Genomic DNA, 141,559 nt, shown 5'->3' on the forward strand with positions numbered 1-141,559 from the left:
CATTTCCTGTTCTGAGAGGCTGCTGGATATTTATGGAAGACTGGCTCAAGAGAATACTTTTATTTTCTTTGTGATACTCTGTTTCTGTAAATAGATACACTGAGGGGAAAAGCAGATGCTTCACCCGCAATGTGATCCAAGCATGGGTAATCCGTTTTGGTATGAGATCTTGCTTTTCTGCTGACTTCATACACAGGTGAGCTATCAACGCCAGTCAAACAGAAACACCACTGTTGATCGTCAGCACCATGCAAAATGAGAGATGGGATCAAGTGAAAATGTGAGGTTTACAGGGGGATAACAGTATATTGTGGGCTGATACAAAAATGTGAGTAATGGCTCCCAGTGGGTGCTGGGACCCTCTGAAGGGTCAATCTGAAGGATCATATTAACAGGAAAAGAAATAAGAGGAAAAAAGCATCAGCATGCTAACATGCTGATGCTAAACAGGTATAATGTTTGTTATAGTTTAGGTTAACATGCTAACATGCTAACATTTTCTAATTATCACAAAACTAATCAGTTGAGGCCGATGGGAATGTCATTCATTTGGCACATATTTAATTATCAAATGAATATTTACAAGGGTCAGTTCTGGAGATATGTCAGTTTGGATCAAAATGGTTGGTTGACTGACACACTAACTGACAGATGACACTTTAAAAAAAATCACACACAGACAGAAGAGTTTGATACAAAATGCGCATGTATTTTGTTTTTCTTCGATACATTTTGCAATGCATGCCATCATCAACATTTATTCATTTTAATATAACGTCCCCACGGACAAGTGCAAACCTGCCTGAAATTCATGAGCAGAAAACAACAGGAATAAGTAAAAGTTAATGTACAAAATAAGACGTGATATAATGATGTTAACATTCATACACTGGTAAAAAAAAAAAAAACAGAACAAAAAAAAACAAAAAAACAAACAACAATTATCCTTAGAGATTAATTTTAATACTAACTCACAATATACATTTCAGTACTTTTTTGAGAAATTCTTATTTCTCTGCTCCCGAGCATCTGAAGGCAAATATCATATATTTATACAACTCTGGGTTCTTCAGTTGACCATATCATTGTTCATCTACTACAACTCTAATAGCAAAACTGAGCTGTTGCTTTCAACCCCTGCCATTCCCTCTTTCCATGACTGATGTTTTCACAATATTCAAAGAGCATGAAATCTAGCGCAGTTAAGTACAAAAAAAATTGTGCAACTTGTGCAATAGCCAACAAAAAAAACGAACCAAGTAAAACTTTTAACTTTGATATTAACAGAGAAGTGAGGTTGAGAAAGTGGCACATTTGTGAAAAAAAGGTCATGTGACAATAACAGTGGATGGTGGAGAATATGGTTGTTAATATGTACAGTACATTGTGACAGCTGACTGTGCTCGATGAGCCTTTGGTTTCTTACTATTACACGGAAGTCCAAAAACAAAATAAAAAGTGCTCAAGATTGTCCTTAAAAAAATAAGAATGCTACCATTTTCATCTCAAAGTCAGGCATTGATGTGGCTTTGTATGTTTAAGGGGCTGAAGTGGTATACCAAACACATATAAATAAACGTATAAAACAGTGGGACAGTTAACGTCTGGATTCAGCGTAGGTGCTGTCCTTTAATTCCATTGTTAAATAGAACCATCTGTCAAAACCCTTTACTTCCTTCAAGAAAACTCATCACAGAAGGTATGTCTGGGTCAGCTGAAGCATAACTTGTTTTGATGAGAGCACACAGTGAGTGAAGTCATTTCCCAAGGAAGCAGGAGGCTGCCTTTCCTCCTTCAAAGGGCTAATTGGGTAAAATGAGGAACCAGTGTGCGTGCAGGGGTGAACTGACAACAGTATTATAAGCTGAGCCCAGTTCAGTTCTGTCACTTTTAAGGTAGCAGTGCAGTCCTGCGACACAATCCTTGTGTGTCTTCTCCCACTCTTTTCTCCTGCATCTTCATTCCTCTCACATTCCTGCCGTGCAATCATAAATCAGCACGGAGTAGCATGTATTATTCACACACATAAACACACACGCAGAGGTATCAAACTCCACACAGCCCAGCTCACAGACATCACAGCAGTAGAAGCAGCCAGCAGCAGGCATACAGCATCCATATAGCATGGCCTTGTGTCAGATCCAAACCAAGAAGCTGCAGGCTCACTGGCTTTCAGCGTCTGCCCCGTTGAGTTTGAATTCTTTCAGTCTCTCTCCACCTGTGAGGCATCATTCAGCAGATCAGCTCCTGCTGTATTTCAGGTCGTGTGGGGAAGGGGGACTCGCTGAAAGAGAAGGCGTCACGGCCCGTCTTCAGCCCACCCTGGCCTGAGCACGTAAGGTACGAGCCGAGCAAGTCCAGCTCAGGGGACGGAGCTGGGCTCTCGGGCTCCGACTCAGACTGACTCGTCTCCGGCTCGTCCAAAGAAGCAGCCGACCTGGTGTGGAGGTGCGGGTGGGAGTGGGGATGGGGGAGCGGGTTCAGCCAGGGGTGGTTGAGGCATTCTTCTGCTGTGGCTCTCTTCCTGCACACACAAACACAATAACACTGTGGATGAGTGGAAATTCCCAAAGAGTTTACATAACCGGTGGATTGCCTGGATCTTCCGATTCACTCAATCCATTCTTTCGCAGACGTCGGCCATATTCCTTTTCAACATTTGGTTTGGAAAAACCACAAAAAAAGCACTTTTTGCTCTCAAGACTTTTTCCCCCTCCATCCCTCACTGATTACTCAAACACTGAGGAATCTTCCACTTTTTCCAACGCCACCACTAATCTGCTGCAATTAAATGATACTGACTGGAGATTATGGCACTGGATGTGAGACAGAGGCTGCTGCTACTTTGTATCAAGAGATTGTGCTGATAAATTAAGGGCTCAGTGTTGGAGCACTCAGTCAGAATTAGGCTAAGTTAAGTTCATCAGAAATATGGTTATATAGCTTTCCTCGGAAATCACCTTAGTTTGACTACTCTTTTTTTTTTTTAACATGGTGACACTTAAAGTTGACGTGTCAAGTGTGAAATGTCAAAACAAAGATACGGGCATTTCTTTTTTTTGAATGAGGTGAGCTTACAATCACTGTTTGCTAAAAAAGGAAATGTTTTATCGTGTATGTGACGCAAATCTTGTTACCACACACACACACAGCCGGATGTACTTCCGTCCTGCAGTGAACCTGACTCACATCCTTGGTGTGTGAATCAGCTCAGATCGATGCTGATGGAAACTTTGCAGATTTATCCATAATAGACATTATCTTCATTATTACTGTAAGCAGCCTCACCTGGGGTTTTTAAGTAACAGGGACTTGATGAAGTCAATAGCCAGGGAGGAGATTCCTTCAAACGTGTCTTGAGAGTAGTCTACGTTGACTTGGGAGATATTGAGGAATGTTTGCTGCTTTTCGTCACCCAGGAAGGGAGACTCGCCTGTCAGCATGACGTAGATCAGGACCCCGATACTCCTGTCAGAGAGGGAGGAAGAAAGGGAAGGAGTTTATGAGGAAATTCGTCATCTTTGATGGTTACAGAATCTGTTTTGCGACACACTGTGGCACAATAGATCTGGCTGCCTTCCACTATGCTGTGGTTAGTCGAAAAGCATGAAGCAAAGACAATCTTATGGTCAAAGGTCTAGACATAAAACTTCAGTCTGCACGTTAGGGAGGTGATGTCACTGTCCTGAATATGTCTTTATTCCTAGACGTAAAGCAGGAACTAAATGAGTTCTGCACAGCATCCATTAAAAATGGGTGGAAATAGTCTCATTAACTACAGTAGCACACTTACCACATGTCTGTAGCAGTGCTAATGGGTTCATAGTTCAGGATCTCTGGTGCTGCAACAGAAACACATGGCCCCAATTAGTCATGATAAATGACACTCAGATTGAAAAGACACAGGTGATTCTGTGTATTGAAGGACTGAAAGCAGGACTCACCCACATACTCTGGGGTGCCCAGAATCTCTCTGACTTCTGTGATGTTGTCCATGCGCCTGGACAAGCCAAAGTCCACAATACGAATGTCCCCAAGAGGTCTGGCACTGGTCAGCAAGATGTTCTGGGGCTGGAGAGGACGGACACACAGATTAGACAGAGGTATGTTACATAAGGGCTAATGATTATTCAAGAAGCCTGAGGTCTGACATCTGAGGTCATTAATTATATGTCAGTGTGAATGAGTCAAAGCATTTGAGGTAACTGATCCCAAGAGGATCTGGGGTCTAGTTTGTCATTCAGTATACTAGTTGCTCCTCTTAGCTAAGATCATCCACTAAGCTTATCAGATGAGACTGAAAGCAGGTAGGATATTCCTGTGAACCACTTGAATGGTTTGTGTGTGCAAATACTGTAGTGTGCGTACAACTGTGCTTAATTCTGGGTCAAACTGGCTTATTGCCAGAGCTGGTTGGAACACTTGAGATAAACACAAGAGGAGAGGACAGGCCAACTATCAGGCTCAGGCCACTAAAGTCTATGGGACCACAAGAGCAACTGAAGAGACATGAGATTCACCTCTTGAAAATACTTAGCCTTACACTATGTTATCATACACCACAATGTTTTAAAGCATGAGTCCTGATAAACTATGGATTTGGTATATTTCATCTGATAATTTAATCTAGAACAAATGCAGGGTTTTGTTTTTTTTACTTTTAGAGAAATTGTGTAACCTGTACTGAGAAACCAGACGCTTGGTAATTTTTTCAAGACCCTTAGGGAAAAGGAAAACCTCAATGATGACTACCTAGTTACCTTGTGGCCCATTAAAGAAAACACAATTGTTCAGTGAGGTTCCTTTACAGACAGATTCTTCTTGGGAATAGGGTTGTTACACACTGAATGAGCTGCGCTTGCATAACAGTAATCATATCTTACTCAGTCTGGCCCTCAAGGGAATACACTGTCCTATATTGTCATATAATGTTTCAGTGTGCTTACTTTCAGATCCAGATGCACAACATTGTTTCGATGAAGGAAAGCCACCCCAGTCAGGATCTGCTTGGCCAGCCGGATCACATCTTTCTCTGTGAAAGCCTCGTCATTATCAGCAACACATTGGTTGAAGATTTCGCCACCAGCGGCACTGGAAGGAAAGAAAGGAAGGAAAACTGAGAAAACAAAACAAGGATAAGATGTGAAGAAAAGAACTGTACATGGATAGCCACCCAGTGGAGTTTAGCTTGGCTTACTTTCATATTTGATTATTCATTTTAACTTGTCATAATAAATTGCGCCTTAAACTGAACAAATACGCCCTTCCTCTCAGTTTGAAATGTGACAATGGCAAATTCCAACACATCCCATTAGTGCAATTTTAGTGAACAAACCCAAAATCATTTCCACTCTTTTTTTTTTAAAATTGCATAACAGCCAGTCTCCTCATTAGTGTACTTTGGCTTGGAAGAACAAAGTTCATCCACATCTACACACTGTTTGCATGTGAGTCCAACATGAATTTAAGGTCCCACGCCTCTGCATGTACTTTCCCTTTCTCAGGAATATTACTGGAGATAAGACTAGTCATATCAGCTTATAGCAGGTTGAGATAAGGACTTATATAGCCTGATATATTGCAAGTTAACTTACTAAATCAAAACAGGGGAAAGAGCAACTAAGAAGAGCCTTAAAAAGAACAGATCTTGAAGTATAAAGATACCAGAGAAGGTGCATAAAGCGTGGCAGGAAATCAGTGTCAGGTTGGTAACTAGATACTGTGTATGAGCCCCAGCCTGCATAATTTTCTCCTTGTTTGCTCAGAACAACTTAGGTATATGGGATTATCCTTTTTTGGAATTTAGTAATTAGACAACTCAATGGTGACTTCTCACATTTTTTGTCAGATTCTTGCCTGGTCTTGCTGCGCTTGTGTAACAACAGTAGGTCAAGTGGAGACATGGTGGATTTACATTGGATGCTACATCAGTCAGATCAATGCTTGAAGTTGACAGTTCTCCCCAAAAAACTAGAACCATGTGTGGGGGATTTAGATGGCACACATGCTTTTTATCTTCAGAGGGAAAACTTTGTGACCAGGCCCTGGGCATATCTGTTACATAACCAATCACCACGCAATCCCCTGTTAGCCTCCTAACCCTGCGCTCCTTACTATCCTCAGCTGTGAAAATAGCACTCATGTTTTGTTGGATTTTGAGGATATCCGTCATTGGTCCTTATAATCTTTTCTTTTTCTCCCAGAACCAAATACTTGACCTGCCACCTACCCAGCTTGTTGCAAACATGCTCAATCCCACCTAACAACCCCCAGAGAGTTTAAAGAGCAGTGGATGGAACTCTGCGCTCAATCTGTTTACATTGATCTGCCCATCTATACCAAATGTAAACAAGCCTGGTGTTAGTGTTTTCATTTGGGAGAGGAAATGAAAGACATGAGTGTGGTTTGATAGACGCTTTTGATTCTATTGCTGAAAATCCTCATGCCTTACTGAGTCAGTGTTATATCGAGAATGAACTTGAATCTGTCAACTTAACACAGACTTGACCTTTAAGCATTTACCGTACCTGTCTGAACAATTAAAGACTTGACGTGACAAAGTGTTTCAATAGTCATTAAGCTGTCAGCGGAGTGCCTGAAAGGATTTAAAATCTTGATAAAGACCATCTTGTTTAAATGAACAGACTGCACACATTCTGGCCTAGCACTTAAGAATGATCTGATACTTTCCTGAGCTCTAAATATTGTCACTGCACTCTCCCTCCCTCCTAGAGAGTTAATGTACTCGCTACTTCAGTGTAGGCTGACATCCTCCCCTGCACCAACCCGCAAGAATAAACCCACTGTAACCAACATGAGTGAGGGCATAAAGAAGCTTAACCATTTGAAGACAAGAGCCAAGAACAGATGAGCCTCAATCTCTAAATAAAAGGATATTATGCAGGAAAAAGCTGAAATATTTCTCTATCTTAAACCAAGTCAAACTACTTTTAATTGTTTTACTTGGTCAAAGCCATTCTTGGCTGACTACCAAGCAGGGTGTTTATTGACGTCATCTTAACAGCACTCTGTACACCAACTTCCCCAAGCCTAACCTGTCGGATAAATTTTCTGGACGGCACTTGTGCTCCATTATAGTCCAATTATAGCCCAGTGAGGACATTAGTGCTCTGAGTTACATTATTGAAATAAAAATTGACATGAAACAAGGAGGAAATTGAAAAATTAAATGAAATTCAAGTCATGCCATCTTAAGGAGAATCATGCAGCTTAACGGATACCCTGCAAGGAGACATAATGAAAACTGACACAGATTTTAAATCAATTATGATACACTCTCATGAATGTGAAAACCTTCAGCTTTTTACAGAGGTCACTGACATTCAAAGGGCTGAAAATGCACTGTAGATTCTGGAGTTTGTGATTTTGAGTTAGGGTTTAGATTCCTTTATCTACACAAGAGACTTCATATTCAACCTTTTAGGCATCTAAAATAGGTTCAACACTTCCCTACAGTGCACTCTAGTATAGCTAAAAAAAATATGAGGGACTGTGCCTGGTGGTGAATTCATCACTGTGATCATTTTTAGCAATTGTGCACAATAAAAGTTTCAGAGCTCAGAGGTGATGTGCTTTCATTTTTCATCAAAGTGGCCATTTCTCGAACCAGTCATTATGCTGGGGTTTTCTGTGGCACTGACGCATGCTGGAGCTACACTGAAAAGATGATTAGAATTCAACTTCTCGCTTCCATTTCTCTGACATTACCAAGGATGTGGTTGTGGCTGCTAGAAGTGTATATCTGTGTGTGTCTGTATGTGTGCGCGCAACACTTTATACCAGCGTGGTGGTGTGCTACTTTTGGGAGCTTTGCTTGCTGCTTACATTTAAAGCCACAGGAAATGGAAAATGGTTTGCAATTCTTGAAACTCATGCTGAGGTCAGACAGTTTTCTGAGATGCAGTCTTTCAGTGGCCAAGGGTCTTACTCTGAGTGCTACTGTAGCTTTTAAGGGCAAGCAATGTACAGTACAATAGATGATAATAATAATAATAATAATAGATAATAATATTTAAAAACTGAGCTCACTAAAATATTGTGTATGTGCAGGGCTGCTTGATTAGATGCTCAAAGACTGCAGCTCTATTTGGCAGCTGGAGAGGAACTGTGGACCGGTGCTGACTGACCTCCTGCTATGTTTTCTCTGCAGGCATGCAGGGGTGAACTGTGGTGCTACTTCCCCTTTCACACTTCAGTCAGAGGTCAAACATGGCCCCACAGAAAAGGCTTTTGTTCTGCAGAGGCATTCCTTGTCTGGGATGAGGACGACTAGCAAGAACTGGGCAGCAGCAGGCTTCCTGCCTGAGTAGCAGGCAGTTCAGAAACAGGGTCAGGGTAATGTGGTTCAAGTGTAATTGCCTAGTGTTATTTTGCTGTAATGAGACAAGTGAGGTAATTAGGATGCTAAGAGTCCTTTCCACATTCTAATTAAAGGCTGTCAGTAGAGCAGTCAGAGGACACCTGCTAGATACATCATGTCATTTAACACATAACCACAACAGATCAGGGCCAGACAGCCAGGATGACCTTGCCAGGTCACTGAACGAGCAGCTCATCTCGGCCGGTTCACCTGCACGCTGACAGGCAACAAACCATCTAGAGCAGTGAGCAATAAGTTCTCACAGTAGGGTTTAGCTGACTCTACTCTCTATATTGTCATTTTCACACAGTGAGAGCGGTGCAGTTATGCCACATTGGTATTTAAAACGACAGTTCCTGACAGCATTTAGCGTAAGAGGAGACTGAGGTGTCGCGGCTATGCTGAGAAGAGAAATGAACCACAAAGAGCGTCAATTTCCATTTAAGGCAGAGTTTATGTTGCAACAGTGCAAGGCTGTGCATTTCACACATGTATGTTTTTTTGTTTTTTTTGAGGTGAGAAAGGTGTGAGCACATGCATGTATTCTCAATAACCAGCACATATGTCAACCAGGAAGGAAATTATTTTTGTTCTCAGATCAGATAAAAGCTGGCAATTCACATGAAAACACGTAAGCAGTGACATTCTCATCAGGTTAGATACAGGATGTTGCATGATGTGATTTGGCTGTGAGGTTTCGCCCCCCCATTGAAGATTTCTCAAAAAAAAGAAACTTTGCTTATCAAGTTGCTTATTGAGTAGAAATGAATGAATATGTATGAAAGCTCTCTAGAAGCCAGTTTAGTGTCTACAGAACCCTAAAACATTCTACATGAGAAAAACTCCACTGAAGGAAAGTTTATAGTGAGTGATTAAAGGATTTTCATCTCCCTACTGACTGAGAACCTAAGCATTTTATCCAAGTTTTCCTGGCATGTGAGGAAAGTTTTAAAGGCCATTAAATTACCACCATCATTTTCTTCTCATATCAGTGGCAGTGCAAGCCAGGGCTGTTTGTGTGCATGAGGGTCTGAACACAAACAAGCTTTGGAGTGACAGACAAGGCTGTTTCTGTAAACCTTTAAAGACCTTCAGGTTTGTTTTGTTTTTTTTTTACTGTAATGCCCACTGTCTTACCACTCAAGAACGAGGATGATTTCAGTGTGGGTTTCGTAGACCTCATGCAGTGCCACCACATAGGGGTTTGCCTTGGCCGCCTCCAGCACAGCAATCTCGTTCAAGATGTCCATGCGGCAGTCCGCGCCCTTCCGTCGCTTTCGCAGGAACTTGGCAGCGTACTGCTTCCCTGTTGCCTTCTCAATGCACTTCTTCACCACCGCAAACTTTCCCCTGGGAAACAAAGAGGGGGAGAGAGCGAGAGAGTGATTAGTGAGGAGACAGAATAATCACAACCACATTACTGGCTTTTCAAATAGATTTGGTCAGAGATGGTTCTATTCTGTATCCAAACGGGCCAAACGGGACCACTGGATCGTATTTAGGTCATTTAAAACTGGAGCAAATGAAAGGCTAAAATTACTGGACATACTCGTCACAGTTCAACTGCTATGGAGGTGAAACCTAGATTACAGTGTAAGACATTTGGGAAAACCCGCCAACAAGCCACGAGTGCAACACTGTAGGCGAGGTTAAAGAACAGTTCAGAGATAAGAAGGTGAAGTGGCATCATTTGAAAAATGTTGATATGCTCAACTGAGGAGGCGTCAGTAGACATTCGGTTAGGATTTACCCCTTTCTCCTCCTTTTCCTTTAGCCTTCAGGAGGGTCTGACAGGAGGCAGATAAGGCTGACAGTTTTGGCAAGAGCTGCTGAACAGTGGGCAGGGACCTGATAAGGCTAATGCCACTTCACAGGTCAAGCAAAAACAAAGCGATGCAGCAGCTTGATTGCTGGTATGTCGTGAGCAAAACATGAGATGAAAAATAAGAACATCCACCTTTACAACCTCATCGCTACCATTCATTTTTCTGCAGATACACTGATGGATTCATTGGATGTGTTAAGGGGCAGCCGTGGGTGTGGGCAGGATGTCCGATGTGTGCAGAATTGCCTCTCTGTGTCAAGTCAACCACAATCACCAGCCATCCCCTCCCAGGCTGATAATGAGGCCTTGTCCATTTCCCTTTCTTCACAGCTGACAGCAGCACGGACAAATGGAATTGTGTTGACGCCTCCGCCCAGACCCTTGGCCAGCGCCTGCTTCTCCTTTGACAGTCGTACAAAAGCTGACCAGTCGGTTAACACAGCAGCCCCAAGACTGGGACCACCCACCTGACCGCGGCTGGGCAGGCCAGGCAGGGGGTCACTGCTGTTACAGTCAGGTTGGAGCCTAAGCAGCATGCCAGAATGGATACTGCAACCTCAACTTCTATATCCAACTAACATCTCAATGTTTAATGAGCTACTCATTGCAGACACACTCCAAAAGTCTTAGGAAAACCGAACACAGGATGTGAAAGGATGACTGTGAAATGGGCAGAATCTAAATGAAGTGGCCAAGTCAGAAAGGTCCAGTCAGCATGGTGCCAGTCATTTTCCCACACAGTGTTACTCCAAGCCCACTGTACTGCAGACCAAAAACAGCAACTGTTCTGGCCGGAGCCTGGTTTTGGCTACCACCCCGGCTGCTGTGGGGCCTGTTCCGTCTCTTTTGCGTTTTCCCAGTCTTGCAGAATGGTGACGATTCATTGTTCAGAATGAAAAGGCAAAACCCGTCAGAGCCTTTTTAGCCTTAATTAGCCAAGTTCAGAGCAGCTCACTGTGGGCTGGGAACTACGTATGGAGTGAAAAGGAATGACCGCTGGTCATGGAAAGGAGCAACAGGAGGCCTTTCAAAGGCTGACAACAGGTCAGAGGTTACTAAACATGGCCATCTTCCAGCCGGCTGTGCCAGCTCTGCCATGTTACTAGGCAGATGGACAAAACCTACTGGTTATACAAAACATGACAATGCTTTAATATAATATCTTATAGATTATGTTTGTTTCCTTTTTTGCATTAAATCAGTTACCTCTATTACAGCAGAAAAGCTCTCAACTGAACTCTGGTCAACACTAATGAATGCTTACACAAACATCCTGCCTAGATTCACAAATGCAGTTATGCAGATCAAACAGCTCATGCAGGTTTATCCTGAGTAAAATCATTCTGAAACTAGTGTGTCATCAATCATCAACTTTACTGTGGCACACAAAACTAATTTCCCTCCAGCTCTGGAGATAGTGATAATTTGATAAAGCAACTGCTTTCCTGTGGTGTCTGCATTTTTTCTCTCTCAGTCAGTGGGGCACTGACTCATGTCTGAAGAGCAGTGAGAAATGACAGCTCTCATTTGCCTGTTTCACAGACAGACTGACACACAACATGAGTTCCTCTTCCTGCTTTCAAGTTGACCACAACATTTTATTGTGCACTTCTGCAGGGGACCAAAGCACATAATGCAAAGTCTGACGATGGGATGGTTTTGAAAATAAAACCAATGAGCCTTGTTGTTTCTTTGAACTTCAAGAGAGTTGACAGAGGCAGCTGGAGGAAGAATTCAACTCAGGCAACTCGTCGGTTCTAATATGATCAACATCTCTCCTAATGTACACGCTATATAGCTGATCTCCTGGCATGCAGCACTATGTACATTCCTCCCCTTAATGCGATTATGAGGCCTGATCTCAGGATGTTGTTGGGGTTGGAGTCATGAGAAGAGGAGGGAAGAAGGATGAACAGTTAAGGTATTGAGGGTGGGGGGGTGTTTAGGTAGCCCCCCCTCATGGGTCCCAGGATGTCCTAGTGTGCCTGACAAGGAAAACTGACTGCTCCCAATGGACTCTTTATTTAGTTTGCCCCACCACACTAAGCATAGCAGCATACTTAGAGTGAAAAGTGTTAGAGTTGTAGAGACAGATGCAGAATTGGCCCAAGTGGTAATCAAACAGCTGCTGCATTAAGTGGAAACCAAGACGTCCACTGTGGTTTCTCGTCTCAATTCAAAATGCTTTCTGAAGAAAGTCATTATTGTCTGGTATACTGGGGCATCCCAGCTCAAATGGCACTGGAATGTGCACTTCAGTGTCCACCGGATCCACACATCAATCAGTGTGACAGCCAAAAAGCATTTGGGAGAAGAGAGAAAGAAAAGTAGCTGATGGTAGTTGGCATATTTCATGCTACAGCTCCTGGGCAAACAGGTATGGCACAGAAAACTGTCAAGAAAGCAAAGCCTATGAGTTTATACACTTCCATATGCTGCCATACACTGAAGCGGAGCTAATGGCATCTAAGGATGTTTACATTTTCACCACTACATGTGCTGGGATCTACTACACCACAGTAGCGAGCATCAACAGAAACAGTAACACAGGTTGTGAAGTTTCGGAGGGCAATATGATGCTTTCATTCTTTCTTGGATGGCGGTGTGGGGACAGGGCAACTTAGGTTCTCACTTTACAAAACTTTCCCTGTCCCAGCATCATTTTCACATAAACTCATTACAGTCCACATCATTCTATAAATTACAAGACCAGAAAGTCCCAATACTTTCCAGCCCCTTTCAGCCAAGACGCTACGAGAGCGTATTACCACTGCGCATTCCCGGTGCCAAAGCGCGTTTCCATCAGCGCCTTACCCCGGGATGGAATGTGAGACTGGAAATGTTTAATTTACACGTTTCCCATTAACACGTGCAGAGAACAAATCTAACATGATTACCGGATTTGCATAAGCCTGTCAAGATATTGTGGTAAAACCTAGCCAGGCAGCACAGGAACAAACTCACAGCACACAGATTATTCTTTTCATCAATGAATGCTTGAAACCACTCACGCGACAAACAAACTCACCTGCCCAGTTCTTTGCCGACCAGGTCATAATTGGCTGTGAACGGGTCAGTTCTTATCCTCGTGTGGATTTTTGTCACCATTCCGTTTTTGCTCATCGTTGCTGAATCTGGCATTGAAGTCTCGTCTCTTGAAGTAAAACTATCTTCCTCCACCAAAACAAAATACAACAATGACGACTTTCTGATCCGGTCAAGTAAAAACTCGCATGATACAATAATCTATTAGAGCCAAGAGCAGCTGTGTCAAACCACCGAGAGATAATCCAGGTTAAGCGCGTCCCAAACGAGAGGATGATGCCCTGCAGGAGTGTAGCACAGTCGGTGCGGTAAATTAGTTTGAGTGCTACTACACATTCCTGACAATAAACTCCTCGTCGGGCCCGCCCCCCCTGTGCTGATGCTCAGCTGGGGAAGCCAATGAACTCGCTAAAGAGGACGGACTCAAAAGGTGCAAGCCAGTTGGCCAGTGGTGTGTTCAAGTGACAGGGGCTTTGTGCAGGTACACAAACATAAACAAACACCTTAGATTTAGACTTAGACTAGACTTTATTGATCCCTTGGGATGACTCCCTCAGGGAAATTAAGTACCTCTGTCATTAGTTTCAGTTTGGTAGTTATTGGGATATCTTATAATATTAAAATTGTGATAATTATTAGCCATGAATTTCCCTCTTACACATAACAATATCAGAGCATAGGTGGTCAAACTACTGTGCACATTATCTCCCTATAATTTGCAACATTCTATTAGGGTGTAAACTATCAGTTTAGATTTGTTCAACTCTAGCTAAATAAGGAAGGCAAAGAGTTCAAATGTGTTTGCTGGGACTAATTAATAAGCCACTTATGGTAACTGTGAATAAAAGTCCAACAAAACATATTTGCATACAGAGGCAAACATTTTAGGCATGTCTGACATGATTGTTGTTATGTTAGCTCCTGCTCCTTTTAATGGGCTTGGCTGTGCTACAGGTGAGACTTTTTTTCCCACACCACACTAAGTCATGAATGTGACGCTGCCCTCAGGGCATGAGAGCTCTCTGCAGACGTTTTAATCTGTGGGAGAGGTGTTTGTCAACCCACTGAACCTGAATGGCATAAAAAAAAGAATTCAAAGCATCCCATTATACAACTCATTACTTGGAAAGTCCAGTGATGTTGATGTGCAGGTGCTTCAGTTTCTTCTCTGTTTCTGTTTTTCTTGCATGCAATATTTACTGTAAACCAGACATAGAAAAAACAGTATCACAGATCCTTACTACAGGCTAGCAAGGATAGTGAATATACAGACAAGGCAATGAGGAAATGTCAGTATTGGTATTTATGGCTTGCAGAGGGGACCAGTGTGATGATGACCTGTACTCCATGGGAAATGTGTCACCTAAGCTCCAGGGGCTTGCTGAAACTAAAACTGTGAAGCTGTTAGAAAGACCAAGGCCTGGGCTGACCCCAAGCAAACAGAGAAGCACCTCTTCCACACACATACACACACAAATACAGCAAATCGTCCCCAGCTGAGAGTCAATCCCAGACAGTAAAGGAACTGGTGGTGGAGGCTGTGGTTTTGGCCTCGATTTACACCTCGCATTGAGAGACAATGTGAGACTTTTGCCCTTCTCAAAACTTTTGTTGTACCTCATAGCAATTGGCAAAAAAAAAAAAAAAAATCCAGACTCATGCAGGATATAGCTAACAATTGTCTTGATTATTAAACAGAGGAGAGCAGTTGTAGTTGTAAAAAAATTATTTAAAATGCCTATTGATCAACTCATTGGTTAACCAGCACTCTAGCCAACATAATAGCAGGCAGATACCATACCAGGCCGTATTCTTCATGCTGCTAAATGAGGAGATGAGGAGATTTGTGCCGACTTGAGAGAAGGGAAGGGAAGAAGTGAAGAAAGAGAAGGGATGACCGAATGACATGTTCCTCTGTACTGGTTTCATGTCCCATGGCTGAGCACATTGCTAGTGATTGGTCACATGCCCTACATAGCTGTTATCTATCACACAGAGGAGGATTTGTCCAATCTTACCATGCCAAAGCTAATTTTGTTGCCACAAACAGCAACTGATGTAAAAGAGACCTATTGAGAGTGAACATTCCTCAGGCCCTACTGAGTCATTAGTGTCCAGCGACAAGGTTACATAACCTGTTACGCCTCCTCAAATTGTTACCTTAAGTCCAAAGTGAGCCCACTATGAAGCCTTGACCTTCTTTCTCCGCCAGCCTTCCCATTAAAGCCAGGGTCAGAGTTCAGGGGAGCCACGTTAGTGAGGGAGTGCTACCTGGCCCCCAGAGACTTAATGAAAACACATACCAGTGAATTAGCCTGCCAGCCTACAGTTTAGCTAACATAAATATGAGAAGTTCAGCCGTGACCCGGGGAACGCGAACATTTTCTGAGCTACTTGAACAAATAGGCACAGTCATGACTGGGTCAGAAAACATAGCTCTCAGACCTCAGCTACAAAGTAACGTGAGGGTGTGTTCCAAAAACGTGTTCAAAATATGGATCTGATTGATATAAAAGGGGGATTTTGATGGTTTTTAATAGAGTAAATGGGTATGTGATAATGTTTGAACTTTTGCCTGATATTGTATTTATGATATGCTATAATATTATAGCTATAATTTCGAATAGAATATAGCCAGTAAGTGTGTCTCTCCCTCTGTGCTAGCAGGCATCTCATCCTCACATAGCTGGATAGTCAGAGTTGCCATTCTCACAAAGACATGTTGAAGAGCCAGCGAAGGTAAAAGGTTTGTTAAGGATGTTAAAAAAAGTGACCATTGCAGGATCAAGGTAAAAGTACACTATTAAGCTCTCTTATGACTCCCTTAATGCATTAGAGAGACAGATAGTCTCTTGTCCACAGTTTCAAAGAAGTCCCGTTTATGTCACCCATGGGAGCGTAAAAAAGGGTTTCTCATTATATAAGTGCTTCTCTCCTTTGACTATGTGACACTGTGCTGTTAAATGTTTGCTGCTGTCCATTTATGAGGCTGCTTGGCCTGAGGAGTTATGTTAAGATCTCAGACTCTGATAACATCCCAGACTTTTCCTTTCTGTTTGAATGACCACAATGACCTGTTTCCACCCTTTGCATGGATGAGGTATGGATGAGGAAGTGTGCCATCATTCAGCACCAGCAAATGTTTGACTGATGAGGTATTCCTCTTAGACATGGCTTTTGTAGATGAAAGTCAAACATCTCTCACTGATAAAATGTTATTGAGTATCTTTCATTGCTTCTTCTCCCTTGTTTCCCTTGTACTGCTCCATTCCTGAGTGAGAACTACTACTGATACTTACATTCATACAAGCTACATTTCGTGAGAATGAAAAAGTCATCAACCTCTCTTAGGAAATTTGCTTTGTTAACAAGGCCTAAAAGACTACATCTGCAAAATTGCAAAATGCTGAAGAGCATGATTGCTAGATGTCTAAATTCTCTGTTTATGGTTCTTAGTTATAAACCATTGTTTACGCAGAAAGAGGATTCTGTGTAATGAATGGTTTCAGACTCAGGAGGGGTACTTGGTAATCTCACCTCAGTCTATAAGTGTTCCTTGTCCTGTTTGGTTGCTTATACATGGCTTCAGTGCGTATCTTATCTGTCAAATGTTGTGCAATTTGTAATTAACAAGCAACTGATGTACTGGCAAAAAAGCTCTGTCTCTCTGCAACATTGGCAAATGCTAATTTCCCTGGGTAGATAGCGTGTATGCTAACACTTACAGGGTTAGAGAAGGCTAACAGCAGGCCAATTTAATACATGATGTCATGCTTTCATTACCTCTGTAAATCATTCCTGCAGTGGCGTAATGGTGGTGAGCCTAGGTTACACACTGGTGTGATCTCTAATCCGTTTGTGGTGACCTCAGTGTAAAGCAGTCTGAATGGAGTGGCAAAGGTCTCACACCTCATAAAACTAAACAGCCCAATACTTCTGGTTGATTTAGATGCTTAACACACCACCCACGTCTTAAACCCCCTTCTTTCCCCCTCTACTACTGCTGGTATTCCTGCCACATCAACTACTGTGGTTAACAAAAAGGACAAACATCTCCTCTGTGGCCTGACAGGGGAGGATCAGTGGGTTCCCAAACACTGGTGCTGGAAGTCATTCACCTCAAGACAGGATGACGTGCAGAGCTGACGCTCGAGTGGTATTAAAAGATAAGTTCCTAATCCTTTTGGCAACAGAGAAAAACACTACAGGAGGGGTAAAAATAAGACATCAGAATAGGTTTGAGATCTCATTGCCTTGTTTGTAATCTAAAGGCAACACATGGCAAACAGGCCGGGAGGGGAAGCAGTGTGTGGCCTTACTGGATTATACTTAGTTATCAGTTAGCTTTAGAGTTGGACACTCTAAAAGAACAGTTCTCAATGATGTGAAGTGAATGGTTGTTTATAATGTTTTCAATTTTCTGCATAGAGTTAGCATATTTTATTTAGGACACGTGCAATTTCAGCTTAATTAGCTTAAATGTTGGTAACATGATGGACAGTATATTATTATTTCCTTTTTTGTGTTTTTGTTTAAAGAATGTAAAATGTATTCATTTACAAAATAATACTAACCCCTAACAATGGATGGACTGTCTAGAGCAGACATCTTATAGTATGACTTTCTCTTGACCTCTGCAGCCAAGTAGGACTTTTGCAGAACATACATACAATATATGGCTTTAGTGAATTATAGTGTGTCTCAGAATTGACATATTTACTAGCAGCTGTTAAATTGTTAATATTTCTTTACCTAATCATCTCCCTTCAGGCTTCTCAGTACTAACAAGGCACTGCCTCTGCTTTGAGCTAATGCTCCAGGAGTAACCCTGCACTCTAATGTCTCTCGTGAGCAAGTGAACATGTTTTTCAACTCCTCTCAATCCCAGTGGAGCTTCATTTGTCAAATGCCTCCCACCAGGCTCACATACATGTATGATGTACACCTCTGATTGCATCTCTGTTACAAATCAGCCAAAAACAACAACTCTATTTGACAGCCTCAGTGCTACAATTAGCAACAGGAGTGAAGTCAATCCCCTCTTCTGTGTACTAATATTTTCAAAGGGGCGACACTTATAGATGTTAATCACATTTGAGCAGCTGGTTTTGGTTCATCTCTCCTGACCAGAAAACCAATGGGGAAAAATTGACATGATGTTCAGGATAAATGCAACAGATGGGAAACACTGAGGAAAGACAGAGTAGGGCACTGGGAATGCTTCTGTTTAAATTGCAGACCCACTGATTGCAGTGGAAAGCTTGAGTGTGAACTACACATCTTTTTTTGCCCACAAATATGAAATTGGCCTTTTACAGACTTTTTTCCCCTCAGTTGCAGCAACTGATTTGTTTTCTTTCAGCACACACTGTGTGGGTTGGTGCAAAACAGCAGCACAGGAAGAGAGGGATGAGACAGAGACAGAGAGAGAGAGAGAGATGAAAGCTGTACTCAGGTAAAGGCAGCAGATGAGACGTTTTGCCACATCCTGCCTCACTCTCTGGCAATGTGACCTCGCAGACTGAATTCATAACTACAGCTGTGCACACGTCTGCTAGACACTGTTTGCACATAAAGGCAGTGATTGTGGTGAAGTACTTATTTCCTTCAAGCAAAAGAAACAAAAACATGTACAACAGAGGCAGATGGATTAGTAAGACTTGTATAACTGATAGTGTGACAAAAGCAAAATACTGCACTGCATTCACATAGGATAAAAGATATTAGAGAATCTTTTCATCTTCATCAACAAAAAATAGAATAGAAGCAGCATGTTGTTGAGCTCTGTCTAGCTGACTCCACGTGCAAGAACTCCACAAATAGCTTAACAAAGGTTGTCTAGATTGGCCAAAATAGCTACATGCATATTTAGATATTACACCACCCTTAAGACCGTTGGGGTGTTGGCATTAACAGATGCAGCCAAGCTTAACCATGGACAGGCATGCAGCACAGACAGACCAACTTAGAAACTGAAAGGGCTTTCTCAGCTGTTGCCTCTGTCTCCGGTCTCCATCCCCCCTCACAGCCACATCATTGTCTTATTAATCCAACAACAGGCACATAAAGCCTTTCACAGCTCAATTCACTGTACATGCTTTATGCCAAACAACACTTGCATTATTCAGATTATATCAAAAAGGGATCAAACACAACTTTGGGAACTCAACAACAGACATCTTCTCGGCACAGATTAAAAATACTGGCTAACATGCTCCTGCACCCGTCGCCATCCATCAAGAGCTTATCTGTGTGGGTTGGCTGCCAAAACAAATTACTGTTGTCTCAGTTGGGGCTTGATGACATGGAAAAATAAAGTTGTAAAAAAAATAGCAATTGCAGTCCGACTGTAATGAACATAATTTCCCAGCAACGCGAGATAAAAATTGGTGGAGGGAATTTTGGCCTTTCACTCCTTTCTGAGATGGTCAGATAAACCTAAAATTAGCTTTTGGAATAATAATAAGTGGCTCAAATGTGAAGGAGAGTGACAGAAGAAGACATGCCAGCGGGTAGACGAAGGACGACAGAAGAAAACAGAGGAAATGGGGAGGCAGAGAAATCCTTTTGGAATGTCTGACTCAGGAGAGAAATGGAAAAAATGTATTTTAATTGGCAAGTGGACATGGGAAGTTGGGAAAGGTGGGGTACTAAGTACTACAAAATGGGGTAGTGTTAATCTAATGGATGGATGCACCAGCGAGAAAAAAAGCATGTCAAGAAACAAAGACAAATTGAAAGGGGGAATGAAGACAAGGGAAAACTTGTGATGCTTTGCAGAAAATCCTTCTGTAAAGCTAAACACTCATAAATTAAGATTTGTAAACAAGTGTTTGAACAAAGACACACAAGATGAATGTCTGCTAGAAAATCAGCAACAGTCATTTGTTAACATTTCTGTTCTATTTGTTGTGGCAGAGTCTTGCCAAGGGAATTTCCTGATTATTTTTTAAAAGTGGGTTTGTTTAAAAGGAAATATTCCCCCCACACAGTTCTTAGACATGACAGATAGACACATGATACCTCTGGGAGAAAATGTCGATGAATTAAAAGTACAACATGCGCTCCTTCTACTTGAAAATCATGTTTTGCTCTTAAACCTGCACCCTCTGCCAGTGAGCCTCCAGTCTAAGTAAAACACATCTAACTTGCTGCTACAAGTCACTGCATTTACACCACACTGGGCACCACAGCCCAGTGACTCCAACAGCAAGTAGACGCAGCCATATGTCATCTGAAGCATGGCAGGGGTCAAATGTCAGCTTGCTACTAATGATTACCTGCTGAACCGTGCTGCTTTGGTTATCTTTGTTTGTTTGCGTAACCGTGGTGACAAGCTGCTGCACTGAAATACACATGAGCACACACACTTCCCATCAACACCATGCCAGCTTTTATCGTGACCTCAGAAATATAACAAACATATTCAGTGTGAGGCAATATAAAGTCTTACAAAAACTATTATCAAATAAAGCACATAGCTGTCTGAAGATTTTCCTGACTTCAAAATCTAAAGAGGAAGAGGCTGGATTTTTTCCTCCTCAGAGTTATTCTCTGTGTGTGGGAGGAGAAGGTTGCTTTAAACTAGGCCAAGAAGATTTTTAAAGAGGTTAGTCTCATCCTTATATCCATCCCACCACAAGGCCATCGGGGAGAGCTTTGTGGTTTTGGTTTATGGGAAGGTCTCAACTTCAAATGAGGTGAGAGACAGGCGAAAATCATAACTGACCTCATAAAATATGCCACGGTAACCATTTTGTGAGGTGAAAACCACACTTGGGATATCTCATCAGTTAAAAGGTCACAGCATTCCGTGAGATGTCCCAACACTCAATTGTGTATTATTGTATATTAATGTGTATTCTACCACTTTACACTGCAAATGAAGCCAGAGTTTTGTGTGTGAGTGTCTGTTTGCTCATGCATATGTGTGATTTGTGTTTGTCTGTTCCTGTTCCTGTTTCTATTCCTGTGTGTGTTTGTGTTTGTCCACATGTAATCAGCTGGCAGCTTGCTCTGTCACTGTGTGGCCTTTTGTGACATGCATGAGGAAGGAGGTAAGGGGAGGTTTGGGTCAAAGGTCAACCAAAATGGATAATCTTCTTTGCTGCAAATGTCACACTTCATGGCTTCTCTTTCATTCATATTGTGAACAGGTGCACTGTGTAATGCAAGAAACAGTATCTTTTGTTATGTGATTAAAAGAAATGTAGCCAGTTAGCTTAGCTTAGCACAAAAACAGCTAGCTGGATCTGTCTAAAGGTATTGTAGCCTTATATTTAATGGGCAGACATAATGAGTGGTATTAAACTTGCCATTTACTTCCTTACCAAAAAGCAAATAAGTGCAAGATGCTTGTTGGTGGGTGGTTGACATTTGCATTTTATATTATTATTATTATGTGTTCAATATTGTCATTATTCAGCCTTGACTTGGACTAAAGATGTTGGTCAGAGCCAAACTGTGTCTAGTAATGGTGAACGTTAGGGGGTCAGCAGAATATAGGAATCATCCCCCGGGGACTGTGACCAGCCAAACCAAATTTCACAGCAATCTGGCTTGAAATATGTGGACAAAGGAGTTGGACAGAGAAACAATGATGAGGAGGCTTTGGCCCTCCAAATGATTAATTCTATTTTGTTGTACTGGCTGTGGTCCGGTCGCCTGCTACTGTTTTCCTGTGTTTTGTTCTAATTCACACAAGCAAATTCTTCTTCAGCCTCCCTAAATCTAGAGGGCAACTTGAATCCTCTGGCGGATCATTTGCTCCCATAATTTTGTATTCTGTTCCCACTTTCTTTAGTTCTTTACCCCTACAAGACCTCCCAGAGAGACACCTAAACTAAAGCATGTTTACCCGCATGTGTGTTTCCACCAGCTTAGCACTCATAGCTATGACTTACAGCTCACGTCGACAGCCAGTTATTCATGCGTCCCTCTAGGCCTCTGTGTTAAAACTGCTCTCTTTATTACCCCCCTCAGTTTTTCAGCTGATCACATCACAAATCAGTGACCCAAAGCCACCAATGAACCAAACATTTCTAAACATGCTTTTCTCCTGCAGTCTAATTTTCCCCATGAAGGAATTTGTTTTGGCTGCCTTTTAACAGAGGTGAACTTCTGTTTTACAATCCTGTGAGGGAGTTTAAGTGTACATGTATAACTCACAACAGAAAATGTAAGTGTAAAATAAATTGCCCTTTAAATAATATGTAAAGCGTTGGTGAGTGTCCAGCTTTCAGTGGTCTGCAGCTCCTTCCTCACACTGAATGGGGACATAAAACACTCTGGCAGGGATTCAGATTCAGAGTTAGCTGCCCTTCAGTCCGATGTCTGTGGCCACACTGAGGGCGTGTCCCCACTTTGATGGGACACCCACCCCTGACAGGCCTTCCTCTAATTCCAAACCCTGAAACCCCACAAATAAAGGCAAGGGTTAGCGCCATCTGTTAGGTTTTAACATAATCTTCCTAATCAATTCCAGTAATTTGTCTGGGATTCTGAACATGGTATACGTGTTGGGTTTATGATCTTTCCACATGTTTTGTCTGCTGAAGTTGAAACTGGAGTTAGATTTTCATGTTTGATCACAAATCTTACACATCTTTATCTTCATTCATAGCCTAGTATTTATTATAGACAGGGCCCCTTGTGTTCACAGACACTGAATTGCTCCTTTGTTTCTCTTCCTCGTCTTTTGAGTGAAGTGTCTGCTGGAGAGGGGACCATCATCGCTGTGGGATGGGGTTATTTGCTTCTGTGCTACCATTCGCCTCTCTGGCCATAACTCTGAACTCAATGAACATGTTTCTCACACCCCTGCACTGCAGCTGGGGGACAGGAAGTGACTCTGTCTGCAACTGTGGCTGTCGAGCTGTTGTGTCTCGTGAGCGTTGCGATGGCAATGTGTAGGGTCGGCAAGAATGCAGCACCCAGATGCTGGATCTCGAGGAATCCCCCTGCTGACGCAAGGCCAGGCCAGAGGAATCTGCTGCCACAACCCTGTTAAACCAGAGGCAAGACTCAGACTCCAGCATTGAAGACAGATGAATTATTTGGAAACTGTAGACCCCATTATTGGTTTACTGAAAAACAACTTCAGGACCTCATCTGCTTTTTTTTTTAACATGAACAATATTGAGTGTGAGCAGAAATCTTAGAGGAATATCACATGTTATCATTATAAAAATAGCTGTCTAAATAAAGAAGACAGTTGTTCAAAGATTTTCAATATTATTATTTGACTAAATTATTTGATAAGATGTACATTTTTGTAGCAATCACACACAGGAAACAAACAAACAAACAAACAAAAAATCCTATACAAATGAGAGTACAAATCTTCAATATCCTTCCCTAAATCTAGTCAGACTTTTCTCTCATTTAAGAGTTTTCCAGCACCTTTGATGTCACTTCATCTTTTTCTGGAGTGTAACGTTAATGAGGAGAACAGCATATGTCCACTGCAGTATGTGATCCAAGCCACTGATCAAAGACCCAAGAGACAGATAAGTCATGTGAGCTGGCCAAGTTTACTGTGAGACTCAGTCATGAATTAAACAAATTCAAAGCTCACACTGATTAAGCTGTTATGTCATTGCTTTCATGCACTTAAAACAAAAAAAAAATAAACATGCACAAGTATTCAAAACTAAGTTTATCTTGTGTCATCTTTGAATGATTTTCTTGTCTTCGTCACACATTTGTGACTGCAGTCTTGAAACTTAATTCTAACAACCTCTTCAACCTCTATATTGTCAGCCTTTAGAGGGGGCTACTGCAGAAATTTGAATTTATATACTTTACATTTAGCTCATACTACTTTGGTACCTTTACATAAGTAAGTAAGTAAGGTTTGAATGCAGGACTTGAAAGGGAATATTTCTATTCTGCTATATTGGCACTTTTCCTCAGTAAAGGATCTGAATATGCCTTCCATGACTGGAATGGTCAAAAAGTCAAATAGAGGAACATTCGTGATGAAGTTAACAGCAAGTTAAAAGGCAAAGCAAAATGCTTGAATGATTTTTCACAACCTGGCAACACCCAAATTCCTATATAAATAGCTAATTACCACTCTGTGAGCCATTAAAATGATTTGCAAACACTGATAATGCCATTAGTTCCGCTAGGCCAGTAGTTAGTAAACCTTGCAAATTATATCCTATTGGAAAACTGATACCTGCTCTTTATACATTAGGCTGCTTCATAAGTCACAATGAAACAACAGCATTAATTGGCAAAACTGTTTCCATTTACCGTAAGCTTAAGGGCATGAAGGGTGTGAGCACCACCCATACTTTCAGTCATACTAATCCAGTCACCATCCATGTGAGCCGTAAACAAGCAAGGAATGTGAAGGTGAGTTCATAACAGCTTGATGAACAGAAACTAAGAGAAGGTGGAATATTACTAAGAGTCAAACTGGCCCATCAGCTTAGTTTAAAGCCCATATTAGGCTGTAATGCCATGGCATTCCTGACATGCACGCCATGAAGATTGCCATGCCTGTCACTCCCAGAACTGAACTTGATTTCTTGGGCCAGCGAAGTCACGGAAAAACCATCTTATATAACCAGCAGCTAATAATCATGTGTTTGGGGCTTCTCTCCTCCTCCTTTCTACGCTATCTGCTGCCTCTACAGAAGTCAGCTTTCTAAACCCAAATTATAGCCCAACAAATACTTATGTAATAATCACTAAGTATGATTAAGTGTTTGTCCCAGATACAGCTGAGTGATCGGCTCATGTTGGAGGACCTCTACAGTTCCCGGAAGATCATGCAGCACAGCACGTTTCCCAATGCTTTCTTTTGACCTTTGCTCCATCATCATCATTGCATCATAATCACAAGACAGATTCAAATGCTGTCTACTAGAGGATTGTCTGAAAAATTCACCAGCATGTCACAGTGACCGCTTCCATCTTAGTCAAAATGTACCTTAGCCTTTAACTCGCTCTCTAATTACTTTAAAAGACAGCAGCATTAGAGCGTGGGTGGACTATTAACACAAGAAAAGGGAGAAAGGAGAAAATCTCAACCACATTCAGCAATAAACTGAGAGGCCAGTCAGATGACAAAATATGGAGAGATGTGTGATAAGCACGTAGCACCATTTACAGTAAGCACTAACACACTTAAGGGACTTGGCTCCTGATCTTAGTCATTTTATGTGAAGGAAATGATGTTGAGACGTGATAAGACCCAGATGGTCCTTGGGAATGTTTTGTATATGCATCCTTAACACACACTCAGAGGCTGTGTGGAAAAAGTCAATTTACATAATCCACTGTTTATTTAGGATAATAAATGTGCTAATAAATAACCCTCCCTGGGCCAAATGCAGCCAAACGTGTTTTTAGATTTTAAGAGGTGAATTATTCTTCTTTAATTTGCTGTTTTTATAAGCAATTGTGCTATTTGACTTATTCTCTTATTAGAGTATAAGTCCTTCATGTAACAAGACATTACAGCCTCATATTTTACACAGCAGGGTGATATAATGTGTATTCTGTAACCAGAAGGTGCCTTCAAAGTCCCAAGTTAAAGTCAAACTGACACTAAGCATCCACATTTCTGTGGTGTCTTTTAGCAAGATACTGAATCCCCTCCAGCTCCTGTAAGTTTAGAAGGGAAGAGAGAAAAGACGAGATCTCCTTAAGGAAAAAAAAAGCATATTTTTTATAAATTAAAATTAAAGTGATGCTTTTTCTGTTTAGAAAGAAAGACTTACTGTTGTTTTTAATGAACTGACAGATATCTGAACATTTTAATAATCTCAAATGTGACTTCTCAGTTTAAACCTTTTAAAAATGTGCCTTAGCCCTGGAAATGAGTTTACTTTCACCACCTGTTGTAAATTAAAATTGACAGGAAACACAGCAGGAAGTGAAACGGAAAAACAAACAACACACACATCGCACTCAATGTGATACAAGGTGGAGTTTTTTGCCTTAGTTTTTATAGCAGGGCAAGGCTATCTTTGTTTCACTGCAGTTTTCCCCAAATACAGCATGAACAAAACTGTTGAGGAGTCAACCAATGAGAATGCCACAGTGTCAGAAAAAACAATGACAAACCAGAACAGGTATGTTAGAAATGAAGACTGACAACAATTCTTTCTTTTCAATGGTGTGAGAGAGGTATTTGTTGAAGTAATAGCAACGATTAACTCTCTACTGTGGGAGTGTGGGACATACTGGGCCTGTGCCGAGAGCAAATGACAAAGGGTGCTGAGGAAATATGATCCTCCAAAAAAGTGATAATTAGAGAACGGGGAAGAAAAAGTGCTCATGGTGATAGGCATTTAGCAGGTTTGCCTGCTGCAGGTGTAAAACTCTGTGTCGCTGTGTTCTTGGCTCCTGAGAACTGCAAGTCTAGGCAGTGATTATGCAACTGTGGTATGGGCTGGCAATCTAGGGTGCGTTCTCATAATTTTCTAAGGCAACAGTCATTGACAGACTGTCTGCCAAGTTTTCACACCAATTTCCCTTTAACAGCAGGCTTATGCAAGCTAGCACAATAGGTGGGGTATCCTTGACCAGCAGAAAACAAAAGAAACCAGCAACAATGCGTCTCTAAGACAAACATCAGGACAAGATGCCATTATACAGGTCCAAGGAGCGAATATTTCAACTGTAGAGCAAGCTAATCTCCTTTTAGGTGAATAGAGAATCAGGGGAAGTGGGTTTGGTAAGCATCTGCACATGAGAACAGATGAAAGGGCTTTGGAAAAAGAGAGGCAAGGACACGCATGAGTGCAGAATGCAAATGAAAATGCTGCAGTATTTTTTTAAAGGCATGTAAAGTGTGGTGTTTGTTTATGTCTGTTGGGAGATCTGTGAAGGAAGTTTTACCACTTACTGTGTTTCATGCTAAGACAGTCCATCATGTTATGACTAAACATTTAGTTACAATGTGTCAAGACCCAGGTGTGAACATTAGAGGGTATCCAGGTAACAGGGTGGTGGGTGGAGTGTGCCACTGATTACACCAGTGTCTAAGGGAAGGCAAGAATGTACATGGAGAAACATTATTAAGATATGATTCAGATAAAAAGAGAGACATGGACATTTTGGGAAACTAACAGAAAGAAGAGGAAAGAGGCAAGTGGAAACTGAGGGCAAAAAGAAGCCATTTGTCATCAGAACTGTGTCGAGGGAGAGTGGTAGTGTTAAAGCATGCCTGCATTTGCTGCCGAGAAGTCTTTTTACATGTTATTGGGTACATACCAGCATGGCTGAGTCACTTGCTGTGCCCCAGCACACCACCCATCACTTGATTTCACCACATCACAGGTGAGGTAGTGATGCATGGAGTGCCTGGCATTCCCCGCCTGCTGCACCTGGTGCTAAGAGACAGGGAGCAACACAGAAAAGATAAAGCACTGGAGTGTGTGCTACTGGAGTCTCAATATATCCACCCAGTATTTAAGGAATATTCTGTGTATGTCTTTATTCCAGAGTCCTTTTTGCTTCACATTCAACCACTTACCTTTGGAAGCTGCCCTCAGACATTCTGCTGTCTGTAACTGTATTTTCCCAGCCAGACCAGATATCTGACCCAGCAAACCTCTACTGATGAGATCTGCCTTTAGACTGTCAAGATTTTCTTGTGTATGTTATCTAATGAGCAAGATCTTGCAACAGAACAAGCCTCTGATACAAAGTTCAGATACGTTTGTGCCTGTCAAACGAACAAAAGTCCCCATGATGGTGCAGCTGCAGGAGATATGCATAGACTTTGACAGTGTTCTGCTTTGACCTCCAGCTTAAGTTATGACTAAGATATCAGTGCTCTGAGCTAAATACAGGTCAGGTCTAGTCCTGGGACAGACTTGAGGGCCTGAAGGCCCAGAAAGGATCAGGAACAGGATGTCCCCAATTTAAAAGCAAGAAAGAATGCCTTGGGCAGTCGATTCAAGACAGTGGGGACGTTTCCCATGACGCAACCCCTGCCATTTCCTGGAGCTCTGAGGTTTTGTATATAAACGAGTCCTGTGGAATGCCAAACCGGCAGGTCAGGCTGTGACCCTGAGGGTTACAGCTGACGTAAAGCCTCATGTCCAGCAGAGCGTTAGAAACCCTGCACAACCTCATAAAAACTCTGGAAAAATATACACGTATAAAAATATGATGCCCTGATCCCTTCCCATGACTAGACCTGAGTGACCTTTGACTTTGCTCTGCAATGGCAGTTTGGCCAGACCCTCCCCTTGTGTCCACAGCACTTGAAATATTGAAGACTACATTTCTCTCTGTCTTGGCTTTTGTACAGAGCACAATGAATTAAAGACTTGCAACTTTGTCATTACTAATGCTTTCAGATAGATAGATAAGAATAAAACTTGCATGTAAGGACAATTCTTAGGCAGGGATAAATCTGTGAGGTATAATACTATAATGGTTTCAGGGAATTTTACTTTGTAGATCAGAAATTGAAAATGTGCTGATTCTGCCTTTGTATACTGTATGGGTGTTCGGAGCCAGTCATACTTTCCACACATCTTCTCCTGTTTCCGCCATGATGATTTTACCAGAGAGGAGCAAGTCCTTCTCCCTCTACATTACCTTGTGAAAAATACTCTGTGCATTTCTCAGGCGCTCTCTTTACCCTTTATTGAAGTAAACCTGCCACATGCAATCAATGGTTGTCACAACAGAGCGATTTGTCGGAGCCACATCTCTCATTGGTCGGTGGTTTATAACCGAGCATATAGTATAGTTATAGCTCGTTGGTTTGGGTTTTTATCATCCTGGATTACATTCTTGGAGGAGGGAATTCTTTCAATCTCTCACTCCAGTCCCAGTTGTCCTGTATGCTGGATGGGTTTCACAGAACAGAGGATACTTTCTATTTAGCACTTATCCTTACAACATTTAATATAAAAGTGCTGTGTAAAACTGCAACACACACCAGCACAAAATCTCTCTCAAACGCTGACAGCTGACTTTTGGAAATTGACACAGCACTGATCTACATACATATGCATACAAATTATAGTGAAATAGAAGAAACTCTGGGTAGAAACCAGAAATAACATGTCTCCAGGCAAAACATTTTGAAGTAAAAGAGTTGAGAAACTGCAGACTGAATGAAATGAATTATGAAATGAATTAGAGTCATAGCTGAAGAAATGGATATGGATTAAATGTATCAACTGTGTGTTGAGAGGAGAGGCAGGAAAAGGTCACAGACAGTAACTCTACCTCATCAGATGGAGAAGCATAGTTATAATCACAAAATCCATCAAGTCTAGACCAGAGTAGTCAAATGGTGGTTTTGCAAAGTGAAACAAAACCTCTCAGACAGGTAGAGGGGAATTAATTTGATATCAGATGGCAATTCTGCAGTAACATGAGCCTACTGGCATGGTGTCAACAACAGAAAAAAACAACAGGCAAAATCTTTTGTATTTTCTTTTTCTGTCAAATTTCTCTCTTCTAAGGGACACTGGGCCTTATTGTTATCATAGCATTTGTTAGCATTTCTTCACTGAGTTCAGAAATGTGTCAACTATTTATCCTTTACATTTGAGTTAATTATTCCAACCATTTATTTTTTGCTAACTTTCTCAGCTAATTTATCCATTAGTCTACTTTAAGGTAACTGTTTATTCATTACTTTAGCTCACTTGCTGACTATTTTTCTTGCATTCATCATTTCTCATCCATTTCATCGTTTTTTAAATCAAAACAATCAGTCATGTGGAGTATTTTGGTGATTGTGTATCATACTCTCAATTTTGTTCAAAAGACCATTAAACCAGTTTATGAAACATTTCTGAGAATTGTAAGATCTAGCTCAATTCAGCTGAAATGTTTCCAAAAAAATTTGCCTCATTTAACCTTGTTGCCAGGTATAGCGTGACATTTCAGCATCACCACATCCACCACAGCATGTCTTCAGCTGTTTCACTTCTGCTCATCGGTCTCACATGGGACATCCTGTTGAGTACATCTGCTTCTGCAGCCACTCAGTGATATTACAAACCTTGTATTGTGTGTACACCATGCACTTATTACATGTGATCTGTCCTGGAATAGCACAGCACAATGTGACTCACTTAGCCTGGTCCTCCACAGGGTGAGCACTTGAATGGACTCACAGCCAGGGAGCTGTTTTCTTCCTGAAGCAGTAGCAAAGACCACTTTCACTGTTTGCACTGCAGTCACAGTGTAGAATCCATGACTACTCCATCTCATGCATTTCCCCTTTGAGCACGTGGCCGGCCTGCTGCCTCCACCAGTTCCAACAAACACTTAACATTTTTCCCCAGAAAAAATGCCACAAACACACACGGCTGTGCATGTGGGAAGTCCTTGCTCTGTAAGGTCTTCAGAAATCTGTTTACTCTCAGTGTTGTGGGCCAAACTTGTCCAGGAGGTGTTTTAAAGGCTTTTCCAGACCGCTGTGCACCTCCCCTCGACCCTCTCTTGGTAATTACTGGGCAACAGGGAGACTGAAGGCCACGTGCAGCAGGAAGCAGCCCAAGTACATTAGACCATGGACCACTGACTATACCATGCTGCCAGGACAGACTCAGAGAAAAAAATAGATGAAGTGCAGCCAATACTTCTGAGTGATGCTTGACTGTGCACAGGTGAAAGAGAGGAAAGGAGACCGTTAAAGCAATTTAGACGCAGCAGCCACAGAAACTTGCATGTGCTTCACCTCTTTCACAAGAATAGTAGCAATGCAACATTCAAGTATGTGGACAAGACATTGTACCATACACAGTGCAACACATAAACCCACATAGTCACATCTGAGGTCAAGCAGTTCAAGATCTTTAACAATGCTTGGGAGTTGTAGATAACTGAAAGAGGTTCAAGGTCTGCTGTTATCTGTCCCACAGATTCTGGGACAGCAGCCAAGCTGATGCCATCTCTGGGGGAGGAATGCAACAAAATGGCAGGAAATTCCTACTTGGTTTGCTCCCATCTGCAGAAGAAATTCTTTCAAATGAGATTGCTGAAATGTTGCATAAAGATGCAAGGTTTTTTGTTTTTGACTGACCAGAAGCTCAGCTGTGGTGCACATGGGATGGTAACCAGTTAAATGCAGAAACAACAAGACAGCAGGAGAGGACAAAAGAATGTATATGAGGCTTATTCACAACATCAACATTAACACTGACTCAGACTCAAAGCTGCAACTTTCATGCAAGAAGTCACTTAACAGAAAAAGGTCAAATTTCATATTGCTAATTATACAATCAGTGTAACATTTCCTGTGGATGATGAACATTTCTTTCATACAATTTTTATCCAAACCCAGCACCTCATCAAGTGTTTCTTGATCACTTATAATAGGAAGGTGTTCAAGATTACTTTACACATTTACACAAAGGAGAGATCTATGGGCAAAAGAAAAGTCTTTGAGGTTTTGTCGCCACCTAGTGAAATCTCACTCCTATGCACATGATGGTGTCCTGTAATCGCATCACATATTTTCCAGTCGCTGCTAAGAACTTGTATGATGGATTACTTGAACTGAATAATAGACACTTCTGGACCTGAGCTCTGGTTGGAATTTCTTTAAAATGGGCCAAGTTTCCTCTTAGTTCCCATTCAGCGCAACTGCATTTGATTTGCAGATTTGCAATGCCTTTGTTTCAAATGTCTAAATCCCAAAACCCTGTGATCACAAATGACATGACTTATTAAGATTAATTTAGATACTGAAACATATCTTAGTTTAGCCCTAGAGTCTCCTGATCTTGAAACCACTAACTTGCAAGACCAGCCTCTCCTGTCTCAACAGCTATTTTTAACACAGTTTGAACATGGACATTCATTCTCAATCTCAGGAAAAAAATCAGGGGAAAACCTTCTCAACTCCTAGGCCCCCTCACTAGCTTTTCCAGAGCTTTCATCAGCCAATAAAGACTTTGACATACTGACATACAGTTGAAAACTCAGAGAAAGCTACTAAATAGATTTTTAAATTTAGATTATTTTGTCACACATTCAAAGAACTGTTTAAGGCACTGCTGGATGACCAGTCAGCTGTTCTGTATGAGCTTAAGTTAACATTACCAGAGCTGAATGGCATCAGTGAGCCTTGGATAGATTTGCCTGAAATAATTTCCCACAACACAAGCCTGGGAAAGGGGTGCAAGGTGTCCAAATCAGAAAACTTGTGTGAGCAACACAGTAATTTCCCTCCCTGATCCCTTAAACTCAAAACCATTGTTCTCTTTGCTGGCTATTCTCAGCCTCATTGTCCTGATGTGATCCATGAAGCACTCAGAGGTCAGTATGACTTTATTTATGATGTAGTACAGAACCGATCTTTTGATGTTTTGCTGCCACCTGGTGCTCATGTCGGTGGAGCAATTGAAAGGATAAACAGGTAGGATGTGTTGTTTGCCAGGCATTTCTGAGTATTGTTATCATTCTCAGAAGCTGTATTTAACTGAAATAAATAAGGGCATGCTATCTCAGAGAAGTCACAGCAAGTCTAGTACATACACCTCCAACAATACATTTAATTTTCAATGTCAAGTACAAACAAGACCCCAGACAAAGAGGGGATTGTTTCCCACATCTCAGCAGAAACAAAAACCCAAATAAACTAACAAGGACATGAGAAAAAATGGGAGGATTTCAGGTGGTTGATAACACACAGATGTTTAGAAATTACTGGCCTTGTGAAAGCAAAATACACAAAAACACTTTTTCACATGCCTCTGTCCTATTGTCAGAGTCATTTCAAGAGTGTCTTCCTCACTTTGCTCCAGCTGCTCTCTACTGAAGCAGAACGCCAGTGAGCCAGACTCCATGGACAAGAAGGTGGTGCTGATCACAGGCTGCTCCTCAGGGATCGGTCTCAGCCTGGCTGTCCGGCTAGCCTCTAACCCTGACAAAACATTCAAAGGTAACAACAGTGGACATCTACCCACCATGGTCTTTTATTGTATTTTGCATCGAGCTTGTGCTGGGTCAGGGACTGTTAACATTAAGGACTTTTAAACCCCACTGAAAACCTGTGTGGTAGGTTATGTTGTTCTATACACTTGCTGACCATGTTATTAGGAACACTGTACTTATTTCTATTCTTGGCTGAAAGGAGTGGACCCAACATGTTTTTTTCCCCTCATTTTGATGTCTGAACTGCTGTCTTAACTGAAGTGTCTGTCCTGTATCTGCATCATTTTACACATTGCCCTGTTGCCACATGATTGCCTGATTAGATAATTAGTCATCAGATGTACAGGTGTTCCTAATAAAATGCTTGGTGAGTGTATGTGATACTAGACTAAGCAAATGTCTTCGCACAGCAACCCATTAGACTTCCACACACTTTATCCAACAGATGAGTTGGTTGATGATACATGTTGTATTTTTTGATGTTTGACAAAACACTTGACAGCAAGCGTGAGTGAAAAACATTCATAATTCCTTATGTGCTCCAGTCTGATGTCTGTATTTCTTTTCACATTAAAACATGTCACCTACGTACTGCTTTCTGTTTAGTCTATGCCACAATGAGGAACCTGGCGAAGAAGGAGCGTCTTTTAGAGTGTGTGAAAGGCCTGCACAAGGGCACCTTGGACATTCTCCAAATGGACGTCACAGACCGGCAGTCCATTCTGGATGCAAGAGACAGGGTTGTGGAGAAACGAGTGGACATTCTGGGTATGCCCTTGTGTCAGTGTACTGTGATTAGGATTGCAATTTGTGTGTGTTAATGAGCTTATCCTCACTGCTTACAGTGTGTAATGCTGGTGTGGGTTTGATGGGGCCACTGGAGCTGCAATCCTTGGACTCAATGAGGCAGATTCTGGAGGTCAACCTCTTAGGTACCATCCAGACCATCCAGGCTTTCCTACCGGGGATGAAGGCTCAGGGCCATGGCCGCATTCTGGTCACCGGCAGTACAGGAGGGCTTCATGGTGAGACAAGCAAATGGATAAGGAGACACTGAATGTCAACAGTGTTCCACATGTACAGTTTCTGTAATGACTGGATAGAAATCTTGTAAGCAAATCATGTTACGGTTTGCTGCCATGCATGAAATTGTCAAAATAACCCATCTTGGTACTTAATGCTCTCTCACAGGTCTCCCTTTTAATGAGGTGTACTGTGCCAGTAAATTTGCAATAGAGGGAGCATGTGAGAGTTTGGCTGTCCTCCTACTACACTTCAATATCCAGTGAGTCTTAGATTTTGCTGGACTGTCGGATGTATTACATTTATTTACAGTAATTATTGTTGATTAGTAGAAACTATTGACTCAATGTTTCATCCTACAGTGTGAGTCTCATTGAGTGTGGTCCAGTCAACACTGACTTCCTGGTCAACCTGCAGAAGGCAGACCTTGGGGATACAACTCTCCAACAGGTCGATACCCACACACTCGGCCTCTATGAAAAATACCTGCAACACTGTGACTCTGTTTTCCAAAACGCAGCACAGGACACTGAGGATATTGTAAAGGTACGTTGTACATACTGTATGTTATAGCAATTCAGGATATTCTCTTAAATTAATTGATGTTGGTATGGAAGAGAAAAGGAAATTTTCCCATGAGACACATGAAACAATTCTGGATGTGTGAGGGATGGATGTTTAAGAGATGGTGTACAAGCTATTTAGTCCTTTCACACAAAATCAATTTCTCTGGCCTGCTATCTAAAATAACCCTGCTGCCTCTATCATAAAGTAGATGGCACTGGCTGTGGTAGAATTCATTATACTTCATTTTATGCTACTTTATACTTGTACTCCACTACATTTCAGAGACTCTACTGGATATATTTACATTTCAAGATTGCATTGTTAATAACATCAGTGCATGAATAATTATAATAATCATCCATTAATATAAAAATATCATATCAACAGGAGTCATTCTGTTAACTGAGTACTTTTACTTTTTGGTTCTGAAAATAATTACATACTTTGTGTGTATTTAATTTTTACCTGAATCACATTTTTGAATAATTGAGTTTTGTTATTTTGCATATTAGTAAATCAGTGGAAGATAAGAGTTTTAACATACACAAGACAAGTTTATCACAAATTTAAAATTCAGCATATCAGTATAAGAGCAGCTCTACATCTAACTTCTGTGGTGTGTTTGGTTTTGTCTCCAAGGTGTTTCTAGATGCCATCCAGTCACCCAGCCCTGCATTCAGATACTTCACCAGCGGTGTCGTTCCACCTCTTACCCAGCTGAAGATCACAGAGCCAGATGGCTCACTGTGCATCCATGCTATGAGCAAAATAATTTTCTCAGCTGAGGAAAAATAATTTCCTCTCTTGCACATGCACGCTTCTACTTCATGTGCAGACTTGGACCTCCTTAATTTTATGTACAGAAGTTAATATTTTGCTGTTTTCATTTGGTTTCCTGGAATAAAGTTGATGATCTATGACTGACTGTTGTTGCTCAACTGGAAAGGGAGTGAGTTCGGAGTTTTGTGGCTACAGTTCACACAAGGGAGTGACCCTATGTTTCTATTTTTGAATGTCACTTGTAAAATGTTACAACCCTGATCACAAAAATATGAAAATACCCCACGTTCTGGTTGGTGGAGAAATATTTGACAATATTTGTTTTAAGTGATACAAAAGCTTTTGCATTCCAGATATTTGATGTAGCTCCCAGGAGTTTCTCCACAGGCAGTGAAAGCAAAGTGCATAATTTGAATGAACGCAACTGAATATTGTCTTTTCTGTTGTTGACTTTACTGCTTGCCTTAAATTGCTTGATTAGTTATAAATGAATAAAGAATTTAAAATGAACCGAATTCCTTGCAGATTGTACTGTACAGGTGTTCATGTTGTTGTGACCCCTGTGACCCCTCTACCAATGGGAAGCAGCAGTGAATATTAAACTGCAGGGGTAAAGTCATGAGGCAAGTATTTATGTTAAAGTAGAGGTGAGATTACATAATGCTCCTTGAAGTCTGTCAGGAATCCTTATGGGTCTGTATCAAACAGGCTTGCTTTAGAAAAGTGATCATCATTATTTTTTACACTAGGGGACGTATTTTAAATCTGGACAGTTATGTTCATTGACCGAATGAAGACCTGTCAATGATTGACATGATGATACATCTATTACAAAGCAAGTGAGCTGAAAAACTGTTGTAAGTTGTGGGAGGACATTCGCTGGCCTCAGTTGGGCTTTTGAATCACTGAACCGTATAAAGTTTGGGGATCAAACACTGAAAGAGCACCAGCTGGAACACAATCCATTCCCTGTGTAACTTTTGGCTCAGCCTGGGGGCTGTTAAGCCCTTGAGCATGTTCTTTTATAACCTGAGAGAGGTTATCTTGTCTGTACATCGCCGATTTACGTTTCCGGCCTATCTTTGATAGGATTAACTGAAGTTCTTAAATCCCTCCCTGATCAAGTGCCCTAATTCCAGTCTGAGGATCCTGAAGTGGATCCTGTGCTACCAGCTCTGGCTGCGTTACCACATAGCCACTTAATACAGCAGCATTTAGAGGCGTTAGCTCTTAGAGCCTCTAGTATTATGTAGATCAGTATAATGAGAGTTAGATAAGGCTGTTGTAAAATGTATTAATCTTAAACTTTTATGTTTTCCTACTGTCATAATTACATTTTAACTTAGTTTATGTATCAGAAAGCTGCTGTTTGATAGTTTTATTACTGCTCTACACTAAACATTACTACAGTTGAGTGTAGATGATGACCTTTATTCCAGTGGAGCACCAAAGTCCAGTTTCATCATGCGCAAGGCGGGTTCCTGCTCACCAACACAACCACACAAATATCATTTAGACTTTGGCTTGTTTAAAGAAACTTCTTAAAACACCGTGAACTCAACTGTCAGACATTTTAATTGTTAACAGGTTCCCGACAAATCTGTACGGCTGATTCCTTTTTCAAGTCACTGCACGAATCATATAAATTTGTCGAATTTATTACCTGCCTTGCGACTTTCGGGAATCACCTGATTTACGAATCACGCATAACTGATCAATCTCAATTTTGATTGGCCAGAGCCAATGGCGCCTCCCGGTGGTACGTCATTACTGTCCTCACTACTGAAGTGAAGTAACCACTTCACTTGGAACAAAGCCGGGTTGTAGTTGCGGCTGAACTGGTGAAAATTCCGTCGTCTCTCCGAAGTATTTTAGCATAAACCTCACAATGACCAACAAAACGACACCTCTCCTCTTCAAGGCGCTGGTGGAAATGTCTGAAGCCCACTCTTCAAAGGCTCTGCGAGGAAACGCTACAAGAGCAAATTTCAGGTGAGTTACACTTAATGGGACACAGAAATGGCAGGTAGGCAGAATAAAAGTTCAAGTGCACTGCAGGTTTAGGTAAAATTAGTCACACGGTTAGCAAAATGCAGCTGTTATAATTTGGCTCTTTAATTTGATTTAATTTGGGATTTAAAATATTTTATCATTCGGAATGATGGACTGTGTTTGAGAAAGGTGTGTGAAAGCAGCACTTGGCAGACAGGCTCAACAGTCACGGGACTTGCCTCCCTTTTGTATCTTGCATAAGTGATGGTCATAAATTCAAATAGTGTGAACTGACAACAAAGTGTGGGTAAAATCCCAGACTAAATGTACAGGAAATTGTAAATAGATCAGTCAGATGGCACAGGCCCTCTTAGTAAACCAAGGCTCAGCTCATTAATGTGTTCCCATATTAATTCCTTCCCTAAGACATTTGGGCTCCTGTGGGGCCCTGGCAGTGAGGAGGACCAGCCTGCCCATCTGCCCCACCACCTCCATCAGCATACCCAGCCGCAGCTTCATCAACCTAGCCGTTCCTATCAGCACCCGCAGGATGGAGTACACCGAGTGCCGGACATTAGGGTGAGTGCCTTGATATAATATGTTAAAGACAACTGAAATGAGAAGACAGTAATATTCACAGAAACATTCAAAATTTGACTCTTTGGGTTTTAGATTGTTAGTTGGACAGTTTTAATGAAAGTAATTGTTAGTTGCAACCAAAGTTGAGAGCACTATATATTAATTTCACAAAAAAAGGCACTGAAAATTGAGCTGTAATAAATATCAATCTAAAAAAAACATATAAAGGTACCAGAATGCACAAAGGTCAACATTAAATAGAAAATGAGAACAACGTCTCTTTGTTCTCATGTCACTGTTTGCTCAGGTATACTCCAGAACAGATGTATAATGTGGTGGCCAATGTGGACCAGTACCAGCACTTTGTTCCCTGGTGTAAGAAGTCTCGGGTCATGAAGGGACGAAACAGTGACATCCGAGCAGAGCTCGAAATAGGTTTTCCCCCCATCACGGAGCGCTACACCTCAGAGGTCACAGTCATCCCAAACCACCAAGTCAGGGTAAGTCCTTGTCTTGCCAGATCCAGAAAACAACCATTACAAATGGCATCTTATTTTCTCAAAAGCTGTACTTTTTTTAAACAAAGCCCATTTAGTTAAATTGCTGGAAAATCTACATGTAAGGCTTTTAGTTTTCAAATATTTGAACAGTGAGCATCCCCTTGTGCTACAAAGTCCCTTCAAATACAAACAGTATGTCCAGTGTTTGTGCCACTTTGGCATTTATGTTGACACTTCCTGCAATCCTGAAAATTGCCACAGCTTGGAATTTTTAGCAAGTGGATGAGCCCTAGGATCACCACCTAAACACATATTAGAGGGGAAATTTGTGACAATAGGCAGAATTTGTGTTGAATAGAGACGTTAAAGCATTTACTCAATAACATCAGTACAGTGGAAGTTTTCTTACAATCAGCACGAGCAATTATTAGAGGAATATGTCAGCTGGAGTGGCTTCCTCATGGTCTAATAGCAGCATACCATTTCAAGCTAAAAATACTGTATGCTGTATTGTTTACTTGTATTATTATTTTTGCATGATACTCAGTGTTGTAGACAGACTAGTCAGTTTTCATCAGCAGATGACTTGATACTTGACTCTGGGCTCCTCCAGAGAGCAAAGATGACAACTACCTTGTCTGGGCTTGGAGCCAGGGTATGCTCACTGCCTTTCAGCAATCAATGATAAATAAAGGGTAATCTGTTTTGAAACAGGCTGTGTGTACTGATGGATCCCTCTTCAGCCACCTTGAAACAGTATGGAGGTTTGCCCCTGGAGCCAAAGACCTACCAGACTCCTGCAAAGTAGATTTCTATGTAAGTGCATAAGATAAAATGAAAGTTTGCAATGAAATGGAATAATGTAAACGTGTAAATGACACAAATAAAATGGCAGTAACTGCAAAGCCATGAAATTAACAAACTTACTGATCAAAAAGAGCAACTTTCCCATGGGACCTGAGAGATCAGATCGCATGTGTAAGGAGGGACAAATTTCAAGTCCTCATTTCTCTATCATTGTGAGTGGATTACCAACTGAAAGGAAGTGTTGAGTAAAATCTCATTATGCTCTAAATTTAGCCTTGAGTAGCATGCTGGTGTCCCTGGAGGCCTGAAATAGATGTCAGGGCAGGGAACAGTGTTAAAGACCTGCTGACAGGAGTTTAACCTTAATGTTGCCTCACATTACCTCAGGGTCAGCCAGGAAGTGGTTACATATCAGTAGGACATGTTAAATAAGGGCTGCGGGAGAACTCATTATCAGGGAACATTCACAAAAATGACTTTTAACTCAAAGATGTCTTGGGTTTGATTTCTGGCAATCTGCAATTTTTGTCCTTAGAACAATGTTTGTTGTTTAAAGAAAACAACCACAGAACTGACAGAGATGGGTCTATATTCAGATGCTTGCAACAAATCAGTTAAACTCACAAGTGAACATAGAGTCTCGCAAACACTTGGCTAACATATTTGTCCCCCTCCTGTGTCCTCTACAGGTGTCATTTGAGTTCAAGTCTCTTCTGCACTCTCAGCTGGCCAGTGTGTTCTTTGATGAAGTGGTTAAGCAGATGGTCAGTGCATTTGAGTTACGGGCGGCAGCACTTTACAGGAACCAGCAGGAGGTGCCATTGAGGAGGTGGTCGACATGAGCCCCCACCACCACACACACACACACACACACACACACACACACACACACACACACACACACACACACACACACACACACTTGGACCTTTAACTAAACCCTACCAGCCTGCTGCTCTTAACACTTGTCTCAACACTTGTCTTACACAGGAGACTGGTTCTTCTTTTTGCACTCACATGTATCTTATTCTTGAGTTGTCATGCACAGGAAATATACTTAAAACTATTTATTTATAAGCCATAATCTAATTTATTTACTTTCTTGTACATATATATTTATTTTATGGATAGGAATAAATATATTGTTTCAAATTATCATTTTGAACACAAATGTTTTCTTTGTAAAATTGTGGGATTATGTACAAGTGACTCCTGCTCAGTGCTGAAACATCTGAAAGGGTTAAGAGCTTTTTCTTGTCCAGGATTTTTTTCTGTCAGTGGAATTAAAAAGCTTTTGTATTTTGGAAAACCTATATCCAAGCATCCTTTACTGCATTTTTCCTTATGTAGTGTTATGTTTGCTTTTTTGAGAATTTTGCAATGGACCACAACAACTGGGTAAGGCAAGATGCAAGAGAGTATTTCTAGTGTAGTGTATTTGATCTGAGACTGCTTACTCATTGTTGTGTTGTGTTTGGCAAGAGTGGGTGGAAAAAAAAAAAGGCATGTACCTCCAGGAACAGTTGTGTAACCACTGCACCAATGACCTACAGTCAGTACTTCCCCTCCAGCCATTCCCCTGTTCCAGGAAGTAGTTCTGACAAATTCTGAATCTGTCCCTTAATTTTGAGTTGATTTAACCTGTAATGAGAAACTCAGAGTTTTTGCTTCCAGGGCAGCTGATCACAGTTACTTCAGTCAACTCTTAGTATGTTCACTCTGAGTTAAGTCCTGGTGGTGTTGGTGCAGAGACATATAGACAAGGTTATGTCAGTGCATGAGAAATGATGCATACACAGACAGGAGGAGCTAATGCAGTTCACAGATATGGTATGTGGCATACTAAAAATGGTGACTTCAATCTTAATCACTTACTACATTAATAAGTAAGTGTGCTTTAACAAAACACAAAATTTATTATGGAACACAATTAAACCATTGAACACTAAAGTAAAACTATGTTCAATGTGACCACTTAAACTGGCTGAGCATGCTTGTCCTAAACACATTTTAATGTTGTGTTATTTCTGCTCGGTGAAGGACTTTGTAGGCTTTCTAATACTTGTTATGCCATAATCCTGACCCATAACTCTTATCAACAAAATGTAGGATTATCATTAATCAGTAGTTGGACATTTATTTACCCAGCTTCTTCAAATAAAGATTGCAGGCTGTGGGTTTTCCTGAAACTGGCATTTCTGGTTTTGCACGTTGTCATTGATATGTACAAAAAGGGAGAGGCAACAGAGAAAGACTGCATATGGGTCTGAGATTCAAATCCACAAGGATGAAGAAGATTGCTGTTCTAATTCTTGCATTCAGCTGCTGTCTGTGTGAAGTGCAAGTTAATGAAAACGATGACAAAGTCCATCAGTGTGGAGGATCAGCCAGTTGCTGTGAAATCTACTCCCTCACTTCCATAAGCAAAAACTTGGGAGCAGTGGAGGAGAAAATCACAAACATGGCAGAGAAAATAACACTCCTGGAGACCAAGTTGCAAACCACTGAAAAAGAAGTCCTGGATCTGCGGAGCCTTATTGGAGGTAACATAGAGCAAATGTTTTTATGAGATATTATAATGGTGTATAATTCCTCTGTGTCTAAATTCTTATCTCTCATGTTTGTGGTGTCTGGCTGTTTTCAGGCAAGCCTCAGGTGGCCTTTTCTGCTGCTCTCAGGGATTCTGGCAGTGGAAACATTGGACCTTTCACCACTGCTACTGCACTGCAATACAAGAAGGTCTTCTCAAACACTGGCAATAGCTACAACCCTTCAACAGGTAATGTATGCCAGAGAGAGAAAAAGGTAGAGAGAGAGAGTAAGAGAAAATCAATTAAGAGAAGAACTCATGAAATTTACATTTTTTTCTTATTTTGGCAGGCATTTTCACGGCATTGGTTAAAGGAATGTACTTCTTTCGATTCACAATGTTCACCAACTTCAGTCCTCCCCCCAACTCTGTCGTGAGCCTCATGAAGAACGGTCAGCAGCTGGTATCTGTCTGGGACGTCGCAACGTCTGACACCAACGACACAGGCAGCAATGCTGTGGTCATCCCCCTTGAGGTGGGAGACAATGTGTATGTCAAGCTCCATGAAAACAGGATTGTCTATGATGATGGGGCGAACTACAACACCTTCAGTGGTTTTCTACTCTTCACCATGTAATTTAGACAACATAATTTCAGGTCTGCATAGCTCTCCATGCTTTCATAGTACAGAAATATCTCACTTGATTCATTCTGCTATCTGGTAGCTTGGAAAGTGGAATTTGTGACACTATCTGCTGTGTATTTAGCTGAACAAACAGCAAACTGGGAGATGTGCATTTTATGAGACACTGTATTAATCACATCTGGGTATCAAAATAAATATCAAATTTAAAAGTGCAATGTCTGTATCTCTATTTCCATTTCATCATATTTGGATTTCATGAAGAAAATTTTAATGTATTATAATACAAGTGTGCTAACAGTTATTTGTCTAAAATGCACACAAGAACACTATAATTACATAGATCAAATAAAATCACCAAACTCTGGTGCCTGTGAGTTTTTGTATTTATGCATAATTCTTTTGCATGTGTACACAAATATAATGAATCTACCCTTGAACATTTTTTTTTAAATCAAGAAAGGAATATTTCACTGCTTTTTTCCACATCCAGATCACTTTGGACCAGGTCTAAATCAAAAACAGTTAAGACTTCGTAAATCTGAACTGGACTACCCCAAATAAACCAGACTCTGTAAAACACATTTTAAGATTTGTAAAACCTTTATTCTATTTCGTGCAAATGGAAATAGCTTCTTTTACAGCATTTCTCATATCTCCACAACATCAGACCAGTCCAGATCAGAAACCACGGTACTTAGAGTTGTCAAATCTGAACTAGATTATCCCAGAGAAGTTTCAGATTAGTGAAACCCATTCTCTAAAAAAGGGAGGTTCAAACTTCAGACAAGGTTATGTCAGTGCATACTGAGAATGATGCATACACACACAATAAGAGCTAATGCAATTAACAGATATAGTACTATGAACAGTAATGATCAAGATAGCTTTAAGTAATGGAACATTTATGGAAGACATTTAAACCATTGAACACTAAAAGCATACACTATTCAAAAGTAAAACTATGTTCAGTGTGACAGAGATACCACTTAAGCTGGCTGAGAGATATAGCATGCTTGTCCTAAATACATTTTAATGGTGTGTTATTTCTGCTTGGTGAAGGACTTTGTAGACTTTCTCTTGTTACACCATAACCCTGACCCATAACTCTTATCAACAAAATGTTGGATTATCATTAATCAGTAGTTGGACATTTGATTTCCCAGCTTCTTCAAATAAAGATTGCAGGCTGTGCGTTTTTCCCAAAACTGGCATTTCTGGTCTTGCACAATGTCAGATATGTATAAAAAGGGAGAGGCAACAGAGAAAGACTGCATATGGGTCTGAGATTCAAATCCACAAGGATGAAGAAGATTGCTGTTCTAATTCTTGCATTCAGCTGCTGTCTGTGTGAAGTGCAAGTTAATGAAAACGATGACAAAGTCCATCAGTGTGGAGGATCAGCCAGTTGCAGTGAAATCTCCTCCCTCACTTCCATAAGCAAAAACTTGGGAGCAGTGGAGGAGAAAATCACAAACATGGCAGAGAAAATAACACTCCTGGAGACCAAGTTGCAAACCACTGAAAAAGAAGTCCTAGGATCGGCAGAGCCTTATTGGAGGTAACATAGAGCAAATGTTTTTATGAGATATTATAATGGTGTATAATTCCTCTGTGTCTAAATTCTTATCTCTCATGTTTGTGGTATCTGGCTGTTTTCAGGCAAGCCTCAGGTGGCCTTTTCTGCGGCTCTCAGGGATTCTGGCAGTGGAAACATTGGACCTTTCACCACTGCTACTGCACTGCAATACAAGAAGGTCTTCTCAAACACTGGCAATAGCTACAACCCTTCAACAGGTAATGTATGCCAGAGAGAGAAGGAGGTAGAGAGAGAGAGAGTAAGAGAAAATCAATTAAGAGAAGAACTCATGAAATTTACATTTTTTTCTTATTTTGGCAGGCATTTTCACGGCATTGGTTAAAGGAATGTACTTCTTTCGATTCACAATGTACGCCACCTACAGTCCTCCCCCCAACGCTGTCGTGAGCCTCATGAAGAACGGTCAGCAGCTGGTATCTGTCTGGGACGTCGCAACGTCTGACACCAACGACACAGGCAGCAATGCTGTGGTCATCCCCCTTGAGGTGGGAGACAATGTGTATGTCAAGCTCCATGAAAACAGGCTTGTCTATGATGATGGGGCGAACTACAACACCTTCAGTGGTTTTCTACTCTTCACCATGTAATTTAGACAACATAATTTCAGGTCTGCATAGCTCTCCATGCTTTCATAGTACAGAAATATCTCACTTGATTCATTCTGCTATCTGGTAGCTTGGAAAGTGGAATCTGTGACACTATCTGCTGTGTATTTAGCTGAACAAACAGCAAACTGGGAGATGTGCATTTTATGAGGCACTGTATTAATCACTTCTGGGTATCAAAATAAATATCAGTCTTAAAAGTGCAATGTCTGTATCTCTATTTCCATTTCTGTATGAATTTGATTTCATGAAGACATTTTTAATATGCAACTACAAGTGTGCTAACATTGAGGTTAGGTAACACTGGTGCCTGTGAGTTTTTGTATATATTTATGCATAATTCTTTCGCATGGTTCACAGATATAATGAATCTACCCTTAACCATTTTTTATGAAAGCAAGAACGGAATATTTCACTGCCTTTTTTCCACATCTGGACCACATTGGACCAGGTCTAGATCAAAAACAATTACACTTAAATCTGAACTTGTTAAATCTGAACTAGAGTATCCCACGCAAGCCAGCCTCTGTAAAACACAGTTTCAGATTTGTGAAACATTTATTCTATTTGTGTAAGTAGAAATAGCTTTTTACTGCATTTTTTTTAAATATCTACACAACATCCAGTCCTGTCCACAATATTAAAACATGGCAAATCTGAGCTGGATTATCCCAGACAAGTTTGTGATTTGTGAAGCCTAAACACTAAAAAGGGGAGGGACAAACTTGACACAAGACCAGTCACTGCAAAGAGGAGCACTTTTAGTTATTCAACTGGCCCTGTAACTTGTTGACTGATTTTAAATGAAAATTATCTACAGATTTGAATGTATGGAGTTTCGTCATTTTGTCTGCAGCTAGGTGCACTTTTAGACACAGCAACTTTTAAAACTAATTTTTAATGGAGAAAGCGAGTGAACGCTTGAAAACACCACGGTCAAAGTGAGTGTGAGTGTACACTCATCACCGTCTTATTAGAACTGGAGTTGTCAGTGTCAAGCCCGTCATTTCAGAGCACTTTAAGGCTTTGATTAAGTTAGCTATTGACATGTGAAATTGTTACGCAAGCTACAGTATAGCTGTAAGCAGTAAGCTGGGGGCCGGTTCGACATACATTGTTTCACGGCTTTCTATGTCCCTAACTAACAACAACTACTCAACAAATCCAATTTTTGGTTCTATCTTATGAACACTGGGCTCCATGGATTGAGAAGGAAACCCACAAGTCTGACCATGTCCTCAACACTGAATTCGAAAATACACCAACATCCGAAACTGAGGGAGAACTTGTATGCTCTTTATTTAATCAGGCATAATTTATTGGGCCTGGCATTCTCATTTTATGAAGTCAGAAAAACTACAAAAAAACCCCTCTCAAAATGAGTTAGAATTGGGTTTTGCATAAAGAGCTAAATTATTGGCATCATGAAATACCTGTCCTCACACTCATAGGAAACATAAAACTTTGTGCACAAGTCCTTTTGTATAATCAGGGAAGGGTTGATCTGTACCAACAGTTAGAGCATGAACACGCCTTCTTATGCATGCCTCTGGTTCTTCTAAGAGATGTGTCTCAGAATAGCAATTTATTCTTGGACTTTTGCTTAACACTGTGTGTTTGATTTATTCGAGGAAGCAACACTTCAAAGTCTCTGCAAAATTTGTGCTGTTGAAACCAATGGATCTCGTATGGATCTAATCATGCAACTGAGGGAGAAACTGAAGAATCAACAGACCTACGTCAATGTGTATCAGTCTATTTAGGGTCCCCCTGGTAAGTGTTAATTACATATGACTCTTAAAATCCTGAGCAAAGGCAAAAAATTTACAAGATTTCCTTTCTTTCCCTCTCTACAGGTGGATGGTCTGTGGTTGCATGCCTCCATGGCATCGTTTACAGTCTGAAATTCAGCCTCGTCATGGAAACATTCCCCAAATGTCTGTTTGTATGACTCTGCACATGGTTTTGCAACACACGCAGTTTGCTGAAAACTGTAGGTGCCCCTGCAGTGGCCAGAGAAAAATGTGAGCACCCAGAAGAAAATGGACATCTGACACCTTGATCAAACCACCATTTTGCTCTTCATAACAAACTCCATAAGAGCAACACAAAAGACCCACATGATGTGTTGCGAAGGGCTGATCTAGTACCTGAACTCCAGGACTGTGTAAAAAGTAAGGAAGTAAAACACCTGTTTGCTGGCATGAGGAAAAACAATTATTTTCTCAGCAGTATGGCACCTTCCACACATTTGTTCCTGATGAGAAACCTGATCGAGCACAGGAACAAACAACAGCTTCAGGAAGTTTGTTTTTGACACAGTATTTTCACAAAACATCATACCATGAAGCCTCTGATGGTATACATATGATGGTTTGAGTGTATCCTTTCATATCTTTAAAAGATAACACAGTCCTAAGTTAACAGTTTGTTGTTTTTTTGTTGTGTAACAAAATTTGTACAAAATCATTTACTTTTTGTGAGGTCTGTACACTGTTCCCTGCTTCACAAAAAGCCTAGTGAGAAGTGTTTTTACTGTTATTAAATGCTGTTCACATCTTTTTCAGGCACAATTTTTCTTTCTTTTATCAGACAGAAACTTTAAGTGTATCAGAAATTACAAGTCAGATCTTCACACTATGACTCAAACAGCATAATTTCAGGTTTGTTTACTTTTCAAAAAGGATACCTCAATTTATTCACATTGAATAAATGATATTTTTGAAGGGGAATCTTAAAATTATTCACCCGAAATAGACAAACAGATTCATGAACATATTGTTTTAAAACATTGTATAACTGCACCCTTGTCCCATGAGGAACTAATCTTTATATATGCTTGTAGCTCTGTAACAATAGTCATCTGTTCATACATTTTGTACAGTAATCCATGTATTACATATCTCTAGCCACAGTACAGCTTGGAAACAGTTTGGTCCCCATTTGTATTAAAGCAAGAATATACAAAAGAACATATATAATATATTTATATCTCTGTCATGAATAGTATGCCTACATAGAGAAGATGAATCTACTCTTGAACAGTAAGGTTGGCTGAGCAGAATGTCTCCCCGTGGTCATTGGTGGCTCTACAGGTGTAAACGTTTGTGTCCTCTGTGCTAACTTTGGGGAGGACCAGGGTACAGAAGCCGTCTTCCTCATACTCTATCTGCACTGTGGATGACTCCACTACAGGCTCCTCCCCACACAGCCACACCACCTCTGGGTCAGGGTATCCTGCCGAGATAGAAGGGAGGGATGACGACAGGGGCAAGAGGTAGAAGTTCAAGTTGAGTCGAAAGTCTGTGTAAACACAGGGTACAGTTGAAGCTGTTGAATGACCGCCTCAGGATAGGAAGTTGGTGTGTACCTGTGACGTGACATGAGAGACGGGCACTGGATCCCTTAGCTACCGTCTGGTCCTCCAGGGTCTGGGTGAACTGGGGTGGCCCCTGCATCTTACGCTCCAGAGATTGCAGGGCATGCTCTGCTTCTGGGCTCAAGGATGAGTCTGGGACAGGGGAGGGGTTGATGAAAGAGGGGGGAAACCCCAGGATTGTTTACAGTCAACCAAAATAGCTCCGGTAAGAGGAAGATAATAAAATAATGACTATCTTACCTCCTCCAGGGCTGGTAGGAGATGTAGAGCTTTCACCTCTGGAAAGTAAAGCCATTCTATTCAAGGCAAGCATCGCCTTACCTGCTTTCTATGAGACAAATGTTCAAAAGGTTTGTAGCAGAAAGTAAAATCAACATCTCAAGCACAAATAAATCCCTAAATGTTAAGTGGTGAGATGTGTTACCTTCCACTTTTGCCTGGCTAGAAACCTTTTCATCTTCTCCTTGGACAGACACTTGGTGGTGGCAAGATCTTCAGAGTCAAATGCTGCCATCCAGGGGTGGGCAAGGGCCTCTTCACAGGACATCCTCCGCCTGAGAGCCACATAGAGGGTTATTGGTGGGTAAGTGAAGATGATATCTGGTTGCTGTGCATTAGCTGTATGCTTATACATTCACCTAGTGTCCTTGTTGAGCAGGGAGCTGATGAAATTTTTGGCTTCATCTGTTATCTCATCAAAGCTCTCCTCATCAAATTCCCACTGGGCAGCTGTGACCAAGGCCAGGGTCTCTGTATCACTGTTTCCCTGGAAAGGAGACTCACCACTCAGCCTGAAAGCCAAAGACATACAGAGGCAGCAGTGTCATTATATTGACTATTGCAGCTTACATCCACTAGGTGGCATTAAAAGTCTAAATTTAAAGATGTTTTAGCCATCATGGCTATTAACCAGCACAGTCCTATCACTCTAGTACATTTCTAAAAGTCTTTTTCTGGAGTTGCAATTGACAAGGGGCGTGTGATAAATTTCTCAGAATCAGAAGTTCTGCTCTCAGTTATGGGAGTGCAGGATGTGCATGTCACAGAAATGGTTAAAGAAAGCATAACATTTTGGAAAACATGCTCACTTGATTTTTTGTTATATGAGAACATTCAAAACAACCCTCATGTCTGTTTGAATATGAAGCAACCACTAGTGACAAAGACAAGGACAAACAGCTGGTTTGGCTCAGCTGCAAAAATTACCTGCCAGCACCTGCTCATTACTTCATTAACTATGAGACAAAGTGTAATGTTAAACCTGAATCTTTTGAGTTGATGTGGCAAACTTGTTTTGTTTATGTACAAAACAAACAGTTACAGAGCAACATTAGCATTCATTTGGAGTTGTGTTATAGCTAGTTGATGAGTGTAAGTCCAATATGCACTCAATTTGAGTTCTGTTCTTGGTCTCTACCAACTCCAGAGGGAAATATCTGGCTCTTAGCTCCTACATGCTCCATTTTCTCCACCAGCTACTCACTAACTTTGACTGTCTGCTGTTTTAGAGCAAGTAAAGAGTAAGTAAGAGTAATTTTCAAAATGTCAAACTATTTGTATGTATAGAGGGTTCTTGGAGTGACGGTGTGACTCACAATATGTAGCAGATGACCCCAATGCTCCACATGTCAGTGGCCAAACACACAGGCTCGTAGTTGATCACCTCAGGTGCCACAAACTCTGGAGTCCCATGCATCACCTTCAGAGGCGTGTTGCCATCTGTTAAACATAAGTCATATAACTTGATATTGAAACATAACATTACATTCACACATTAAGAGAGTTTAATGTCACATACCTAGTCTGCCGGCTAATCCAAAGTCGATGATCTTTATGGAAGTGCCAGTTGTGTCAACACACACAATGTTTTCAGGTTTGAGGTCCAGATGGATAATGTTTTGCTTATGCATGAAGGCGATACCCGCCAGGATCTGCTGCATGTAGCGCACACTGGCAGGCTCTGTGTGCTCAAAGTTGTCATCCACTATACGTTCAAACAGTTCCCCACCTGCGATACTGCAGACAGACAAACCACAGTGACAACAAACCATTGTTATATTTCTTTGTATACACCCAGAGCTTGCAGTCACCATAGGAAATCAACTACTTCAGGATTTCATCATAATACTCACAATTCCATGACCATGACCATCTCAGGCTTGTGATCATAGGCAGCCAGACACTGAACCAGCTTTGGGTGATGGAGATAGTTCATCAACTCAATCTCTTTACGAGCAGCCTCCCTCTCCTTGGTACGTCGGCCTTTGTAGAACTTCCCAGCACACACGCGCCCTGTCTCTTTATGGGTTAGCTTGAACACCAGGCCGAACTTTCCCCTGATAAGGAGACGGGTTTAGTCATTTTTATCTCTGAACCTTGAGAAAGAAATGCAAATGTTGTGCCATTACAGATTTTGAAGAATGTGGTTATCAAGCGGTCAGTGTGGAAAACAACATTTCATCTGAGATCTGACTCAACCACTAGTGATCTCAAACCTACATTTGGGCATACTAGTGTACAACTGTGTCACTACATATGTGTGTGTTAATCCTCCTTCTGCCTCACTTGGCAGGACATACCCTCTTTCAGAGAACACATTATCAAAAGGAGGATTTATCTTTGAAATGTCAAGCTTTCTTGTTCATTCCAAATTGTGAGGAAAGAGCCCATTAGTGCATCAAAAACTTGCTTGTGGTTTGACCTGACACATACTCACATTCCCAGTTTCTCCAGCAAATTGTAGTGATCTGTGACTTTGTGGGAAGAGTCAATAGTGACACAGGTATAGGCTTGAGGGGCCTCCTCCTCATCTCGCAGTTTGTCTGAATTTATGCATACAGACACAACAGTGTGATACAAGCCTCATTATATTTGCCTGTAGTTTCAAATGTGGTATCAATAATCCATACCACCTCACCTTTCTGCTCCATCCTAACCACTGGTGACACTGGACCTGGCTCGCTTGTTCCCGCTGCGTTGTAGGCCCTCACTCTGAAACAGTACTCCTCTTGAGGTTGCAGCCCAGAGCACACCCTGTATGAAGTACTCTTACACTGGGCAGTGAGTTCACTCCAATCCCCGGGCTCAGCACGTCCTTGTGTCTTCACCTCAACCACATAACCCAGGACAGCACTGCCACCGTCGTAACAAGGGCCCGACCAGGACAACACAAGGCTGGAGCCAGAGACACGAGAGATCACAGGAGAAGAGGCGGGAGGCTGTGGCCTCTCTGGTGGGAAGGGTGATGAATAAAGTGCTCAAGTAACTGTTTCACATGGTCCTGAAACTGCAGAGAGTGCATTGTCTTACCTATTACAGAAAGGGTAAGTGTATGTTGTGCTGAGCTCTTGCGGTCCTTCACCACAACAGTGTAGCGACCAGTGTGCTGTGGTTTAGCCTCTGCTATAACCAGCGTACTGCTCCGATCAGTATTTTCTGTCCACAGCTCTGGACCATCCACTATCTGCAGATATAAAATGTGTGAAGAAAAGAGTGAGAAACAGCAGAAACAAATACATTTGGCATGGCAGAGTGTGAATATTTGTGTACCCTTTAAATTACAACACCTGGTCTTTGTCTCTGATCCAACAGGACACTACAGGAGGGCTGCTGGTGAAAAAACACGAAAGACGAGCAGCCTGTCCCACCTTCACCTCAAGGTGCTGTGGAGGGTTTTCAAAATGTAATGCTGGACCTCCAAAGACAAAACATATGGTGAGTGTTTTGACTCAGAGTTTGCCAGTTCATTTGTAGTGTCTGGTTGAGTTCATCAACTAAATTCCTAAAACATGACGCTGGAAGGAAACTATCCAGTGTGGTGTGGGAGTGTAAGATAAAGACTGAGAGACAGAGAAAATGTATGGTAGTGAGATCTGTGGTTTGTACTGTTATGTAAAACTGGCAGTGCATCACTTCCCCTGAGACCCTTATTATTGCAGCAGAAGTGTCTCAAGTGGAAACAAAATGACACACAAGTACAACCAGTCCTTGTGTAATCAAATGTGTTTAACAATGCTAAACTAGATCAGCTGTTCTTTGAAGACACCTATGCATTCCGGTTCTATAATATGCTTCACACACTATGAACTATTTACCTAGACAAATGTCCTTAAATTAAGCAAACAGAATACACATTTGAAGTCATTCATCATAGTGTATCATATAGTTACAGATGGTTAACATGTTTTTGCATTAGACTACAGAATTCCATATATGAGCTGAAGTTAATATTATCTCTGACACTGTCAGTATTCAAATGTTATGGCATCAGGATGATGAATTTGACTGGACAATCTGATACAATTTTGCTGCTGAGATGGCTTTAATGTCTACAGTCTACATTCTTTACACAGCCAATTATTGCATCTCCCTGTTTAGCCATAAGTTTTATTTAATTGAAACAATAAAAATTCTCTTTGCTATATAAGTATGACACATCCTGTACTATAACAGACATTCAGAGCTTATTATGTGAGCTTTTCATACTTTTATTGTAGCCTCACCCTAAGGTAAAGTTTCTCAGTTTATGGGAGCATAATAGCTTAGAGGCTGACAACATTCAAGCAACAACAAAGGCTAAAAAGGGCATAGCTTCAGGACAAACCACAGCAGCACACACACAAAAAACAGACTCTAATGGAGAAGTTACATTAACATCAGCAAGCCAAATCAGAGAGCGAACAGTGAGGAAAAGACAGGTGAGTGGCCGTTGAAGGAACATCCAGAGACAGCAAATGAGGAGGAAAAAAAAGGGATGAGTGTATATATGTTTCTCACCTTTCCCTGAGTTGGCTCTCTTCTTTGGGATGACTTCTGCAGAGACAGATGAAGTGCAGGTAGGTTTAAGCATGGGACTTTAGAGGTGTGGCTCTGTTCTGTGTATGGCTATCAGTTTACAGACTCAGCAAGTTTTACTGTACTGTGCACTGTCCACTTCCCTACATGGTGCTCACTTTGGACTGACAACTCTCAGAGGGCGTATCAAAACCTACATTGTTGTGGAAATCCTGCATAATTCTTAATGCATGTTGCGTGACAGCCAATCACACAAAGGCTGGAAATGATGTGTTTCCTTATATAACATGGATATCCAGAAGATGTTAAAACAATGGTAAAGAGACCCAGACATTTTCCTGATGCATCAAAACGTGCACTTAAGTAAGGAAGGAAGCTGCAACATATGTGTTGTTATGAGCTAAACTTGACCTCTAAAACTGATAAACCCCTTTATGCCTATATGTGGAATTAGTCATCATTTAATTACCTCTTGGAGATGAGACTGGGTTCTGCTTATCAGACCCTGTAGGGGAGGTACAAATAGATCCTCTGAATTCCTGTAGCTCATCTTTGGGAGACTGTGGTGACCTTCCATTTTCCATAACACTCGTAGATGCAGAAGTGGGACATGACTTTGAGACACGACTGTGCACACCACAGATAGTTTCAAAGTCTGGATTGGTTGTGAGTGAGAGGAAAAGGAGAGGAGGTTGCATCAGAAATGAAACTCTGGCTTTTTGTGCTTTTGTGTGTCTCCCTGAATGAGGAACCCTAGATTACAACTTGCAAGAGGCAATGTGCTGCAATTAGCATTATGAATTAGCATATAATAGACATTCAGACCTTATTATGTGAGCTAATTTTGCTGCTAATTATAAATCTTGCTGCTAATGATAAATTAGCAGCAAAAGAAATTAAGAAATTAAAAGAACATGTCTCCATGAATTACCTCTAATGTCCATTACGGAGCAGTCCCCAGCTTCTCCCTTACCTCTGACAAACACAGCAGCGCAGCAGGATGTCTTCCCTGCACTGTTTTCTGCCAAACAGGTGTAGGCACCGGCGTCTTCTGGAAGACACTCCCTCACCTCAAAGCTCACCTCCCTGCCGTTGAAGGAACGTTTGCCAAATCGGGCCACTTCACCTGCCCATAGTAGCAATCAAACAAACTAGCAACACTTTCCTCCAATGGTGTAATGCACAATGAAACAATGAAGAGAGGGAACGGATACAGGAGAAAACGTGCTGTTAACCTCTTGAACCCTCACGTGCAACCTATAAATACTGTCTTAAAACAAGCAAAATAAACAGGAATTCATGATCTCAGAGCCGTGTTTACTTTCAGTTACTGTATCTGAGCCTTCGAGTGCTTTGGGTCAACCTCAAGCAAACACTGAGATGTAACAGTGTACTGTATAGTGTCTCTGCTCACCATTGTGCAACCATGACACTTTGATTGGCTGACTTCCTGTGAGAGCCCCACGTAGTGTGATGTCACTTCCTTCGTCCACGCTGCAGTCTTCCAGGGGATCTATGAAGACGGGTGGATCCAAATGTTTACAAGGGGAGAAGCTGAGCGACCCTGGATATGGAGAAGAGGGGTAGAAGGAGGTGATGACTCGGCCACATAAAGAAAGAGCAACACGAGCTGAAAGGGTTTATAGAGAAAGTGTCGTCAGTGACCTTTCCCTGGTTTTATAGAGGAGCAAACACAAAACCTGGTGGTTAAACCCTATTTTTACTCATTTAAGACTTTAAAATGTTCCCATTTACTTCAATCTGGTTTGTAATCTTGGATAAAAATGTTGTCACTGAGCTACTTGTCATACTGACTCTGTGTGGCCTTGTCTTAGTGTGTGAAGTTATGTGAAGTGATAGCTGCTAAAAGTGCAACAGATATGAAATGCTTTGTAGGTGTGATGTTTCATTCTCTCATCTAAAGTAACACTTCATACCACTTCATCTCTTCTTTTAGTCTTCCTTTTCTCTCTTGTAACAACTGCCAGGAAATCCACAGCACTGGCATCAGTCTCATACCTTATTATAACATACATGTACAATCATGTTGAGTGGATTGTGCTTTTACTTGGATATTAGCCAGATGTAGGTGAGTATTCCCAGGTACTGCACACTCTCTGATTCAGTAAAGTTTCGTTAATAAGAAGCACTTTGTCAGAATGACAAGTTGTGAAAGAGGCGTATCAGGTGTAGTGCAGTAACTAAAATCTGACTGTGTGTTGTAATATTAAGTTATGTACACTATACTAGTTATCATTTCACAAAGCAGGCAATTTAACTGTCAACCTTTAGCCAGTGTTTACAATACTGAATTATTCATCTTACAGCCTGGTGTTTGAGGACAGGCACTGAATGCTGTTCAGTCAAGCCAAATACAAGCTGCTCACAGACACACTGAGAGGTGGATTTTCACACCTCTTTCACATCATGACCCTCTGACCTTTTTTTTTGGTTACCTACAAAGCACTCAAAGCTTTTGTTAGCAGGTCACTAATGTCTGTAACACGTTGCTCTAAAAATCCTCCACTGCTTTTGAAAATGAAACTTTCAAAACACTGGCGTACTTCAAATATACACTGTGGCCACACTGACATTAAGTCCAATTTTGAAAGTTCCTGAAATCTTGACTCGTAAGAAATGTTGTATAAGGTTGTTATCTAACAACACATGTTTGTGGGATGAGTTCCAGATAACAGTTTACACTGACTTAATTTAAATAAGAAGATATGCTTGACATTTTATTAAGTTGCCCCAAACATCTGACAAAACTGCTTTATGTTATCACAATTTCACAGCAAAAGTCAGACTTACTATGAACCATCACCATGTTTAGACTTGTCTATCCAGGCTATTATATTAATAACAAGGTAAATGTCAGAGTTGAGCTCTGTCAAACCTCAAACACACAACTTTAAATAATCAATCTCCTCTCCTCTCTCTCTCTCATGCAGTCCTTACCTGTACCAGTTCGTTTGTCTGAGGCCCTGCTGTCAGTAATTCCTGGTCCATTCCCTGGTGCAGATGCACGTGGTGGCTTGATCTGCATCCTGAAGGTTGACACATATCGCTGTTTGCTATCACCATTCATGTCTGTTTAATAACACCCCCAGTCTCTGAACAGAACAACTACATTTACAAAGTCATTTCCCAAGCTGATTATCACACTTCCTTTCTCTGTCACTGCTGTGCTCACTGCAACTTGCTCTGTGCCTCTCTCTTCTGTAAAACCAACCAGCCTCTGTTTCTCAGTCACAGTGAGTGCTGCTCTGCCCTCACTCCTCACACCTCTCTGCATATGTTCGAGCTGTCTTTTCTCACCCTCCCCTGATCTACACTAACTCCACCTACATCAGAAATACTTCTGTTTCGCTTTGGCCATTTCAGGCTGAGCAGGAATCACCTTATCTCTCAAAAGTCACTCTAATCCTAGATCCCCCACCTACTACTCAAACCTCTTAAACCCTCTTTATTACTATGTCTAACAGACACACTAGACATAAATGAGGATGAACAGAAAGCAGGAGAGTGGGAGGAAAGATGGGGGTGGGGTGGGGAGACTTATCTACCCACCCAGCCAAAGGTTGAATTGTGTGCTGTTTGTTGAATGCGCTGCCGTTTATCGATTTCCCTGTTTGCCTTCTCACTTATCAATGCTGCAACTGAACTTTGTGATGCCAGTGACGCCGACCAATGCAAAGGTTCATTTCACGCCTGTGAACTGTAAAGCTGTGATTGTGAACAACAGGCTCATAAATTCTGTGTGACTTTGAGTGTGAGTGCCTGCCCTGGTACAGTATATCCCAGCACACACAGGGAGGCTGTTTCCAGGGTAATAGCGTCACTTCAACAGATCCACCACCTGCTGCTGTGGTAACACAGAGGTGTCTCAAGAGGGGCCTGCTCTTGTTCTCATGACTAACATATGTTACTGAGACTATCAACCCAACAGAGCAGCATTGTGAAATCTCACAGTCTGCATTACGGGATGCAATCATGGGAGAGCAAATTAGTAACAATTGTCGACCTGACTGTACTTAACATGTCTGAATCTGTACCAAGATTAGCATTAATGAGGCGAGTAAACTGCATTAAAAGTGCTGAATGTCAGTGAACACATCAGAAGCCCACTGAGGTGATTATAACATCGCTTTCCACCCTGCTCCCATCCCAGTTTCCCAAATTCCACATCAGTGATCACACAGAATAGCACTGTGAGGGGCTTGTTTTAGTTTCTGTGAGGGAAGAATTCCCAAATCAAACATTTACTAAAAGGCTGCACACAGAGAAACACTATTGTAAGGCCTTTTTCATATTGTAGATACACTTGCATACAGTATGGGCCAACTTTGTGAAATTTATCAGAGCTCTGAAATAGCAGAAGTTATAAAGCATATTAGTAAGTGCTACTGTGAAAGTAGCTCAGCCCCTTCTCTGCTAAATACCTCATTCCCCCCCCCATGTCATTATTCTGATAAAAAAAATAAACCCAGAGATGAGGTTAAACCACTGGAGCTGAGCTAAATTCACTAGAACCTATTAAAGTGGAAAATCATCATATGTATTATTCAGAATGTTCCCAAACTCATGAACAGCTGCAGATGACCCATACCCTTATTCTCTCTCAAGTTTCTCCTCCATGTATTGTTTGGGTTTATGACATAGCCACAGGCTTCAACTTGCAGAGGCAATGAATTACAAGATAATCTGTCGAAAAAAATGATACAGTACATTGCGTCTGCTCTGGAAACTGCTACAGCACATACTGGATGACACTGTGTAAGTGATTAAATTAAGGGCTCCTCTCTAATTAAATTGGTGGTAATGGGCCTTTAGGCATAATAATTGGTGTTATGCTAAATGGCAGTTTCACAGTACAAAAACAAGTCACCCCTTTATATTTGTTGCATATTATGATAGACACTTTATCTGATAAGGTGTGACTCAAAGGGTTTAAATAAGATGTGACAGTCTCCTGGGGAAAAAGAAAACACACGCAAAGAAAGTTGGCAGAAACTCTGAAGCTGCAGAACTGCTCATTAGGAGGAAGCAAAGTGATAAAGCTGCATTTCTCCCACAGAGCCTTGGCCTGCAGGAGCATAATTAATGTAATTTAGGCACGGGGCCACTCACTGCACACAAAGGAGTCTAGAGCAGAAGGGAGACATGCTGACTGACCCATTACTTTACCCCTCCCCCACCCTACACCCACCCCGACATGCTGCCGCTTTTACCATCTGATGGCATGCATGCAGGTAGTAAAACAAAAAAATTCCCTGACTTTCCAGAACTAGCGACCATGACACCCACATCTGAGCATGAAGAAAAGGATGTAGACTGAAGATAGTCACAGTAGAGTGAAGAAAAGATTCGCTTTGTTAAAAGGAATCTTTATAGTGGAACTGATGCAGCATTAGTGAACATGAAACCTAGAAATAGTGGGTAATACTCAAAGATTAAAGATAAAAAAAAAACTATGATAAGAAGTTGTAGTATGTAACACGTCATTTTTTGTGTACATCAATAAATTAATGCCACAAATGTAATAGCCTGTGCTGTAAACACAATTTAGGAAGCAACATATAATAGTGAGACCTGACTATTAGTTTTGATTGGTGGAAAACTTGTCAGCATGTTTTGTGGCATCTGTTTGAGGAAGTTACTGCAGATACAAAACTGCATTAAAATTGTGGACATTTTTCATGTGTGAAAGGTGTTGAACAATTAAGAAATTATGAATCAAATTATAGGTAGGTCATAAGTCATAGTTTTACAGTATGTGAAGTATATAAATGTGCTTATATATAACATAATTTATCATTCTTCAATACCCACAGTGACCAAAAGAAGCACAGAAATGAAGAGTAGACAGTATGTCTCTGTCACGAATCAAACAAGTATTACATGACCAGGCTTGCTCAACTGAACTGCAGTGCCCTCTGGTGTCACATTTTTTGTCTGCTGTTTGCAAAACCTACTACCACAAGTGGGGGTAACAGGTTGAGTCAAGTTGGGAGATGCAGGGGGTAAAAATTAGGTCAACCATTTAATTGAAGCAGAAGTCAAAGGGTTAAACAAAGAATCCTGATGTCCACTTGCCAATAATGATCTAAACCTGTATGTTTGACTAATTACCTCTCCACTGTAGCTGTTGGCAGAACTCAGTCCCTTACACATTCACCAAGAGGAGACTGGCACCATCTAGAGGCCAACATGCTACAAGATACTGTGTGTAATACTGTGTTAAATCATCTCACTACTCCAGTCTGGTAATGCAGTAATGTTCTTGTGATTCTTACATTCTGCATTGCAAGAGTAGTATGAAGCATCTAAATTCATTATTGATTTCTTGCATTTGTTTCCCTTACCTGCAGCAATAAATATATAGTGGTACCTCATTACAGATTCAAATGTCTGCAGTAAAAATGGATGTTCTGCCTCAAATCAGCTTTCTAAGTGTATGATGATTACATTTGCTCCATCCCATAAATCAGTAAGGTCTAAAGATGGAGATGGGCTTTCTTTTTTAAAATCTTGTATACCTCAGGTGACTGTATGGAATTTTATTCTCTAGCATAAAAAAGAGAAACACTGCATGCTGCATTACATGCTGGACCTCACATTGCCAACACAATTGGCAAAGCATGTCATATGTTAGTGTTTGAACTGCATCTAAGTTTTCTACTCACCACTTTCACAGCAAGCAAAGTTGTGGCTTGAGGAACCTACTGGCATTTCCGTCTTTGTGCTCCCTTCATAAGGCAGCAAACAAAAGATCTACAACTTTTCAGCATGAGTATTATGAAGCTTCCAAGACGCCATGAAAAATGTAACACTTGAGTTGGCCAGAGACCCCCTGACTTCTCCCTCAGCAGCTCTCATGACTGACGGTCATACATTGCCTCTGGCTGTAGTAGGCTACAAGCTGCAGTGTGGTTGTGCTGGCTGTATCACCACTCACTATTTTCACAACAAAACTGTATGTGTTTCTGCAAAGGGTCTTCTTTTGGGAAATAATTGACTGTCAAACTACAGCTAATCCAGCATGAAAGCACAGATTTATGCATGCCCACAACATTGCATTAAATAACTTCTTATTTTATTATGGAGTGATCATTTCAGAATGTTTTATCTCTTTGTTTCATTTGTGTTTATAAGTGTGTGTGTGTGTGTGTGTGTGTGTGTGTGTGTGTGTGTGTGTGTGTGTATTGTAGCAGTATATGCGCCACAACAGCAGGGGGTGGTGTTCACTTTAACAATATTAATATTAACCATTACTGTAGTCTGATCTTTGAAACACAGAATGGACCACTAAATCCAGAACTACACAAATGTTCACTTTTAAATTTAGTGTCAGTTCAGATCATGCACAGCCCACATCTCTACAATTTCTCACTCATACTTATTTTCTAAAATACCGTCTTTCTTTCTTTCTTGTGCCTTATCATTTCTCTTCCCTGCAGCTGAACCAAACAAGCTCTGTTAGAGGTGTCTTTAAATGCTGACCCTGCTGTGCAAAAGGTCCTGTTGTTTTTCGCTCTGTCGGTTTCACACATTGACCGTGACTGTCTGGCCCCGCAGTCCTTGGGGCATTCCAGCCAACAGCTCAACATGTGCAGTGGGAGCTACCACAAAAAGCACACTGGATGCAAAGGAAAACCACAAAAGTTCTGAATATTTCTGGAGGAAATTACTAATGAGGATAAATTAGGCATACTAGACTTCCTGCTATTTCACAAATTGAGAGATTGTGATAATAAGATTTTATCTGAGTTGCACACAAGTCTGAGACATTACACATTAAATGTGTTAAGTCTTAAAATTCTTTTAAATCACATAGGCTCAAAGTATCTCTCAGAGGGATAACTTTTTAAATAACTTCACTAAATGTAAAATATCTTCTTGCGGTCTAGTAGTCTAGTGAAAAGGCTTGGCGATCCTTTTCCACGAGAGAGAGTATTTGTGAGCCTGTACGTGTCTATGTGTTCAACTCCCACCTTTGCAATGAGGCCCCTCCACCACTCTGTTGTTGGTGAGGGCCCACATGGAAGCGATTATGCTGTGCAGAGAGTGAAATTACAGAGAGAACCTACAGAGCTGGAGCCCTCCTATTTCCACTCACTCATTCACTTAGATTTACTCACATGAGCACAAGCTCAGAAGCACATACAGCTGAGTGAACGCACGCATGCACAGATAGAGAAAGACAGATGGGCACACACATACACACACACACACTCAAACAGGAGCTCTGCTGCCACCTTGCCTGAAGCTGTACATTTCCACTGCTGGCTCTGTTGGGACAAGGCTGCAGTGTGCTTCCCTCTCTGCCTTTCCCTCTCCTGGGCTAGAGTGGGAAGGGGCTGGGGCTGTAAATTCCTCAAAAAGAGCTGCTAAGAGGGCCTCCATTAAAACAGGGGGGGTCGGTGCTTGCCAGAGAGGAGCCCACTCAATAAGTCATCATCGAAGCCTGAGGCCTTACTGGGGCCCACAGGAGAGTAACAGACTGGATTAGAGCAGTACTACCTCATTCAGTTTAATACATCTACTTTACCTGGAGATCCAGGTGTTCAGAGCACTGCAATGTTGCCTTAATGGGCCACTAAGAATGATTTTACTGCATTGTAATGTATCTGCAGGGGGCTGATTGACTTATCAATTAAAAGCTCGGTGATTACTTCCACAGCTGCTGAGCTGTTGTGTGACCTTCTAGGCTCACTTTTTTGCCCCTGCTGCACTGGGACAAAAGTCACTTTGGGCCCATTGTTATGTCATAGCAATATAATTTCTGACTTCCACCTACAGACTGTTTGGATCAGAAAAGGCTTTCCTCAAAGAGCATCTAACAACTCAGAATTACTTCTGGCAGGATGCAGATCCATTGGTCTCAAAATAAAGGTCATAAAATTGCCATTATCTCTACTGAGCAACATATTCCAGATTCATTACAAGACATAAGGACATGATGAAACATGACACATTAAACTGAGCGCTTAAGGCTGTTAGTGTATTTGAAGGTAATCCATCATTGTTCATGTCTCAAATTCTTAAGCAGGAAGTTTGAATAATATTACTCTGATAATAATATTTTAACAAACAAACGTTCTGTGTCAAGTTTCCATGGCTGCTCAGCTCAAAATTTGCAACTTAATAAACCACAACTGCATCACATTTCAGCAGCTGAACAAAGACATGGCTCAACCACACAACACAGTAGCTCAAAACACCAGACACTTCGTCCTTCCTTGTGTTATCATTTGCTACTTGCACCATCACCCTGAAGGTTTACGAGAGTGGCATGGTTGTGTATACACTGTGGTGTCTGGATGCACATTAACCATTCCCTCCCCTCCACACACACTCCTCCCAGGCAAGCCCATTATTATCCCAGGCGTGCTGCAGGCTCCCAAAATATCTGTCACGCAGCTGTCGGCACCTCTCTGCTCAGCAGCTGGAGAGGCTCTGAGGCGCTCCCTCACTTTCTACCCTGATACCATATACACGCTTGCCCTGAAGGACAAGGGAGGGCCAAAAAAAAAAAAAAACTCCCTTAACATCACAGGGTCAGTCTCTTCCAGTTTGTTGTGTTTGTTTACTTGTCAAAGCCACCCCTGAGTGGTCTATGCACTTATGACCAATAAAATGCCAGACAAATGGTGCATGAGGCATGAAAATGAGCCATGTTAGAAAGCTTGGTGGGCTGAACCCCCTACACATTTTCTGCTATATTTGTGCACGAAAACCAACCAGTCCACCTTAAAAAGGAGTGCTTAGTAAGTATTGTATAACAGATTCATGTTAATCAAGGCCATTTACCTTCTCATGTTTATTTCAGACCACACACATACATCCCTGCACTACATAAATGTTCTGTTTAGTTTACAAACAAGAAAGGATCTTCATAGTGTAGTGTAGTGTAGTGTCAACCCATACCAGTTTATCAAAGTTACACTTCCTCACAATTTGCCACTGACTATTTAAGCAATGTAATATATAAGAGTTTGTGGTTTAGTGATAGTCTTCTAAGGCATACTGCCAGTCTAAAACAGACCAGGAGGGCAAATCACCATAGTAATTTTAAAACTAATAAAACCCTTGCAGTCTCTTTTTGTTTACCACCAGTAATGTTAGTTTTTGTCTGGTAATGTAGCTCTTGAATAGCAAAAAAACAACTATGGTCTCTGTCTGTGTATATGATGTTCATATTAACTGGCCTGCAAGACATTTATCATATATTTCTGAGTGAAAAGTATGGCTCTGAATTTAACAAGAGTGAAGCAGACGTCAGGTCAAAAAATAATTTTAGTGGACACAAGATAAATGGAGAAAAGCAGGACACCTCCTGATGGCGACTGTCAGGCCCAGTATTTATGGCTGGAGGCCCTGAATCAAAGTCAGAAACTGAAATGCACATTTAAACCCTCAGTCTCCTGCCAACTTGTTATGCTCCATCCCACTCACAGTGGCCACCTCTGAAAGCAATGATAGGAGGAGAAAGAACATATTGCACTTCCTGTTGAGTTTTCAAGGGAGAGCAAGACAGATTGATGTAGTGTGCTCTCTGGAAAATCTCAGCTGCTCTCCTATGGTTAGGATAATGTATGACTGCAACTAATCCAGTGTTAGCCTTCAGAGCATGAGTTCTTCTTGAGTTTGTGCCAAGATTTGATTAGAAACAGGCTTGCTACATGTCTGGGTAGTTTCTTTTCTTTTCTTTTCTTTTCTTTCTCCCATTTTTCTCTTTTCCACAAGCCTTTGTCCATTTTTAAGCCCCTTCACGGGCCTGATACAGTAAAATTTGTATACAGTCAAAAAAAAGAAAAAAGTTCATGGTAGATTGGCACAAACTTGAACAATGGCTCCACAGTAACAGTGAGAACACTGGTGCTTCTGACTAACAACATGATCCTTTTCTGACATGCCACAGCCTTCTTCCAATAAGAGCGACATCATAATGTTAACTCAAAAAGCATTCTTCCTGTCCTACCCCCGATCCCTGGCTTGTCCCTTCTTGCCCTCAAGCGAGCAGGAAACGGCTGCATGCAAGATTTAAGATCTGAGATCAACAACATGGGAGATGGCTGCCACTGAAAACCTGAGCACCAAGATTAAAGAGAAAAGAATCTATCCTTGATGGCTACCACCAAATCTAGTGCAGTGAACATGAACAGTCCTATACAGCAGGTTTTTGTAATTATAAACCTGAATGTCTTACATTTCCAAACAGCTCTCTGCATGGCAGGTAAGTCTGTGTAAAACTTCCCCAGATGGGTCATGCAATATACACATCAAGATTTACTGAGAGAAAATGACTTTGTGAAAGGCTTTTTTTTCCTGGCATAAGTTAAATGCAGAGCATCTGATTCCATTTAGTTCTGACGATTTGAGATCCAAAGTTTTAGCTGAAATATTCACAAAATCACAGTCACGTCTCTCCTCATTTGGATTCCCCTTTTCTTCCTTTCTTTGTTGTTTTCCCTTGGAGAAAGACAAAAGCAACCAAATAATACCGAATTTTCCATCATGCTCTCCAAACCTCCCCACCCCTAAACCCTAAAACAATCTCACTCTCTTTACCACCAGCACCCCACCCACATGCCGCTTCTCTTCATTCTCTCACTCTTCATTCGTTTCTCTGCTTCAGTGCAAAGCCAAACAAGCCAGCCATTAAGTTGAGTTAAGCGCAGGAAGTGGGCCTTCGGGCCAGACGGCACTGTTTACAAGGAGCTAGTCAGGTTTCAGCGGCGCTTTGAAGTGAGCAGCACACAGGAGACTGTCTGTCACTAGGCAAAGGCCCAGCACCGCTCCACTGACTCACTCACATTCCCCCCATTCATCTGAGCACAGAGAAGGAGGGAGGGTAAAGGCAGAGGGGGTGTAAGATGGCAGAACAGAAGAGGCACAGGTAGATTTATGGTTTTTCCCCCCTCAGAGTATCTGCTCTTACCTTTAATCAGTCTCACTTGTCTGTTATTACAAGCCATCTTTATTTAACCTCAGATAAGGATACAAGAAAGACAAATATCAACTTGTCCAACAGGTCATGACATTTACAAGAGGTGCATAGGCTATAGGCTCTGTTTTATACTATAGTCTGATACAGAGATTATGTGCAGCAATTGTGTGCACCTATAAACCTTCACAGTAACAATATGAATACACACAGTGCTGTATGTGCGTGCAATTCTCAAACGCCAAGAGCCTCTGCTCTGAGGCAAGAGGATCAACTTTCTCCAACACACCCATCTACTTCATGACATCACCACAGACAAGGTTCGGTTTCAGCCATGCATGGCTTGGGGGATTCCAACTTGGCACAGAGCAGAGTGGCTCCAGAGAAGTAACACTACAGCAAACCTGAACACCCTTGTTTTCTCTTCACCAAACAGGCAGGCAGGAATAATTTCACACCTATGCAACAGCACAGACTTCTCTTGCCAGATGATTCCTGTTGATTTAACCAAGCTCCTCTCGAACAACAGGCTAAAAAAGGGTCTCTTGTTTTGTTTAGCACTTGAAGGCGATGTTAGTGTGCATGTGTGAGGAAGTCCTCCACCACATTCTTACAGGTTGGCACCTGTTTCTCAGACACAAAACATGTAGATGTGAAATATTTCAGAATATACTGTCAGAGTGGGTGATAAGTTTTTAACAAGAGAGGTGTGTTCTCAGTATAAACTCATTCCCTGTATTTCCCAGAGGGCTGCGGTCTTGTGTAAGAACCTAATTTCCATTAAGAATTCCAATAATCTCTTTTACTGTTGCCTGCCAGTCTGAGGCAACAGATGTTCAGGTGTGACACAACCCTCACCCCCCTTGAGAAAACAACATGGCCATCCTTTTATCAAAGAAAATAACTTGTTATCAAGACAGTATTTAATCATTAAAGAATACTGAACATATGGAAGGGCAATGAATTAAAGAAAAACATTAAATACTGCTTTTTCCTTTTACCTAGGAATTCAAAATCAGGCATTTGATATAGTTATTTGATGATATCTGAGACGCAGCAGATGTTTTTGGTTAAAGAGGAGTGAAAATACAGTGGGCTGAACTGAAAAGCTTCTTGGATATCATCCAACAGGCTGAAATATAGACATTCTTTTAATCAGTAATTAATAAAAAAGGAGTATGTCTAGATCTATTGGCATTTTTACAGTGCAAAAGTAAAGCAGGTACACTGGCAGATAATGAAAAGTATTTACTTTCTTTAAATACAAATATATAATTTGATGTTTTTACAAATACTATTTACAGTTTCATTTAATTACATGTGAAATGTTTATGGACAGAATTAACAGTTATTCCTCCACAGCTCTTTCTTTCTCCCCGCTCTCTGTGTTCTTGACTGGTGGATCATCACTCCTCTTGAGTTTATGGTGGCTTTAAGAAAAGGGCCAGAGAGGGGGAGGTGAGCATTTCAGCACATGGCATCCATAGCCATGCTTGTTATTTGTTCAGACAGTTAGGTTCGGTCCTTGTTTATCCAGCTTGTCCTTTTGTCAAACCTTAACCCTCAGTTTGGCATGCATGTGTGGCTATAAAGCTGATGCGAATACAAATGTTGTAAGAATTCACGGCCACTCAGTGTGCTACTTACCTATCTCGTGAGAAACAGGTAATAATACACAAATTAGTCCCACCAACATATTGATGTCCCTTTATTCTACACAGTGGTCTCCCCTTGTTTGCCATTTGTCAGCCTTGTGTAGAACTTGTGCCAGGAGTGCAGAGTCTTTCCAGACCAGATCCAGAAACCAGAGGTGATCCCCACTATCAGTGTCATCAGGTATTTGATCATGTAGACAGTGAAGTCTGGGGTCATGCGGGGCCCGGTCTGCATAGGACAGGGGATTGCCAGGCTCCTGCAGTTATGGCTGACCCAGCTGCGCTCCCAGTGGGGTCGGAAGGCCTGCTCATAGAAGAAGCAGGCGATAACAATGGTGGCAGGGACGGTGTAGAGCACGCTGAACACCCCGATCCGCACCATCAGTCGCTCCAGCTTTTCTGTCTTGGTGCCATCATGTTTCATGATGGTGCGGATTCTGAACAGTGACACGAAACCGGCCAGCAAGAAAGAGGTCCCGATGAAGAGGTAAATGAAAAGAGGGGCCAACACAAAGCCCCGCAGAGGGTCCAGGTTGCTGAGACTGACGAAGCAGACGCCGCTGAGCATGTCACCTTCAATCTGCCCAATGGCCAGGATGCTGATGGTCTTGATGGCCGGCACTGCCCAGGCTGCCAGGTGAAAATACTGAGAGTTGGCCTCAATAGCCTCGTGGCCCCACTTCATACCTGCTGCCAGGAACCAGGTGAGGGACAGGATGACCCACCAGATGGAACTGGCCATGCTGAAGAAATAGAGCATCATGAAGAGGATGGTGCAGCCTTCCTTTTTTGTACCTTGGACAATGGTCTTGTAGCCGTCAGGGCTGAAGCTGTCATTGCACACTACCCTGTCCCCCAGGAAGTAGCCAGCTATGTAGGCTATGGAAACCATAGTGTAGCAGCCAGACAGGAAGATGATAGGTCTCTCAGGGTATCTGAAGCGCTGCATATCAACTAAATAGGTGGTTACTGTGAATAAGGTGGATGCACAACAAAGCACAGACCAGACCAGAATCCATAAGCGGGAGAAATGAATCTCTTTGTCAGTGAAAAACATGTAACCACCGCTCCTTGCAGGCTCACAGGGAGCAGCACAATCCACCTCCTCTAAAAATTTATAATTCAAATAAGGGGGCACTTTGAGAACAGATGGGCATCGGAAAGGCCTCTCATGTGTGGAAACCACTGAGATGTCCTTGGTCCCCGGGACAGGCGTGATGGGTGGGTTGGTGGGGGAGGAATCATTTTGTCCCACACAGATCTGTCCGTCTCCCAGCACAGGGAAATTCTCACAGCGTAGCCGGTCCGGCCACTGAAACCCAAATTTGTTCATGAGAGCCTCGCAGCCCTGCTTGGCTCTCTCGCAGATTGATCTACAGGGAGGAATGGCCTTCTCCAAAACTGTGCATACAGGCGCATACATGGAACACAGGAAGAATTTCAACTCCGGCGAGCACTGTACCTTTACAAGGGGGTAAAATTGGTGCACCTCGAGCCCTGCGTCCTCCTGGTTGTAATGGCCCACTAAGTTAGGCATGATGGTTTGGTTATAGGCTATGTCAGTGCACAGAGGTATTGTAATCGGCTGACAAAATCCATGCTCTGGGACGACTATTCCGTTGTCCCCTTGATACTGGGCTGATATAAGCAAAGGCAGAAGGAGTGCAACACACAAGGTCTTGCAAAAAGTCATCTTCCAAAGTTTAAGACAAGAACTTTATCCCGATCAACTTGCTGTAAATTTGTTTAGTATATATCATCAGCTCTGCGAGTCGTTCTTCAGCGAGAATAACTTTTTAAAGTGAAAAAAATCTGATGGTGAAGACCTGAACGCTGCCTTCTTTGTGCCTGGTCTCTGCTTTGAACGCTGCTGGCTGACTTTTTTCTTTTCGTCAACTTCGATTCTCCCACTATGGTCAGGTCAGTCATAGTAAAGGATATAACCTCCGGTAAAAACTTTCAAAATAAAAGTACTAATAGCCGAACATGAGTTACTTGTTGAATGTTATCAGCATAGCACTTAATATCTACAATTACTTCAAATTAGTGTTCACTAATAATAATAATAATAATTTGTATTATATCAATTGCATTCATTCATCCATATTGTCTTAATTGTCTTAATATGTTATTAATAATGATACATTACAGGTAAAATTAAACACAGCAAACCACAATAATATTAATTAGAAGTGGACGGCGTTGACATGATCCCAATTTAATAACAGGCTTACAAAGTTTTGTATACGGCAACACTTTGGCACAATTTATGCTTTTATTTTGAAGGAAACGTTGCTCGTTAACTGGTAGCATTTTGCTAATACTGTCAAGTTTGACTCCACAGCTGGATTGCGTGGCCAACCGGACTTTCAAGTTCTCCTTTGAACTAATATTTTCATGGAAGGAGGTAGACCTCTCCACCTAATGTACTTTGTCCATGTCATGTTCAAGTCCACTTTAAATGCTTACTATCAGTCAATCAGTCTCTATGGATGCAGTTTGGTACTAGATGCTAAATAATTCCGTAAAATGTACTGTTGGATAAATAACTCTGGATTAACTAGGTTAAACTGAATTTACATTACCTTGGTTTGAATTTAATCTCCTTCACTTAAACTGAACTAAATAAGTACACAGACTTTAATTTGAATATAAATACAGAAAATACTTCAAATAATACAGTGGTGAATAAAGATGGAATTATGTGCGCAGTCGAAAATAAGCTCTTTAGGTGAATGAAAAAGTTGTTAATAATAATAATAATAATAATAATAATAATAATAATAATAATAATAAAGGAATACGTTTCTGTCATCTATGCTAAAATATATGAACTGCGGTAGGACACATACAGAACCTGTACATAATGCTGCTACAGCATGATTGTGACACCAGCCGTTGCTATGCGATCGATTCTTCTGCTTGACGTTAATTGGACCAAAAATCATAATCCCCAGGCTCAGCCAATGTGGGCTCAGGTCGCGAGGGGTGTTTCGAAACTTTTGTGGGGGTGGGGGGCACGAGAGCATTTGAGGATAACGTACTGACAGAGAAGACGACTGTCTAACTCCAACAGTTCCCGTTACTTTGCTTGACGCGGGTAGGTAAGTGTTGAGTATGACGGGTAAATTTTATTCAGATAACTTGGTTTGTTTAGGCGAAGTTAGCCAAACTTGACCGAAGCGGAGGAGTTTTAACTTGAGCGAAAGTTTAGCCGAAATTAGCCAAGTAGTATCGACAACTTGCTAGCTTAAACCACTAACGGCTAAATTGGCGAGCTAGTTCATCTGTGTTCACGGACATAAGCAGTTCGCTAATAACTCCTACGCGATCCCATACCTCTATCATATATCAAAGTTTTAGAAAACCCTTTTTTCCATGATTCCTTAAAAACAACAACAACACACTCTCAGTTGTTTATTTGTTCTATGCTTTGATTCAGAGTACGCTGAGACATTACACTGTAAATTTCAGTAACAACTGGAAAAATTGAAGCGTTCTACAACTCGTGACTGGTAGTGTTATATGATATATGGTTACATCAACTATTAACAGTGACTCCCTTGTTTTTGCCAGGGCAGTAATGGAGTAAAGAAACTCTTCAAGTTCAAGGGAGCTCAGAATGGCATTTGACGGGCATCAGAGCACATTTGCAAATTCACTCTTTCCCACTTACCAGCGTCAGGTAAAACATAATTTTTGGGTAATAGCTATGATATTTTCATTACATACATACACACACACACACACACACATGTGTGTGTGTGTGTGTGTGTGTGTGTGTGTGTGTGTATATGTAGATCTTAAAGTGTCTGAATTGTCTGAATTCAGTCCCCTTATAAAAGGATTTTTTAATGTACACATTGTGTGAAGCTGGAGGAAACGATTCATTATCAGCTGCTCTTTAGATTATGTTGTTGATTCATCATATAGTATGTGAAATGCCAGAAAACAAAATTACATTTTAGCAACTCTCAAGGTGATATCTTAAAAAGTTGTTGTTTTACAAAGTAAATCCCTATAATTGAATTGATTGTTTCATTATCAAAATAGCTGCTGATTCATTATCTACCAACTGACTGATTAAAGAACTGATCATTTAAGCTTTAATTGTCTAATTTGTCTTTTTACATTCTGTCTCAGCAGTATTCTTAAATAGTTTGAAGCTTCTGTGGCACCTACAACAATTGTTTCAATAAGTCTGTGTAATTTGCATTGACCTGCCTTGTGTATACGGAAGAGAAAGACAATAGTAAATTTTTTTCAGGTGAGCTTCAGTTTGATTGACTTTTGATTCTCTCTCTTTCAGGCCAGTGTAAATGTGGGTGGTGGAAGCAACAGAAAGGCGACACTGCCCTTCATTTCTGTCCCCAGTGTCTCACTGCAGGAACAGGACACAGCATCCTATGTGCCCTGGTCTCACAATGCTCACGATGATCCCTGTGAACTTATCAATTGTTCCCAGAACAACATTAAAAGCAGGTATTCAGTTTTAACTATGTTCAGGATAAGTGTGTGATATTCACTTGTGCAGTATAAGAAATGTAGATCAGTCTTGTTGGGCAATCACACTGCTGTCTGTTCTGGATTTTATTCTGTTATTCAGAGGTAGTTTAATATACTGGGTGTAAGACTTATTTTGTAGTTGTCAGCCACTTTGTTAAATTGATGTTTTCAAAGAAAAAAGGAAAGTCAGAGTGCAGTTCTCATGATGTGTTTTCTTTTCTTTTAAGGAAACCCACTGATAACATTGATTGTGACGGGGAGACTGATCTGCAGGGTCTAGTGTCAAATATTTTGGATGAAGCAGATTCACAGGACAGCTACTACAGTGAGGGGTATGTCAAAGTTTAAGGTTTTCACCTGGTAGGGTTCGGTATATAATTTACAATATGCATTAAATGATTTATGGCTTTTATACACTATAATTAAATAACCAAGAATATATCATATAAAATACATATTTATAGATTTTATGTTTGGTTAAAAATATTTTATACATGTTGTATTAGTTTTATGAACACAAACATTAAAGGAAATCCTCAATTCCTCTTTTAGGAGCCTACCTACATGTAATCCTGTCTGGTCTCCAAAGACATTGAGAGAGGAACTGCTACAGTATTTTCACTTAGAGGGAAAAATGCAACATAACCCGACCTTTCCTCCAAACTATGTATCCCGTGAGGCTTTCAGCAAAGCACAGGCACAGTCAATGGACAAAGATGTTGAAGAGATTGTTCAGCAGTCCAATGGTCTTGCTACCAATCAGCAATGGCTTTTTAATTTGCCTAATGGAGACAGGGACAACTACACCCTGCGTCCTCAAAAACTGCCACCTGGTCTACCAGTGCCCAACACAGGAAACATGCACCTGTCACAGATGCAACAAAGCAAATATGACAACATGTCAGCTGATAAAGACAGAGGAAATAGTCAGCCTGTGAATAATTTCCCTGACTTCAATGATGTCTTTAGACCTCAAAGCGAAATGAACAGCCCCTGCTTTGATCCTTACTATGAAGATCACCATGTCCAGAGCAGTGCCAAGCCCATTAATACTGACCAGTATGTGCCACAAGACATTAATCAACTGGTCAGCAGTTTTCAGTCATTCATGGCTGGTGAGCATGATAGCTTTTGTCATAGAGACTTTCAAGACATGCACAAGCAGTCATTTGGCATGCTCCATGAAGACAGCATGGTTGAACAATGGAAAATCACCAGTCCTGCAGTGTCAACACAAAGTGCTCCTGCAATGCAGACCCCAAAACAGCTGGGGGGAGAATTCGGGATGGTGCAGAGGGAAATAAATGGAGGAGTGAGAAAACAAATATTTAAACATGATGCCTTTCAAGATCTACCTGGTTTCAGCTCACAAAACACAGAGTACTTCCAGCAATCAGAACCATTCACTGCATCTGTAAACCAATACCAAAACAAGATGACCATGCACAGAGAGAACTTTTATGTGAACATGAATCAGTATTCAAAGCATCACATCCAGCAGGGCCAGATACAGAGCAAGATCAAGCCACAGATGCAGAAAGAAAAGAAGATGGGGCATATGTCTGGCTTTCTGGGAGAAGGCTTTTCCACAAGATCTCTAACCAACACTCACATGAGAGCAGGGGATAAAAAACAGGTTTTCTCGCAAAACCCATACTTTGACTTTCAGGGAGGAATGCAGTCTCAGAGATTTGATGGAGAAAACAGCATGGTCAGTGCAGGGAATACACAGCAGTGCATGCCTCTCATGTATCCTGTAAGTGACCTCAGAGGGAACTCCAGCTTTCCAATCAACTCTAACTTCAGCTCCAGATCCACACTGCCTTATGGAAGTGGTGTCCCTGGTATGGATGTGTGTGATATGTCAGCCAGTGAGTCTGCAGCTTTCAACTCCTATGTCAGTGACATGATGACCCGCAGAGGAGAGAGCTCTCATCATGGCATGGCTTCTGCCATGACTGCTTCACTGGTGATGAATCAAGGAGGATCTGTGATTCAGCTTTACTTCTACCTGGATGAGTGTTATGAGCAGTGGAGGTGTTTGGAGAGGGAGAGAAAGAGGGTATGCTTTCCAAATCTGGTGTTGTATCTACTTAGAGAATGTCCAGGGGTGATTTTCAACCAATATCACAACCAGTGACATTTTAATTTAACAGTAGTTTGTTATCAAAAACATCACATTCTTAATATGGGGCAATTTTGCTGTCAAATACTGGATCAGCTCTAGGTCTTTTACTTTAAAGTGTATGTTTGTATGCACTGGACAGTTTCATGAAAAATAATTAACATAATTAATGGCAAAAACTCAGTATAAGCTTGGGATACAAGAAAATGCATTGCATTTTCAGATTCTCATGCACCTTTTTGTATCATCTTTTTCACACATACATACATTGAAGAAAAATGACACTGATATCATTACTGTTACTGTCTTTATTGTCTCTACCAGTCAGTAAATGTGAAAACAGTCTTATCAAACATGTTTAGCACTGCTAAATATATGTATATTTCAGTTTTAATTTACTATGGGGTTGTCTCTTAGCCTGAAAGAAGAAAAATAGCAGATTTTATTGTGCAAGTGTTAGGTTGTCATGTTTTCAATTGTTTTCCATTTTAGACAGAGGTCATCCTTACCAAGACATTCCTTGGGAAGCGAACTACAGCGGTGACCAACACTACCCTTCCCAAAACTCCACCAAACCCCACGAGAGTCGACCACCTTATTGTTAAACAGATCAGAGAGCAAGCAAAGGTGAGAGCCCTGATTAAATTGCTTCCATACTGACATCTACAGGTGAGTTTTGTCACAGCAGCCGTCTTATGTTCTGAAGGTGTGCAGCTTTATTTTGCATGTTTGAATTCAGTAATTCCTTTCACAGTAGAGGCCTCTGGAACTTGCTTTAGTTTTCCTTAATTTGGATCTTGTTTAAAAACCATACAAGATTTTACATTATTTTAAATGTGCGAATATACCATGATTTCTGAATGAGTGAATGTTCTATTAATATAATATTATATATATATATATATATATATATATATTATATATATATATATATATATATATATGTGTGTGTGTGTGTGTGTGTGTGTGTGTGTGTGTGTATATATATATACATATATATATACACACACACACACACACACACATTATTTTTGTGTGCTGCAGGTGGCAAGTCTTCTGGATAGGATGGAGTGTTTGCGTAACGTTCCCCTCCATATCAACATCCACACAGCACTGAACAAGCATCATATGGCTATTTGCATCACCCAGGCAAGACGCAAGGAAGAGATTGGCAACATATCCAAACACCAGCGGCAAAGAGCTCATTTCACAGAGGACAGAGGTAACTCATATACTGCTATGATCAACATGCATTCCTTGTGCTGATATGCTGCCAGTCCTAATTTGCCTCGGTTTCATAGACATCCTGTTGTTGGTCATCGCACTGAAGGACCTAGCTGCTACCACAAGGAAGCTCCGCACAGCCCTGTGGTGTGCTCTCCAGGTGACACTGCCGAAACCTGTCAAAAGGCAGGACCACCATGTTAACAAGGAGGCCACAAGTGGAGAGGGGTGCTCCTCTCCATTTGAGGGATACACTTTTAAGTTGTGATTTAGCAGGCAACAAGCATGAGTTAAGGACCATAATGAAATTAAAATCAAACCAGAAGTCCCCATTTATAAAATTCCCACAGGCAACAGGGTGATGTAAAAACAGTTGTTTTTATAGTCTATGGTGACATTTTACCTGCAACACAGTGATCACTGCAGAATATGAGATGAATGAGATTTGAAGTTTGATGATGGCTGCATTTTTTGGCACCAGGGAGCTTCAGGTGGCTAACTTTGGTTGTGTAGGAATTGCATGAAATGTAATTTATCCTGGTGCATCTTAACTTCAATTCATTTAATTAGTGTCAGTTCCAAATTAACGTGAATCTTGCTCCATCACCGTTGTATTTAAAGGCACTATTTATGTGGAAGATTTCAGTGAATTCTTCATTGTTTTACTTATTTATTGGAATGTAATGGGACCTCAGTTCTGGGTATTCCCAAGCAATAATTGAATCATAAGGGCAGTAGTTTATAGTGAACATGCTAAATCTTAAAATGTTTTCTGAAATGTTAAGGTTGAAATTAATTTCTGCAGCTTCAGTTTTTGTTATGTAACCTTAACATGCTTTAATCAGAAAATAAGTTCTATTTATCTGCAATTTGGTGAAGTTTGAACTGTCAAACTTTTGAAAAAAAAAAAAAAAAAGGTTCAACGTCTTAAATATAAATGTATTAATCACATTCTCCAAATACACATACAGTATGAAAAATATCATTCCTATCAGCGATATGTAACTAATAGCTAAGTTAAAAAAATATTCTCTGGGTGCAGTTTAGTCTTGCTTTAGGTCAGTAGTTTAAAATGCTCATGCTAAATTATACTGTGTTTTGTGAAACATCGCCGTTGGTTCCTGAATTTATGACTGTAATCAGAAAACTCTTTTATTTATTTGCTACTTAGTCAAAAGTTTGAACTGTAACATAAGAAAAAATGTAATTGTTGTGTTTTAACTTAAAACGTATCACACTTTCCATTAGATTTTCAGATCGTATTACCAAATATCCTTATCAGTGAAATGTGTCTGTTTGTCAGTGAGGGACCAAAGTAACAGGCATTAGTCTTAAAACTTATTCTGTATCAGTACTTCTCTGACTATGCTTAGTGAATGACCAGGGTTGTTCCATTCCCTGTAATTTTAATGTTCATGTTTTGTTTTCTTTTGCCTTGTTTGTTGTTCTGTAAACTGAAAAATAAAGATTTCAAATTTGCTCAAAATGTTTTTTTTAATTACTTTAAAAAGATGATGAACCTCATTATAAACATTCAAATCATGGTACATGTCATGATACTTGAGGTATAATTTAACAACCAGTCCTTTGTTCTTATTGTCAGACAAAATGCATAGTCAGTAAAACTAAAACCTAAAGCACTGAAATGAAAGCGAGAATGTTTGACATGAGGACTTGCCTTTACTTAGAGGTTGTGCAGAAATGAAAGTCATTTGGAAGATATTGGCACAGAGGAAAATTCCTAAAAACTCTGTGTATTTGCTTTGATTTGACTGATTTTTATCACAGTCAATCCAATTTATGCTTTAGATGAATACTTTGATTATCTCAGGGGTAACTGTCAAAGCTTAGCTGAAGAATGTTTTACACTTGCTAGAATATTGGCAGACTTAAATAGGCAACTATTTTTTTAAATCATCATCATAGAAAGATTTGCTGCTTTATTCCTAGACCATGTCCTTCTGTGTCTGCCCATATCAGCATCCAAGAAAAAAAGGCCAGAATCTTGGACCTGCACAACATCCAGTACATTGTTTACACAGCATGAGTTGCAGAGAGTGATTAACAAGGAGGGTCTGATGAAGTCATGTTCACATACTGACGGTGCCAATGAGATTTAGCTAAAAAGAGGCAATGACTGTTGTAACAAAACCTTTTCACATACAAAGTGTCCTTTCTCTTGGTTTTATCTTTTGCGTTCGCCTTTCTGTGTACGCTTCTTCTCCTTCTCTTTTCTGTCTTGTTTGGCTAGTTTATCCTTCTCCCGCTGCATCTTGTCCATTTCCTTCTTCTTCTGAGCATCTTCGCGAGCCTGTTCCCGCTTTTGCTTTTGTCTGTTTAGCACCTCTTCCACGTTGGTGTTCTTGAACAGAGCTGACACTTTGAGTAAAGGACAGCTGGATGACAGCAAAAGTATTCTGCCAATGTATTATTACTACATATTACTACCATGGAGGTGTAAATGATTGGATGATGATGATGATGTTGCGTATTTAGGATTCTGCAACTATTCCACATGATTTTATATAGCCTCTGATCATACACAGCTTCAGAAAGGATACACTTCTCATTTCCTGCAATGTGATTTCCACTTGGCGCCTCCTCGTCTTCAGCTTCAGTGTGTTTGTCAAGGAAACAACTGAATATTTCTGGAGGAAAGATTCACTGGATGAGAAACATGAACAAATACTGTATCTTTTTAATATGGTCATGAACATTCTTCCTGCACAGTCAAAGAAACATTGGTAACTGAAGTGAAAAATGATGGATCATTCTAGCAAGTGTGACTGTGGCCTTTCTGCCATTACAATTTGCAAAATCAAGGATATTCCTCTTCATCTGTTACGTTAGCGTATTGAGCAAGGAGGGCTTCTTTCCTTTTCTTCGTCTCCTCGGACACCTCTTTCTGTTTCACCACAATCTGAGCTTGCTTTTCTATCATGCTGGCGATGGCTTGGACCTCAGCTACAGAAAAGGAATGACCGAAAACAAAAACTGTAAACAAGCCACAATAACATTTTGTACTCTGTCTCACAATAAAAGTACCTGCTTTTTTGGCATCAACACGAAGGTACATTAACAAGAAGTAGTCACATGGGCATCCATCTAAACTTGAGGCTCCAGACAGCATACACACTGTTATGGGTATGCAGACAGTAAACAGTCTCTTTCCAGTAATAACACAAAACAAACTTGGTGGAAATTACTTTTTAGCATAAACACTTCCTGAGACCACAAAAAAAAAACTTTCTGCAGTCTCAGGAATTGTTTTTGCTTATTTTTTTTCTGGAAATGTTAATCTCTCTGCGGGACAAAGTGTCTTCGCGCAGTCTCCTCCAAACTCAAAGCAAACAATTTAAAACTCAAAGAGCTAATCCCTCTGTATGTTTAACTGGTATTGAAAACAGACTCAGTAGCAAGCTGTCTTTGCTCTGTTTAGTCTGGATTTAAATGAGTTTGTGAGCCTGCTGGCTTGATTATGGACTGCTCCCTTTTGAAATGATTATTATAAATGCTTATATAACTGTATAGCTTTGACTATATTGTTGCAAATTTGTAATGCTATTATTTTAGTTGATTTATGGTTGCATTATACCTGTAAGGTACTGTATGTCGATGTTCTGCAAGATTCCCAAGATGCTGCCAGCCTTGTTAACTTGCTGAATTTTTATTGTGACTGACAAGGTCTCTTGCAGAAAAAACACCTTACATTTCAATGAGTGTGGGAATACGGTTGAATCAAAGTTACGTAAATACCATCATCAGCACTTCTTTTGGCCGACGATCGGTTGCAACACTCCGTCCACTGCTTGATGATCTGTTTGCAGACATCTTCCACGGTGTCCTCATCCTGCACACAGGACAAGTAACAGTTATGTTGCTTAGTAACAGCTCAACCATTTTACATACTCAATACACGACGTATTCAGTGGCACTGTGACTCCAACTCGGGCTTGTCTGATATAGCAGCACTTTTTCAGTTTATCCTAAATGAACACAAGGTTAAATACACAGTATATTAGCACATAATAGTCCATTAAGCAAAATTAAACACAGATATGCCAACGTGTCACTTTAATACGTGCCACCACGGATTCTGGAGTATTACTTCTGAGCCGAAAAATGTCAAACCACCTTTATGAACTGTACTGAGCCATACTTTGCTTAGTGTGTATCGGTGCTGCTCAAGACCACGATTACGTAAAATCTGCAGATTGTTGAATGGGGTTTGGCGTGGCAGGAGCGTTTTCTCGCATTGCTAGCTGTGGTGCGTGGACGTAAGCTGAAGATACACTGCCGTGTCTAACGTGGACATCTTGCTCCATAAATGACAGCTGATATCAGCGCTGTCATACCACCCGGTATACAAGACATGACAGACAGCAACAAATGAGCAAACAGCCTCGGCTGAGTGGGGCACGCCGCTTCGGATATTCACCAAAAATGCTGATAAAATCCCTTGAAGCGCATCCTCTTTCTCCTCGTCACTCTCCTCCTCTTGCAGGACCCCTAAAATGTACGCCCCGTATACCTCACGGTCCACTTCTAGCGAGTCTAGCCGATCATTTAGCCAGCGTTCAAACTCCCCGGTGTCTGTCTCGGGCGCAGCCATCTTGGTCCTTTGGGGTCTTTCGATGGCGAACGGCTGTCCTTTGTGACTGCCTGTGAAAAAAGGTTTAAAAAAAACGAGCATTCTTGAAATTTCAACTTTATTTGTACTAATGACCAGGTAACCGTCGAAGTCCAGGTAACTGAATCACGTTGGCAGTCGTTTGGTAATAAACTAATGTACAAATTTAACAGCAGGTGGACAGACCCAAAGTTAGCAAAGAATTTGTAATGTCAATTGCCAACACAAAACAACTCGAGGAGGCGTTTTAAAGTACTCATACACGTTCTGTAAGTCATGTTTTGTGGCATGTTCATGTTACCTGTGCATTTACAGCTTTTCTTAATTGTTAGCATCTCGGTTAATGGTAATTTCTACAATCATTACATCGGTCTATGCATTTAACACACAATTTTTCTTGTAAAATGGTCGTAACATACTTAAAAAAATGGGGGCACGATTATAATTTGTATTTCTGTGTCAGTTCTCAGTATGAGTAAAATTTCCTGTGTAATTTTCACTATTTTCAACCTAACGTATGTAGTTTATTCTCACAGTCAAACAGCGACAGCTGTTGCGTTGCACTAATTGCACTAATTGATGTTAAACAGTAAATGCTCCAGTCTCTTCTGCCGCAACATCTAATCAACCTCACAGCTAAATTAAAATACTTTATCCATTTCCAATATCTCAGACTGCATGTATATATTTTTTCCTCCTCTGTCTCGCCCTCTCTGATATCTACCTGTTCCACATTGTTCCAATTGTTGAACCTATTTTATTGCCTGTGGAGTAAATCTGAGAACTGAAGTTCATGAGTACCACTTATAAGCTAAATTACAGCTTGTAGTCTATGAGCACACGTCCTGTCAACTACTGTCTGTTTGAATGAAAATGTCTGTGATAACTTTGTCATACTGCTAGCCATGCTTGTTAAATTAATTTCAGCAGCCAAAATTTCAATCAGCGCTAAATGCCCAGTGTTGGCAGGCACGTAAGTACCCTGGGACATTGCCATGAATCTCAAAGTTCTTGATTGAAAATTAATGTTCGATTGTCCCACAGTTTACAGAAGTACTTGCGCACTCACTCGTAGGCTTCGAGCACCAGGCATGCCAGTACTGGTCTAATTGAAATGCTGATTTCAAAATAATCAGCTATTCTTTTGTAATTCAGTGGGCTGCTGGCAGTCAAACAGCCCTTGGCAGAACATAATCATTATCACAACATACCCAAATACTGAACAGTTTGTTTCCACTAAGTAAGAGGAAGACTTCTTTGATGACTAACTTGTATGATTGCAAACCTTTGAGAAGGTCCTTGTAGTGCCACATTGGTTCTGAGGTTGAGTGTAAGGAATTGCTGATACATGAGAATGATAAGTCACTTCAGGTTACATTTATTTTAAGGTTTCACCACTAACCTTTGCATTACCTGGGTCGCTGTCTGTGCAATGAAATACACATAGATGTGTTAATGTCAAGTGTAGCGTAAAGAGGCATGACATTCTGCTTTTAGCCACTGGGTGGAAGTAGAGGACACAGATTTGTTTTCTCCTCTGTTATGACAAAGACAGAGGGTATAGCTGAGGCTTAGATTTAGTTGCATGACAGTAGTTTGGGGCTTATTTAGTGTGCGATTCATCGCAAATTGCTCCATGCATGTGCATCAGACTCACTTTGGTTAAAGTGTAGTTGTAAGCAGAGCTTTGGAGCAAGAAAATAAATGCCCTGCCAGCTGTTTGTTCGTCCTCTTTCATTTGACACTGGGACAACAGACAACACCTCCCAGCTGTTTGAATATATTAAACAATGTTTCCATGTGAATAGCTTGATCCTGCTTTGAGAAAGCACTTAGTGCAAGGGGGGTTATTAGTTACCCCCCCGCACCCCTTAGTTGTACCCCCAACACACACACGCACGCACCCCTTCCTACTGCTCCTACATAATGGCTTCACACGTCACTGGCCTTGCAGTAATGAAGTGTGAAGCTTCTGTGACGCCACAGGGAAGCTACAGTGTGGAACTGTACTCTCTATTTTAGTGCACCACCTTCAATTCCTTACAGCCCAGATACATTTGCTCAAATATTTTGCTCTTTCTGTACTTTCTACTGGCAAAATTCAAACTAACTTTCATCAAACATCCTTAAACAGTTGTGAAACCAGACTGAAGTTGGTGCATCATGCTCAGTACTTACTTTAGTGCTTTTTTGCTAATGGTGTTTGGCTGATGTTTTAAGTTTGACTGCAACAGACAGAATGTGTGTTTCAGCTGCATATTTTGTATTAATTTTAACCACAATTTGAGTACCATAATGAAAAAATATTAATAGGTAAAAGAAAAAACACTGATTTTCAAGTTTAAAATAGGAATTTGGTTTCCAAAGCTGCAGCTTTATTAATGTCTGTTGGTGCTCAATTGTCTTGTACCATTGTAGCTAGTGCAAAATGGCACATTAATTGTATGTGTACTAGCTGCCAAAATACTGTAGTGCCCTGTTAACAAAGTGGTGTGCAAGTGAAAAGGAAACTGCCATTACAACAGGCTGGCGTATTCATATCTCAGGCTAAGGGGCCCAGGGTTGATGCGTAATGCCAGTGCCTCTCTTAGTATTGCGTAGCTTTAGGACGCCTGTCCTATTTATATTGAGGGACTGTGGATTGATGCGAAATGACGAGGGCCGCGAGGCGGCTGAGTGGGTGGGCATCCACATGCTCCGCTCCACAGGCAACCCTCTACTTCTATATACACACACACAGATACACACTTGTCTTCATGTCCCAATGCCACCAGCCTTAGAAAAGCCCTACAGTCTCAATATGCAGTGTCCTCTCTCTGTCAACATATCCTCTATCCCAACGTTAATGTGACAGAATATAACCAGAGCTCAGAACAACCAGGCAGTGCAAAGCAATGAAAAACAGCATGTGTAACAGACTTGTTTTTTCATCTTCTCTAGCATCAGATGGTAACTTGACTTGTGGCGAAGCTTAAAGTTTAAAATGTAGCTAATTCTGGTGAATAAAGCTGTTAAATCAGCTGATTTCTTTGATATGTGCTATTGCAGAGATCTGGATTCACACTAACAACATCTCAGCTAACTTGCATTGGAGATGACTGAGTGACATCAAATTAATGACAGCAATGTAATATTTCATTTAATAGGACTGGTAGTGCTATTAAATCTCTGATCAATTTTTATAATTTCAGAACACACAGTAGATGACATCAGTGATCTAACCTATGAGACATGATGGGTGGATGGACACCAAATGAGGGACAAGTCACTGGTGCTGAGTTTATCAACAGTAAGTACAACCACACAACATAATAATTCTAATGATTTTAATGTGTTACTTTGCATTTATTGTTAATTGTTAAGGCATAGTAATTCTGTTCTTCCGTTTTTATTCCCTTCCCCTTTTCATAACAGACATACACACAAACTCTTGCTCTTGCTCACTCTTCTTTTTCAGTTTCTAAGACAGTTTCTATATTAACTGTTAGAGTAGTCAGTAACGTCAGACGTCTTAAGCACAAAAGTAACATTGAGCTACTGCATCGTACATCTATCAATGTCATGTTGCTGTTATTACATAATGTTGGTTGCTTAGTGATTCTGCAAGACAACATTAAAGCTTATCAAATAGTGGTTACCAAGAATGCATCACTGCATTTATTGTGTTAAGGGTTTTAGTTAGTTCATGTTAGAAAAGTTACTTAGCAGTTTTAACAAATTATAAATCATTTGTTTAAAGTCAAAGTATAAAATTGCATTTTCACAGGGGCTTATGTCCTGAAATATTTCTTTCTTGGCTGGGGGCAGTTGCTAGGCAACCAGTAGATACTCCTCAAAGTTACTGTTCCTCACCAAAAAAATAGTCTGACACATAAAAAAAAAAAAACAAACAAACAAAAAAATGTCATGTTTACACTCAAGGCTAGCTATTTTGCCTGTTTCCCAGTTTTTGTGCTAATCTTAAGCCAACCAGCTGCTGGCTATAGTTTCATATTTACCGGACAGACAAAAGATTGGAGTCAGTCTTATGAAACTCTCTACCAGCAAGTCAATATGCATCTTTCACAAACTGTGGAACAATTCCTTTAAAAGGTGAAATTGAAAAGTTCTTAGTGTCCTCCTTCACAGAGCAGCAGCTGTGGTCACCTTGAATTCATGACATTTACAGTGTGCACTGTGAGAAGTTAGATTTTCTCAGAGTGTTGTATCCAGTGATACTACTAACAGAACTTCTGTTTTCAAACAGTACAAACGTAGTGTCATTAAATACACAGCTTCTATTTGTTGCTCACTCAGCAGAAACAAATGGAAGCATCATTGTTAATAGCTGTTTTTTTCTATGAATCTTTTGGTTCAGGGATGGTGTCAAGGCACTTCTGTTAAAAAGTCTGAGTAAAGATATGAGTGGTGTTGATGTCAAAGCCAAATTGTAGGCCCTTGTTGATTTGTCTAGTGCAGTCTAAAGTTGTCAGATGAGTGACTCAAGCCTGACCTGAGTTCATACCTCTGATGGATAAAAAGGAGCCCAGTCATTAAATGAAAGATGGTTTGTTTGACTTGTTTAATGATCTGTACAGTGCCTGGATTTCAACTTCAGTGGCTACACAGTGGAGATCTGCAGTGGAAAGCCAGTTTGTTAGGGCCCAGCGAAGCCAAGTCTCTTTGGAGGGGAAAAATTAACTTGAGCTAATAGCCAAGGGAATTATCTGGTTATGTGTAATGAGGGCTCTTATTAGTAGTTATGCGTCTATCAGGTTGAGTGTGCTGGTGGTGGACTTCCCACATCTCCCTCTCAGGAGGCATGACGCTTTCTCTCTGCTCCTCTAGCTTTTCAGCCTGAATTGTAGGCAATTAAAACCCTGCCATGTGAGCGTGGAAAAAAGGTAATGAATATGGAACACTAACTCAGAGAAGTCCGGAGAGACTGCTCGTCGAGTTCTGAGGGTTCCTTTCTCCAAATCATTGAAAAGCACAAAGACCATTTGACAGAGTTTTTTTTTTTTTCTCCCGTCCCTCACTTGGTGTGCGTGTGACTCCCCAAATGGCGGCCCATAGGTTTTAAAAATGCGAAGCCCATTCTTTCCAGGTTGGTGAACTTCTGTGACCTCTGGCAGTGAGGAGAAACTTTTTGTCGTGGGTTTGGCGCCCTGCCTGGATGACTGTGCCAGCTCTTGCCGCTTCTGAGCAGAACAGAGGAGTGATGGGAAGGGGGGGCTGAGTGGATGCGTCTAGACAGCCAAGTGGAGGAGGGCAAATATTTAGCCATGCCACTTGGGGAGGGGATCCAGGCCTCCTCCCCCACTAAGGCCATGCCTCTTAGCCACAGAATCAGGCCATGTCTCTATCCTGCTCCCAGGGCTGCTTCACACTCTGTATTCAGGGTCACGGATCTCATTTCTTGGATAATATTTCAAGCTGGCCACAGATGGGGAATTAAATTGAAGACCCGGCTTGGTATGGGGCATAAAGGATAGGTTTTGGGGGCTTCTCAGAGAGATGATATGAAAAAGGAAATGGATACTGTAGATTTAGCTGCTACTTCTACATCTCTGTAAATGAATGCATGAAACGCTGACTGAGTTGTGTGCTCACTAAAAGCGGAACAACCCCCACAGTCATCACTTATTATCCATTGTGACACATGCGTCACCTCATTTTAAAATGAATTGTTGTTTTGCTGTTGATAGCTGAGTGCAATTTTTCCCCTTTCCCCTTACAAAACAGTGTCAGGGCGACATTTGACGGTACTATAGGTGTTTACATGCAAGCTCCAATATTCCCCCTAAAATGGACTGCCAATCCAAGTAAATTCCCATGGATTTCCTCCCCGTCTATGCTACATTTGAATAAGTCCGCTAATCAGATGAATTGCTGTCAGATGACTGCCTAACAAGGCCACTCAAATCAGGGTAAATATTGACTCAAGCGAATCAGCACATGACAGTTTATGGTGACACCACGTTACCACACTGACAACAATACACATCCGTCTGTTCTGGCAGGAGGGTGACACAGAGGGGAAAGTAGAAAGTTGGGGAGAGAGTGAGAGGGAGAGCGGTCCGACGAGGCTTACACTCAATGGTTCACGCTGAATGTTGGTTGGTGCTGCAGACTGGCGCTGGTGTCGCATCTGCTGATGGGCTGAGTCAACCCCACTCTACTGGTAGCCGTCACTCACCCACACATCAGACAGCGCGCTCCAGTCTCACACCACCTGTGTTCTCACAGTGTCTTTATGATGATCTGTCTCTATGGCCTCTTACTCCTCATCTGGCCCCTCAGCTGTTTTATGTTTTGTTCTGATGGGACAAGGCTTAACACACATGCATGTTAAAGAGGAAATCTATCAAAAGATTTTTCCTCTAATCATCGGTAGCCATCAAGCAGTCCTGAAATAATTGTTTGATTAATCAATAATGTGATCGTCAGAAAAATGTACCTGTGACAGTTTTGATGGTAGAATAATTATTTAAGTCTTTTATCAAGTGAAAGTGCCCATACATGGACAGGTTAGAGCTTTGCTTGGACTTTCACTTTCATGTCATTGTAAATTGAATGTCTCTATGGTTTTTGGACCATTGTCAGTGTTGATAATGTTTGTCGTTAACTCTGCAATAATTTGAAGTCTTGTGTTTACAAGTATTAACACAAATTCAAACATTTCAGCATTATTTGTCAGTTTCTTCTGACAGTTGTGTAAATTATAGGTCAAATCAGAACAAAGCTTGCAAATATTTCCACTCACTGCCCTTTGCCATGTAAGATAATTGAGTTCCAAACCACTGTTACAGCCTGAGGTCAAAGAAAATTAACTCCCAGCCACAATATAGTTAGAGTCACAATAAAACTCCTGATGGAACAGGATAGTGAAATTTGTCTTTCTCTCTTCTAAAGCACACCACTGCATATTTGGTGAATTTTCAGCATGTCACACAGGCCTAATCTCATCAACGCTGGATACATATTTGTAGATCCCACCCTTCTGAGTTAATAAAAGCATTTGTGTCACTTTAATGTAAAGCCTTGCAGGGCTCACCCATCTGTCTACAATTGTGCTGTTACAGTGTGTGTCATCAGAGTCTACAACAGCAAATTACAGCTTATTAGTACCAATACCAGCAGTGACAACATTTATCAAGGAAAACATCTCCTGCTCTCCCTAATTGTCCCCCTCAGGGCCCACTGTTATGTGGACCGGTATCGACGGCCAAGCAGTCATTAGAACATCACACTTGAGCTGACGAGCAGAGAATTCAGGGGACATGTCCACCCTGATTGGTTAATTTGATGTGAGTAGAATGACACTGCGTCTGGAGCCGATGAGGTATTTATAGTCTGGGCGAGGATATCCAGACACCCACCGTTGGTTTGTGTGCTTCTATTTTGTGAACTCCAGATAGAGTGTGGCCCACGGGGGTTGGCAGTGCAGGCGAGGCGGGCCAGGATATGAATAGCTGGCAGTGAACAGGGTGCCGGAGGTGGAAAGGGCAACAAAGTTTATGTGTCAAAGAACAAGAGCGAGTAGCTGATATTCAAGTATATCTGTCAGTCTTTCCTGGCCTGTGAGAGTGAGTGACAAAGGGCGCAGGTCTGTCTGGCCTGTCTGAGCTGTTTTGTCTCTCCTCAACAATGGGATCTTGTCTGATACAGATACGGCCTGTCTGTCACTTTTACTTACTGATATTTTGTCACTTTTTGTCTGTGTGGCCAGTTCCTGGCTCATGCACCCTCACATGATTGTGTGTGTGTGTGTGTGTGTGTGTGTGTCTGTCATCAGATTGTGATCTCCAGTCAGGTAGAATTGTCCCTGCTGCTGCCCTTTGTTCATAGTGATACCTCCCTCCTGCCACCTTCCACTTCACACCACTAACATCCTCAGGGAGTGACAGATAGAAATCAGAGTCTAAGCCGGGCTCTCAGTAGCTCAGCACCCGCTCAATGTCTGCTCCCAAATGCTGCGATCTTTTAAAAAGACTTTACCTGTATACTCCGAGACACCTCCCAGCCCACATCTCCTGTTGTCAGGTTCCCACTACTATCTGCTACTGTAGAATTGCACACTAAAGCAATTTGCCTCAAGTGTCCACAGTCTTGTCTCTTTCACCCTCACACCAGGAGCTTACATCCCATCATTTTCCACACTGAGGACCATGCATGTAAATCATTCTATTTTCCCATTTGTTCCAGTGATCAAGCCAAACTTTCCGTTCCTGCCAATTAAAAGGCTTTGATGTCTATCTGTGGAATGGGTGAGGCTAGAGAAGCATCTCTCTTCTGCTGCCTCTTGGCTACCAAAGGCCAGACTTGTGCTGGCAGACGATAATCAGCAGTTCTCACACAAACAAGATAAAAAAAAAGTGAGAGAAGGATTTACTCCCATCCTGCCTGTCAGGCAACCCACTGAACAGACAGGGGAATTATTTTGGCAGCAACACTAATGTGGTGATGGTTGTTGTTTCCTAAACTGATTTCCTTAATCCTCCACTTGTTCCACGCTTTGTAAACATGGGGGCTTGATTTTGTAATCTGGGAGGTCCCATTGATGCACAGACACACGTATACACACACATGCACACACACATGCACACACACCCCAACAACTTGTCCCTCTAACCCCCTCCTCGTCAGCCACTGCCCTAATTAGTCAGAATTAAGACGAATGCCTGGGCCTCCCACGATCAATTGGTATTGAGCGGACCTTCGCTCGCCCCTGCCTGGGGGCCTCGCTTGGCCGGCAGATCATTTATATCAATCGGTTTTGTTTTTCTTTCCTTCCCCTTTCCCATTCTTCCGTCCACCAAGTGCAAGGTTCGGTCTATTGGTTAGCGTGCAGAATTAGACAGCAGGCAAAATGGCAAAGTCTGCCGCGTTAACCGCTACAGTTGTATTGATGTCATAAGGACACGGTCTTAAAAAATACTCAGGGACACATTTGCCTGTCACATGAATATCGGTATGTGTTATCATATCCATATGTGGGTGAGTTTTTGAGCTTGTGTTCATGCTGTCTTCTTTTACTAACAAGTTCACCCTTTAGAAGTAGCAGTCCCTCTTCTCTGCCCTTTGCTCTTCTTGATGCCCTTCACTCAAATAACTCTCTCTTCTCTCTCTCTCTTACTACTTGTTATGCTGGTTTAGGAGAGGCTTTCATTGTTACAATCCAAATTAATCTTTGCAAAGGGATGTTCTGTATATCAGTTTGTCTCCTACTGTATGTATCTTGGCTCCTTTTCTTTTACACCCATTCTGTCATTGCTCTTGTGCCTTCTTGATTCCCAGCCCCTGTGTGTGGATAGAAGCAAGAACAATGGGCAGGACAGTAGATGTTTTGCCTTGCATGCACACAAAGGCACTGTAAAATGCTGTAAATTTCTCTTTTAAAATAAAAAGAAAGAGTAAAGACAAACATGCTTGACATGTAGCTTTTTCTTGCAAAGATCAGCTGCTTCATGTCCTATTTTTTTTCTTTTGTGTTGTGCTGCAGATGTGGCTGATGCCCCCACACACCAAAAAATGTGTTTTTCTAAACTACTTGAAATTCAGTGAGTTAAACACTTAAAGTTGTAGTACATTGCAGGTGCAAAAGTCTGCACATGGGGTCAGGACGATGCAGATACAGCCTTTCTCCACTGTTCTCCATGAAACCACTTCTCCATGAAAGTTTTGTTTTATGTGTTTCCAAACCATTGTTTACTGGCAGATTTTTTTTTTGTTTCTGCTGTAACCTGCTTCTTCTTGTTTTTCCACTCAGTCCTAGAATCTACTCCTGCAAATGTTACACACAATACCAGTGAAATTCTTGTGTTATTCCTGTGTTATTCTTAGGTCTACTCAGACAGTAGCACCTTAGGGAAATTCATTTATAGGACAAATTAAATAGAGAAAAGGAAAGGGTACAAAAGCACACTTTTATTAGTTCCTTTCTCCAAGGTTAATGGTACAGTAGTGAACTGCCACTTACAACAGACATAGATCCAGTTTGTCCTCTGTGTGCGTCTCTATGGGTCACTGAGTGTGTACTTTGGTGTTCTTTATGCCAGTGTTACATGAGAGTGTTAGATACTGACTGCTTTTACCCTGGAGGCGAGCTCAGACCTCTCAGGTCGGCTGCCCCTTCATGTTGCATGCTTTGTGTGCATGCCTGGTGCATTTGTGATGTTGCAGAGACAAGCAATGGCAGTCCTGCATGTATATGGTGCCAAGCTTGGATGGTACACCACAGCACTTTAGCTGTCCATGAGTTGGCAGCTGGCTCCTTGGTTAGTGGCCTCCATTCTGCACACCAGAGTGTGGCGGTATGCCTTTGGTGCCATCCACTTGGAGCTCAGTCCGGAGGAAGTAAACCTTGGCTAACTGACTTAAGCTATGTAGCTAAGCTAAGATGAACCTCAGGCTGCAGTTAAAGCTTTTGTGCACCAAGTGTGGCAGTGCCAGATGAGCTCTCTATATCTGCTTGAGTGTCCATTTGTTGTGTGTGTTTTGTGTGTACATGTATATGGCCTTTGAAGGGGCTGAGTGGATGTTTTTATTTGGACGCTCTGAGTCCCCATCTCCCTGACTCATCCCCGAGGCCCTGGTTGTCCTGGCATAACCACCCTCTGTCTCTTTCCCACATACTCTGTTGTTCTGTCTGTTTCTTTGCCACCTGCTATTGAGAGACAAGGACCAACAGACTTCAACTGTGCCGTCTCATTTTCTTCAGATACTGCTGGAGAGAGCCCTCATCTGTACAAACACAAACCCTGCTCTGTATTTCTGCTTTGAACTCGAGGTCATAGGGGATATAAAAGAGAGAAAGAAAAACACAGGGAGGGAGGGGGAGAGTTGCTCTATTGCCGTCTTTATGGATTAATGGGAGGAAAAGTGGGACTATTAATCCTCCTCTCTCCCTCTGCACGGTGGAGTATAGAATATGATGGAGACAAAGTGCCAGGTAAATATTAACCAGTGTATCCTTTTACAATTTTGCCCATTCATCTACATTTTCTGCTTATTATCAGGTCTATAATGAGTCACAGAGGAAAAACACACTCTCCTGCTCTCCCCGTGTGTGTGTACATATGCTTGATTGGGTGGGATGGTTGGCAACCCCTTCTGTATTTCTGCCTAATTTGCCATTGTGAATACGATTGAGTTAAGTGGCCTAAGTTTGTTTTGCTCCCTAGCTCCCTGCTGCGCTAGCATTACTACACCACTTGGACTATAAGCAAGCAAAGAGAGATACAGGGATTTAAAGGAGCAGGGGCTGCAGTATCATGTTTTAAGTGAGGAGCTCACCAAGTGATGCTGATGAAGAAGGATGTGGTGAAGGGAGACGAATGCCCGGGCTCAGAAGTGTTGTACCAGTGTAAGAGATGGTCCTCGTGAGGACCCCTGCGGTGGAGAGTCAACTGTGGCTAGCTTGAACTCCTGCCAGGCTCTCTGGCTGTTTGAGTTGTTGCAGATGGCACAGACAGTGGTACTGATGTGGCTGGGTGCACATTGTAGAGGGGGGAGAGAAACCGATACACAACAATGTTTATCCTTCATGTGTCCTCTAAATGTCATTTTTTGGGAAACTGTGCTGCTGATCATCTGACCCTTCAAAGGATGAGTACACATACCAAAATCACCCATGTGTACTCGGTAGATTTTTGCGCTTGTTCCCTATGGTGGAACTTCAGCATACATTATGTTAATTTATCACTGGCCACAGACATTAAAAAGAAATGTGTACAAAATAGCTAAATAATAAGGAATTGGTTACAATATGCTGCTAAGTCGGAATTTTGTTGTTTTTTTTTATCATTTATAGTAACATAATAACACCCACAAAATAATAGGGTCTGCTTTCCCCGTTTCACAATGATGAAACTCTCTAAAGTGCAGTTGCCACAAAAACAAACTTGATTACATCCACTGCTGGAGTTATAATATTCTATTTTTTAAACCCAGAAATGGTTTATTTTCTAAAATTTAGTTCTCCAAGTTTTGAACTGATATCATATCAGTCAACATTTTACTGTTCTGGATCTTTAAAATGCACAATTAACTGGGGAAGAGTGGAAGATGTTGGTCACTGTTTTCTCAGCACATAACAGGCTCATCAGCCAAAAGGTTGATATATTTCTTTTATATTGTTCCACCAGGTCTTTTGGGCCTTTTAAATTAACCAGAGGAGAGGTCTAAGGATGGTGAACTAGCTGTAGTTTGCTGCATATTACTGTGAAACTTCTATATACTGCACTCTATAATATAAAGCCTGTGCTATGTGGACCCACATTCTACAGTCAAGATTTTGGTTCCAATCCTCCTCCTACCTGAAGCTGCTACTCCTGAATCTGCTCAGTGACTGAGAGTGCAGCATATCCAGAGAGAAAGAAGCAGAAGACAGCCTGTTCCCCCTGCTTCATGACGTATTCACAACCAGAACATGTTGTTATGAGATCCACATGGCAGATCCTTGTTAGATCCTGAATAATCAGTTGTTGGCGGGGCTCCCAGCGGCAGCCTGCTGGGCCACAGAGACATGCCCAGGGAACCTTGTGGGCCCCGGTTGGGGGGGATGAGGGTGCTGTTTGACTGCTGCGTCTGTCTATCAGGAGATTTGTGTGGATGCTCGGGGCACAGAGTGGAGACAGTGTCAGGGCGATACCCTTGACGGTGATGTGATTGAGTAGACAGCCACGACCCGCTCCTTTCTTTACCCGCCACCCATCTCTTTCCCCCTACATCTCCACCCACTCCTCCTTACACAACAGCTCCCTGAGAGTGAGCGATCACTTAAAACAGCGCTGGTTATTATACCTAAGCACATCCTAGTAATTTATGCATGATTGCCTGGCAATCTGAGGCAATTTATCATCCTCTTTCCTATCTTTCTTTTTTTAATCTGTTGGTGTCTTGTTCCTCTGGACTTTAATCTATAGGGCTATTAAGAATGCCTGTGTAATAATGGCCCAGCTCAGGTGACAGCATGACTTTGGCGCTGTCATTGCCATGCAGGTTTGGGATCCTGAGGTCTGCGGGCAGTGAAAGAGGCCAAATCTGGCTTTTATAGCTAAGAATCTGTTAGACCATCCGTTGTTTTGTTGGTGAAAGACCTCCACTCCTGTCAGGCAGATGGGAGGAGCTTTTTATGTTACAGTTCTTTTTTTAATATCTCTTTACTGGTGTAATTACTCAGTGTGGTGAAAATAAATTGAGTGTTTCAATTTGGATTCTTTGTTTGGCAATTGTGTTTGGAAATAGAGTTTCTCAACAATATGTTGCAGAATTTTCAGAATTGCTTTGGCTGGACCAGTCAGAAATTGGATGCTATTTATTAGTGATTTTCAGTGAAAATTATTATAGTTTGTGGAGGACAACATGTTTACCACAGTGTATGTTTTGTGAAGTTTCCCCCACAAAAAGCATGTAGTTCAAATATATGGAATAAATACAGGGAACTAGGCCAGCTGATGTCTGGTGCACAAACATGTTTGTCGCATGTCTGCATGTTTCCCTGTTTGCTGCCAGACATCATGAAATATCCAGTGTGATACAAAGGTGTTAACAGCAAAAGCTCAGGCTGACCCTTCTGTTGTGGAGTTATCCATCTGTGACATCAAGGCATGGTTAATGGATGCTGACCTTGCTCTATGTTCTCTATCGGTTCCATTCAGCATCTATCAACCCAGGGATGTATCTTGATTTACCCCCCACCCCCGTCCCTTTTCCACTTCCTGCTTGTAGAGCGGAGCACCGGGGTGCACTGTGGCCCCGTTGCAGACCATTGTAATCTGCCTGGGCTCAGTGGATGCTAAATTAAGAACTGAACAGCATGAACAAGAGTGAGACAACAGAAGGCAGCAGCTTGACAGACAATCAGAGAGGCAAATGGGACACAGATAGTGACCCTAGCTTATCGTTATCATAATCTTATCTAATTACTCTGCTTTCAAGCTATTTATTCACAATGGAGGCGGTATATTGCAGGGTGGGTAATGTATGATATCAGTAAAATTATACATTCACAGCCTAGAGCGCTTTTCTGAAGAAAAGGCATTGCTCATGTATGTCCTTGTTATGTTTAAGTGTGATATGTAGTTTTCTGGCAGAGAGTTAAATTAGAAGATGAACACCATTCTCACCCTTGTATGGATTTAAAAGATGTGATGTAACGGGGCAGAGCCAGGCTAGCAGTTTCCCCCATTTCCGGTCTTTATGCCAAGGTAAGCTTATCGGGTGCAGACTTAAGCCTGATACTAGATGAACAGAAATTCTCATTTAACTCTCCCAAAATGTCAAACTGTTACTTAAAAAGCAAAATAGTAATGGGTAATACTTTTCATTTTGTGAAAATAGTAGCCAATTACTGTAATGTCTCCTTACTCGCTGTATTACAACGCTGTTCCCTCTCCTTTCTTCTTCTCCGCACCTTATTCATCCTTTGTTCTGTTGTTTATTTCTGTTTTCCTTAGTGCAAATGTGTTTTGAAGTGAAATTTTACCTCAATCATATTTGCCTCTGTAAGTTGAATTTCTTGTTAGGGACTTGTGTGCTGACACAGATGGTTGGGGTTATCCTAAGAACACCCAGATGGTATTGAGAAATATATGAGTCATATTTCAGTCAATGTGTTACAGTATAGAGCTGCATCTTCCATTTACCCTGGTGTGACAGTAAAGAAAGCCATACAAAGTCAGGTAACACTTTCTCCCTAAAACTTTTTCTGTGTCTAGTTTTTATCCATGGATCAAAATTGGTGTCTAGTGTCTTTTTTTTAAATTATGCATTTATGGAGGTTTGTCTCATGAGTCTGAAAAAATCCCCGGCATTGAAGTAATCTACCTAAAAGACACCCTGCTGATTTGTTTCTTATTTAATTGTCCTTGTATATATATGTGTGTGTGTGTGTGTGTGTGTGTGTGTGTGTGTTTGTTTGTGTGAGTATAGGTGTGTGCTGGTGCATGTCCTCATTTGCTTCTGTTTGTCTGAGTATGTGTGTGAAGCCACGTGGGTGCGTTTTTGGATTGCACCGCCAAACATTTCTTTGACACTCACAGCAGCAGTCAGTGCATTGATTTCCCATTGGTCGATGCTGGTTGAGTTTACAGAAGGAGGTGCAGAGGTAAAATGTCTGCTTTCTTTCTCTTTTTTTCCCATCTGCAGCAGTCACACCATTCTTTACTTCTTCTTTCAAATAAGATAGCAAGAAAGTAACTTTGCAAATCTTGACGAAGGTGACTTTGCTACTTTAAAGATATTTAGACTAAACATTTACATGAAGTATCACAGGTAGGCCCGATTTACACATACAGTGAGATTCTGTGAAGGCTGGATTCTCTGTGTCTGTTTATTTTTTTCATTTTTTGGTTTGTTTAATCGAACTACTCTAGTGGAACATGAAATTTATTCATACAGTTCAAAGCTGCAAACATTTGAATACCATGTGAATTGACTGACTGTGTAACCACATTCACATTTTTTTCACATCATCCATAGGTCCCTATATGTATACATCTTGAAGCCTAGATTTTGGATTTATGCCTTACATCCTCTTGTCAGGTTGCTTGGACCACAGTGTGAGATAGCAGCAGAGCAGCAGTAGGAAAAAGCATCTTGACAACTGCCGAGGCTGAGCGTTGAAGCTAAGAGATCTGTCAATCAAGGGAAATGCACTGGCAAACATAACCTCTGATTAATTTATGATTCTGTATCATTTTCACAGAATAATAACTAAAAAATGCCAAGACAAAATCAGAAGGAGCGATTTTTTTATTGATTATGTAATTCTAGAGGGATGTTATGTTCACATTGATTTCAATACAGTCAGTTTGTTTGGAGTGAATATGAAGCAGCATCTACATTCAGAATTAATGCCCATGACTGTAACTACAAGAAAACTGATAGTAGATTCAAAAAGAGTACAGTCACAAGATTATTTGGACACTCAAATGCCCTGAAATGCGCAATACCAGAGGGCAGTAATGTTGCTCAGCTCTTTTGGGGTTTGGCTTCATTGCTGGCGTTGTTGCCCTCAGAGCATGGCTGCTCCTCAGAGGCCATCGTTGTGCACTCCATCATCTTCTCACATTGAAGACCAAGCCCGCTGGACACGCATGCCTGTTAGATGGTCCCATGACAATCCGGTGTGACATTTTTCTTTCATCTGTGTCTTGCTGTTTCTTCTTGTCCATGGTCTTTCATCAAACTTTCTCTTTCTCCCTCTCTATCTTTCCCCCAGAGCTCTCTGCCATTACTTGAGGGCCTCCCACTTGTTTTAAACTGTTAGGGTAGCAAAGGAGGTTTGGGAGTTGCTGAGAAATAAATTGGAGTTTTTATTTACATCTACTTTTTTGCCCCTTTGTGGTAAACTACTGCTGACATGATCTTTGAGGTCGCATGAGGAGTTTTGGTTGTAGCTTTAAGTGTTTGTGACAATCTGACAAATTCAGAGGCTCTGTGTCACAGCCTGTCTGATCACACATATCCTTTCTTTCTAACAATCTGTTGATGCCTGCTTTCGTCCTCGGACAGAGCCAGCAGAGAAGGCCTGGCAGACAACTATGTTTAGGGCTTAGATAGAAGACGGATAGTACAGAGGTGGGAAAGGAGACATGCTGTAATCACAGAGATGGAAGGATGATGTCAATCATGGCGTCTTGTGGCCTGGTAGAGGAAGGAGGGCTGAATACAGCCAGAATTGAAGGATCTTCAGTGTCAGAGCAGGAGCCACCATGTTTCTCCTTAGTCTCTTAGAAGAATCAATCTTTGTGCTGTAAATGCACTCACTCTTCTCATGTCGTTCATCATCCAACTTTATCCTCCTACCAATCCTCTTTGACCCCCTCTCATCTTAATCATTGACAGAAGGTGGACTACAAAGTGGCAGACAGTAAAGTGTGACTCAGACATTTTCTTCACTTTTTCACTGTGGTATTCACAAACTCTTTTACACTTAGATGAGTCCTGAATTAGCCTAACAAGGGTTTACAGCCATGCTAACAGCATTGTGAGGCTGTACCAAAAAGCAACACTGCTTTCAAAAAAATGTAATTTTGCAGATATTTGGTCATAAACCTTAATGATTGACAGATAAAATAAAATTTGGATCTGGTGATGGCCTTAGATGAAAAGTCAGAGGATTACTAAAGTTGTTAATGTTCATCCTGTGTAATATTTGAATGTGTGCCAATTTATCCAGCAGTTGTTTTTCAATTCTCTGAATAAATGAAAACTTAGTTGTGCTAATGCGACTAGAGGAAAGGTTCATCTTCATCATTAGGATTCATCCTCTGGGCACCACGGATATCTATGCTAAATGTCATGCCAGTCCAACCAATAGTTGGAAACACCTGTCTTTGAAAACCAAAAATGGCAACCTGCAGGTGATGTTAGAGGGAAAGTTACTGGATTGCCAATGTCAGTAGTATTTTTCCTCTGGGGACTGTAAATGTCTACACAAAATCTCATGGCAGTCCATCTAAGGTTGTGTTGCAGAGGAAGTGATGCATTTTGCATTACCAGCAGCTACACTTTGTTTCAAACACACAACTCATCAATACAAGAACTCAGTAGGTGACATTACTGGTGGTGGCCACGGAGTCTGAAAAGGCAAAAGAAAAAAAAAAGCTGCATTACCAAAAAGGAGAAAGACATCACTAGACACACTTGTTATTGATGTGATCTCTAGGAAAATCACTACCCATACACCTCAGCAGTGACCACTTAGCACCAATAAATGTGACAAATTAAAAGATTAGGAGCTTTCAGATTATAACTATGAATTATCAGTTTCATGCAAAATAATGGCAGCTGTGCTCATTGAATGTGCCACAGTGCTGTGTGTTTGTAACAGACAATGGAGTCTCGTGTCCTTACTCCTCAGTCTCAGGGTGGCAGGGAAATAAAAGGGAATTTGATTTCAGACAGGTGTTTTACTCAAGAACCTCTGAGGGGCCTCTCCTGACAGTACTACTTCAAAACCCTCTGTAAAAAGTGAGGTGGGTTTGTCACCAGCAAGTCCCCACTGATGTGTCAGAGAGCTTCAAACTTTTAAGTGTTTATTTATTCACCCATATGTTTGTTTGCATATTTCATAGTCTTCTTTCCTATGTTGGGGTTGTAGGAGACCCCCAGAATCAGTGAGTTTATCTTCTTTTTTGTAATTTCTCAAAAGGTTGCTCTTCAGTTCTTATTTCGTGTTACCTGTTTCCCCTGAAGACTTCATAGGAAGTGCATAAGTTTTGTTGTTTTGTTGTTTGAGCTCACAGCAAGATGGTCCCAAGTTCCATCTCCACCATGGCCACCAATGCTGTTGGATTTTATGATGATTTGGCCGCAGAAATTTATTGAAGCACCATCTTTCAGCTACAGCAGGGGCAAACTTAAATTTCCTTCAGAAAATTTGGCCTTTTTCAGTTTTTTCTGATTACATTTTGATTTGTTGGTTTGATAGAAGGGCCATTGGTGCCAGCCAGTCTTATTTTCACTTGCTATGACTGACTGTGTGTAGTAATCAATCACCAGCACTGTACTCATGAGATTATTGATACCTTGTTAATAAACAGTTAATTCTTATATCAGAGACAGGACATCATACTGATTTCTTCTGTATTTCAGTGAGTCATTTCTCTTGCTGCCAGATATTGACGGTCTTGATCATATTTCATCAGGGGTGCAATCAGTTTTTTTCCTCATTTAAAATTACACCTGTTACAATACTCCCAAAGCAGATAGATCCTCATTTTTTTTAGGCAGATATCATCAGATATTATTTTAAATTCTCCACACGGAAATTTGACTTCAGTCAACAGATTAGTTTCCTCCTCCCGTTTTTCTACTCTTCTCTGATTTTCTGTTTTCCTAAACCTTTCTCTTTCTTGGTCTTCCTTCACGTTTCCACGCATCAAAGGAGGTTGATGGTTTGACAGGATGGGCCCTAGAAACTTGCTGCCTCCCTCCAGACCCTCCAAAGTCTCTGCTCCCTCATTGAACTGTTATCTGCCCCATTTCTGGGCTTTTCCATGGCAACTAGGAGCCAGCGAGCGTGTGAGTGAAAAGAGTGAGGTCTCCAGTGGAAGCAGCATCTTGTCTCCGACAGCTGTCTGCTACAGAGACAAAGGAAAGAGAGGAAAAAAAAACAAAGAGGAAAAGGAAAGTTTGGGAAAGTTGTATTTCCCCCTTTAGCATGAAAAACAACTTAAATGGATGCAATTCAATGCACAGTGATCTACAGCTGCATAAAACCTCAGACCCTTCTCAGTCCTTGAGCCATGGGTCTTTTCACTGCTTTTTAAAAAACCTGCATTACTGAAATTCACTGTTGTTTAACGACAGTGCTTTGACTAACACATAACAGCAGTGTTCTCCACTGTTATGTAGAGGATCGGTTCCTAAGCAACCTGTTCACTTGACGCAAGCAGCAACTACTGACTGACAGTCCTCAAAGTTTCATCCATTGGACCCCCTCAGTGGAAGTAACCCACATTTCACTCTATTTTAAGCTTAATGTCAGATGTAAGGCCCTACCAAAACATATGGGTCTCTCTACTCAAAATGTATCAAATAGAACCTGATTCCCTGGAAAGCTAACATGTACACTTGATTGTTTCTTACATGAGAGCCTCTCCTCACGATCCATAGCCTGTCCTCTCCAGGTTCTTCACTTGGATGTGGAGCGACAAGGCGACTTTTAAAGTTGGGTTATGCCTGCGTCTTCCGTAGGATTACACCAGAATCCCAATGGTTTTAAACAGTCACACTCTGCCACTCAAAGCCAGACGCTTTCGTTCGAAGCGTTTATTAAAGGAGCTTGGGAGTCTGTGGTGACAAGTGAAGCGTTTTGTAGAAACGGAATGAGGGATAGAGAAGAACAGAACTCGGCGAAGAGGGTTTTCCTTTTTAAAAGTTTCAGTCTCAAGACTTTCATAGCCTTTGTCACTCTGTTTAGAAATACAGTCACAAACATAACCCCGGGACACAGTGGCCCTGAGGAATGGGAAGGAACAAACAGTCAGAGGCAATCTGTGAGTGGCGATAGCCATGACTTTATAGGAATGTTTTCCTACTAAGATTACTATTTGGGGAGGACAAAAGGGGCCTCCCCATCTTTAGAGCTTATAAAAGATTGATGTGAGTGTTTGGTTTTTCATTCCCACATCCAGGTCATGTGGGAGAGAGGAAGAGAGGAAGCATCATGTCATTAAGGGCCCTATTTGGTGGAATTCATCAATTCCTTGTGTATTACAACACAAGCCTGGGATAGTGAGTATATGACAGGGACTTGCAAGTTTACAGTACAGTTGTGGTTTGGACAGCTACACCATGAGCTGAAACTTGCTATAAAGCTCCATAATGCTGAAGGCGATTCACTGTGAGTTCATCGTTACACTGTCACATTGATTTCATATTGTCCTCTGACATATTGTAAAATATATCCATTATAGTCACTTTAAAATAATAGAAAAATTGACTATTGTTATGTGTTGTATTGTGCAAGAGCAGAAGTTGGCTGCACAAATCTTGACTGCAGTTGTGTGTGGAATCAGCTTTCTAAACACTCCACTAAATAGATATCATCTTTGTCAGCACCCCAAAACAAGTATGTGCATATTTAGACACTGGTGTGTCTGAATTACTTTTGTCAATTCTTTCAAGCCACTAAGAGTAAACAGTAGCCATTCTTTACTCCTTTCACAAATCTTAATTGCTATCACTATTATATATTCAACTTTTTAAACAAGATCCTGTATGAATGGCATTTATGACCTTGCAAGAATAAGGTAACAAAGATATACAGCAAGATCTTTTTTCCTTTGTCCAAGGTTTCCTCAGTGTAATCCACCTTGTCCAGTGAAAACAGGAGAAGAGCTCTCTCTTGTAAACTGCCTCCTCTGTCAGCTTTACAGTGTTTATCTATTCCGTTTGTCATTCCCAACTCATCGGCAAAATGGTTGGTGAGAGTATGGATCCAGTTCATGACAATCCATCATTTATGACAAGAACACACAGTAATCTATTTTAAACAGCAGGGTATGATGCTGATGATGCATGGCAGAAGAGGGTATACAGTGTACACACACTTATGGGCGTGCATATTGATAATCAATTTTCTTCATTTTAACCACTGCAGGAAAAAATTAATCTTTCCTGGAGCCACTCGGTGTTGCAATCTTTGAACTTAGGGAGTAATATGCATTGTGATTTTCTGTATTGACAGCCCTCACTGTTTAGAACACTGGAAAAGAGGCAAGGGCTAAATTGGAACATGATTGTGGAGACGCTTCTAACAAAGTCCATTTAGTTGGCATCCATCTTATTAGTCAGAGAACAATGGACTGCACATAGCTCTGAAATAAGTAATGAAGCAAACACGCCCAAAGTCTTATTGTATATTGATCTGTCAAAGCTGGACAGGAGTTTTAGTCACACAGACAAAAAGAGCTGCTGCAGAAGCAAAAATAATCTCATTGGTTTAGTGCAAACATAGTAGTTGGAGATGAAGAATCACAGTTAGTAACATCGACAAAACATACATTATGTCTCAACGTGTCCTACAAGTATACCTTTGTGACACAAGACATAAGTGGTGTGATCACAGAATTAACCTCCTTCCTTGGCTCTTGCTTGGCTACTGCAGCTGCTTCATTCAGGGATCATAGAAGTGAAAATAATTTCTTCTTTGCAGCCTTTGTTTTCTTCTATGTTTGATATTTGCTTGGATTGTTAAAGTAAGTGGCAAATATTACAATGGCAACATAGAAACTATCCAATCACACTGTGCAACAGCCCCCGATGTTGCCTAAGACATTTCACAATTCTAGGTGCCCTGCAATGCTCTATTAGACAACTGTGTGTTATCTCTTTTGGGAACCTAAGGAAATCTGAATCTTTATCTAAGGTATTCACCAACCAGATTCCTCAGATTCAGTTTCCTGTCATCTTCGTCACCATTCCTTCCTACTCCATTTTGCCTCTTTTCCTGCCTCCCTCTCTTAGTATCCCATCATCACCCTCTCATCCCTGTGGTCTCAGTGGCAGTAAGCCCACCAATTCCAGACCATTCTTTGGAGATATCTGTGGGCTTTCTTCTTGCTCCCAGCCCCTGTTGCCACAATTTCAATCTGCCTGCTGGTTTGAAGGGGCTGCCAGGTGCTCCTGGCTCAGCCATATGTCCTCTGACACACTGTCTTGGGGATGGGGAAGCAGGGGAGGAGGGAGGAGGGTTAAAGATGAGGCTATCTGGAACTACCTCTGAGAACTACTCTCCCTGAAACTCAGTTGGCTGACATGTGGCAAAAACACAGCCCACCAAAACTAAACCCCATCCCTAATTCCTCTTTGCAGTAGACCTGAGCGAGGTTCAGATAGAGGGATGGCAGTGTGTTTTCCAATGAGTCCCCTTGGGGTCAGAAAAACAGATCCCGTTTCAACAAGCCAGTTGGCTTGGTGTGGCGCAGTGACCGCATCGCCATCTTCGGCTCAGAGTCTGTCAGTCAGTCACAGTCTGCTGGTCTGCAGCTCCAGTGGTCAGGCAGGGGTTCATTCTTTTCTGGTGTCTTTGTCTGAATGTTTCTCTGACTGCCAGACACTTCTTTCAACTCTGAAACCTCACTCTGTGCCTTTTTCTCTGTTTCCGATCCAGGGTTGTGATTCTGCGCTGAACTGGTCACACCATCGGTCCAGCTGCTCCTCCTGCCTCCAGGTAAGACCTGTAAGCCTGGTGATAGTTCTGCTTGCACAAAGGCACAGTCAAACGCACACTCATGCACAAACACCAGCATGTACACATAAATCAGAGTTTGAAAACACTTGACAGCAGAGTAGCAGCATAAACAACAGCTAAATGTCCCCTTTGATTTGTATCCTAAAACTCTGCGGTGCAAGACACAGGCTGTTCTTTATAGTTTAATAGAACAAACAACAACTACAACAGGGGTTCTTATGCTGAGACTGACATGCAGGACTGGAAGTCCCTTATTAAGTATCTGCTGTGCCTTTTGTCAGCAGCAGACGCACATTTTCCCAGAGGTCCATGCAGCCCAGCGGTGTCCTGAAGTTACCAGGACTGCGGGATGTATTGTGACAGACTTTAAATGTGAGGAAGAGGAGCCCTCATCACCCATCACCTCTGTGAGATGAAAGGCCCCGAAAGCAGCTAGCCACCCTGCTGGACACAGCTCAGCTGTTATAAGAAGTGTTTGACAGGAGTGGCAGGTACTTGACCTTCTCTCTGGCTTTCTCTCTCTCTCTCACTTCCTCGCTTATTCCCTCTCTCTTTTTCTCTCACTCTCTCGCTCAGTGTCACTGCTTTTGCCACTGGCTGACACTCTTTACTCCCCCCATCCGCTTGGGTGTTGTCAGGGAGCTAAAAGTCCCAGTCCGTTGTACTTCGCCTGCATTTGTTGTTTGTTTGTTCCCTCTGTTTTCAATGAATACAACAGAGGAAGCCTTGTGGTGGTGTTGATGCTGTACCATATTGCTGCAAAGGTTAGGGTCCCGAGTCTCAGGAGAAATTGTGGGTGCACTGATATCAAAGGTCAGGGAAGTAAGAGGGAGAGGAGAGATGGAATTGCCGCTCAGTGGATGAGTAAAAGCAAAGGCGGGGACTAGGGGCTCAAATTACATAAACATGGGTCTTGTTAGTGATGTGGAGTTACATGAAGATTATGACATTACAACAATATCCACCGGGTAAATCAAGAGAGACTTACAGTGGCAAACATGGTAGGTCGCCTACTGTATTCTGAGCCTAGATCTGCATGTCTGGATGGGGAAGGCAGTTGAATTTTTAACAGCGTTGATGCACATTTCCATTTCTCCAGCAGACAGTGTCCCATGTATTCATCTCTCCTAACAATGGCGAAATGTCAGCATACTTTCAGGCTGCTCTAAATTAAACATTCACCCCCTCTGAGTATACAGCTATAGAGCTCTACTTGCCATCCCCTCCCACACTATTTTTCTATTTTCACATAGAAGGCTTTGGCCAAATGAGGAACAAGACACTTTCTCTCACTTTGGACCAGATGGTTAAGGGTGTAGAGTATTTAGATTTTTTTTTAGTTTACTAATATATCAAATGACATTTGTCTGGCTTACTTTCATGGTCATATCCCAAATGTCCCAGGACTTGATATGTGCAATAGCCAAGAAAGTTGAAGAAAGACTTAAGATGGGGAGGGGGATATTTTATTAATGGGAACTATTAATATTCCATCGCAGTGGGACGATGGTGTGTTTCTTTTTGCAGAAGCATAATGAATAACTGAGCGCCTCCATGGTACCCGATTCCTCAGCATGAATATTCAGGTGGTGGTGGTGTGTCATGGGAGTGTTGAGAGCCTCCTCTCTACCCTGTAGTGGATCACACTCGTGCATTTTGTCTAACCTCTCTATTCCTCCTTATTTCCTTCAATGTACACTCAGGCATGCGACTAAAGCCAGTAGCTTCTGGGGACGGTGCCTATAGATCTGATGCTTGGCTCTCAATAACGGCCCTCCGCAGAGGCTGGATTGATTGATTATACTACTGTGGCTTTGTGTGGGTTTTTAATTGATTGATTAATTGTGGGCCTAGGCTGAGATGTGATTGATTATGAGTAGTCAGCAGTGGGTTGGAGTTGGGGTTGTCAAAGCCCACAGGGTGAGAGGTGAGCTCTTGTGGCTTTTGTAATATGCTCGTTCTTTTATCCAAGAATCCCACTTTCATCCCTGATGTCTGGTACAGCCACACTGTGTCCTTGCCCTGGTCACCTCTCCGGAGCTCCTTTTCTCCCTAGTTTCAGTGCGCTATGTGTCTCTGTTCACATGTGGTGTTGCCTGGAGCTCTGTATGTCCTGTTCTTGCCAGGAGTGTGTTCAATAATGTCAGATCTGTGGCATTCAGCACATACAACAAAGCGTTCCTTACAAACCTCAAAGACTTATCTCTCATAGAGTCCACACGAGGAAATAGAAACTGCTCAAACATAAAGAGAAGAGGAACAAAGAATGTGAGGAATGTGAAGAGAAAGCGTGACCCCACTCCAGAAACCCCATTCAGATATGGCGATGAAAAAGACAGAAAAAGAGAAAGGGAAAAAAAAAAAAAGAAAGACGGACAGAAAGAAAGAATCATTTTGACCAGGAAGGGCAGACAGTAAAATGCAGTGACAAACAAACATTTCAACAGTGGATATGTCAGTCTCAACAAATGATACACTGCCCCATTGGGCCAATAAATAACAAAAATCTATGCTCATTTTGACTTGCAACTCCAGCTGGCTGAGATTGGGGCCGGTTGGCGCTCAATGACCAAGACACAAAGCTTAGATGCATCACAGTCATTTCGTCAAGTTTCATTAAAATGCGATCAGTGTTGTTTCAGGAAGTGTGACAGATGAACAGATGAATGGATTAACAGTAAAACAAACGGTGAACAAATGAATGCGCAAACAAAAGAATAAATGAGCCAGCAAAAACAAAAGAGCAAACAAACAATCAAATGAAGAAATAAATGAATTAATGAACGGACTTCAGACTCTAACGTGGGGATGGGGAGTGTGTTTGGGTATCACTCACAATCTGTTTGTCTGTAATCTCCCCAGACAGAATCTCCATTCAAAATAAAGGTTCTCTACTTGCTTTTCATTGCTTAAAGGGCAGAATGAGCATCTTGACAGTTAAAAGCTTTGTCTAATCACTCATCAAATTGGGGATAAAACAGGAACATGTGCTGTCTTTTGTGCTCTATCAACCGAACATGTCTCACTGGGGAAATGTCAAAATCAGTCGGTAAGGAACAAATGTTGGGTTTTGCTTAAAAAAATATCCTGAAGCTGCCAGTGGTAACTTCAGGATTAAAGAATAAACTCAACTCATACATGTTAATGTGCACCTGTTAAAGCCAGTGAAATCTCATGCATCTATCTTCACGTTATCAGAGATAATAAATAAATTGCATTGTAATCCTGCTTCTGCCAATATGATGCAGAAACCCTTCAGTTGTTATCTAAAAATTAGGCAAGACATTTTCTATCAGATATTTGTTGTCTGCTGATAGCTGATATCCAGCAAGGAGTAATTCAGTCTGTTTCCTTAATTTCCCATTGAGTACACCTTTTAGTAGCCCATAAAGCTCTTCACTGTATAGATTAAGCCAGTCATTTTTGAATTAGGCTGAATTTCGGTCAGCATTTATTGTGCAGTCTAAGGGAGGTCACGACACCTGATTGATAGCCTGAATAATCAACGGTTATTAGATGATTAGAGGGATTTCTGGCATGTCAGAAATTTTGGTCGTCTGTCTCGTAGGCTGAGCAGTTTCCATGGTCTGATTTCCCTCGTGGCTGCTGTCAAAAGATTTGATATAAGCTATGGTGAGTTTCTGTTATTATTTTACTGGTGTAGTATTTTGCATTTTGTAGCATATTGTAGTTCTGACTAAGACTGTGCTTTGATATAAAACTGAACTTGCCTGCAGAGCACATGGCCCATATTATCTAACTACATCTTCTACGACTCCATTGCGAACATTGTCGGTCGCAGATGTGGTGATCTTGTTGGATTACCTTATGTTCGCTAAGAGCACCCATGTCATGGTTGCTCAGTCATTCCGTGCAGTGTGAGCATTAAAGCAGATCTGTGTAGTGTGAGGCAACTGTATAAAATTGTTAAATGTATAAAATTAGTATTAAAATCCTATGGTCTTAAATCCTATGGTCTGTCCTGTAATGCCTTCCTTTGCTCTTTGAGAAGTCAACATAGACCAAAATTTAATTTAAGTTGAAGATTAAAAAGTTAGAATGACCCCTCAGTCACTTGAATGTTCCAAGGTGACAGTCTACTTACTGTTAAAGCAACATGAACAATCTCATAGAGATATTCATTGCTGAACTGATTCATCAGTGTAAGTAATTGCATTCAGAACTGACAATTGTTCATATGCTTTTAACAGCAGTGGCCTTGAGGAGAGACGGACTGATTCTGTAGAAGCTGAATAAAGTGAGGAACCACTCATGATGTGGTTAAGGCTGAAATTTGCTGGAAAGGACCAAAAGGTTCACAGCTGTCCCTCTGCATGTCCTGCTGCTGTCTGCTCTCCTCTCCCTGGACAGTCCAGAGAGAGATATGTGAGTGGGCCTGCAAATCACAGCCATCCGTCTGCTGCACACTCCCAAATAGATGGTAGATGGTATTATGAAAGTGGCACCATACTATATCAAATTCCCATATTCTACAGTAGAACAGCCACAAATCAAAAAAGAGTCAAAGATCACGAAGAGAGTACACCTGCTCTTTAAAACACACTCTTTGAATCTTTGCCTCTTTAAGGTGGAAACAGTAATTCATACAGTATGTAGATGCATTCATTCTGTGACACCAACTTATACTTCCTAAATATGGGTTCCTGCTGGCCAGGCAGATGCCATGATTTGTTGGTGGTAGACCAGCATGGCATCATGGGACCTGGTAAGGGTAAATCTGAAGATAGAGGGCACATTGGTAAATGTTCCACTAACTGAATGAAGGTTAAAGCCTCTGAAAACATGACTTCAGTATCTGAGGTATTTCTCAATAACATTAAAGTGGCTGTAATCAGTATTTTTATAACAATATTATCACCAGAATCTGCAGCTATGCATGGCTTTACAGAGTTTTATAGGGAGTTTTAACTTATAGAAGTTAGAGAAGCTCAAAGACAAAAGAAATACAGAAAATTCTTATGTCAAATAACAAAAACCATTTCAACTTTATGTTCATGTAGGATCCTGTAGTCTTAAAAGTAACCAGTCTCTTCCAGCTGGCAGGTTTACATATATCTAGGTGGTAGAAATTATGGCCTGATCACATGGCCTAATCACAGTCTTGACCTACTCCTGTACACCCTCTCTTGTGTGCAGTTTTCACCCTTGTCACCAAGTGTACCGTTGGTTTCATAGACAGCTGGTGGACTCACTTGGACACTGCAGACAAGAGAGGTCTTGTCATGTGTTACAGTTCAAATCAACACCGTCAGTAGATAGCCTTAGGTGTGAGCTCTGATGGATATGCTGCTTAAATTAAATCAGTGTCCGACTCTGACAATGACAGTCTCTTCTTTTATTCCCCCTGTCAGTGCTGTCTCATACATCTGCAGCTAATAAACAACAGCTAGCCTGTTTTGAGTTCTTGTCAACATTTCCCACGTTCTAACTCGAGGTCAGGCTATTTCTTGATTTCATCAAAGTTGTGCCTCTAATGTTACAGCATGGTCAGCATCAGCAGTTTCTTGCATCAGTAATTTTTCTCAGTTGTTGTCACTTTGCTGCTTACGCTGTAAGATGATATATATATATATATATATTTGGATCATTCATCACATAGTGGTGCTCTCCAGTTGTTACTTTTTTCCGTGGATTTTCTAACCACGGTTATTTTAGTTTTTTAGTTCTCCATAGGTAGTGTTAAAGGAAGTAATCAGGAACTGGAAACCAATCTGTAACAATGTGTTGTATTTTATAAGCTTATTTGATTTTTTTTACATAAGCAGTAGTAACTACATCTTTTAAATCAATCTAGTGGAATAAAAAGCACTATATTTCCCTATGGAATGGAGTGGAGTAAACATATTAACGTGGAACATAAAAGAGATTTTCTCAAGTACCTCAAAATTTGACTTAAGGACAGTTCTAGAGTAAGATTACCTGGTTACTTTCCATCACTGTCCATTGGCATCTTTGTTCAGAACTTATCTTAACAACTTAAGACAAGTGTGAGTGAGTACTGTGGTGTTTTTAGGTGTTGCTTTACACCGTGGAGCAGGAGGAGCATCAGAATTTGGCTTTGGACAGCCTGTAGGGTCCCCTATGGGGGCCAGCAGCAGAAGCAGTAAAGGAGTGAATGCTACCAACCCTTCCTGCTTCCATTAGAGACAGAAACTAGAGGATTACTGCCAGGGGCAAGTCTAATGACTGTCATGGCCACAGAAAGCCGATTTACTGAAACCGTGGCAGAGAGGCGTGAAGCCAAAATCTCCCACTAAGACCCAGTGTGAGGGGCCTTAATAAAGGAGACACTCTGCTCTATCGTCTGCTTTCTTCAGTGAAAAAGTTGTAAAAATCACAAAGAAGGGTATGCAATATATGCATCCCTCATGTTCTTTTCTGGAAGCATTTAACCAGAGTGTAAAACAACAAAAACATACACATACAGGAGAGAATATAGACAAAATGGGGACTGCATTTCCTTACAGATTCACAAATGTGGCATAAAACAATCAATTTGGTCAAATCTCAAAATTTGTAATTTCCTTTAATATTCAATCTGGAGACATGCTAGGAGCCATAGCTAAAAGTAAGCAGTCATCCTCCTCCATTACAAACTCATAAGACTTAAATCGCTAGAAACTAGTTTTACAAGGGAGTGCGAGGATACAGACAATGAGTTGCCTTCTTTGTTACAGTAACAATACAGTTGCAAGATGAATGTGACAGATGTGTTTAAATGTTAATGCTGTTTGAGGCTCCACTCAGGAACTTGACGGCATTCATGCTTCCAGTGTATGGATTTGGTTTTGCAAATAAAAGCATTTTCCTTAACTAGGACGTAATCATGGAAAATAGACGACATGTGATGGGATATGGCGGAGGTACATGAAAAGACTTTATTGTGGCATGTTAAGGAGCAATACCCAGTGTGAAACACAGTGCTGAATTCAATGAGAGCTGTCCCCACTGCCAAGATGCCTTTATATTCCACACGACACTGTCGAGAGACACTTCAGCTCAGTGACATTTAAGAATATCTGATCTGAGGAATTTCTTATCGTTTACTGCTGCTTCTCTTATTCCCTCCATTTTCTCTCTCTCCTTCTCCTCCACCCTCAGAGCTGTCCTCCCCTGCTCCCTCTCCTGTCTAAATAACATGCACACACACACGCCAACACACATGCCTCAGCATTGATTTGGCTAGTTCAGAGTGTACAGGGGCAAGGGAGAGCACTCATGGAGAAGTTTGTACAATTGATCTCTGGAGGGCTTGAGATGCAGGACCCACTCTCTTTCTCTTGCAAACTCTCACGCTCACTCTCTCCTCGTCTTTCTTCTTCTGCCCCTTTGTTTCCTCTGGCTGAATATGCATTTTCTGGATTAGAGTGAAGGCAGGGAGGAAAAGGAAAAGGGAGGACATTGCTGTTCTGAGTCTGTGAGTTTGTGCAAAGAAAAGAGAGAGAGCGAGAGAACTCTTTTATCCCTAGAGGAAATATCTTGGTTGACATAGCAGTAGGACTTATGGATGCTAGACAATGTGTGTCAGCTTGCAGATTAGTGCTTTCTCCAGACACCCACCCACCCCCCGGAATCCAGAAGGCTAATAATTTAAGATTCAAAATAGAGAGTAAGTTTACCTTTGAATTTATCCATGTATGTCCATGCTATTTTTTTTAATTAGCTAAACATACTATTTGTCTGTTTGTTCTGCATATATCCAAATATGTTTCATCATCCTGCAACTATGTCTTTAAAGTGGCAATACTTTTAAATTAACAATGGATCAATGAAGGATTATATGTAAGAGGATGCACTTCATTATGTCAATTTTGAAGCTCATTGTTGGTTCTCCTGCTCACAACTTTACTGTTTTGTTTTAATCACTACCTGCCCAGCACCCAACAGCAAACCTATTGGAGCATTTAGTGCTAAAGAGCCAGATATTTCCCTTTAGTAGTTGGTAGAGACCAAAAACAGGGCTAAAAGCAGAGTGAATGTTATATTTTCATTGACCAGGTTGTGAAAGATAAAGTGTTTTCTAACAAGTTCACCATATCAAATTAAAAGGTGATAATATGCCAGTGTTGTGTTCAAAGCTTGTTTCCTGTCCCCAAGTGGCCAAAACATAAGTTATTTCAGATTTAAGTGAAGAATCTCACAGAAGCATGAGTTTTAAAATAATTTAAAGTGTCCAGTCCTGAAAAGTAGATGCTTTTGCATCATCAGTTTTCTTCTGCTTTTTTATTACATCTGAAACTGCTAAAGTAAATTTTGTAAAATGCAGATTAGATTATTTAAAAGATTACCTCATAGATTTAGCACTGCACTTCAATGCTAGACTTCTGCTAGACAGTTTTTAAAATGTAATCAAAATTAATTAAGCAAAACCAGAGCTGTGATCTTTTTTATTTCACACATGCTTGGTCCTTGTTAAAGCCTGGCATAAATTATCCACAGTGCAAGTTGAGTGCTAACAGAACAAGGTCAGAGTTTCTAGTGTTCAGTGGAGATCCCTTGAAGTTTATTACATTTTTGAACCTGAGATTACTCAAAATATTAGATCACCTAGTTCAGGTTGAGGTACTGTTGGAAAATTAAAAACACACATCATATGAAATGTTCACTGTCCAATGTCCATTAATATATGTTTTTTTAATTCTTTATTTTCAGACAGCAGTTTATGTTACAAGACAAATATCAAGACAGGTACTATGTCATATCTTCAGCCATCCACACATTTTTACAAAATGTGGGAACTTTGTACATTTTGGGAGAGACAAGGTGCGTACACACAAGTCCATTAATATTGAAGTATAACATTACAAGTAAACATAATGGTGTAAAAACACACACTTCATACTATATTAATGATTAAATTTGTTGGTGAATCCAAAGCTAGTCTCTCCACAGGCCAAAAAATTGATGAAGATTTTCATTTTATCTTTCTTGCTCTCTTTGGTAAATATCCATGAATATGATAATCCACTACCAAGACATTCAGGGAATAATGGTCTTGGTCTTTTCCATTACTTTTCTACATAAGGAAATTTCAGTTTGCATTATCTTTTACACTCTCCGTAACCGTAAGTAAAGTAGCTGACTTTTTTTTTTTTGTAATTTTAAAAAACTGTATATCACAAGCTAAAATGTCTTTGCGGCCATCTGATGTCTGACTGCATTTTTTTCTGAATCCTTGTATATTTGTGAAGGAGGAAAGTCTGGCGAAGGATTAGGGGAGAACAGCAAACTGCCAAAATCTGCACAGCCTGTCAGAGTTTGGAAAAGAAAGAGACAGGAGAGGAAAAAATGTCAAGAAGGAGACTGCAAATGAGGCTTGTTTCAATAAGGGGATCGATGGGGATGCAGGAAAAGATGTTGTGTGCATCGATGATAAGTGTCCATGGGCAAACACAGGAGGGTAGGTTACAGAAGAGGGATATGTGAGTGTGTGTTGGGGGGTGGGGTGGGGTGGGGTGGGAGCAATGAAGATAGTGTAGAGAAATAGACCCATAGGAAGCTGCATAGATACAATAGTTGCTGTTTTTTTGGCTAGTTTTCCAAAGCAGTGGTTGTTTATGCCGCTTAAAAACAATGTTTCTAATTAAGGAGATGCTATTGCTTGGTTGGAAAACCAACTCTGTGTGAGATATGTGCAGAAAACTTAAAAAGAAAGAAAAACGTTAAAAACAAATCAGATTATGATATGTGTTTTATTTCAACATTATCCCTTTCAAATGTTATATCTGTTTTATGTGAAATCTTGATGATAATTGTTCATGGCTCGTATATTTAGTGAGGAATCTCTACAGGCCTGGTAATTATTTTTAGGCTGTTGCCCTTTGTGTTATTCAGTTCCCTGGCCCGGGTCTTCTGTAGGAAGATGTGATTGTTGGGGACAGCCCTTCAGCAGTTGTCCATGTCACAGGCCCTTGTGGGGGATGCACTTTTCACCGTAAGGCCCATCACAGCAGACCAGCCCCAACAACTGTGGTCGCTCTATTTATGATAACCTTCATTGTAGAAATATATTATTTATTTGTGCTGCTTCCTTCCAGCTGGTTGGGCTTTTGCATGACACAACCTATTTTACATGTGCATACATTGAAGAGGAGCCTTGAAAAGGAGAGAAAGCCCAATATCTGCAGCCTGGATGCTGGCTATTATTCAGTTCCTTTTCTCTGTGCTACCAGCTCATAGGTTGAGAAGCCGGTGACCCTGGGCTTATGGATGAGCCACTAGGAGGTTCTCCCACTCTACTCATGATGCCATTAGTCATTGATACCCTGTGAAGCTGGATCTAACAGTGGCTTACTGTAGACTGTGTAAGTTGTCTGCAGGCTAGGAGGCCAAAGAATTTCTGTCACCTGTAATGGCACCTATTTGATTTGGTATTATAATTGAGGTCATGTGAGTCCATGTTGTATACAGTGTACGTAAGGACATTTCAGGCTGTGGAACAATGGGATATTGAATTTTTTAAAAGAAGAAATAGTGCAGATATTCAGATGGTTCTTGATAGCTGTCACTGCATGTTTATCAGCAACTTGTGTACTGATGTGCTCACACTGACAATAAGACAGATTAGTTGCCACTGTGGCAAGTTTTTTTATTTTTATTTTTTTGGAATGCTGATGGCAGTAGGAGGAGATCTCTTCAACGTTTCTCACTGCTTGCCACCCTGTGTTAAAAATAGTCACACAAAGGGTGACACTGAGCCATCATGGCATGTCATTTCTGGGATCAGCTCTGTGCTGAGAAACGTCTGGAACCCTCCTGTCTTCCCCATCGATAGAGAGGAGAGAAATGTTGTTTGTCATTATTGTCCACCTGGCTCATGTGTTCGTCTTGAGGCATTCTTGCTTTGTTGTGACTCCAGGTGAAAGAAAACAGATGTAGGTCTTAATCGTGTTGGGACAGCATATTAAAAATCTATATTTGGCTGAGTGGAGTGGTGTAAAAGTATCTATGTAATTTAATACTGTATACTGTAAGATCTGGGGGTAGGCTCTGTCTGATGTCAGTACTGTTGTTGAGTGCTGATATTTTTGACAATTAGAAACACATTTGTCAGGAAGATTTCCCGCATTTCCCACTTTTATTTGTTGTTTGTAATGCCTCCAAATAATGATTTCCTGATAGTAACATGCTAATTCATTTTGTTCTGCTCTCTTCTGCACTCTGGCAATCGCCCATTCTGTAGAAGGAAAGCCTTTACATCAAAATATAACACTGCCTGAAGAGGTAACAACACCATCCTTTAAGGTTTACTGAATGAAGATGGAGATAGCACAAGGCTCTAACAAGTCCCTAACCCAAAGGTCCTCTCCTCTCCATCTACTGTCTGCAGTGGGGCTCTTGAGCATGTTGTTCACACAGAGGCACATCCATCTTCTTTTTATCCCAAATTACTCGCCGTCTTTGATTCTCACTCCCCGTGTAAATGAAGTGGGTGTGAGAGGGCGGGAAAGCAGTGGGCTGATGGATCTTATTAGAGGTGTTGCATTGATAATCAGCAGAGAGACAACGCAATATGGGGCAAGAGAGGGGGCGAGAGAGAGAGAGAGAAAGAGGGAGAACAATACTGATGTCTCTGTTCACAGCGGCAAGGTGCCCTTGAGAGGACAGAGACAGAAAAGGCAGAGAAAGACAGACAGAGGACGGGAGAAGAGATGGAGGAGAATGTAGAGCTGTCACAGATGTAGCAGTGATGTCACTTTGGTTTATCTCCATCAGTGAATCTGACTGACCAGAGAGGCGATTGCACATGTGTGAGCTGAGTGAAACTCCATGTTTACGAAGGGATAAACGCTTGTAGCGCTCTCACTCCCTCCCTCTCGCCTTCATTCCTTTCCCTGGCTGTTCTCTAGCCTTCCATTTAGGAAGTGAGAAAGTACACATCTTTATTTATAAATCATGGAACTCCCATATCTTCCACTTGGCCTGTTTGGTTACAATAACAGTGCAATTCATTTGCTTTTTTTCTGTACTCACTCTGGGGATTTCTTCTGTCACTACTGAGAGAAAAATATTGTTTCCGTATGATGATGGGTATTTTTCATTGAAAAGATTGTCTTGTTTCTATTGAATAGTGTGTATGCAGTGCCCACCTTCATCTGTGACAGCTGCAGCAGTGGAGTGAAGGATGGAAGGAGCATGCCCATAGGATGACAGGGAGAACTGACAAATAGGTTTTGTTTTTGAGAGATCCATACAGTATGTTGAGGAAGGGGATTGACTGACAAATCTTTGTGTCAGAAGTCAATAAGGCCTTCTGTATTTTTCTTGAAAATGTAATAGTTAAAGCATTTGAGAGTGTATATTCTACATTTGAAGTGGTTATCTTCAATCCTTAGAAGTTATTAAAAAGTTATTTACAAAGGTGACATAGACATTAGTGTAGTCTCTTCCTGGTGCTGAGGCTAACTTTTCCGAGCTTGGAGGTTGAGTTGAGGTGACGTAGGATCAGGGAGGAAGGAGAAGCATTTGGTGTTTGTACAGAAGGTATTATACACACCCTGGTACACTGCATGCTAGAGGAAACACACTGAGCCTATGAGCTTGGCTTTATTAGATTCAGGCATAAAGCGATGTTGGTTACAGCTGGCGTGCAGACTTTATGTAATCACACAGCCTGAGACAGTCAAGCAGCTGCAAACACACACATACACGCAATAAGACGTGTGCGTCCTAACTCGCATATTTCTTATTACAGTAACTGGTGTGAAAACTGCGGGTGTCCAATTTTGATGATTAATACACTTTTAGATTGGATAAAGGATTACAGTCCTTAATGACCATAAGATCATTCTTCAGTCTGCTAGGCCGATAAAATCCTTTCAATAGTCAATTGATAATATCACAAAATGTGTTAACATCCTCCTAAAACAAAGCTGTCCTCTTACCACCTGAAAAGTTGACATCTCCAAGGTTGTCCAAGTTGTGGTGGATGGATGGGCCAATAAATACAGGACTTCTCCACTGGTATGAATCACCATTTCTTTTATCCATTACTGTTGAACAACCTTACCTATGTGTTTATTTTTGTAACCATGACAACAAACGTACGGCACTCATGCCACTGGTATGGTGCGGTATGGGTCGTATCAGAGGGTAGGAACAAAACAACCCATATGGTCACTAAGGTTGAAGGACTGGTTAGAGAAAAAGTCAGGGGATCACCAAAGTCATTTGGATTCATCTACTGGAGAACATGAATGAGTGTACAAAATTTCCTTGCAATCCATCCAGTGGTTGTAGAAATATTTTAGACAGACTTGCCAACACTGCAGTCCACAGAGCCATGCCTCTAATGTGGCTGAAAAATGCTTTTATTGGAGAGCTGACAGGAAGCTGAGGGGGGACATGCATTATGCCAAGGCAGGCAACAAAGGTCCACAGCTGGACTTAATAAAGGGATGTTACATTTTATGGTTCAATTGTTTAAATCCCTCCTGATTTTTATTTTAATGATAAAATATTTTGACATATAGCAAATAGAAGTCTGCTCTGTTCATTTGTCAAAATATGAAGTTTATTAAGACAAGTGCTACGTGAGGGAGCATGAGGGGTCTTGGTCTCGGCTGTCTTTGAGCAAAGGAAAATGAAAAGTACAAGGCATTAAACTTTCCCTCACATCACACTTTTATGTGCTATATCTCACTGACCCCCATATGACACGGTTTTCTTTCAGTAAATTACACATGAAAAAACGGGGTCATCTTATATTTGTAGAGTACACATAAATGTCATTATGTATTTAACACAGTTTCACAGTGTCTCTCTGTTGCTACGTGTGTCTCTGTCTCTGCTGTGCTGCCTCTCTCTCTCTCTCTCTCTCTCTCTCTCTCTCTCTCTCTCTCTCTCTCTCTCTCTCCCTCTCCCCTCTATTTTTATTCTTTCTCAAGAGGAGATTAGAATAATAGTAGTCATGGGGGGAGTTATTACCTGGATTTACCTCGACTGGATGCTTTAATGATTTTTGATGATGGTTACTTAAAACACTGATCTGGTCAATGCTGATTTTCTTAAGGTGGTAACATGGAATTAAAGATACCAGCTACGTTTTGTTCGGTTTATTGTAATTTATTTAAGCAACTAAATTTGAAAGTAACATTTGTCATAGCTTTATTTTATCTCTTAAGTTAAAACAGCTGATGCAAAATATGTTCATCTCATATTTGGCCAAAACCTTATATTACACATTTTTTTTGCAGCATTGGATTGCATTCATCTCATCATTTAATTGTCTGGTTAATTAATTTCTAGCATTTTTACATTTGAAAACATAACTATTGTTTCTTCTCCGTCACCACCAGCCATAGTTTTCTTGTTCCTGTCAATGAAAGAGGCTTTGCTGTGTATGTCAAGCAGCAGAAATGAATATTGTCCATGCATTTTCTTTTCTCCTGGTTGCACATCAGTGTTATAGGCAGGACATGTGCCTTTTGAATAAAGGAGCAGAGTGTCATCTTAAATGTTTCAGACTTTTATGGCAAGAGCTGCTCTGTTTGATTAGAATAATCAAGGCACAGACTCTAAGCATTTGGCATTTTCTCCCTCTCATCTTGAATACAAGGATTCTAATTACAGAATGATACAGCAGATAAGTCAGGGGCACTTAAATATCTATTTAAGTTGATTAATGGGGCTTGTGATATTTGTGTGCAGTTGGTAGTCAACAATGTCTTCAAACGCTGGTGGGTGAAAATGTGTAGGCCGATTGATCATGCATATTGATTTTTATCCGAGTCGCCCTTCGATGTCTCCTCGAGTTGCCCATTAACTGAAACGCATGAGCATGTGTGTGTTTGACTCTGCCAAGTGTGACTGTGAGTTTTCCTTTTGGAGGAAGAAAACGGCGCCTCCTAAGTCAGTGGAGCATGATGCATGTGTATGGCAGCAAGTTGTGCCTCTGCACTGACACAAATGCTACAACACCCTGCTCTGCAAATGTCAGTCCCATCCAATTAAATGGTTGAGTGATGCCATTGCCCACAAGGGGATCCCACCAATAAAGTTCTCTGTTTGTTATCAGCTTTGTTTCCTGTTTTTCCTTCTTTTCCAGAGACACTTCATAGACAATAGTGTTGTGCATGCGTGCCCTTACAGTAGATTCAGTGACAGACAAGAACCAGGCACCGTTACAGTACCATGTTTCTCGCTACAGTAGCCTTATCCTGTGTCTGTGATTCTCTTGGGTCATGTCTGTGCTTGTTATTCATTTGCAAGCAGTTTTGACCACCTACACATTGGCTATATTTACAACAATGTCAGTCAGTAGTCTGCAGTGTTGACTTCACTTTGATTATTGGTTGCTCTACTTGCTGTCAAGCACCCACATTATCCTGCTCGGTTGCACTAATGAAATTCATCCATGCTGTTCAAGAGCAACCTACAATAACTGATTTTTGACACTGTTGCTTGATGATAGATCAGTGAACATCGTGCATTCAGCTTAGTTATTTTCCATTACTGTTTTGACTGTGGCAGTAGACAGTAAAAACACTGCTGTTACTGCTGTCTTTTGTTGCCTTGGAGATTGAGCTAAAAATTAGCTTATTTGCTTCTCCACAGTCTGATGGTACAGAAATACAGCAGGAGTGTCATACTTGGTTTCCCCTGAAGAAACTTTTTCATGCTGAATAAATCTTTCACGTCATGAAACTTTATGTTAGATATCACACCTGATATATAAAATATATATTAAAGAACTTAGAGCCAGGTTAGTTACTTCGACTACATGCACTGAGATATTAACAAGGAAAAAATAATTTCCCATAGACTACAAACCATACTGTGTTTCTTCTTGGCTGGCTGTCAGAGCAGAGAGGGGTTATTGGCTGTGGAGGAATGTGTGCTTGTGTAAATCCCTCCTTACCCGCAACAGTCATTTCCACATATTAATTAAGCCAACTTACAAACCTGCTGCTGGTAGTAATTGTGCCAATCTGCCACTCCAACAACAAGAAGATAAGGCAGAGGAGACGTGCAGGCTTTTGCTGTCTTTTACGAGAGGGATTCTTAATTGGTGAACTTACATAAATAATAACATAAGGTGCTGGTTGGATCTCGAGGCAGATTCTACAGATGCTAGGCCCAGTCCTGCCCTTTTCTGTTGGAGGAGGATACACGTTTCACACCCCTCACTAAACTCATTAGCCAAAACCCTTCACACGTTGGCATGAAGAAACTCTGCAAGAAAATGATTTCAGCTCTGTGTTGAACCGTTTCCTACACTAGGCTCGATTTACTCACCACCTATTCCCTGTGAAACTAATACTTAGAAATAGATTCAGATAGTCATTAAAAAAGGACAGGTCTTTATGGGACCATTAGAGGTTTTTAGCTCCCTAAAAGGAATTTGATGTTCATTCCAGCATGTTAACAGTCCCTCTCTCCAAAGGCAGCTCTGGTGAAAGGCTGAACACTACATACATTACAGGGAAATGTTTGGGAGAGGGGCTTCTCTATGGGTCAGTGGGTAAAGCCAAGAAAATGTTCAGAGTTTGACATTTATTCAGGGCTTGTCTTCCATCTGTTCTAAGTACTCTCTCTGCTAGGAAAGTTGAGAGGCCACAAATGTCAGTATTTAAGAAGTTATCTACAGCATATTCAAACTCATTTGATGGCAACGTAAGCATATTGAACTGCTCTAAGGCTAATTTTGTGAGAATGTGTGCAATGAGCCAGCAGTGGCCTACATTAAGTGGTCTAACACTGTTGGATTTTTCAGGCTGAATTATGAGAAGTTTGCTAATTGACAGTGCAAAGGCCATGCTGTTCTTGGCTTGGAAATGCTCAAACACCTTGGGACAGCTCAGTTCTCTGCCAATTCCATGTTTTAGCTCAATGAGAAAGTCAAATCTTTGTTTCTTTTAGCATTGCTGCAGAACAGTCACAACTGAGTATAAGAGGCAAGTGCATATTTGATTCATATAATGGTGAAAATCCACATTTGAACAGTAACACTTAACACTCAAAAAGGAAGATTAAAATATGTTTTAGATGAAACTTTGAGAACAAATACGCTCTAATTGCTACATGAAATATGGACTTTTGAACCCCACACATGAACTCTACAATGCTCGTCTTACATTGTTGTGTCCTTTTCTGAATCTAAAAAAATAAATAAGTTGACAGAAATATAGCTTATGTTGTTTTATGTGCACATGCTGTTGCTTTGAGTTAATTTTATTACCTTGGAATTTGAATAACAGTACAGGTTTTTGCATCTGGAGTCATGTGTGTCATGAAATATATGACATACGAAAGCTATATATGAAAATCTGTATCCCAAAGGTTAATGTCATTGGATAAATGTCATCAGGAGCAATGATAACATCTCATAAAATGGAAGTAATGAAATGAACTATTGGTGTATGAAAGTTGTAGGCATAATAACGTGATTACTTTTGTGCAACTGTCCACCTCTTTTATCCTGTTAGTTCATGGTTTTTGATTGGGCAGCAATTTACAGGATTTTTGTATAGGAGGAAGTTTAATCTTGACTTTATAAATCAGTGAGAGGCATGATGGAAGTAGGCACACATTTCAACATAAAGCTCATGATGAGAGCTGCAATATACAGTCTTTTAACAATGTAACAAATAAAGGGGATAATACAATATCTACATGTATTAATGATCATATGCTTCTGGATCCCTCTTGTTGTCCTAAATTGTTTTTTCAATGATGTTTCAGATGTTTTGGGACACAAATTCATCATGACTTTTCATCATGTGCAGTATATATTGCCAGTGTGTCCATGTGTGAAAACATGAGGCTGATGTTACTTACTAAGATGTAATTGAAGGAAACCACATTTGGTCTGACTTCAAGATTAAAAAGCAATGACTTGTACAACAAGCTGAAGTAGACAAATGCAGCAAGTCCCTGAGGGGTTAAGAAGTGTCTCTCAACTGTCTGTCTGAGCCTCAGCCCCAAGCCTTTCCTATCCTCTATCAACTCGGCTCCCTTCAAAGTGTCAAGTCAGTAAAAAGTTGCTTCAGACAGTGGAGAGTTTTCTGAGTGAGTGCAGCTGTAGCCTAAGGAAGATTTATTAAATTGTAGCCTTTTTTTCTACAAAAAGTTGAAAGCGACAGAAGAGAATTAAGAAAGCAGATTTGAGGATCAAAGCAAAGTTTGTTTAGTCATGTATGCCTTTAGATATTTGACATTTCATGAAGAAATGTTTGCGACCCTGTCCAGGAGAAATAATGTAAGAATGGGTGGATGAAGAGCTGATATATAAAGAATTTTTATGTGTTTAAGGATTTAAACATTTTATTACTTGGTTTGATATTTAGATTTGATATATTCTGTTCTTTTTTTAGTATTAGTTTTGTTTATTATTTATTCTTGAAGCATTAGAACATGTGACATAATCCACAGTCATGCCTTTTAAATTTACTTGGTTGAAATAGTATAATTCAATTTTCTAACAGTCCAAACACTATCAGGAGCATGAAAATTAACAAGTTGAGCTAAACCAAGAGACTCAAGGTCCTTTCAACTGTTCTCTTTGGTCTCATCTTAAAACTTAAATAGATGTGCTCACTTACTAAGACGGTGTACTATTCTCATCTGTTTTTAGTAGAACAAATCTCCAGTCTTCTGTACACAGTTATTTGTCCTCATGCCTGTGTGTTTGAAACCCCTTGAGCAGCATGACATTCATCTATAAGATAGATATGTTAGTGCACACAGTATTAAGACAGTTGGGAGATTTTACGCTTTGTTTGCATGTATCATTTATTTGTTAAATGCATATCTAAGACATGACAATTATTAGTTTAAGCATTGGGAGAGGTGGATAATATTTTGGAGACTGGTTGTAACAGGAACTGGCAGGATATGTTACAGCATGGAAACAATTCTATCTAATCAGTAGAGGAGTATCTGTGTTCCTGCCTAAAATTCATCTTGATCAGCAGAGATTTTATGCAGCTGTCCCAGCAATTTGCCTGTTTTTATGTTACACCCTGTTACATAAATGACTATCAGACTTCTGAGACTGTGCTGTGTTGCTTATCAAAGAGTTCAAAGTCTAAAAACGTTTATCATGGTAGTACATCAATTCTAAGGAGAGGAGGCTCTGTTTTGTTAGGGTGAGATTGGACTTTTGATAGGACAGCGAATAATGTAAAGAAACCCATGGATGCTGCAGTGCTGCTAGAGTTTTAATATGCTTGTTTGTTGTTTTGCAAAAATTATAAAATGTGTGTGAGAATCAAATTATCACGAAGCAGTTTTGAGTTATTTCAGCAGTATGTCTCTGTGATAATTTGTTGGATTGAAAAAAGGAATCCCATGATTATAAATCTGTGAATACTTGCCAATCATTTCAGTATGGCCTGATAAATCTGCAGTTTTGTCACTTTAATGTTTTACACTGATGGACTTGAACTCATGCCAGGATGACAGAATAACTGGGCTGTAGGAGCTGCAGACTGAAGTACGTGGCTATAGCTTTTCTGCACAAAAGATTTTAATGCTGTAAACTGTTTGAAATGCAGTATTAGGGCACTAGGACACACCTATACAATGTTATTTGTAGACCCATGAGACCTTGCATGACCTATTAGCATGACTTCCGGTTATTCCTTATACTGAACTGGTATCTACAAAAATATTGAATATATACATATTTTTCTACCTACCCTTTTCTCAGAGGTTTGGGGAGATGAATGATGTGGGAATATAGCCTATCACATCTTCAAGGGCAAAATATGATACCACTAAGGAGCCGGAGGACAACCTGAAGACATGGCCTCAGATAATGTACTTTATTATATTTAGCTACTTGATTTTGTTGCCAGTGACGTTTTAGCAATGAATAAGCTCAAGAGGTCTGAGGCTTATCAGTACATAGTAATAAGGTCAGGTGAATTTTATTAAAGGAGTTGGATCAGAATTTAAGTCTGCCTCAAAGCAGACATAGAGTCAAGTTAGAGCCTCAAATTACCAAGCTCTTCCCAAATGTTGAAATTTTCCTTAAAGGTCTAACAGTCTGTGTTTAATAATTTATTTCCAAAGGGGAGACATCTTAGCACTAATTCAATGAAAGGCATAACTGAAAGTTTGGACAAGGAATAATGTTGATACATTTTTTCAATTCCCAGTTCTTAGAACATGACACGCCCACTGATATTGTCATGGTTCACAACGAAAACCTGCTATTTTTTGGTTCCAGTTGGGAACCAACTTTTCAGGTTCCAAACCAATTTGTTTTAGGTTGAAATGCTCTAAATGGTTCAAAATGAGGTGCACAAAGTGGAACCAGTTCCATGCAGGAAAGGGGTAGTAGTGGATGAGCAACATCGTGATTGAAAGGTTGAAGGATGGAGAAGAAGGGTGAGAAAATAGGAGACAAAGAGACATGCCTTAGCTGGTGAGAAAGCCTTCAAGTGAGACAGTAATCTGGGTAATATGTCAGGCTACTTTCAGCTGGGGAGCTTGATGATTTCTCAATTAAGCATGGGTGCAAAGGCAGCTTTTTCCCTAATTGTTTAACATGTAGTTGAACGGTCGAGTGCCGCGACCTGCGTGCACGTTCTTTAGATTACAGGGTGGTGATTGACACAGACATCCCCCTGGGCTGTCTACGCCATGAACTTCATCAGCCTCCAGTTCAGCACCTGCACATGTATAGAGGGACTTGTGGCTCTGTTTAAAATGAGGAGCTGTGGAGGGAAGAGGAGGCGGGATAATGAAGCTGTTATCAATATTGAAGGTTATCAGACTTGAGTAGTTTTCAGGAAATCCATTTATTTTCATTATGACTCTAAACGTGTCATTCATAGATCAGTTACGCCCCTGTTATTGACCATATGGGGCAATTCAAATAGACAGTGAGGAACCAGCCTTATCTGAGTTCTTCATTCAGGGTAATGAAACACTTTTGCAGTGTACTCAGCCATTGTCACAGATGCTGTAAGGCTCACAGAAGAGAAATGTCCAGTTTTGGGCAGTCTTCTGTCTTTAGCAGTCTTCCGTTTGAGTGGCTGATCACTGCTGAGTTTTACTGTGTTTGGCCAGCTTAATGAAACCTTGATTTCCCAAACTCCCTCTCTGTATGTTTCTTCTCTCATCTCTCTGCCCAAAGTCTCTGTGCCTCAGCCAGTGCCAGGAGCTGCCATTTGGTTTTGTTTGTAGAGTGCTCATAGCCAACTGAACCAACAAGCTGACTGATTAAAATGAAAATGGGCCCTCACTCTTGGCCCTCTATTTCTGTCTCTTGTTTTCTGTCTGCGGGGCTGAGGGGGTCGTGGTACATACATTCTCCTCTCATGAATAGTGGCGGTAAACCTCAATATCTACAGCTCTGCCACTTGAAATAAAAACTTAATAAAATAGAATTGTGTGGATGTCAGAATGTGGAACCTTCTGTGTTCTGGGATTTGAGCTCTATCACTTCAGCCAAGATTTAACTGCAGAAATGGGCAGACAGTGCAGAGTCAAACATGCAGAAATCCCATCCTCATCATCTGTACACTTGATTATGCAATTGATCAGTGGTTTCCCTCAAGTTAAGTATATAATAGGAGTGATTAAGGTACTAAACATTGGTCCAATGAAGCAGCTGATGAGAGGCTCCACATATATGTATATGTTTGAATTGTAAGTTATCTATTAAAATGTCAGGAGAGAGTAATTATGGATAAAACTATCCCCAGTTTGTCTCTCATTGTAGTGTGGCACCTGATTTTCATTTAGTTTTAGTCTTAATCTTTTGACAAAAATGCATGTTAGTTTATGTCAAATTTAGTAATTTGGTTTTTGGCAGTTTCATTCTGAGACATTGTAGTTTCAGTCACTGGCATATTAGTCTAATTTTTGTCATGTATTTTTAATTACTTTGACTCCTAAGCATTTTAAGGCTGCAGCTATCGCCATCTTTTGGTGCAGTTACCATGGTTACAGGTGTCTATCATGAAGTGTTCGTGTCACTCTGCAATAATACACAGATGACTCACCTCAATCAATCTAGTTAGCATTTCCAAACTGTTTGAACAGAGCTACCCTCTCTAATTGTTTGTTGCTACCCACCTAGCATATCTGCAGCTACCTGTGCTGTTCACTGCAGAGCAGTGAATCATTCAGAAGCTAGATTCACTCACTTGTTAACTAAAATACTGTTCATTGTTTAGAGTTAAGTTTGAGAGGAGATATATCATTGAATAACTGATATTTCTTTAGAGAACATCTAGAGGGAAATGTAGATGGTTATGCCAACATTAATCTTGGATCTTTCTAATTCCTTTTGATCACAACAGGAAAGATAGCAATTTGAAAGTAATGTTAACATTACATCCTAAAGATTCTCTATATTCTGGCGTGCAGAGGGTTAAATTTAGGCTTCATTGTAAACAGGAGAAACTTTTCTTTTTGCACCAGCAGGACGGCAGAGAGGCGGTGATGGCAGCCCCTGCCGACACAGACATCAGTGGGACGTTATATGTCATATTTCCACATGTCCTCACCACATTAGAATCATAGAATGTAGGCTGAAAATTGGCAAAGTGGTCCTTTCAGTTGCATTCAAAAAAAACTTCCGCCTCAACTCAGAGGCTGACTCATTACATTAGTGACTCATGAAGGGCAAGCGTCCATAAAAGGATATGAAATGTATGTTTGTTTGTTTTTCTTTGTTAGACGGCACGTGACATTTGTGTGTCTTACAGTCACTTTGATGCCTGGACAAACACCACAGCAGCATGGCATCAGCTGCTGTGGCTTTTGTAATGGCATCTGGCTAAGTCTGTTGTACTCAGTAAAAGGACTGTAGTTGGCTGAGCCTGTGTCACCAAGCAGTTGATGAGTGATTTTGGACGCTGTACACACCTGAGAACACACAGTTTTAGCACAATGGCTGCAAAACAAAAGACAATGCTTACACGTCATCGCTGATTAGACGTCCGCACATCAGTGATTTAGACTCACATGACTGGGTCTAAAGAGGAGCACATAACAGGATGGCAAGCGAGCTGAAAGGAGAGAGGGATGAAAAACCAAAAGTCAAATCTATATTTTCTATTTTTACACAGGCTTGTCTCTCTAACAGGGCTCTCTTGGCTTATAGCCACTCAGGCACATGCTTAGACAATCACGATGAGCCTCTTCAGCCCTTCAGGGTGCCGCCCTTATGAAAGGACAGCAGCCGCCCACTTTTCTACAGTGACAGCAGATGATGGTGCAGACAGCTTCATTCTGTAGTTCTGTGGATCCTGCCACAGTTGACTGCAATGGCTACCGGCTGCTGCATGTGCAATGGTGCTGAGAACACCCCTGCTGGTGTCATGCAACTTTCTCCCTTATTGGCTCCAACACAAATTTTTGTCACACCCAGAATTATGCCAAAGCTTCACATCAAAGGGTATTTATATCTCTCCTGTTTTTTGCCATCATATCTGCTGTGTATTACAGCACATATAAATCTATTGTACATTGCATTTTATAGCCACTATAACACTTTGATCTGTCACAATTCATTGTGTGGTGCACTGCGTAGTCCAAAGTTTTGGCAAACAAAAATAAAAAAGCAATCAGGCAAGCTGGGCCAGTTGCACTAGATAAATGTTTTGCATCAAGACAGCATTTCTTTTCTTTTCAGCCTGGACAAAGTTTTTAAAGTTGCAAACTCTGTAAAAGAGAAACAATGGATATATCAATAGAAATGTTGGCCAGTATTCATTACACTTCATTACACTCTAGTTGTCTGTAATATTAACTGTGTTTTTCTATGAAAGAGAACATAATTTATATAGCATAATTGCATAGCATGAAACAAATACAAAGAAATTAACACAATTTAAAAACAAGAGATATACATAATGAGAGTTTGCATTTTAGTCTACATTGCCTATGCTTTTAAATCACTAATATATTGATTTTCTGGTAAAGATAGCTGTCCAACTTTTTTAAATTATATTTTTAATCTAAAGCTCCAATAATAAGTCACCATCTTCATTTGCATGTGAGGTGTAAACCTAAGATGACTGTCTACTATTCTTCTTCCTCTTGCTACAGCCATTTACCAAGATTATCAAGAAATACACAAATTCAAGCTCAGAAAACAAAAAATGAACAGTTCCAAAGTTGTGATCAGGACTTTTGCAAACAACATCCCACTGGTGAACTTAGTGTAGCCCTCTCATTTTCTCTAAGGGCCTAGTTACACAAGCATTTATAACAGCAGAATATCGGGATGAATTGCTGCAATCAGTGGATTTCTTTTAGAAGTCAAAGTGAATTTGTGGGGTGTTGGAATTTGGACTGAGAGAACAGGACATTCCAAAATGGAGAAAGCTATCTATTGCACCATGCAGTTTTATACAGTGCATCCAGTGCATTGTCTGAGGAGAGAAAAACAATGGCAATACAACTTTCCTTTTTCTCACAAACAAAATGAGCCGCAACCGAAGGTAGCTTCTGCAAGACCTGCATATTATCACCACACTACCAAGCTTCCAGCACCACCTATTTTGGGAGAATGTACATGTGTGTTACTTTCTGGTGTTACTGTGTACTAACTCTCCTTTGGTTTTAATATGCCAGGAGTTTAAAGAAACTTTCCTTATATCTACAGTACATCACATACTGTTCAGACATAACGGCAAACAATTAGCTCGCAATATTACCTGAGTGTGAGAAAGCCTGCAAATTAGCCGTCTCCGCGGCAGAACTTTTCCTCTATCACCCAGTTGGATTTAGCACACACTGTGAGTTTCTGTGCTCATCATGATCACAGACCTTAGTGTGATACCACAGGGCACAATGGGTGACATCCTTAGTAATCAGCACCTGCTGCCTGTGACAACAGAGGTATATATCGGCAGATGACATGTCATGTGGTCACACACTGTGTCATGATGTGTGGGTTTTGATAGGAGAGAGAATAGAGGTGTGAGTCGAGACACGAGAGAGAGGAGATCTCAGTGGGAGACGGAGAAGCAGTGGCTCACACGCAGAGCTTGTGGTTTGTGTGAATGGCTAATGACGAACAAAGTCATCCACAATTCTCATATGGGATAGGAAGTCATGGGCGTTAGCTAGCACCCTTCCAGATGCACCAAAGCATGAGTGTCTCCTGTTGGCAAACTGCTACAACACCTCCCACTGTTTGCGGAGATTTGGCTCTCTGTGTATGTCGGGGTGTGTGTGTGTGTGTGTGTGTGTGTGGGGCTGAACCATCCTAATTTAGGCAAACCTTAATTATATTGCCCACTCAGAGGGGTTTTGTCCTGTCATTTACACAATAAAGCTGCACATGGACCAAGTGTATTAATTATAAAAAATAATGCTTTACACTTCGATTTCAGCTCTCTGCTCTGTACAGCATTGTTTCCCATACTCTTTATCTATTTCCTCTCCCGTGCACAGGGGTTCAATTAAATCCTTAATTATCATTTTCTGCTTACCTCCAGGTTGTCGGATGCAAATTGATCCTCTCTTTTCTACATTTTTTAATCAACATCCGCCTGAAGAAAAACAATCCCTCCCACAAGGTAACACTGTTTGTCTTCGATACGTAGAAATCAATCAGTCCTGCGTTACTGCAGTGTCCATTTATGGTGAAGGAGCTGCAGTATCTGATAGCTTCGGAAGGCTTTGACCCTTTGTTACTGTATATCTCTGGGTGGGAATAAAGTAGTTAGCTCTGTTTGAGGTCTGAAGGAGTGCACACACACACACTCGCTCACACATTGGCACACACACGCACACACACTTTCTTAAATGTCCTTGAGCATTTAAGAGAGCGTCTAGTTGAGACAAGGAAATTTTCTTTCTCTTCTGCATTTGTTAGAAGTTCTCAACAGAGGCTTTTTCTCTTGCTTAAACATTTAAATAATATTTTTCTTGCTTTAAATGTGTTAAGCCTTTTCTCGGTCTTTTAGAGGCTGTTTACAGCTGATAGCCAAATGACTAAACCTCTGTAAGGTTTGTAATGTAATAGACACCTCTTCAATTCTGACCAATTGTGCTCGAGGGACTTAATGGTGCAAAGAGAAATGATCTGTTAAAGAATAATGCAGACGCTTTAGATACACAACAGAGAATTTAACTCAAATCATGACATTAAATTCCCTTTATTATGAGGAACTTATTTTATTTTGATTCTTATTCATTTGTTGCAGTATGTGTTATATAGTATCCTCTTTAGTAAGTTTCCATGAACTGAATGCATGCATTGTGTATTTTCTCCATACAATGCTGATTCAATACACTGAGCAGTGTTTACTGGAGGCCTGTGTGCTTTGATTTTTTTGGCTGAGTAAGTTCTTTGCAATTTATTCAATTCATTGTACAGTTTGTATAAATTTGCGCACTGACAAACCGACAGAAGTATCTCTTCTCGTGTGAGCCTTTGCAAAGGCTCGAGCTGCCACTGAAGCTAGTTTCAGACTGTCAGGCTCAGGTTGGTTATTGGATTATCAGGTCACAGCAAGTCAGAAGTAATAAAAACTGGGCATTGGTCTATGACATTTGAGAAGTTAACCGTAGACTCCAATGTTTGGAGCCTCAAGATAAATACTGCATTAGTTGGTTTATCAAATCGAGAAAGGGTATTCTCAGTGAGTCACTGTCCAGTACAGTACAATATGGTAAGAGCATGACATAATACAAAGGGAACCTGGCTGGGAGAAATTCCAAATTCAGAAGTAGTCAGGCTCATATTATCTGGTAGTACAAGGAGTTCACATCCTTGTAATATAACATGTGAACTCTGCAGCCATCCTGAAAAAGTCCTGTCTTGTGTGGGTTATAATACACTGGTAGAGTTAGTAAAAAAGCTTAATGATGCAGTTCACTGCCTTTATTACACGTCTCCAACACAAGAAGTCCTCTGAATTAAATTGCAAAATTTGTTATTTGTCTGTTCCCTCTAGAATGACACATAGTGATCTGATGCCTGTATTTTCTGATGTGACTGTGCTATGGTTAAAGGTGCTATATGTAAGTTTTTGCTATCGCTACATAGCCAACATTAGCATGAACCACTTCCTGTTTGCATTAAAATTACTACTTTCTTAAATTTTTTGTTTATTCAAGCTGTCAATTTCACCTTACCCCCTCATTTGTCATTTGAACATACATATATGTCATTTTGCTGAAACAGTTAAAAATATTGACACACACTGATTCAGGTTGGATTCTCTGAATACAATTGGATGTCCTGTTTTCAGTGACACTTCATCATCATAATTTCAATTACAACATTTTGTGTCATCTGCTGCAACTGCTGTTGAGAAACAAAAAACTCTGTAGCACCTTTTTAAGAATCGTTTTTAATTTTTTACAATATAACTCCCCACTTTTGTAGAGGTTAGTTATTTATTTAGTGCTGTGTTAGCACTACAGTAAATGGGGCTTGAACATGCATGATTCAACAGCAGTATTGCTAATTCAAGTGAATAATTCTGCCATGTCTGGCAATGGAAATGTATCTCGGATCATAAGCGATTATTGTTTCAATGAGATGTGGTCTCAGTTGTTTGACCCATTATCATGATGCACAAAGTAAGAGATACAGCTGTCAGGAGGCCAAATGGAGAAGCTAAGTTCAGTACTGGGTCAACCTTGAAACAATTCATGGTAAAGTGACAGTGCTGCCATCAATAGCTGCATTTCAGAGACGCATTAAGGAGAATCATTAGAGAGTCATGGTAAATATCATATTAGGAATCCTTGTGTTCAAAAACGTTGCCGTGTTTCTGTTGTTATTGTTGTAGATCCATGTTGTCACCTTGGGTATCTATTTTTAGACAATAAAATACATTGACTAAACTTGCCAGTTAAATCATGTAAAATGTAGGAAATACGACAGCGGTCAGGCAGACTGTAATTTTCTCTCTCTGGAGAATGATTTTTGTCCGCAAAAAAAAAACTTCCCTTTTGAATCACAGGCTGTAGAGCCTGGAAAATAAGGCTTCCACATATTGTAGAGTGTTAATGAATACCCAGCTGTCCCCTGTGTTTGCAGCTTGAATTATAGGAAATGGGGCCAGCTCTCTTTTCAGTGGAGCTCTACTTTGGTTTTGATTGTTGAATAGGAAAACATAAATTGAAACTGTCTGTAATGACCATTGTTGAATTTTAAAAGAGCCCTGAGGTAATGAATGTCTATTTTGTTATCACACGTTGCTCTTGATTACATATCACATTTCAGACAATTGGCATTAAAGCAGCCCTTTTTTGCTGGATAGTATTTGTGTTTATATTCCTTATGCACAACAGCCTTTCTAGTGACAATGCTTTGAAAATGAACAACACTGTCATACACTATGCACAAAACTTAAATTACAGTAGATATGTTACAATGCTGTATAGATATATAGTGTATATTATTCATTTGCATTGCCAAGACTGTGGACATACAAACATGCTGACTTTTATTCACACATCCCTTTTTTACACCCAACATATGTTGCCACTAATGGAAACCATGAAACAAGGGGTCTGAAGATAACCAGAAAGCAATCAACATTTGGCAGCAGTTGTCAACCAGCAAATGATTTATGTCCGATCGCAGCTCCGGTTTGCCTTCCCACCTGCCAGTCAGTGGCTGGTTTGTTGTTGTGAAGCAGAGGTGCTGCTTGCAGTTTGATTGGAGTGGCGTGGAGCTGCAGCACATGAAAAAAGAGCCAGTGTCACCTTGTCACTCTCGGGCACGCCGCCAAACTGCTGGTGGGGGGTTGGAGCGGGCATGTTGCCGAGGAGGGGTGTGTGTTGAGCACTGTGGTGATGAATCATTGTGCTGCTCGACTCTCTCCTCTGTCCCTCCTCTCCCCCCAAGTCTGTCCCACAGCCCACCCTCCACCTCACCCCATCACTAACACTGTAATTATCCGCCTGTGGAGGGTGGGACATCTGCAATAACACTAGAGTTTGATCATTTGTGTGTATGTGTATGTGTGTGTGTGTGTGTGTGTGTGTGTGTGTGTGTGTGTTGAAGAAGAGGGTGACTCACTGAGAAAAGGAGAATGGTGTTGGAGAGGGTAATTTAGGGTTGAATTGGTGGTCCTGTTGTTCTGTGTGAGCTAGCATCTCCTTTTTTATTACTGAGTCGTTTTCATAAGCAATTAAAAGATTCTCAATCCCTATTTGTCACATGGTAGCAGGTGGACTGTTCGTACATCTTATCAAGACTGTTGCCCAGAGGACCTGCGTGGTTCATCTCAAGTTCTCCCTGACCCAAAGCTCTGCCCATTAGAGGCCTACTCCCACTTCTCCCCCAGGTCTGCACTTACTCAAGATCCTGCAGCTGATCAGGGCTGGGTTTATGTGTGGCACATCTGATCAGAGACTGAGGGCTGAATGTGAAGTCACCCAAGATCAAGGTCTGTGCTGAAATAGATGCTCCCGTGCCAGCAGGGCTGTCACAACAGCAAAAGCTCTGTGGTGGAGAGGAGAGGTGGGTGGAGGTGACCCTGAGGGACACGGGGTGTTGGCGACACACGTGCTCAGTCGCAGTGGATAGCTGCTGGCGATCAGGAGTGATAGTGATGGTTTCTGATGCTCCATCATCCAGCAACTCTGTGGACTTGAACTCCACAGGTTCACTGGAATGAGCACTCTTTTTTTTCTGTTAAACAACACTGCTGATTTATTAAGTGGTTGGCAGACTGTAGACAGCATCCATGCAGTCTGGAAAAATATACATTTGACATTTAATGCTTGGGTTATGGAAATATGGATGTAAATATACTGAAATGTCATCCAGGTTCTCAATTCTAGCGTCTATCCAAAATGTGACAGTTTTTTCAGGAGTTTTTTCTGTTTTTTATGTCAAATAGCACACATGAATGTTAATGAGATGTTAATTAATGCATATACTACCAAATTCAAACATTACACATATGCTACAGCTAATCACAGTCACATACCAATAGTAGAATGAGGAGTCTGGGAGAACTAGTCCCCCCCCCAGCCATGCAGTCTCATGTAGGGTTTGACTTCTCATCAATATGAAATGCTGTGCAATCTCTGAAACTCGTCCTGTTTGCATGCTGTCGACTGTAATCAACAACAAACTGCAAACTGCCTACGTATTCTGTAAGATTGTGTGTGGGAAACAATATGTCCAGCTGAAACTTTCAAGGCTCTTTCTTTTTCTGGTCAAGCCTCAGCAAGGTCACTGAACTGCAGCGCTAATTATCACCTGAGGGTGCTCGCTCTTCTCCGAGGACCAGGAACACCCACCCCCACCCACCCACTCAGCCTGTGCATTTAGGACCTGGAGCGAGTGGCTTTGTGTTACCATGCGTGCTGGTCGCATGTATGTGTTTGTTTAAATTACATTTGTTCTTGAGTGTGTATGTTCATCAGTATACCCTGAATAACGTGTTATTTGTGTGTATGCCACTGTGAATGATCCCTCGCAGCTCGTCATGGTGCCAAGGTCTAGTTAAGCACTTCTGAAGACAGCTACGCTATCTGTCTTGTCTCGGTGGATTCCCTCCCTGATTTCTGTGAAATGAGACAATATGAGAGACCAGCCGACATCTCATTTGAAGACTAATTAGGTTATTCAGAGGGCCGGCGAGGGCGTGCATTGCATTAATGGTTTAATATGTGCTCTTTGAGATGATGAATATTGAGTCACATTTATACTGCATGGGTGAGTGAAAATACATAGTGTAATGTGTGTATGGTGAATGTTCCATTGAGGTCCTGGTGGAAGCAATCTGCGTTGCTCAGCTTTAAAATTCTAATTGGTGAGATAGACTGTATATAACACAGCAGCATGTTTGCTGACACACAGTTGATTTCTCAAAGATAAAAAAAAAAGATGACTGTGAAATGCATTCAGACAGCACAGGCAGAAACATCTGTGAAGTCAGGAGTGTGAAGATGAGGTACGAAAAAAATCTGAGCCTGCCTTTGCCTCTTCGTGAGTCTCCTTTCTAACCTGCTCTCATACAGATTACAAGGTTAAAAGAAGGTTAGAAATGTAAGGAAGTCGTAATGTGAAGGCTAATTTAAATTTATCACATGCTGCGTCAAGTTTTTCCCAGTTCATGTGTGGGGTGTTAATTGAGCACCCACGTGATGGGGGGTGACACTTCATGCCATAAATGTTATCCTCACACATCTTACCCTTTTACCACTGAATTTCTCATCTCTGGAGGAGCAGCGCAGGAGGAGACTTGACTCATGTCAACATATAGAAAAAAGATAGAGAGAGTATGAAACAGAGGGAGAGAGAAACAGTAAGAGAGAAACCCCTGAAGGGGCAGAAGGGTAGGGGAAGAGAAGGCAGATCCTTCACATGACCTCCATGTACATCCACTGGTGCTACCTGGAGCACAAACATTGACATAGCATCCAGAGGATATGGAAATTCACCCATGTCAGCCATTATCATTTATGGCAGCTCATGGTTTTAATATCTCTAGTCAGCTGAGATGAGCAAACTGTGGAGAAGTAAAAAAGCCTGAAATAGAGACAAAGATGGAAAAAGTTGGGGAATAAAGAAGGGAGAGAGGGAGTCAGACACTGATAACCTCGTCTTATAACCTTCTCTGTTAAGCCATCAGTCTTTCTGACCCTTGTAATTAGCACACAAAGCACAGGGATGGAAAGAGCTAGCTTCAATTGGTCCCTGTGAGACTCTGGTCTCAGCCTACAAATAAGATATTGCCGCATAGACAGTATTTTACTGAAAGCAGAGAATAGATTTGTCTCCTGGCAGACACAGCAAATATTTCATCCAGGGTATGCCTGCGGCTTAGAGCCTTGTTGGTATTAGTGCGCCTAAAAGTTGTTGGGAGCTTACGGTCCACATGGGAATACTTTCACGATATCAATTACTTCAAACACGCACAGACACTCGCAGGGATTTACACTCACCACAAGCGCTGAGACAAAAAACCAGAGGAAACAGGTTGGCGGCAGTTAGGAGAATGACATGGCAACTGACTCTTGTTTCTCTAATTGGCTAAATCTGTACTAATTCTGTTCTATTATGGAGGGAAATGAGCGTGATGCTACAGGGAGGTCTTCCCCCCTCCTCCCCCCACAGGGAGCAGGCAGCTCCACACAGCACAGCACACCCATCTTCTCTGGTACCCCCCACCAGCAGCCCCAGGGGGTGGAGGCCAGCCGGGTGAAGTAATTGAATAACTAACAGCAGATCACTATTTGGCTGACTCCAGCTCATTGGATAGACAGGAATGCTTAGACAGCGCTGGCTGGCAGGCAGGCAGGCAAACAGCGGACTGTATGGAAGCTCACTGGCGAAAGCCAAAACTGAGGACTGAGGATGATGGTGGGTTGCACGTGTAATCTTAGCTACAGTACAGATAGTATAAAAGCAAAGGATAAGGCACGAGGCAGTGTAATCTCGCAAGGGACCGATTTACCACCATTTCTGAGTTCTTCTTATCATGTAGCTTAATGACTTTAATGACTTGTAGGAAAAATGTGAAAGCAGCTAAAAGGCTTTGAGAATCAAAGGAAGGCCTTTCGAGGTCGGGGATTTTTTTTCTTTTTGGGGAGAAGCGAAAGTCTGTGGAGTCCACTTAGTGCTTTGACTGCAGCACTGCATCACAGCTCTTTGTCTTTGTTCCTGTGAAAAGGACAGGAAGTGTGTGGAAGTGTGGAGGAACTAGTTTACTTATTCATCAGGTTTTCAAGTTCTAGCGGACGCAAGGTTTCACAGGGATGATAAATGGCATCCGAAGGCCCAGGTGGATGGGAAGGGGGAGGAGGTAAATAATGGAACAGCCTGACAAACAAAGGAGGCTCCATGATGCATTGTCTGAATGTGAAACAAAGCCACAGGTGTGTGTGTATGTGTGTGTGTGCGACTGAGCAGGACTGATGGTTGCTGAAACTTTCCTTGTCTCACCATCGCTACCAGACCCCAGCAGGAGCGTTTAGGCAGCTTTGAAGTGAGCCTTGCAGCACCACCTCTGTGAAGTGACTGCATGGATGAAGTCGGTGCATTTGGGCAGGGACAGAAAATAGAATAAATAAATATATAAAAGAGGGAATGTCCCTCCAGAGTGGAAATGTAACTCTAATGCAGCAGGAGGAGGTGGACAGGAAAGCTATTAAGGCTAAGCGAGGGCCTGGGGTCCACTCAAGTTTTACACTCCTACTCAGGTCTGCACTGTGTATGCCCGATACACTCTTTCTCTCTCTCACACACACACTGACACACACACATCCTCTCAGTCTCCTGTTCCAGCTCCGTTCCGTCTGAACTCTTTCTCAGCGCTGAGCTGAGCAGACTCAAGGAAACGGTTCATTTAAATGTACATAATTTGCTCTCGAAGGCTCACTCTTGGTCTCACTGTTCCCCTGTGGCGCCACAGAGAAACAGCCCAAGAGAGACAGACAGAGAGAAGAGATTTTATCGTGGAAGAATCCAGTGGCCTGGGCAGAAACATTGGCTGGTAAAAGCCAGGCAGAGTGAGCGCTTCAGGTACACTGGACATTTATCCCCTGGAGACTTTGATGCCAACACATGTTTTCATCTTGTCCTGCCACCAGATTCTATATAGAGGATAGGCCTAAACACAGTGCTGGGTGTGTTGTCTCATGAGATTTAAGCTTCAAATTCATGTAGCCAATTTTTTCACATACCCTTACCTGACATGTAGGGTAATGCACATAGACTGTACAATGCACCAGTTGATTGTTGATTCACAGAAAAAATCTGCTGCTATTGTCATAATAAATTCACTGTTTAAGTCATTTTTCAATACAATATCAAAAATAGCTGTTTTCAGCCCCTAAAATATGAAGATTTCCTGCTTTTCACTTTTACAGAATTTTAATTTAAAATTGGACTTTGATTGACGGTCAAACAAAACAGGACATTTGAGACATGAACTTGCACCCTTGAAAATTATAATTAATTGCAGCGCTACAATATAACACCAGGTATTTGCATGTTTGCACACACTCATGCAAATTAAAAAAAGAAAAACAAATCAATAGGCCTTACAGGTTACAGGATGAGAGACAGATAGCACAGGGTGAAAAGAGGAAGACAGGAAAGAGGGGGATTGGACAAGAGTGAAAAGCGATTTGGCCTTTGTCAAAGTCAACACTTGGCCTTTTGTGGATCAGAAGGTGATTGTGTTGACTGTGTTGCACAAGCTAGTGTGTTGTCAGAGTGTATAAGAGGCATGCTGAGGCGGAGTTACTGCAAGACGTCAGAATATCTGTTGTCTGTTTGTTTCAGTGTGTGAGGGTTTTCATAACCTCTGGATTTATACAAGCTCCGTCTTTACCCTAACACTGACCTGCATTAGCCAGGGGAATGGTGGAGCTTTGAGCATTTCTCTGTCCTCCAAGAACTAAGTAAACAAAGCAAACAAATCCTCATAATTGATTCTGTTTGGGCTGAGTCAACTCATATCAAATAATGAATAAACAACAACAGAGATAAGAGGGATTTTTTTGTTTGTTTTATTTTTTTTATACAACTTGTCAAAATGACTTTCAGTCTGTGGTGGCCAAATTAACTGACGGGCACCATAACGCAGGTATTGTAAATTTGTTGGACTTAAGACCCAAGGAACTGAGGGGACAAAATAAATGTGTTGATATATGAAACGGTTCAGGAGTTAATTTGCTGGTACACTGCTCACAACTTTGCAAGGTACAGCTGAAATAAAACATAGATCAGGAGGAAAATACCCTCCCATGTGCTGTCAAAAAATCAGACTGCTCTCCCCTGAGCCAAAAGATATAAATATATTATCCACCCACCCTGTTTGTACAAGTAAGAAGGTGCTCACTATGATCACTTTTCCATAGTTTTGTAGCTCCTATGTATAGTAGCACTCACTCTTTCATGTCACTTGTGTGTTTGTGTTCTTACAACAGAGAGCAGCATCTCTGCTTTGCCACATGCGATAGCTGTGATAAAGTGTTAATGCGCTGTCTGTGCACATTCATCACCTCCTGAGGCCGTTTCACTGCAAAATGTTTCCACTGGAGGATGACTGAAAGGCTTTTGACCTGTTTTAAATATTTAAATGAAGAAATAGAAAAGAAGTTTGACAGGTCCTTATTCCAATTCGCATCACAAACCTTTTAGCATGCCATACCTGTGGAGTGAAAACACAGTGGTGTCCTGCTCATAGTACAGGTTGTGATCATGGCTGCCTACTGTCGTCACAACTTATGTATCCCAACATAATGTAGAATTGACAGTAGTTACTTATCAACATCATAACTGCTCCATTTCTTCTTCTGTTAAAAGCCTTGAAATTTGAGGTTGTTTACATTTTCTTTTTATTTGCTAATGTTTGCAAAGGCTTATAAGAGCTGCAGAACAAAAACAAAGCTTGTGTTCACAGCCCACACTCTCTCAGTTACAGATCGGGGTTTCAATAGTATTATCACTTTAATTTTGTGCAAACAAAGAGGACAATGTAAAAACACTACTTAGAGCAGATGTATATTATAACAGAGACTGTTCAAATGCAAATAAATAGATCATCACCACTGATATTATGCTGTGATCAGTGTTTAGGGACATGCAGCATACTACTGTAAAATATTTTCAGCCAGTTAATAAGGATTACTAACCTGTTTGCAGCTTTAGGACCCTGCTTCTGAGAAACAAAAGAAAAAAATGCAAATGCTAAATAAGCATTCCTTAAGCAAACAGATGGCGTAGATGTGTAAATGTGTCTCATTGATATGGGCTCAGTTTTAATTAAAGCTGCAATAGGCAAATCAGTATTGTTAGTCATGCTCATGTTGCCTGTGAGCTGGTCCCATTCACAGCATCTGATCAGCTCGTCTCCCTCAACGACATCTATCTTTAGCCAGAGGTAACTTGTAAGAACCATCTCATGCATTGTAGAAGCAGATGGCTTACACTGGCCATCTGTAAATACGAACACAACTCTGATGTTCATCCACCTATTAACACGACCTGTTTGCTTATCCTCTATCATTATTGCTGTTGATATGATGTCCCTGTAATTCACCTATTGACCATTCTTTAATATTGCATAACACATACGCTCACTAAATGATCCCCAAATATCCTAAATACTGAAAAAAATTGTTGTGTGACATGTGAATACATGTATCTTGTTTTGAATATATATGAATGTGAAACATATAATATGTAAATACATTTTGATAATGCTGTCAGTGAAATTACAAAGACAAATTGTGTATGTCAAGTGAGCACACCTTCCCCAGAAGCTAAAACACCATTGCAAATGAATTCCCAAAACTGAGGCTTTCAAAACTTGCCTTCATGTAATGTATTGTTACTTTAATATACATTGAGCGTAGCATAACATTTCTAACTGTTGGCAACCACACAGTTTTAGCCAACTAGTAATTTATCACATTTCCATAATAATTAGTCAACTGCAAGCCTCATACCCGCCTCCAGGAACACAGTCAGCAGCTGCTTCACACAGGCAGAGAGCACCAGAAAAACACTGGCTGGCAATTGTGATTTCAATGTCGTCCAATTTATCACTTATAAAAAAGAAAGATTGTTGGAATCATACATTAACATTAAAATATCATCTTTAGCATTTCGTTTTTATTTACAGTATACTTTGTAAAATGTAAAATGTAGTACTAATAGTCACCGTAGTGACAACATTTATAGGGAAAAAAAGATTAATTCTTTGAAATGAAACATTAATTTGTGATTAATTCGATTGACTGACATCTGCTAATAAAAACTGTGATATGGTCAAAAGCTCAAGAACAAATAAAGCTTTAGTTGAGATTGTTTTGGCAGCTTGTCAAGCTTCTGTAGTTTGTTTTGATGTTGTATTGGATTGCATTATACTGGAAGGAATTTTTAATATTTTGTCTCCACCAGATTTTACACATATCTTTTACAAAATATTAGAAACACCTTTCAATATAACGGAGTCCAGCACAACACCATCATGGTAGCGCAGTCTTAAACTTAACCATCTTACTGAGTCTATACATGAACAACTAAATTAGTAGTCTCAACAAAAAAATATATATTTCTGCTCACTCAGTGTCTGTCATACATAGGTTCAATAGTATTATTGAACATAGCTACATCAAGTTTAAGTTTCACCAGTTTCAATAGTGCTTGTTTGTGTCACCTTGGTTGGACTAAACAAGTTGCATTAAAAGGTTTTACATGTAGCTGCGGCCTTAGGGTGGGTTTACTGGTGACTGATCAACAGGAAGGACCACAGAGACCTCACATGTTCCCTTAAATAGCTTTCACCTCCTTCCATCTGCCCACTCCCCTCAGGTTACTTTCCAAACAACTCCTGAATCCTCACCAACACTGTGTTTTCCGAAACATGTCTCAGACTGTTTTTGTAACAACTTAGTTTGGTGTCTCTGACTCATTTTTTCTGAATGATTACTGTCACTGGCAGTCAAAATAAGATATGTAGGAGTGTTATTTTCTTTGTTTTTTGCTATTAATACGGAGTAAATGCTGATTTTCCAGCATCTCTTTATAGCACACGCCTGTATACAATCATTTTAGAAACCACAGGCTCAATTAGCTGTAGCAAATAATCTGGCCTTTGGCTGAAACACTCTAGTCCTTGCCAAACTTTGCCGGCTGTCATGACAACGGGTGACACTCTGACATTTTCAGTCGGGCGTGTTTATCACCTCACACCCTCTCTGCAATGTACGCCTCTGACATTTTGGAAGGGGTGGAACTGGCACAGGGTACAGAGGAGGCTCTGCTGCTGGCTCAGGAGCCTCTGTTAGCCTCTCCGTGTGTCTGTTAATGAACAGAGTTTGCTGTATTCATGTATGTTCATGTGTATGCATGTATGTAGATCAGTGTTGTCACATGTTCCCCTCAGGAGTTTGTTTCTCACTTAAGCTGTTGCATCTCATCTCATTGCTGTACATCTTTATGCCAATTGTTGGGGGGGGGGGGGGATCCAGACAAGCAGTGGTACCATGTAAGTTATCCATTATGGAAACACTATGAATAACTAAGCTGTGTCTGCATGATTCATCTTATCTCATATTGGATGCATGAGTGAAAAAATATCTATTCTATTAATGTGTGTATGTATTCAAATGCATGTATACAGACCTTGTGCTTAAGCCTCTAGCCCAGTAATTGAAAATTGAATAGAACAGTGAAGTTGTTGGCTCATGGCTCATGGCCTAATTTGGCAGATGGCTCACTGAATCTCTCCGTGGAGCCATTCCCTCAAGTGTGGTGTGTGTGTGTGTGTGTGTGTGTGTGTGTGTGCAGGTGTGTATTTCTGTTTGTGTAACTCCTTAGAGACAAAGACTCCTCAAAGCGTCCTCTTAACGATTCAAGTTTACATCAGGATCAGCATTGGAAGGTGGGAGCCAGATAGCAGTTTTGGGTAATGTTGTTGGTTTAGTTTTTTCTCTCTCTCAGGCCTCCTTTACTCCTCTGTGCTCCCCTGTGGTCTCCTTCACCTTGCCGGAGCTCATTACCTCCTCTGTTTATTTGAAATCTCATCTTCTTCCCAGACAATCACTAGGTTAATGTATTCAGTTTAGGGGATGTCATCCTGAACATTTGCTGTTGTCTCTGCAGCTGGACGTGCATTCAGTGTCTGTCTGTCTGTCTGAATCCACCGCAGTGGAACAGCAACAGTCATCTAGTCAGATTATCCCCAGTTAGCAAACAGTTCAATCTTGCTTGCTTGTGCAGTTGTGCTCTTGTATTTCCTGTATTGTGAAAACCATTTCAAGTTTTACAATGATTTTTTTCAGTTCTCACATCTTCAAAAGGTAGTTTTAGGGTTAAGGTAAGATTAGAATTAGGTTTAGATTAAAATTGTGGTAAAGGTTGAGCAGTTTAGATGGTTCAAAGATATTACAATTTGCCTCTTAGTTTTATAGTCTTTGGCTATTATTTCTTTTGTTTATGACAACATCACATATTCTTGCTACAGTACAATCTCCTCCAGGAGGTATGAAATGCTTGCATAAAGTGCATAATGCTTTTTTGGCAATCCTTTCTTTCATTTATCAACCCCCTCAGTTAATTTTATGTTTGTTGCTAGCGTAATGAAGAAAATAATACACTAAACGTTACCCTTAAAGTTTAGGATGGGATTAGTCTTGTAATTATGATGGTTAAGGTTGCTAGTAGGGACTAAGCAATGTAGTGTATCAATGACAGTCCTCACAAGTTTGATATTTAAGTACAAACGTGTGTGTGAGTGAGAGACAAAGAGAGAGAGACAGAGTGCTGTGTAATCTGAACATATGGTATTAGAGGAGAATAATGGAATTGTCTCTCCAAACCCCCAAACCTCCTTAAATTGGCATATCTCCAGAGGTCCTTTCATGTCTCTAAATAACGCTACAAACAATTTATTGTTATAGCGCATGCCGCAGGGAGGTGTGAGATACATGCATACACATGTCTTAGTGCTTGTGTCTGTATTTGTGCCTATGCACCTGTGTAGACGACTGCAAACCTTTCACTTCTACATGACATGTATTTTTTTACTCAATTAATGAATTAATTCCTCCTCAGTTTGTGCAAGTGCTCACGTTCCTGTGTGAATGTGTTGGTGGACTCATCGTGGCCTCCACAGATTTTCCCATCCTTTTTATCTGTGTCTTTATTTAAGCAAACTTCTGCTGTCAGGAGCAGGTTGTGTGTGAGCGTCTCCCAGCGTGCCTCCCAGCGAATGCTCCACACTGACACGTGTCTGTATGTGTTAATCACAGATGTCTATTTCGCTCCCACTCTGGCCTCCTCCAGACCTCCCATGGCTCTCTCTCTGTCTCCCTGCCCGGAGCGAGTGCAACACAGGTGAACCAAGGCAACATGGCTAGGATGCCACACATGCATCAGACTGTGAGAATTAGCAGGAGCTGAGCTAAATTTGGGGAGTTATTACTCAG

General features: G+C 41.0%; 8 protein-coding genes and 2 long non-coding RNA genes across 14 annotated transcripts; 6 read left to right on the forward strand and 4 right to left on the reverse strand.

Annotated features, from left to right (window-relative positions):
• Positions 1 to 688: 688 nt before the first annotated feature.
• On the reverse strand, positions 689 to 13,577 carry stk17al (serine/threonine kinase 17a like). Its single transcript, XM_018702556.2, has 7 exons — positions 13,234 to 13,577; positions 9,518 to 9,730; positions 4,947 to 5,091; positions 3,945 to 4,071; positions 3,794 to 3,842; positions 3,289 to 3,468; positions 689 to 2,524 (listed from the first exon to the last, which is right to left on the reverse strand). The coding sequence occupies exons 1-7, from the start codon at positions 13,344 to 13,346 to the stop codon at positions 2,233 to 2,235; spliced, it is 1,119 nt and encodes a 372-aa protein (XP_018558072.1). The 5' UTR covers positions 13,347 to 13,577; the 3' UTR covers positions 689 to 2,232.
• Positions 13,578 to 32,877: 19,300 nt separating this feature from the next.
• hsd17b1 (hydroxysteroid (17-beta) dehydrogenase 1) lies at positions 32,878 to 35,998 on the forward strand. The gene is made up of 6 exons (XM_018702509.2): positions 32,878 to 33,132; positions 33,732 to 33,893; positions 33,971 to 34,150; positions 34,317 to 34,410; positions 34,511 to 34,694; positions 35,355 to 35,998. Exons 1-6 carry the CDS (start codon positions 33,036 to 33,038, stop codon positions 35,508 to 35,510), a joined length of 873 nt encoding a protein of 290 aa, XP_018558025.1. The 5' UTR covers positions 32,878 to 33,035; the 3' UTR covers positions 35,511 to 35,998.
• A 1,285-nt stretch (positions 35,999 to 37,283) lies between these two features.
• Positions 37,284 to 40,686, forward strand: si:ch73-141c7.1 (coenzyme Q-binding protein COQ10 homolog, mitochondrial). Its single transcript, XM_018702523.2, has 5 exons — positions 37,284 to 37,487; positions 37,914 to 38,066; positions 38,374 to 38,566; positions 39,281 to 39,382; positions 40,063 to 40,686. Exons 1-5 carry the CDS (start codon positions 37,384 to 37,386, stop codon positions 40,213 to 40,215), a joined length of 705 nt encoding a protein of 234 aa, XP_018558039.1. The 5' UTR covers positions 37,284 to 37,383; the 3' UTR covers positions 40,216 to 40,686.
• A 935-nt stretch (positions 40,687 to 41,621) lies between these two features.
• Positions 41,622 to 44,957, forward strand: LOC108901130 (complement C1q-like protein 2). The gene is made up of 3 exons (XM_018702543.2): positions 41,622 to 41,916; positions 42,018 to 42,152; positions 44,447 to 44,957. Exons 1-3 carry the CDS (start codon positions 41,634 to 41,636, stop codon positions 44,731 to 44,733), a joined length of 705 nt encoding a protein of 234 aa, XP_018558059.1. The 5' UTR covers positions 41,622 to 41,633; the 3' UTR covers positions 44,734 to 44,957.
• LOC127142942 (uncharacterized) lies at positions 43,134 to 44,335 on the forward strand. The gene is made up of 2 exons (XR_007814052.1): positions 43,134 to 44,107; positions 44,209 to 44,335. It is a non-coding gene; the product is annotated as an uncharacterized LOC127142942 (long non-coding RNA).
• A 2,448-nt stretch (positions 44,958 to 47,405) lies between the features above and the next one.
• mylk5 (myosin, light chain kinase 5) lies at positions 47,406 to 56,431 on the reverse strand. Of its 2 annotated transcripts, none has more exons than XM_051073665.1 (17): positions 55,883 to 56,431; positions 54,339 to 54,488; positions 53,898 to 54,050; positions 53,394 to 53,579; positions 52,907 to 52,942; positions 51,697 to 51,818; positions 51,440 to 51,593; positions 51,048 to 51,359; positions 50,847 to 50,952; positions 50,263 to 50,466; positions 49,929 to 50,146; positions 49,726 to 49,849; positions 48,769 to 48,921; positions 48,555 to 48,684; positions 48,371 to 48,458; positions 48,122 to 48,262; positions 47,406 to 47,988 (listed from the first exon to the last, which is right to left on the reverse strand). In XM_051073665.1, exons 1-17 carry the CDS (start codon positions 56,010 to 56,012, stop codon positions 47,783 to 47,785), a joined length of 2,613 nt encoding a protein of 870 aa, XP_050929622.1. In that variant the 5' UTR covers positions 56,013 to 56,431; the 3' UTR covers positions 47,406 to 47,782. The 2 variants fall into 2 exon arrangements, with proteins under 2 accessions (XP_050929622.1, XP_018558000.1); XM_018702484.2 differs by having other exon boundaries at positions 51,697 to 51,824; positions 55,883 to 56,430.
• An 8,453-nt stretch (positions 56,432 to 64,884) lies between these two features.
• fzd2 (frizzled class receptor 2) lies at positions 64,885 to 68,425 on the reverse strand. The gene has a single exon (XM_018702459.2). It carries the CDS (start codon positions 68,220 to 68,222, stop codon positions 66,588 to 66,590), a length of 1,635 nt encoding a protein of 544 aa, XP_018557975.1. The 5' UTR covers positions 68,223 to 68,425; the 3' UTR covers positions 64,885 to 66,587.
• A 1,116-nt stretch (positions 68,426 to 69,541) lies between these two features.
• On the forward strand, positions 69,542 to 76,009 carry moto (minamoto). 3 transcript variants are annotated; one of them, XM_018702370.2, is made up of 8 exons: positions 69,542 to 69,633; positions 70,106 to 70,214; positions 70,839 to 71,011; positions 71,263 to 71,367; positions 71,588 to 73,097; positions 73,653 to 73,787; positions 74,205 to 74,382; positions 74,462 to 76,009. In XM_018702370.2, exons 2-8 carry the CDS (start codon positions 70,152 to 70,154, stop codon positions 74,650 to 74,652), a joined length of 2,355 nt encoding a protein of 784 aa, XP_018557886.1. In that variant the 5' UTR covers positions 69,542 to 69,633; positions 70,106 to 70,151; the 3' UTR covers positions 74,653 to 76,009. The 3 variants fall into 3 exon arrangements, with proteins under 3 accessions (XP_018557886.1, XP_018557895.1, XP_018557911.1); XM_018702379.2 differs by having other exon boundaries at positions 69,542 to 69,629; XM_018702395.2 differs by having other exon boundaries at positions 69,542 to 69,629; positions 70,111 to 70,214.
• On the reverse strand, positions 75,860 to 79,028 carry ccdc43 (coiled-coil domain containing 43). 2 transcript variants are annotated; one of them, XM_018702415.2, is made up of 5 exons: positions 78,823 to 79,024; positions 78,141 to 78,234; positions 77,213 to 77,348; positions 76,946 to 77,001; positions 75,860 to 76,757 (listed from the first exon to the last, which is right to left on the reverse strand). In XM_018702415.2, exons 1-5 carry the CDS (start codon positions 78,994 to 78,996, stop codon positions 76,570 to 76,572), a joined length of 648 nt encoding a protein of 215 aa, XP_018557931.2. In that variant the 5' UTR covers positions 78,997 to 79,024; the 3' UTR covers positions 75,860 to 76,569. The 2 variants fall into 2 exon arrangements, with proteins under 2 accessions (XP_018557931.2, XP_018557940.2); XM_018702424.2 differs by lacking the exon at positions 77,213 to 77,348 and having other exon boundaries at positions 76,946 to 77,032; positions 78,823 to 79,028.
• A 67-nt stretch (positions 79,029 to 79,095) lies between these two features.
• On the forward strand, positions 79,096 to 102,210 carry LOC127142970 (uncharacterized). The gene is made up of 4 exons (XR_007814119.1): positions 79,096 to 79,131; positions 82,206 to 82,303; positions 101,624 to 101,683; positions 101,989 to 102,210. It is a non-coding gene; the product is annotated as an uncharacterized LOC127142970 (long non-coding RNA).
• The last annotated feature ends 39,349 nt before the right edge of the window (positions 102,211 to 141,559 follow it).

Source organism: Lates calcarifer, linkage group LG11 (assembly GCF_001640805.2).
Source record: "Lates calcarifer isolate ASB-BC8 linkage group LG11, TLL_Latcal_v3, whole genome shotgun sequence".
Classification (NCBI taxonomy): Eukaryota; Metazoa; Chordata; class Actinopteri; family Centropomidae; genus Lates; species Lates calcarifer.

What these genes read in the sequence shown, in the direction of transcription:
- moto (XM_018702370.2), top strand. Translation starts at nt 70,152, where the DNA reads ATGGCATTTGACGGGCATCAGAGCACATTTGCAAATTCACTCTTTCCC. An exon ending in TTCCCACTTACCAGCGTCAG is followed by an intron (nt 70,215 to 70,838) that starts GTAAAACATAAT and finishes TCTCTCTTTCAG; the next exon opens with GCCAGTGTAAATGTGGGTGG. An exon ending in TGGAGAGGGAGAGAAAGAGG is followed by an intron (nt 73,098 to 73,652) that starts GTATGCTTTCCA and finishes TTTCCATTTTAG; the next exon opens with ACAGAGGTCATCCTTACCAA.
- fzd2 (XM_018702459.2), bottom strand. Translation starts at nt 68,222, where the DNA reads ATGACTTTTTGCAAGACCTTGTGTGTTGCACTCCTTCTGCCTTTGCTT.
- ccdc43 (XM_018702415.2), bottom strand. Translation starts at nt 78,996, where the DNA reads ATGGCTGCGCCCGAGACAGACACCGGGGAGTTTGAACGCTGGCTAAAT. An exon ending in GGATTTTATCAGCATTTTTG is followed by an intron (nt 78,235 to 78,822) that starts GTGAATATCCGA and finishes TCCTGTGTGCAG; the next exon opens with GATGAGGACACCGTGGAAGA. An exon ending in CAAAAGAAGTGCTGATGATG is followed by an intron (nt 77,349 to 78,140) that starts GTATTTACGTAA and finishes CCTTTTCTGTAG; the next exon opens with CTGAGGTCCAAGCCATCGCC.
- LOC108901130 (XM_018702543.2), top strand. Translation starts at nt 41,634, where the DNA reads ATGGGTCTGAGATTCAAATCCACAAGGATGAAGAAGATTGCTGTTCTA. An exon ending in TCTGCGGAGCCTTATTGGAG is followed by an intron (nt 41,917 to 42,017) that starts GTAACATAGAGC and finishes GGCTGTTTTCAG; the next exon opens with GCAAGCCTCAGGTGGCCTTT. An exon ending in TAGCTACAACCCTTCAACAG is followed by an intron (nt 42,153 to 44,446) that starts GTAATGTATGCC and finishes TTATTTTGGCAG; the next exon opens with GCATTTTCACGGCATTGGTT.
- hsd17b1 (XM_018702509.2), top strand. Translation starts at nt 33,036, where the DNA reads ATGGACAAGAAGGTGGTGCTGATCACAGGCTGCTCCTCAGGGATCGGT. An exon ending in GAAACGAGTGGACATTCTGG is followed by an intron (nt 33,894 to 33,970) that starts GTATGCCCTTGT and finishes CACTGCTTACAG; the next exon opens with TGTGTAATGCTGGTGTGGGT. An exon ending in CAGTACAGGAGGGCTTCATG is followed by an intron (nt 34,151 to 34,316) that starts GTGAGACAAGCA and finishes GCTCTCTCACAG; the next exon opens with GTCTCCCTTTTAATGAGGTG.
- stk17al (XM_018702556.2), bottom strand. Translation starts at nt 13,346, where the DNA reads ATGCCAGATTCAGCAACGATGAGCAAAAACGGAATGGTGACAAAAATC. An exon ending in GGGCACCCCAGAGTATGTGG is followed by an intron (nt 3,843 to 3,944) that starts GTGAGTCCTGCT and finishes TTTCTGTTGCAG; the next exon opens with CACCAGAGATCCTGAACTAT. An exon ending in AGCACTGCTACAGACATGTG is followed by an intron (nt 3,469 to 3,793) that starts GTAAGTGTGCTA and finishes CCTCTCTGACAG; the next exon opens with GAGTATCGGGGTCCTGATCT.
- mylk5 (XM_018702484.2), bottom strand. Translation starts at nt 56,012, where the DNA reads ATGAATGGTGATAGCAAACAGCGATATGTGTCAACCTTCAGGATGCAG. An exon ending in ACTTACCCTTTCTGTAATAG is followed by an intron (nt 51,360 to 51,439) that starts GTAAGACAATGC and finishes CCTTCCCACCAG; the next exon opens with AGAGGCCACAGCCTCCCGCC. An exon ending in TAGCCAGGCAAAAGTGGAAG is followed by an intron (nt 48,459 to 48,554) that starts GTAACACATCTC and finishes TTTGTCTCATAG; the next exon opens with AAAGCAGGTAAGGCGATGCT.
- si:ch73-141c7.1 (XM_018702523.2), top strand. Translation starts at nt 37,384, where the DNA reads ATGACCAACAAAACGACACCTCTCCTCTTCAAGGCGCTGGTGGAAATG. An exon ending in ACCGAGTGCCGGACATTAGG is followed by an intron (nt 38,067 to 38,373) that starts GTGAGTGCCTTG and finishes CTGTTTGCTCAG; the next exon opens with GTATACTCCAGAACAGATGT. An exon ending in CCTGCAAAGTAGATTTCTAT is followed by an intron (nt 39,383 to 40,062) that starts GTAAGTGCATAA and finishes TGTCCTCTACAG; the next exon opens with GTGTCATTTGAGTTCAAGTC.